The sequence below is a fragment of the Anabrus simplex genome, chromosome 1 (genome assembly GCF_040414725.1).
Source record: "Anabrus simplex isolate iqAnaSimp1 chromosome 1, ASM4041472v1, whole genome shotgun sequence".
In the NCBI taxonomy this organism is placed as follows: domain Eukaryota; kingdom Metazoa; phylum Arthropoda; class Insecta; order Orthoptera; family Tettigoniidae; genus Anabrus; species Anabrus simplex.
The window spans coordinates 152,081,647-152,183,903 of NC_090265.1; the positions used below are offsets into that span (position 1 = coordinate 152,081,647).

Sequence of the window (102,257 nt, forward strand, 5' to 3'; positions counted from 1 at the left end):
ACGTTACAATAAATAAACACACATCATCATTATAGACCGTTATGCCTTTCAGCGTTCAGTCTGCAAGCCTCTGTGAATTGCTAAACGCCGCCACAATCCTGTATTTGTAACTACTAGTGTGGCCAGATTTAGTTCTATAACTCTTTAATTCGTTAGAAACTGAATCTACTCATCGTCATCTTGTTCTCCCTCTACTTCAATTACCCACCATAACAGAGTCCATTATTCTCCTAGGTAACCTATCCTCTTCCTTTCGCCTCACATGACCCCACCACCGAAGCCTGTTTATGCCTACAGCTTCATCTATCCAGTTCATTCCTAACTTAGCCTTTATCTCCTCATTCCGAGTACCCTCCTGCCATTGTTCACACCTAATTGTACCAGCAATCATTCTCGCTACTTTCATGTCTGCTACTTCTAACTTATGAATAAGATATCGTGAGTCCACCCAGATTTCGCTCCCGTAAAGCAAAGTTGGTCTGAAAACAGACCGATGTAAAGATAGTTTCATCTGGGAGCTGACTTCCTTCTTACAGAATACTGTTGATCGCAACTGCGAGCATACTGCATTAGCTTTACGACACCTTCATTCAATCTCACTTACAATACTACCATCCCGGGAGAACACACATCCTAAATACTTGAAATCATCTACCTGTTCCAGCTTTGAATCACCAATTTGACATTCAGTTCTCTTGGATTTCTTACCTACTGATATCAATTTAGTTTTCGAAAGGCTAATCTTCATACCATACCCATTGCAACTATTTTCAAGTTCCAAATTATTAGACTGCGGGCTTTCGGCACATTCTGTCATTAAGAAAGACCAAGTCGTCAGCACAGGTCAGACTGCTTACTACATTTCCACCTAACTGAATCCCTCCCTGCCATTTTATACCTTTCAGCAGATGATCCATGTAAACTACGAACAGCAGAGGTGAAAGATTACAACCTTGTCCAACCCTTGTAAGTACCCTGAACCAAGAACTCATTCTACCAACAATTCTCACTGAAGCCCAATTGTCAACATAAATGCCTTTGATTGATTTTAATAATCTACATTTAATTCCATAGTCCTCCAGTATAGTGAACATCTTTTCCCTCGGTATCCTGTCATGTGCTTTCTCTAGATCTACGAAACATAAACACAGCTGCCTATTCCTTTCGTAGCATTTTTCAGTTACCTGGCGCATACTGAAAATCTGACCCTGACAGCCTCTCTGTGGTCTAAAACCACACTGGTTTTCATCCAACTTCCTCTCAACTACTGATCGCACCCTCCCTTCCAAGAAACCAGTGAATATTTTGCCTGCTATACTAATCAATGAGATACCTCGATAGTTGTTGCAATCCTTCCTGTTCCCTTGCTTATAGATACGTGCAATTACTGCCTTTGTCCAATCTGAAGGTACCTTGCCAACACTCCATGCTAATACTATTCTATGAAGCCATTTCATCCTTGCCTTCCCACTATACTGACTTCCCATTTAAGGTCTAATTTCATCTGTTCCTGCTGCTTTATGACAATGGAGTTTATTTACCATCCTTTCCATTTCCTCAAGCGTAATTTCACCAACATCTTTTTCCTCCTCCCCGTGAGCTTGGTTGTTCGCGGCACCATCAGGAAGATTTCCTTTTACGTTGAGAAGATTTTCAAAATATTCCCTCCACCTGTATAGTTATTTTTGGGATCTCTTATGAGTTCACCTGTATTACCCAAAACACTGTCCTACTCGTCGGCTGAACGGTCAGCGTACTGGCCTTCGGTTCAGAGGGCCCCGAGTTCGATTCCCGGCCGGGTAGGGGATTTTAACCATAATTGGTTAATTCCATTGGCACGGGGGCTGGGTGTATGTGTTGACTTCATCATCATTTCATTCTCATCACGAAGCGCAGTTCGCCTACGGGTGTCAAATAGAAAGACCTGCACCTGGCGAGCCGAACCCGTCCTGGGATATCCCGGCACTAAAAGCCATACGACATTTCCCCCAAAACACTGTTCATTTCCTCTTTCCCTCCCTTCCTAAAATTATTTATTATTGCCCAGAAAGGTTTGTTTGCTGCTTGAACTAGCCTTTCCAGGTTATTACCAAAATCCTCCCACAACTTCTTTTTGGATTTAACAACTATTTGTTTCGCTCTGTTTCTTTCATCTACGTACCAATCCCTGTCTGCCTCGGCCCTTGTTTGGAGTCATTTCTGACAAGCCTTCTTTTTACGTTTACAAGCTGCTCTCACTTCATCATTCCACCAAGGTGTTCGCTTTTCCCATCTTTACGCACAGTTGTTCCTAGGCATTCCCTTGCTGTTTCTACTGCAGCATCCCTGTATGCCACCCATTCTCTTTCTATATCCTGAATCTGCTTACTGTTCACGGTTCGAAAGCTCTCACTAATCATATCCATGTACTTCTGTCTAATTTCCTTGTGCTGTAGATTTTCTACCGTTATTCGTTTGCAGACAGATTTCACTTTCTCTATCTTGGGCTTAGAGATACTTATTTCACTATAGACAAGATAATGGTCTGTATCATCGAAAAGTCCCCGTAAAACCCGTACATTCCTAACAGACTTCCTGAATTCGAAGTCAGTTAAGATATAGTCTATTATGGATCTGGTACCACTAGCCTCCCATTTGTAGCGGTGAATGGCCTTATGCTTGAAGAATGTATTAGTAATTGCTAAACCCATACTAGCACAGAAGTCCAGCAAACGTTTCCCATTTCCATTCCCATTAGCTTTTATATCTTCCCCACATTCACCGATCACCCTTTCGTATCCTTCAGTTCTATTTCCAACTCTCGCATTGAAATTACCCATTAGCACTATCCTGTCCTTGCTGTTGACCCTGACTACGATGTCACTCAATGCTTCATAAAACTTGCCAACTTCATACTCATCTGCACCCGCACATGGTGAATACACTGAGACAATTCTCGTCCTAATTCCTCCAACTGCAAAATTTACTCACATCTTTCGCTCATTTACGTGCCTAACAGAAACTATGTTGCGTGCAATATATTTCCTGTTAAACAACCCTACCCCACACTCTGTCTTTCCGGTTTTAACGCCCGTCAAGGACACTTTATAATCTCATATCTTTTCCTCGTTATCTCTCTTTACCCGAATATCACTTACTCCTAGCACATCCAGGTGCATCCTCTTTGCTGACTCAGCCAGTCTACTTTCCTTCTTCCATAAGCCCCATTAATACTGATAGCTCCCCATCGAATTCCATTTCGTTCGCCCAAGTTGTTTCCAAGATGTCCCTCGACTGTCAAATGGGAGTTTGACTCCGTTACTCCCATAGGTCCTAGGCTTGTTTAAAATGTTCTGAGCTCGTTAAATTCGTGAAGCAAGATGCTACCCTACTTGCACATAGTCCAAGTGAGTATCTCTCCTCTAACGGGTTAGGGACCACCGGCAGATTGTATAGTCCTAGCCGTCGGAGCATAAGGAGGGCCTAGACTCAGAATATGTCTGAGATGTCCACTCCCATTCCATAGCAACCGGTATCCTGACTCTCAGGACCACTTGCTAGGCCGCTCAGCCGTTGCCCATGGTTCACGAACTAGGACGTGACTACAGTAACCCACCCACTCTTCAACGAAGAGTCACTTAAAGATTGTACAAATAGTTTTGTTGTATACTTAGTCATCATCATTATTTGATAGATAGCTCATTAAGATATGGTCGCCTATCTTCTGATAAAAGAAAAGTATATAAACAGATCATAACTTGATAAGTGTTTAGGCATCATGGCTCCTCTGGTGGTAATATTGTTCCTGGTCTTCAGCATCGCAGGGATCACCGCTGCTCCTGCCAAGGAGTCAGACCTTGACTGGTGGCAGTCCTGTGTAGTGTACCAGATATATCCTCGATCATTCAGGGATAGCGACGGAGATGGTGTCGGAGATCTCAAAGGTGAGAATTTGTCATGATACTAAGTCGTATGAAAGTACTTGAACAGTTTAATTAATCGAGCTCTCAAATAAACCAGTTGCACATGGAGATATTGAAGTGTCACGTGGTAATTTGAGGACATATTCAAGCGTATTGCTTGGCTTCCTTGGCCGTGTACGCTCTCTCTCATATCAGTAAAATTCAAAGAAATTCATAGATCCACAGTGGAATTCATAGAGCTCAATAAACCACTTCTCAGCCCTCACTCCAGGAATTAAATTATTGTACTGATCTGGAGTCTAACCCAGGGCCTTTCAGTGTAAATACATAAGCTCTGCATCGCCCTGGTGACGATGGCGATTCGGTGGGACATGGACTCTATAAGACACTAGACAGATTGGGGACCCATTCTGATCCATAATTGCTGCCTCCTATAATACTCGAAGATTGTTCGGAGCAGGGTCCACGGTACGCACATCCTTCTCAATAGCATCCCGGAGGAGCTCTATAGCACTAAGGTCGGGTGACATCGATGGCCAGGAAAAAATCGTCATGACCTTACAGTGTTCATCGAATTAATCGGCCACAATCCGGGGGCGATACACCGGCGCATTGGCACAGGTCTCTAGGAGAGTGCTGGAGGATATCAAATGGGTGGACAGGGGTTCCATTTCATCCCACGTGAATAGTCCCCGTACTATTTTATTTACCAAACTACCAACCTACCGTAGAGCCATTTCGCTAAAATAGAGTTTTGTTCTATACTTAGTCATCATCATTATTTGATAGATAGCTCATTAAGATATGGTCGCCTATCTTCTGATAAAAGAAAAGTATATAAACAGATCATAACTTGATAAGTGTTTAGGCATCATGGCTCCTCTGGTGGTAATATTGTTCCTGGTCTTCAGCAACGCAGGGATCACCGCTGCTCCTGCCAAGGAGTCAGACCTTGACTGGTGGCAGTCCTGTCTAGTGTACCAGATATAGCCTCGATCATTCAGGGATAGTGACGTTAGCGATTCTCGTCGGTTGACAGACTTAGTCATCTTCTTATTCTTATTATCCTGGTTCCGTCTCCTCCCAGAAGGTTGACGACCATCCTACGTTGTGTGTTCCGTATCAAAAACTCCGTATCGAGTATGCTAGACGACTTTTTTTTTTGCTAGGGGCTTTACGTCGCACCGGCACAGATAGGTCTTATGGCGACGATGGGATAGGAAAGGCCTAGGAGTTGGAAGGGAGCGGCCGTGGCCTTAATTAAGGTACAGCCCCAGCATTTGCCTGCCGTGAAAATGGGAAACCACGGAAAACCATCTTCAGGGCTGCCGATAGTGGGATTCGAATCTACTATCTCCCGGATGCAAGCTCACAGCCGCGCGCCTCTACGCGCACGGCCAACTCGCCCGGTGCTAGACGACTGTCTCAGGTTCTGTGTAAGGATAATCTTCTCCATTCACGTCCACGTTTCTCTTCTGCCTTGCCCTCTATGGTCACTTATATCAGGCTTAATTTGTCGTTTTGGAAGATGTGATCAAAATAGGCTGATTTTCTGCGTTTTACGAGGTGGAAGACTTCACATGATTTCCCGGCACGATGGATGAAGTACCTCCTCGTTGGTAACGCGGTCTCTTCATGGGATTTTGAATATTCTGCAATACGTCCACATTTCAAAGGCCTACGGTCGATTCATTGAGAAAGCGTTTAGTGTCCATCCCTGGACACCACAGAGTGGCACCGGTAACACACATTTCACGATACGGCAACAACATTTTTGTTACTTTCTTTGATTGTATTGTATCTTCATCAAACCAGTGGCGTAATTCAGGCGGGCCTGGGGCTTAAGGGGCCCCCAAACTTCCCCAGAAAAGTAAAGAAATGAATAAACTTTATAAATAAATGCCACTCTGTGACTGTGTAGTGCGATTTAGTTTAAAAAGATTATAGACTATCTGTCGGATGGTTGCATCTGCCTGAAAATGATTATGTTGAGTCTAGGTGAGATGCCTCTCGTAATACGAGTGACACGCTTTTTCACTGATATCTGTGCCTAGTTATTAGTAAAGAAACCGTGAAAATTGATACCAAACTATCGAATTTTAAAACTAATTATTCCTGCTTTTGTTTCTTCCGCAAACGGTCATTTTCGAAACAAACTTAGAAATAACTCCGTGAACTCAGTCTCCTCAGCATCGAATGTGTCATCCATGAATATTATAGAAATGTTCAACGCCTTTGTATTCCAAAAAGTAAGCCGCATGCTCCAATTTCTTTAGGAACAAATGTAAGTACAATTGAATTAAAAAAATTAAAGACAAAAGTAAAAACATATTTACGTGGTATTTCAAACCCCAGAAAAATATCACTTTCAAAATAAAATATGTAAATAAATTTATGTCTGCCTCTGTGATGTAGTGGTTAGTGTGATTAGCTGCCACCGCCGGAGGCCCAGGTTCGATCCCTGGCTCTGCCACGAAATTTGAAAAGTGGTACGAGTGGTCAACTGAGTAGAGATGGGTTCGATTCCCACCTCAGCCATCCTGGAAGTGGTTTTAGGTGGTTTCCCACTTCTCCTCCAGGAAAATGGGGGGATGGTACCTAACTTAAGGCCACGGCCGCTTCCTTCCCTCTTCCTTGCCTATCCCTTCCATTCCTCCCATCTCCTCGCAAGGCCCTTGTTCAACATAGCAGGTGAGACCGCCTGGGCGAGGTACTGGCCATCCTGTCCAGTTGTATCCCCGGACCCAGTATCTGAAGCTCCAGGACACTGCCCTTGAGGCGGTAGAGGTGTGATCCCTCGCTGAGTCCGAGGGAAAAACCGACCCTGGAAGGTAAACAGATAAAGAAGAAGAAATTGATTAGTCTTGTACTCTTCATAGTCCTTTGTATACATTACATGGATATAGGTTACCCTGAAGTATTTGCTGCAGTTAAACTTAAATGGGTTATTGATATATTTTATACCATTTCCATAAGGGGGGCCATAGGGACCCGTATCAAATTCGTTACCCCTCTGCATCATACGTAGGCCTACTGTAACAGAAACAAGTCTTACAGTATTTAATATAACAATATACAACAATATATATATATTTGCTAGTTGCTTTACGTCGCACCGACACAGATAGGTCTTACGGCGACGATGGGGTAGGAAAGGCCTAGGAGTGGGAAGGAAGCGGCCGTGGCTTTAATTAAGGTACAGCCCCAGCATTTGCCTGCCGTGAAAATGGGAAACAACGGAAAACCACCTTCAAGGCTGCCGACAGTGGAATTCGAACCCACTATCTTCCGAATGCAAGCTTACGGCTGCGCACCCCTAACCGCACGGCCAACTCACACGCTATAATAATAATAATAATAATAATAATAATAATAATAATAATAATAATAATAATAATAATAATAATAATAATAATAATAATAATAATAATAATAATAGGCATTCCATTACAGCATTTATTTCTACTGTTTGTATTAGCTACACACTGTAGTAGGCCCACATTATTTACTGCAAATTGAACGTGAATATGCTTTTCTTTGTTTTCAAATTACTTATATACCAAATTCACTAAGATACGAAAAGAAGTTTCAGTGATAGGCCTACTGCACGAGATTTATTGACGAAATTCTTTTTTGTCTGTATGGCTGTCCGTATTATCCGAATTTTCACTTACTCGAAGTGGACTCCAATTCAGTTTCAGAAACACGCTCGTTGCAGTACTGATTTTCCTTTTGGTTTCTACATATACAGATTCCATTCTTGCTTTAACCAGCATTTGAAGCACTTGAAGCATGACACCCTTTCAATGGTGTTTCGATACAGGACAATAAAAATATTGGAGATGAATTTAGCTATATTTCAGGCTCTAGAAGTCTTATCTTGGTTTTTGTGAGACATTAGTATGCCAAAAATGGTGCTTGAAATGCGCACTATACGCAGCTCTGCGCATTTCGACGCATCGCAACACATCGCACCATCAGTATTTCTCTCGTGATTTTATCCTACAACTCTTGCACGATTTAAGGTTTATTACGGAACGCTCTTTCTCTTAGACAACTAAATAAAAGAGTTCAGTCCTGATTATATGGGGGGACTGTGTTGACCACACACCAGCAGAATATATTCGGGATCGGAAAAATTGGAGATTATCCTCATAGCAGTGGCGTGTACTGAACCCCATCTACCCCAGCGTCGCTGAGGTAAAGAACTTTGTATTTACATTTTCTGATTATTCCTTTTTATAATGTTTAAAAAATTGCGAACATCTAAGCCAAGCCAAGTACAGCTGTCTCGACAATCCGCTCGCACTACCGCAGTTCAGCATCTCCAGCGAGCTGGGTTTCCTCGCTGGCGCGATAGAGAGCTACCCCCAGCAAAATTTAAGGTCGCTCGAGTGACGCATGCACTTGAAACTTCCTCGAGGCGAAGCTGTGCCCCTCCCCCGACAGCAATTTACGGCGGCAGGCCGGCTAGCTTAGGTAAGTAAGGATGTGTTCTGCCCGAAGGCAGGTCCGAACCTCCGCAGAGGTGTACCTGAGCCGGAGTTTACGTACGGTAGGGTGGCCAGTTCCTTTCCGCTCCTCCATTCCCTTACCCCACACCAACAGCGCGTGGCAACCCATCCACATCTCAACCACGCCCAATGTTGCTTAACTTCGGAGATCTCACGAGATCTGGTGTTTCAACACGGCTACGGCCGTTGGCGCTAGCTTAGGTAAGGGGTGTTATTTTTAATACTTGACACTCGAAGTCTTCTGGGCCACACACTAGAGAGTGCAAGAAAAATATCAACATCTTAACTGTATAGCCACTTGCACATCGTCTTGCTAATGAAAATAGATTCAATATATGAAATCAATTGTAATATAGAAGAATATATTTTAGTCTTGGTTTTCGGCATGTATACAGTTTCTTCGGGCAATTCATTGATGGCATGTGTAGAGTATGTGTTCCGATAGCCGCAGAAAAATATTTAGGTTGCCCAGCATGAACACAGAGTTAAGCGCGAATGGTTGTCTGTGATGGTGGTAGACCTATATAGTTAATTTTTGTAGTGTTCCTCTTGGATTATAGGAGAAGGTTTCGCGAGTTCTGTAGCATTCTTCATGAATATAACCTGTGTTATACGTCGTGACAAATATTTTCCCGGTAAAATACCAGTTAAATTTTGCTGATTAGTTTAGATTAGTCTTTTTAAGTAAAAAAACAAATAGTTAGTCCCGGTGTATTTTTGTGAAAACCATGAGTGTACTATCACGAAGCATCACCGGATGAAACTGTAAGTACATTGTTTAAAATCTGCTATAGATTAAGTTATGATGGTGTCGTCACTGCCGTGAATATCAATTTGGTAGTATGTGCGAGCGTGTGGTCGAAAATATTATTGAAGGATCTTTCTCAGGTAGACCTTTCCACGAAAAATTCAGCCTTATACACTGACTGACAGAGCAAATGCAACACCAAGAAGGAGTGGTCAGAACTTTATGTCAATTGCAGGGTAGACTGACGTCACTGAGGTATGCTCATGATGTGAAATGCGCCGCTGTGTTGCGCACGTAGCGAACGATAAATGGGACACGGCGTTGGCGAATGGCCCACTTCGTACCGTGATTTCTCAGCCGACAGTCATTGTAGAACGTGTTGTCGTGTGCCACAGGACACGTGTATAGCTAAGAATGCCAGGCCGCCGTCAACGGAGGCATTTCCAGCAGACAGACGACTTTACGAGGGGTATGGTGATCGGGCTGAGAAGGGCAGGTTGGTCGCTTCGTCAAATCGCAGCCGATACCCATAGGGATGTGTCCACGGTGCAGCGCCTGTGGCGAAGATGGTTGGCGCAGGGACATGTGGCATGTGCGAGGGGTCCAGGCGCAGCCCGAGTGACGTCAGCACGCGAGGATCGGCGCATCCGCCGCCAAGCGGTGGCAGCCCCGCACGCCACGTCAACCGCCATTCTTCAGCATGTGCAAGACACCCTGGCTGTTCCAATATCGACCAGAACAATTTCCCGTCGATTGGTTGAAGGAGGCCTGCACTCCCGGCGTCCGCTCAGAAGACTACCATTGACTCCACAGCATAGACGTGCACGCCTGGCATGGTGCCGGGCTAGAGCGACTTGGATGAGGGAATGGCGGAACGTCGTGTTCTCCGATGAGTCACGCTTCTGTTCTGTCAGTGATAGTCACCGCAGACGAGTGTGGCGTCGGCGTGGAGAAAGGTCAAATCCGGCAGTAACTGTGGAGCGCCCTACCGCTAGACAACGCGGCATCATGGTTTGGGGCGCTATTGCGTATGATTCCACGTCACCTCTAGTGCGTATTCAAGGCACGTTAAATGTCCACCGCTACGTGCAGCATGTGCTGCGGCCGGTGGCACTCCCGTACCTTCAGGGGCTGCCCAGCGCTCTGTTTCAGCAGGATAATGCCCGCCCACACACTGCTCGCATCTCCCAACAGGCTCTACGAGGTGTACAGATGCTTCCGCGGCCAGCGTACTCTCCGGATCTCTCACCAATCGAACACGTGTGGGAGCTCATTGGACGCCGTTTGCAAACTCTGCCCCAGCCTCGTACGGACGACCACCTGCGGCAAATGGTTGACAGAGAATGGAGAACCATCCCTCAGGACACCATCCGCACTCTTATTGACTCTGTACCTCGACGTGTTTCTGCGTGCATCGCCGCTCGCGGTGGTCCGACATCCTACTGAGTCGATGCCGTGCGCATTGTGTAACCTGCATATCGGTTTGAAATAAACATCAATTATTCGTCCGTGCCGTCTCTGTATTTTCCCCAACTTTCATCCCTTTCGAACCATTCCTTCTTGGTGTTGCATTTGCTCTGTCAGTCAGTGTAAAATGGTAATGTTGCCTTTATAGAGTGTAGTGGGGCTACGATTGTTTATATTTTAAAAACTTTTTTGCAGCTTAATGAATATGTTCTCCGCACTCCAACTGCCTCATAGACTTCCTTGATGTATGGCAAATCGTTCCATATTCCATGCGGTACGTTCACGCCATCAACTGACTACATAAATATCTTGATATAGTAGGTCAACGGTATCCCAAAAGAAAAATTTGGAAAACAATTCTTAAATCATGTACGACATACCAAACTCTCACTTTCACATGGTGTAGCTGCGTTTCGTGTTAAGTCAAGTGGGTTTCCAGCAGACTTCAGTTGCGAATATTGGACGTTGTCGTATACCCACAAATGAAGCCACACCATTAGTGAATCACGTGAAGTCCAACACTCAAAGGTTTTTTGTGAATGACGCCTTGAATCCACCAAGAAAACCAATGTTGATTAGCTGGGAATGCTAATACGGAAGTACAGCTGCAATCGAAATAATTAACAGAAACATTTAATCATAAAACCTTGGATGCATGTAGTTTTATGCGACTGTTGATAACGTGATCGTAGCAACGGGACGTCCAGTTTTACGTGGAAACTGAACCACAGGGACGTGATTTTTCATTTCAAAAATGTCAGATCTGTTGTTAGGGGTTCGAACCGTGGCCACGTTGTTGAGAATCCAGTGACTATGCCGCTCGTTATCACGCCCCTCTGCATGAGAAAACGAACAGTGTGCTTACATTCGCACTTTTATGGACTAAACCAATTGAATGGATACGTCAAGAAAAGTTCTCATCTAGATTATACCATTGGATGCAAGTTGCTTGTCATTGAACTAGAAAATGAGTAAAACTAAAAAAGTTTGGAGACGTCTCCCGCGATATCTGTATTACAAAACAATATCAAATACTTGATCCTACTAGGATAATACGTAGAAATTCTGGATATGTTTTGTCTCCACATCACTATTGAACAGACGAAGAAGGAGAAAAAGTATTTCTTCATAAACTTTTGCATTATGGAATAGATATGTGCTGATTCCTTCACCAGATGCCTTTTGATACCAGCAAAGGTAATTTAAGATCCAGACAACTCCTAGGACAGTATATTATAGAATTCACAACTATTTAGGATTTTCCGGATGTACAATCTGATGCTAGGCCTAGATAATGTGGCGGGTTATACGTATCCTTAAAACTAAAATTCTTTAACCACTACATTTGTGAAACTACTACTTGTAGTTATTGACAAGTTCACTCACGACTGAGTTTTCCACTGGACAGAGATTTTACTCACATAGACACTCGGTGGCGCGTCGAACTCCTGTTCTCCAACACGCCATCAACAATGCAGTGTCGATCCAGAAGACTTCACTTCATCATCAACATGCCGCACTGAACTCCGCGTAACCGTCTGACATACTCACACTTCACTGTGACTTTCATCACGAACTCGCGACCTTCTCGACCGACTCGCAACTGATGCACTCAAGACTGCCTCACTCGAGGGTGACTGGCCTAGGCATGCTCTATACGAAGACCCACAGAAGTTTGTAGATTATTATTTGCACCTGTCCCATCACTAATCAGCCTCCAGCTTATTAGAGAAGCTTCCTTATCGCGAGACTCAACAATTCGTCAGTGTTACTGTTTTGCTCGCTGCTAGCTCCGCCCACATTGTCACCGCTGCGTCAACATTACCGTCTCTTGCTAGTATTATTGCCTTCGGTCGGCCGCCCTCCACTTGGCCTTCATCGTCACATTATTTTGATAGCTGTGGTTCTAAGTTTATGACCTTAAGAGTTGTCTAAAATTACTAATGGAAGGTAGTTGTGAAAGCAATTGATTCCATGTTCAACGAAGAAACTTGCGATAAATACAAATGTAATGTGAATGATTGGATCTTTTGTTTGTTTTTAATTAGTGGGTTGGATGGTTCCTTTTGTGGAAATAATTGCACTGTTGTTCAGAAAACATTTTGAAATACGTTATTTATAACTTTCAACAAATCCATTTTGTTCTTACGATTTATTTTAATTCATTTTCAATTGGGTACTTGTAAACTTTACCTAATTTGGAGTTACAACTCTGTTGATGTTATATGATATAAATAAGTGATGTACCAGGTATTTTCTTTCCCAATTGCTCATCAAATACCTACCGTAATACACTAGATTCACTCTGCTGAAATGCCTTTGCGCTCATCTTCATTGTTCTAGAGTTTTCTAAGTTAAGTGACTATTGTAGAGATATCTAAGACGTTTGATCACTTATTATGTTTAAGGGATCACAGAGAAGCTCGACTACCTCGTGGATTTGGGTGTCTGTGCTGTATGGATGTCCCCAATATACAAGTCGCCTATGGTCGATTTTGGATATGACATATCCAACTATACTGAAATTGATCCCATCTTCGGAACTATGGAAGATTTCGAGGAGCTCCGTGACAGAGCTCACGAACTAGGTGAGTAGAACCATAGTGTTCCAGAAGTAGCTCATTAACCATTACAGGAATTATTAATGAACAAGGAGAGTGTATATGTGAGGAAGTACATGAGGCAGAAGTATTTAGTCGGCAGTACAGTATGTAAAGATAGTTGGACAAAACACAATGGCCATGTAGAGGAGCAGACTAGTACTATCCAAGTACTCAAATTTACCTATGTTAATAAAGATATTTACAAAAATGTACTGAAGTTGAAAGCTAAAAGGGCAGCTGGAATTGATAAGATTTCTGGGTATACACTAAAGGCAATGGATTGGGATATAGGACCATATCTGAAGTACTTACTTGATGACTATTTCAATGAAGAAGCTATACAAAATAAATGGAGAGTTGCTATAGTAGCTCCAGTGTACAAAGGAAGGAGTGATAAACATAAAGCGGATAATTGCAAGCTAGTCAGATTGACGTGTCTTGCTTGGAATAAATAAATGTCGGGAAGCTGGTCCTTGCCCGTACAACTAGGCTTCCACCCCCTTTAACCAGATCCGATCTCCCACTCCATAGTGGCGGTGGGTGGCTTTTATAAATAATGTACTCATGCCATACAAAACTATCTGTGACTGGTGTTGATTTAATATGTGGGCTGCAATTTCAGAAGGTTTACTTCTGAGTTGTATACTTCTGTAACACACAACGTAATTAACTTCCTACGTTCAGTGTCTGAACTTCCATCCCTAATAATAATATACAGGGTTACTCAGCTAAGATGCCCACGTACAATAACTCGTAAGCTATTCAAGACACTAAAAATTCAGTGCTACTTACTAAGTACAAGTAGGCAACTTAACACCATAATAATAATTTCGTGTGGCTATTTCTAGCCGAGTGCAGCCCTTGTAAGGCAGACCCTCCGATGAGGGTGGGCGGCATCTGCCATTTGTAAGTAACTGCGTGTTATTGTGGTGTGTGAGTTGCAGGGATGTTGGAGACAGCACAAACACCCGGCCCCATTGGAATTAACCAATTAAGGTTAAAATCACCGACCCGGCCGGGAATCGAACCCGGGACCCTCTGAACAGAAGGCCAATACGCTGACCATTCAGCCAACGAGTTGGACAACTTGACACTAATCAGAAGGGAAAAAAAGGAAGAAGTTCGACCCTTCGAAGAATGAACAAAGAAAGGAGAACGGTCACAATGAGCATGAAACTAAAAGACTTCTTAGACCTCGCAAATCGAATACAGCCACGGTCGAAACAGAACGAAAGTGAATCAAGATATTTTGTGATTCAATCAAAAAGGGTGGCACTCGGCTGAAAAAGTAAGCATGTTTGAATGCATTCCATTATCTCGAGAAAAACGTGTCCGCTTTTAAAAATTATCGCAGCGCTGATTTTTTAACATCCGTAAGTTTAAATCTAGATAAAGAAAAATATGTATCTTTATTTAAAAACAAAGTTGGCACCGTTATCTCATCAGATATTGAGACCTAGGTAAAGTACTGCAGAGTTGATTATGAACCCTTGGTATTATCACTGAAAGTAAAAATATACATACATACATACATACATACATACATACATACATACATACATACATACATACATACATACATACATACATACATACATACATACATACATACATACATACATACATACATACATACATACATACATTATCATTGTAGACTGCCTTTCAGCGTTCAGTCTGCAAGCCTCTGAGAATTTACTAAACGTCGCCACAATCCTCGATTTTCAACTAGTGTTGTGGCCTCATTTACTTCTATACCTCTTATCTTTAAATCATTAGAAACCGAGTCTAAACATCATCGTCTTGGTCTCCCTCTACTTCTCTTACCCTCCATAACAGACTCCATTATTCTCCTAGGTAACCTATCCTCCTCCATTCGCCTCACATGACCCCACCACCGAAGCCGGTTTATGCGTACAGCTTCATCCATCGAGTTCAATCCTAAATTAGCCTTTATCTCCTCATTCCGAGTACCCTCATGCCATTGTTCCCACCGGTTTGTACCAACAATCATTCTTGCTCCTTTCATGTCTGTTACTTCTAACTTATGAATAAGATATCCTGAGTCCACCCAGCTTTCGCTCCCGTAAAGCAAAGTTGGTCTGAAAACAGACCGATGTAAAGATAGTTTCGTCTGGGAGCTGACTTCCTTCTTACAGAATACTGCTGATCGCAACTGCGAGCTCACTGCATTAGCTTTACTACACCTTGATTCACTCTCACTTACTATATTACCATCCTGGGAGAACACACAACCTAAATACTTGAAATTATCTACCTGTTCTAGTTTTGTATCACCAATCTGACATTCAATTCTGTTGAATTTCTTACCTACTGACATCAATTTAGTCTTCGAGAGGCTAATTTTCATACCATACTCATTGCACCTATGTTCAAGTTCCAAGATATTAGACTGCAGGCTTTCGGCACAATCTGCCATTAAGACCAAGTCGTCGGCATAGGCCAAACTGCTCACTACATTTCCACCTAACTAAATCCCTCCCTGCCATTTTATACCTTTCAGCAGATGATCCATGTAAACTACGAAGTGCAAAGGTGAAAGATTACAGCCTTGTCTAACCCCTGTAAGTATCCTGAACCAAGAACTCATTCTACCATCAATTCTCACTGAAGCCCAATTGTCAAAATAAATGCCTTTGATTGATTTTAATAATCTACATTTAATTCCATAGTCCCCCAGTATGGCGAACATCTTTTCCCTCGGTACCTTGTCATATGCTTTCTCTAGATCTACGAAACATAAACACAACTGCCTATTCCTCTCGTAGCATTTTTCAATTACCTGCCGCATACTGAAAATCTGATCCTGACAGCCTCTCTGTGGTCTGAAACCACACTGGTTTTCATCCAAATTCCTCTCAACGACTGATCGCGCCCTCCCTTCCAAGATGCCAGTGAATACTTTGCCTGGTATACTAATCAATCAGATACCTCGATAGTTGTTGCAATCCTTCCTGTTCCCTTGCTTATAGACAGGTGCAATTACTGCTTTTGTCCAATCAGGAAGGTACCTTACCAACACTCCACGCTAATTTTACTACTCTATGAAGCCATTTCGTCCCTGCCTTCCCACTATACTTCACCATTTCAGGTCTAATTTCATCTATTCCTGCTGCCTTATGACAATGGAGTTTATTTACCATCCTTTCCACTTCCTCAAGCATAATTTCACCAACATCATTTTCCTCCTCCCCATGAGCTTGGCTGTTTGCAACACCACCAGTTTGAGTTCCTTTTACATTGAGAAGATGTTCAAAATATTCCCTCCACCTCTCCAGTGATTCCCTGGGATCTATTATGAGTTCACCTGAATTACTCAAAACACTGTTTATTTCCTTTTTTCCTCCCTTCCTAAGATTCTTTATTACTGTCCAGAAAGGTTTCCCTGCTGCTTGACCTAGCCTTTCCAGGTTATTACCAAAATCTTCCCATGACTTCGTTTTGGATTCAACAACTATTTGTTTCGCTCTGTTTCTTTCATCTACGTACCAATCCCTGTCTGCCTCGGCCCTTGTTTGGAGCCATTTCTGATAAGCCTTCTTTTTACGTTTACAGGCTGCTCTCACTTCATCATTCCACCAAGATGTTCGCCTTTTCCCATCTTTACACACAGTTGTTCCTAGGCATTCCCTTGCTGTTTCTACTACAGCATCCCTGTATGCCACCCATTCACTTTCTATATCCTGAACCTGCTTACTGTCTACTGTTCGAAACTTCTCACTGATCATATCCATGTACTTCTGTCTAATTTCCTCGTCCTGGAGATTTTCTACCCTTATTCGTTTGCAGACAGATTTCACTTTCTCTACCCTAGGCCTAGAGATACTTAGTTCACTACAGATCAGATGATTTTCTATATCTTTAACGGTTTACGAGCTACTTCAGATGGGCATCTTAGCTGAATAACCCTACAGATTATACTCGCAGTTAAGCCTCAGTGGCTCACGCAGCAGCGCGCTGGCCTTTCACCACTGGGTCCCGTGGTTCAAAAGCTGGTCACTCCGTGTGAAATTTGTGCTGGAAAAAAACGGAGGCGAGACAGGATTTTCTCTGGGTTCTCCGGTTTTCCCTGTCATCTTTCATTCCAGCAACACTTTCCATGGTTAAATGGTTAGCGTGCTGGCCTTTGGCCACAGGGGTCTCGGGTTCGATTCCCGGTAGGGTCGGGAATTTTAACCATCATTGGTTAATTTAGCTGGCACGAGGGCTGGGTGTATGTGTCGTCTTCATCATCATTTCATCTTCATCACGACACGCAGGTCGCCTAGCGTCATCAAATCAAAAGACCTGCACCTGGCGAGCTGAACTTGTCGTCGGACACTCCCGGCACTAAAAGCCATATGCCATTTCATTTTTTTTCTCCAAACTCATTTAATTTCATCTGTCAGTTATTAATCATTGACCCAGAGAAGTGCGACAGGCTTCGTCAACCGGCTAGATGGGGACCTCATTCATTCCATTTCTGACCCATTTTCATTTTTATTATACTCGTGGTAAGAAAATACCAGAAGTTGATGATGATTTTTGTTTTAAGGGCCTAACATCTATATAATATAATATAATATAATATAATATAATATAATATAATATAATATAATATAATATAATATAATATAATATAATATAATATAATATAATATAATATAATATAATATAATATAATATAATATAATATAATATAATATTGCAACCGTTAGGGCTTTAATCGTCGCACCAAATTAAGTATGAACCAGCTCTGAGCACATCGGGCGACAAAATGAAACTGGCCCAAAAATTGGGCAACAAAAATGAGGCTTGCATTAGGTATAATCAGGGCAATATTACTTAATTTAGTTTCTCAAACAGACGTACAGATGGAACATTCCGATGAGAACCGCCAGAAGTCACTTACCAGGCTTGAAGTCTCATCCTCCCTACTTTCATAAGATCACCGGCTGAATTCGTAGAGCAATATGGGTAATGGAATGTCCGATAAAGAAATAAAATAGGCACTATCTAAAATAATGAAAGTAGGATTCTATAATATGAGAGGAATGTGCTAATATTTGTTAAATGAGAAGAATCTCCATTCAAGTATATATTCTAAACATATTTAAATTGGGAACATGCATCATTTTCAAAAATATTTTTTTTTTTGAAAAGTACACCAATGAAATAGTACGTAAACGTATTACATTGTGGTATGTTGCCTTGTTTTCTACCATTAAAAAAATATTTAATAGTGCCTTTCCGCAAGGCGAGTGAAACGGCCTCTGACGTAAGCGGCGCGCTGTGACGTCACGATCCAGTACCGCATGGAGCTCTACCAGCCGTTGTGCATCAGCCGTTGCTGAAAGCCGATTGTTTATTATTCATGATCGCGAATAACTTCGAAATGACAGAAGAAAGGTTCAAAACAGCACAGCCAGACAATCTACCATGTATAGATGTCATTATTCTTTAAAAATTTTACTTTTGTGGCCGCAGAAATTAGCGGATAACAAGCAAGTTTGTAAGTGGCGTCTTTTATATACGTGCAATGTACTGTAACCCATAGTATTAGGATAACAACGAACCTGGATAGATATCACATCACTTTCAACATTTCCTTCTAGACTGATTCCCCTATTAAAGAATAACATTACATTTTCGGGTGGGCCGATGACCTTCGATGTTAGGCCCCTTAAAACAACAAGCATCATCATCATCAGCATTTTCGGGCTTTCAGCATTAGTAAAGTAAGAAATCGGATTTCAGCACTAACATAAACATATAGTACTAGTCCGCTTCTGTGGTGTAGTGGTTAATGTGTGCCACTCCCGGAGGCCCGGTTTCGATTCCCGGCTCTGCCATGAAAGTTGAAAACAAATAGTACGAGGGCTGGAACGGGGTCTACTCAGCCTCAGGAGGTCAACTGAGTAGAAGGGTTTCGAATCCCACCTCGGCCATCCTCGAAGTGGTTTTTCGTATTTTCCTACTGCTCCTCCAGGCACCTAAGGCCACGGCCGTTTCCTTCCCTCTTCCTTATCTATCCCTTCCGATCCTCCCATCCTCCAACAAGGCCCCTGTTGAGCATAACAGGTGAGGCCGCCTGGGCGAGGTAATGGCCCTCCTCACCAGTTTCATCACCATACTCGAAGTCTCACGTTCCAGGACACTGCCCTTGAAGTGGTAGAGGTTAAATCCCTCGCTGAGTCCGAGAGAAAACGAACCCTGAAGGATAAACTGATTAAGAAAGAAAGAAAGAAGGAAAGAAAGAAAGAAAGAAAGAAAGAAAGAAAGAAAGAAAGATCATTGTACTGTAGGTCTATAACCAATCATTTCTGAAAAAATATATATTTATGGTTGGGGCAACTGGCCTACCCACTTTCGGGGTCATGAAAGAGAATCAAATATCTATGTGGAGGGAAAAATTTAAGCATGATAAAGATAAATATGACTTCATCTAGTTTTCACAAGTTGGGCTGAGTGGTTCAGACGGTTGAGGTGCTGGCCTTCTGACCCCAACTTGGCAGGTTCGATCCTGGTTCAGTCCGGTGGTAGTTGAAGGTTCTCAAATACGTCAGCCTCGTGTCGGTAGATTTACTGGCACGTAAAAGAACTCCTGCAGGACTAAATTCCTGCACATCGGCGTCTCCGAAAATCGTAGAAGTAGTTAGCGGGGCGTGAAGCCAATAACATTAATTACATTTGGCTTTTAACAAGCTGAGCATATCAGGAAAGAAAAGTGTCCTGGTGACATTTTAATCGCTCAATACAGGAATGTCTGTGGGTGCTGTGACTTTTACTTTTTTTTTTGTTTTTGTTTTTGCTGTTTGCTTTACGTCACACCGTCACATCTAGGTCTTATGGCGACGATGGAACAGGAAAGGCCTAGGAATGGGAACAAAGCGGCCGTGGCCTTAGGTACAGCCTCAGCATTTGCCTGGTGTGAAAATGGGGAAACCACGGAAAACCATCTTCAGGGCTGCCAGCAGTGGGGTTCAAAACCTTCTATCTACCGGATGCGAGCTCACAGCTGCGCGCTCCTAACCGCACGGCCAACTCGCGCGGTATTTTTACCCTTCGGTTTATTGACTTGGCTTGTATAACCTAAAACGTAGGCTAAGTTGGATAATATTTTAAACACCTACATCACTATTTTCACCTGTGTGCAATTATGTTATTTATTTCATTAATATTATGATAATTATTATAATTGAGCATTGTTAACTTATAACACCCCAACAGACAAGGATTGCTTTTGTGTAGAGTTATACATTTGTTAAATTCACGTTGTTTCCTTTCATGATGTACACGCCTATTCTTTGTTACATTACAGAGTATTTGGATATAGCCTAAATTTCTTTACCAATTAAGCTCTTCAATAAAGACATACATAACTGTCCCATGCCAAGATATATTGGTAGAATTAGAGCTGTCAAAATGGTTCATAACCCCTTTGATTTATTATCTTGACATGGATCACCCAAAACATAGGTTAGGTTTGGAGAATACTTTAATAATCAACATTATTTAATGCACTGTTTATTACTTTCATATTCCAAGATGTAATTGAAGCATTTAAATAAAGCATCATACTACTAGAACAGCTGACACGGAAAAGTGATTTGAAAATTCAAACAAATTCATCTTACGTTAAAATCTTCAAAAAAAAATAAACTGTAGACTTTTCCGATATATCACCAGCATTTCTCCGGCTCGCCAAAATCCATTTCTTCCTAGTTTTAGCGTCTTTGGAACATGTATAAACAATTTGTTTGGTATGGTATGCGATGTGCTATTGCACATCGGAACTCTACACCATTTATAAGTTTTCTGCCTCACTGTCTGCGCAGGATTCATTTTCAGTCTAAAATATACCACTCAGATTATTATCCGATGTATAGACCTCGAATTTAACCATACTAGACACTAACGTAAAGTAGAAATACGCGAAGTCTATCCTGCTTCTCACAGCACACTATGTGTTATTTCGTCTGCTAATTCAGTCAACCTGTACGGTGACGTCAGACCAATGAGATCGCGTACTTGCGTGATGTGACATTTTCGTAGATTTTTATCATGTTTGGAGTTATTATTTGTACATTCTGATCACATTTTTGAATTCTGCATGAAATTTTGAATCAGATTGGCATTTTTTTAATTAAAACCCCGGATCATGCATGTTCCCTATTCTTGATGTACACCATTCGATCAACATACACTGATACATGATATTAAAAAAAATGGATATTGAATTTATTTGTTAAACTTTCGTCACAAATGGATATTAAATATGGTTCCAATACCGAGGATCGAACTCGAGACTCCTGGGTAAGAACCAGATATTCTTCATATGTTAATCATAACTGGATATTAAATAGTGTCCTTTGTCTACCGGTCATGATTTGGAGAAAAGAAATCATAACACAATATAAGCACATCTGATATACACACGAGATTGCATTGCCGAGTATCGAACATGTGATCCATTTGACCACGACAAATGTATATTTACATTGAACACTTACGATGAACATACACTCTGAACATATATGTGCGTATCCTGGGTTTACCTAACAAGTTAACATTTAAAGAAAATCAGTCAAAGCTGGAATCAAACCCATCACCATATCATTTGGGAAATAATAAAACACACAGAAACATATATATATCAAATATATTTACACAACACATCTTGAAGATATGGCTTAACCAAGCCATAATATCTGGTTAAATCGCTCCAGCATCACTCGAACCAACAGGCTTCGGCTTCCAAGGTAAAAATTTTTGGACTCCAATCAGAGGCTAAATTAATACTTAGCACGAGAAGGGATCTATCCTTCACAAAATCCGGAAATTATCCGTGTTACTTGCAACGTATAATTAGAATGGGATCGAGATTACTTTGGTAAATGAAAAGAGCTTGGCCCATTAACATCGTTTGCTAGAGACTGCAAAGTTTGCTCGGCCTACGGTCGGCCAGCATATACCTTTTCATCACAATAACAGCTGTGACTAGTCCTGGGTAGATACCATAAATCACCCGTCACTCTCCCTTTCAATTCTCTTACATATCCTCTCGGCTCATTGTCAAGTATGCATTCACTTGAAGGCCATTATTTCTTATTACTCGTTATCTGGCTATATATTCAGCCCAATTTTATATCTCACAACAGCTATAATTATTTATTCTTCCTTATCACTCTAACAACAAACATGTTACAGCTTCGCCCTCTCATGTCTTGGCATCGTATCTCGATCCGTTCATTTAATTCACAGAGAAAACCCATTATTTCAGGTTAATTATTCTCACAATTTCATATATGATTATAAATTAATTACGCCTCGATTTGGATCAACTCCAATGATTATTTAATATTATCCGGGATTACAAATACCCGAATCTCCAAGTATCATTTATATCCAAACTACTCTGAAGATCTTTACCAGGCGAAGAAATATAAATCTAGCTAACTTGCCGTTCTTCCCAAAGATAGTTCATATAAGCTAAGAACTTTGAAATCTATATAATAATTCGTGCAAATGAATTTTTGTTAAATATCAATGATTATCTTAAAATCATTTGATGATCCTAACTAATAGTAATAAATCTTTCCCAATCATACGCGCATAATGTTCCCTACATATTTAATATCTAATTATAACATTATAATATTTACAAATATTATTTACTGGCATGCATATCTCGTGTTTAGGGTATATTGAAGTATGTACTTAACATTTGGTGAGTAAGGCTTGCTGTCATCTAGGGTACATCTTAGATCTTTACACGAACATGATGAATATTATTGTTCCTAGTACTCCTTGGTTCTTCTCCATACGACGATCCATGATTCGAACTGCTGTTTCTCAGTTGAATTTCGGGATGATCCTTGTAAAGCTGATTGCAGGCACTGAGGCGCAACTCTTGTAGACTCCGAGTCTTGGGTTCGACGACCACTCACGAACATACAGAAAAATGGAGAATGAGTTATCAAATACTGTTTTATGCACTTTCAAAGGGGGCCTACTTGTAACAAGATCCACTCTTAAGTTCAAACAGATTAACATAAGTAGTGATACATTTGTAAAAATCACTGTTCATTCCCTGACCGTCACACAGACTATCACAACGAATGTCCCTGGAGGATGCGAATATTAATTTTGTCAAGAGCGGTTATTTATTTTTTTGCTAAATGTCACTCGTTCTTAAATGCTCAAGAGCGGTGATAATTAGCCCCTGCATATATTAATTCACTGTCTCACCACGCTAACTAACCTGAAGTGTTTGCCCTCCGTTGGTGATTGCACCATAAGTCACAATTAACGATCTTCGACGATTGTGATGTTGAAAATGCCAAATTAAGGCTTCTATTCGGCGATTATGTACATTAACTTGTACCACACGGCTTATTCCGTAAAAATATTAAATCACATTGATGTGTTTCTTCGATGGCACAACACTTGATACACTGATATCCAAGTAACTGATATCCAATTCCGCTTCTGATATGTGGGGCTGCCACTATACAAACGACAATTAAGTAACGTGTTACCACTGCAGCTACACGGATGAGAATGAGATACAGTGTCTCGGTCCAGGCTATATTTATAACCTTCGGAAAAATGGTCAGGAGGGAAGTGAAATATGCCGCTGCTGAACATGACGGTCCGGTAATCGAAGTTTTTGAACGACGTGATAATAATCGAATTAAAGCTCATGACCTCTACTTTCTACTGAACATCTGTGAAACCAAAGCGATCAGTAGGTTATTCATAATTTCCAAAGCGTCCTTTTGGAAAATCATGCGTCATGTTTCATCATGCAATATCTCCCACTTTTTTCCACATGTTGCCAGATTTCAGTAGTCGCCTTTGATCTGCGTACTACTCTATAATAGGCGTCATTACTGATCCATATTTAAAGTATTGTGTTTATATGCATTGACAGTCAGCATAAAATACACTGGTTCGAATAGGACCTGATTTATAAATTTAGAAAAATTATTTCATGTAGAAGTATTCTTCTTCTTCCTCTTTTTCGTAAATTATGGTGAAGTGGTACTAATGAATGCGGTGTTGAATTTATAGTGGGCCTTTATTTTTCAACGGTTAACACACCTTAATTCGGCCCGGTCTCAAAAAACCTCCATCTCCGTGCGTAGCGTCATCATCTCTTCTCACTCGCTCGGAAAGAGAGCGCGGTTTCAAGGTTAACAATACTGCGCTGTCTTCTTCTCGTCACAGCGTAGGCAAACTGCTCCCTCCGGACTGGCGCTTCGCGGATCATACCCCGGTTAAGCATACAGAGTGCTAACTACTGCGTTATATGTCACAGGATGTTGCGGAAAACGGCATATATAATTAGCCAGACCTCCTAACATCTCCATGGCATGATGGTGAACGGTCACAATATAATATAATATAATATAATATAATATAATATAATATAATATAATATAATATAATATAATATAATATAATATAATATAATATAATATAATATAATATAATATAATATAATATAATATAATATAATATCTATCTATCGAATTGGAGGTCCCTCTTAAAACGTTGGCTGGTCACTTTACAGGTCTGAAGGTGATCATGGACTTCGTAGTGTCATACACAAGTGACCAGATGATATGGTTCCAGAAGTCTGTGCGCAGGGAGGATGGTTATGATGACTGGTACCTGTGGGCTCTCGGCGAGAAGAATGAATCCGCGCCTCATGGATACAACTTACCTAGCAACTGGGTGAGTAAACTTCTCTCTTGCCAGTCACTTAGCTAAATCTGTCTTACAATAACTCCATTCGTTACAGACAATAATAATGCAAGTGGATTTTATTTATTATTAAGCCACAGCATGAAACAAAATATTATTTTCAACTGTATGCAAAATAACTAACCATAATGTAAAAAAATTACAGAAAAAGATAATTACAGTACAAAATAATAAAGATTCTAAAAAGGACACTAAGAATTTAACTACATAAAGACTATCTCGCTGTACTTCGGACTGTACCAGGTGTTCCTTATCCGTCAGTTTCCTGCGTTTCTTTCAGGGTTCATGAATGCCATTTTCTCTGAAAGAGGGATTATTGGGTCCTTGATTGATGCCTTCCATATTAACACATGGGCACCTTCTTGTGAACCTTTTGAGGGCTGCTATTCCGCTCAAAATGCTACTTCAACACTATACCGCAATAAATTGGAACGATCAACATAAGATGATCAAAGAAAATTACTAAAAGAGGACTGTGCTGCAGATGAGGCCAAAAACACACTAATATTACTCTAAATCAAACGTTTATCATTTATCGTACATTTATAGTATTAATTATTTAGCCGGCCCCGTGGTATAGGGGTAGCGTGTCTGCTTCTTACCCGTAGGCCCCGAGTTCGATTCCCGGCCAGGTCAGGGATTTTCTACTTAGACCTGAGGGCTGGTTCGAGGTCCACTCTCATCTGACGGTGAGATAGCGACCCCGGTCTAGAAAGCCAAGAATAACGGCCGAGAGGATCCGTAGTGATGACCACACAACACCTCGTAATCTGCAGGCCTTCAGGCTGAGCAGCGGTCGCTTGGTAGCCCAAGGCCCTCCAAGGGCTGCAGTGCCATGGCGTTTGGTTTGGTGTATTAATTAATGAGTGGGGGAGTGGTCGGAGAAAGTGTTCCGATGGCAGTTGAGCGGAAAAGTCTTTGAGTGGGCAAGGGATGAGCAGGGAAACATTCGAGTCGACGGGTGGGTGAGTAGAAAAACTTTTGAATCGGCGAGCAGCTGACTGGAGAAACTTTTGAGTCGGTGGGCAGATGACTGGAGAAACTTTTCGATCAGCGGTCAGGAGACCGGAGAAATTGAAGAAACTTTTGAGTCGGTAGGCAGGTGAGTGGAGAAACGTTTGCGTGAATGGGTGGTTAGGTTGTGGAGAAACTTTTCATTGGGTAGGTGGGTAAGGGAGAAAGTTTTGAGTGGGTAGGTGGGCGAGTGGAAAAACTTTTCAATCGATGCGTGAGTGGAAAATCGTTTCATTGGGTAGCCGGGTGAGTGAAAGAAACTTCCAGTTGGCAGACAGGCGATCGGAAAATATTTTTTGTCGCTGGGTGGGTGGGTGAGTGTGTACAGAAATTTTGAATGGGTAGGTGGGTGTGTGGAGCAACTTTTGGGTCGGCCGAAAATACAGCAGAGAAACTTTTGAGCGGATAGGCGGGTGAGTGAAGAAACTTCTAGTCGGCAGGCAGGCAAGAGGAGATACGTTTGAGTCGGCGGATGAGAGATCAGAGAAACTTTTGAATGGGTAGAAGGGTGAGTGAAGAAACTTTTGAGTCAGCTGGTGAGTAGAGAAACGTTTGGGTGGGTAGGTGGATGAATGCAGTAACTTGTAAGCGGGAGGGCGGAGAAAGCTTGAGGAGATGTTGAGTACGTTGGTGGGTAAGTGGATAAATATTTGAATGCAGAGATGGCTGAGCAGAGAAAATTTTGAGTGGGCAAGTGAGCAGGGATTCTTTTGAGTGAGTTGGCAGATAAGTGGTGAAACTTTTAAGCGAGTATTCAAGTATTCAACATCTTCAAATTAAATATAGGCTGCCGGTTGTCTTCATAGAGTATGACGTGTCCTAACTGTACGTATGCCATAACCCACACAAAAGTTTCCATATTTTTTTCCCTGTCCTCCATTCATTTCTTTGCCGAACGACTGTACGTGCCGAATACATACAAACAATATTTTCTGATATTTTCTCTTGTGTTGCAGCTGAGCGCTTTTCGAGGAAGTGGATGGAACTGGAACGAGGAGAGACAGCAGTTTTACTTCCATACCTTCACCAAGGAGCAGCCTGATCTCAACTACCGAGATCCAGGAGTAGTCAAGGCTATGAAGGTATATTCTTTAGCATTATAATTGATTTACAATTGGAAACTGGTACACATTTACTTCCGCCATGTGTACCGAGCATGTTATCAAGATTGTGTGACATTCGTGCGTATTTTGAATCTAGATAACTAGAGAAAACTACTGTTAGTTAGGGTCTAGATTTTATTAACATATTGCCCTCCAGTAACCGAAATTGATTAATTATTATTGTTACGGGGATACCCGTGGTACAGAAAGAGGTTAAAGAATGTGCCGGGGTGAATGGGTCTATCTACAATATCAAAATTAATTTAAAACTTTGGCAAAGGTTATATTTCTTTAGAATTTAAAAAATCAACAAATAATAACATAACAGGTACAATTAGCAATCTTGAAACAAGACTAGGAAAATCCAAGATTAGTGGTTTTCACAGATTCTGGGCTTCAAGCCCCTAGTGTTAAATTCCAGAAATACCGGATCCAGTTTACAACTTCAATTCAAACAAGGAATCATTTCCTCAAGGGCAGAAATTCCCTAGTTCAAGAGCACTTGGTCTCAAAATACAATATCTAGCCTTCCAGAGGCACTCATTACTCTTACAAAATTTTGGAAAAAGAGCTAAGAGGCTCTCAGTTTCTTATGGCCCACTAGGGCAACATTACATCAAAATTTACAATCTCTGGCCTCTCAAGGCACAACTTACAAGTTGAAAATAATTTTATACAGGGGTATCTAGTACCCAAGCCAGTCCCGTGGTGTAGGGGTAGCGTGCCTGCCTCTTACCCGGAGGCACCGGGTTCGATTCCCGGCCAGGTCAGGGATTTTTACCTGGACCTGAGGGCTGGTTCGAGGTCCACTTAGCCTACGTGATTAGAATTGAGGAGCTATCTGACGGTGAGATAGCGGCCCCGGTCTAGCAAGCCAAGAATAACGGCCGAGAGGATTCGTCGTGGTGACCACACGACACCTCGTAATCTGCAGGCCAATGCGCTGAGCAGCGGTAACTTGGTAGGCCAAGGCCGTCAAGGGCTGTAGTTCCATGGGATTTGGTTTTGGTTTTATCTAGTACCCAACCTACAGGGCCTTTGCGAAAAAGAACAGGTTAAATAAACGGCCCGAACACAAACTGAATGGAGGCGTACAATACGCTCCGAGATAATGAAAAAAAATCCTACAGGGCTCTCGGCCGATGAAACAGGAGCTATTCCCAAACTACTGAGGTGGCTCGCATAGAAGTTACTTTAACACATTACAGGAGAACACAGTTACAAAACGTAGTCATCTCAAACCAAGATGAAGGGGAGCTCAAGAGGGTAACTCACTCTCTATCCCCGATTTACAGTTAAAGATTTTATGTTTTACATTAGCCGAAAGAAAAGTTACACTTTGAAAAGTATTGTTACATAATTAAAGACTCGGACCTTCCCCTCCAATAAAGCTGCGGAGATAGCAAGAAAGATTTTACGTGGCCATTACCTTATAGATGTTCTCTTGATCGAAGAAAGAGGCGGTCCCGACTCCTGCCTTAACACACGCACACACAGAAAGACGATGATGAATAGACAAGGAAACATGAAAAGCCGCAGTTTATATACCCTCAGGGAAGGTTCGAGAGGATTCTGGCCTAATCAGTACACACACTCTCAACACACGCACACACAGAAAGACGATGATGAATAGACAAGGAAACATGAAAAGCCGCAGTTTATATACCCTCAGGGAAGGTTCGAGAGGAATCTGGCCTAATCAGTACACACACTCTCAATTTTATTGGTTAAGTTCAAAAGTTACACTCAAAATCGAACAAGAAGCATGTGATAGGTTGAAAATTAATTACAGAAATCTTTGATTGGCTAGATTCAAAACTGGCGGAAAGAAAAGGAAGTGTTGCCAACCCAAAAATAAATGAACATAGATTCAGTTATGGAAAACCTAGGAATATGAAACTTCATTAAGTTGTAAGTTCTTCCACCTTGCACCAGAGTGCATGATCAGTTTTCTGGTAGTGACATCTGTGGAAAAAGTCCAAAGTTCTTGATATATAGCAAATAAAACAAGGAGAAATTCAATCAGTTTAGAAAACTTCACAATAACACAATTCCTCAATATTTTAGTAGTAACATCTTCTGATTAAAGTTCCAACTTCATGTGGTATCAATTTCACCTTTTGACCGATAGAGGAGTTCATTAGGGTGCTTATTTTGAATGCGCGGCGTTGAGGTGTACCTCCCGGTACAATTATTATTATTATATTGTGGAATTCGAACCGTAACAGGTGGATCATTCCCAGTATTCGGAATGTGTATCCTCCTGAGGTGGAAATATGGTGATTGAAATCAAGTCAAGGTGTTGGAAAGTCTCTGCACAACAGTGTATCAGTAACTTGCTCGGTAGACTCGTCTAGCTCGCCACTTGTTATCTTCAAATAAGTAAAATCTGAACCTAAATACCTATCGTTGCCGTGGTCTACTTCTGCTTTTCTTACCCTCCATGGCCGAATCCATTATTCTCCTATATAGCCTATCCCTCTATTTGACCGAGCGAGTTGGCCATGCGGTTAAGATCGCGTAACCGTAAGCTTGCATTCGGGATATGGTGAGTTATCCAACCACCGGCAGCCCTGAAGATGGTTTTCCGTGGTTTCCCTTTTTCACATCAGGGTACACTACGGCCGCTACCTTCCCAGCCCTTCCCCAACCTCGCGTCGAAGAAAACCTCCGATATGTTCGTGCAACTATAAACCACTACCTTCTCTATTTGCCTCACATGATTCCACCACTGAAACCGGTTTATACCCACAGTTCTATTAATATCCTCATTAGGGCACCCTCCTGCCATTGTTCCCACCCGTTTGTACTAGCAATAATCCTTATTTGTATCTGTTTCTTCCATCTTATGAATAAGATTTCCTCAGTCCATTCAGATCTCACTCCCATACAACAAAGTCGAACAATATGTAAACACATTATTATTATTATTATTATTATTATTATTATTATTATTATTATTATTATTATTATTATTATTATTATTATTATTATTATTATTATTATTATAGTTTCTTCTGCTTTCTTGGGGTCCAGTCTTGTGCAAGCCAGTGCCATTTCCGCCGATTTAGGAAGTTCTTAGAGAAGTCGCTACCGAACTCGATAGCTGCAGTCGCTTAAGTGCGGCCAGTATCCAGTATTCGGGAGATAATGGATTCGAACCCCACTGTCGGCAGCCATGAAAATGGTTTTCCGTGGTTTCCCATTTTCACACCAGGCAAATGCTGGGGCTGTACCTTAATTAAGACCACGGCCGCTTCCTTCCCACTCCTAGGCCTTTCCTATCCCATCGTCGCTATAAGACCTATCTGTGTCGGTGCGACGTAAGGCAAGTTGTAAATTGTGTAGAGAAGTCGCTGGCAAGTTTTCTTTCTTTATGAGTTCTTCACATCTCTATTCAGTATTTACCCCTTCATTTTGCAGTTTTCTAGGACTAATACGTTCTGCAGCTTAATGTACAGTACATGTACTTTTGAGGATTAGCTAACGAATTGCATTATTCAGCTGGTCGAGAATATGTCCTAGCACTCCCACCACTACTGGAACGACGGCAAAACTGTCCTGATGCTAGATTTATTTTATTTATCTTGCCCGAGGAAGATACTTGAAGGCCTTTTAAAGTTTTGCCTAATCATCTTCTAGATGTCAGAAGTTCGGATTGCAATATCTTCTTTTTTTTTCGATTTACTTTACGTCACACCGACACAGATAGGACTTACGGCGACGATGGGATAGAAAAGGCCTAGGAGTGGGAAGGAAGCGACCGTGGCCTTAATTAAGGTCTAGCCCCAGCATTTGCTTGGTGTGAAAATGGGAAACCACAGAAAACCATTTCCAGAGCTGCCAACAGTGGGGTTCGAACTCACTATCTCCAAGATGCAAGCTCACAGTTGCGCGGCCTAACCGCCTTTGACACCTCGCCTGACAACGCAATATCAGGTTAGTTGTGACTCTTGTTATACCAGTTTGTGGTTTCCTGTACCATCATATTTTTCACTTCTGGTTATCATAAACCGGTTACGGATGACATATGTAGTTGATTACGTGCTGCGTGATCAGACCTTTGTCCAAACATATCCACTGATGAATGCCTTTTGCAACTTCGTGATACCATCTAAAGTATTCAACAGAGCAGCCACTAATAATGTGGTCTATATTTTCTCAATCCGATTTACACATTCTATAAAATGCTTAGGTGCATCGTTGTCTTTGATTACGTGCTTTTGGTAGTTCTCTGTGACTATCACTTGGCTTTGTATGGACACCACGAATTCTGCTGCTTCAAGGGCGACAGATATCTGCCGTGGAGCTGTTCTTATACTGCTAATAATAAGAGTTGGCGTCTGACAGGTAAGGTTGGAGGGAGGAGCACTGCACGTGCCATTTCACGATGTTGCCACATTCCAGCATTCCTTTCTATATACTCTTACCCCTCGCTTCCGGCTCACTTGTTCCCTCCTTCATTCTGACCGCTGTGATCTGTTGTCGACTACCTGGCCAGGCGGTGTCGTCCCATTTGCGATCACTCTTATACAAACAATCAGGTTCTTATCAGTGACAGGTTTGGCAACTCCCAGCAAGACGAGCTGCCCTGATGTGTTATCTCCATGGCAACCGCAGTCGCCCCACCCTCGTTTCCATGGCAACCACACAGCCACTCCCTTTATCCCGCCTCGGCAGGCAGTAAACGGACCTCCCTCTAAGAAATGTCAGACGCCAATTCTTATTATTAGCAGTATTGTTTTCCACCTTTACTGTTTTGCAGAGCCGCTGTCAATATTAACAAATCTTCCAACAGCTCTCATTCTGTCAGTCTGAGTGTGTGATGTCCACTTCTACTTTACATACAGTACATAGCGCATACTTCTTCCAAGCTGGTATTCATTCTTGCCATGACCAATCTAGAGTATTCAACACGGTCCGCACATAAATAAGAACGAAACACGGGTCTTAACTCCCGAATTGCCAATGATAGAATGTTTTACTCTCTCTCGCCAATCATAATATCTGCCTGCGTTTTGGCGCAAGAAAATGGTATAAATGTTACATCACATTAGACAACTCTTTTATCCCACGGGTCTCATATTTATTGTTGATATACATAATATTGAAAATATTTGGAGATCACAAATTTCAACTTGCCATTTGTGTATTATGCAGATTACCCTGTTTTTGGACATCTGCTGGTGTAATTTCTGCCTGTTTCAAATCGGTTTTGATTTCGCCAATCCATTTCATTGTGTCTGTTTTAGCTTTACTCCTCTTTTCATAGAATTCTACTATTTGTTTGGTAAGTCTGTCTGGATGCATTCTTTTAATATGTCCATAGAATCTTAGCCTAGGTTTTCTAATGCCGCTGTGAATATTTGTGTATTGTTTGATTTCGTGTCTGCCTCCAAGTTGGTATTGTCCGTCGGTGAGTTTTGGGCCTAGAATTTTTCTTATGATTTTGCGTTCTTTCTCCTCATTGTTTTCAATGTCTGCTTTCTTGTTCAAAATTACCGTATTTGATCCATAAAGACATTCTGGTGTAATGACTGTATTGTAATAATAATAATAATAATAATAATAATAATAATAATAATCTGCCTACCCTCCAGGGTCGGTTTTTCCCTCGGACTCAGCGAGGGATCCCACCTCTACCGCCTCAAGGGCAGTGTCCTGGAGCTTCAGACATTAGGTCGTGGGATAGAACTGGGGAGAATGACCAGTAACTCTCCCAGGCGGCCTCACCTGCTATGCTGAACAGGGGTCTTGTGGAGGGATGGGAAGATTGGATGGGACAAGCAAGGAAGAGGGAAGGAAGCGGCCGTGGCCTTAAGTTAGGTACCATCCCGGCATTTGCCTGGAGGAGAAGTGGGAAACCACGGAAAACCACTTCCAGGATGGCTGAGGTGGGAATCGAACCCACCTCTACTCAGTTGACCTCCAGAGGCTGAGTGGACCCCGTTCCAGCCCTCGTACCACTTTTCAGATTTCGTGGCAGAGCCGTGAATCGAACCAGGACCTCCGGGGGTGGCGGCTAATCACGCTAACCACTACACCACAGAAGCGGACATTATTATTATTATTATTATTATTATTATTATTATTATTATTATTATTATTATTATTATTATTATTATTATTATTATTATTATTAAATTTTCAGGATGTTCTGCGCTACTGGGTGGACAAGGGAGTGGACGGATTCCGAGTGGACGCTGTACCCAATATGGTCGAAGACATTAACCTGCACGACGAACTAATATCTGGTCTCGTGGATGATCCAGATGATTACGAATACCTGACTCACATCTACACCCAGCACCAGCCCGAGACTTATGACATGGTGCAACAATGGCGCGAGGTGCTGGACGAGTACAAGGGAAAAGACGGCCACACGAGGTTAGTGAAAAGACTCTAAATGAAAACTAAAGTGAATTTGACACTGTCAGCCTTTAGTTTCGTTGCTTCTTTGAATTTCTTGCCTATTCATTAGCATGAGAGATTACAAGTAGACCAAGTGATACACCCTGATAGGAAATTGAAAGCCTCCTCACTAAAACGTTGCGAGCATCAAATATTTAATTGTTCAGGAATTGAAAAGAAATATTACGTGTTACTTCATTTTATGAATTTTCACTCACTATTTAGAAAAATAACCTCGGAATTAAGGTTTACAAACTAATCTCTTCTCAATTCAGCTGAAATGTTGATTATTCTGATGATCTAAACGTATACATCCTAAATATTTTGCTACGTAGGATGCAGGTGGCTCGCCTCGGTGGTGTAGTGGTTAGTGTGATTAGCTGCCACCTCCGGAGGCCCGGGCTCGATTCCCGGCTCTGCCACAAAATTTGAAAAGTTGTACGAGGGCTGGAACGAGGTCCACTCAGCCTCAGGAGGTCAAATGAGTACAGGTGAGTTCGATTCCCACCTCAGCCATCCTGGAAGTGGTTTTCCGTGGTTTCTCACTTCTCCTCCAGGCAAAAGCCGGATGGTAATTAACTTAGGGACACAGCCGCTTCCTTCCCTTTTCCTTGTCTACCCCTTCCAATCTTCCCATACCCCCACAAGGCTCCTGTTCAGCATAGCAGGTGAGGCCACCTGGGTGAGGTACTGGTCATTCTCCCCAGTTGTATCCCCCGCCTCAATGTCTCACGCTCCAGGACACAGTCCTTGAGGCGATAGAGGTGGGAGCCCTCGCTGAGTCCGAGGGAAAAACCAGGGTAAACAGATTAAGAAAGAAAAAAAAAAGGATACAGGTGAGAGATAACAAAATAACCTACGTATCCTAATAAACTACAGTCCATACTATAATTTTGATGTATAAGTTTTGTGTAGACTGTCATTTTAGATTTCTAAACACAAAAGTAAATATTTACTTTCAATGTACTTTTTTAATAATGGTATTTGAAAAAATAAACATCGTCAATTGATTGGACGAAACATGTACCGGTAGGTCTGTGTTTCGAACGTTCTTTACTTCCCTTTGTATACATTTCTGAGAAATTGTGTTCAATTCAGGAGAACGTTTTCACATTCTCCCAGTTAGCAGGTCGTCAAAGGTTGGAGTATCAAGACTTGTTCTTAGATTTAAAGCAAAATTCTATGCGGAAGAATTTCTAAGCAGTCCGTCTCTTTGGTGTAGTGGTTAGTGTGATTAGCTGCCACCCCCGGAGGCCCGGGTTCGATTCCCGGCCTGCCACGAAATTTGAAAAGTGGTACGAGGGCTAGAACGGGATCCACTCAGCCCCGAGAGGTCAAATGTGTAGAAGTGCGTTCAATTCCCACCTCAGCCATACTGGAACTGGCTTTCCGTGGTTTCCCACTTCTCCTCCACGCAAATGCCGGAATGGTACATAACTTAATGCCACGGCCGCTTCCTTCCCTCTTCCTTGTCTATTCCTTCCAATCTTCCCATCCCCCCACAAGGCCCCTGTTCAGCGTAGCAGGTGAGGCCGCCTGGGCAAGGTACTGGTATCCTCCCCAGTTGTATCCCCCGAACCAATATCTCACGCTCCAGGACACTGCTCTTGAGGCGGTAGAGGTGGGATCCCTCGCTGAGTCCGAGGGAAAAACTTACCCTGGAGAGTAAACAGATTAAGAAAGAAAGAAAGAAAGAAAGAAAGAATTTCTAAGCAAATCGTCATGTTTTGATGCAGAAAAAAGTGCACCTAATTGGACGAATATCAGAACATTATACAAAATAACTAGAGGACCGTGCTGCTCCGCAGATTTCGTTATAAATTGGTCAGATAACTCGTCTTGATATGCCTATCGCCGGGCTGAGTGGCTCAGATGGTTAAGGCGCTGGCCTTCTAACCCCAACTTGGCAGGCTCGATCCTGGCTCAGTCCGATGGTATTTGAAAGTACTCAAATACGACAGCCTCGTGTCGGTAGATTTACTGGCACGTAAAATAACTCCTGCAGGACTAAATTCCAGCACCTCAGCATCTCCGAAGACCGTAAAATTAGTTAGTGGGGCGTAAAGCAAATAACATTATTATTATTATTATTATTATTATTATTATTATTATTATTATTATTATTATTATTATTATTATTATTATTATTATTATTATTATTATTATTATTATTATTATTATTATTATTATTATTGATATGCCTATCGCAGTCATATTGCTTTGCCTACCCTTTTCATTTACTTTATGAACATTTCATAAGAAGCGCGTTATGGTATGCTGCAGCTCGTAGTCAGAATTCATCCATTCCGACGTCATCATACCGTCTGTTTGATAAAATGTATCAATTGCTTTTTCTATCCTTCAGTTCTTGATGTAGGCCTAAATCTTGGTATTGTATCGTAGAAGGGAATGGTATTTTTAATCGCAGTTTTTCTATGCAGAACAGTGTGTCTTGTGAACTCATAGTTTTGTGTCGAAGGAGTGTTTTTTGCCTGCCAGTGATTTTTTTAAATGTACATGGCCTTTACTCTTTCTAGTGTAGCTAGGTTATTCTTCGATAAGTGTTCCCAGATAATGTCTAAGGCGTATGTCATGATGGGGGTCTGTTTGTACGTTGACTTAACAGCATGTAAGTTAGTAGTAACACCCTGCTATCTGATCAATGGGAAGGGTTAGAGAAGCAAGAGTATCCAGCAGAGAATAGTATTCTTCCGTGATCAGAGGAAGTGTATACTCTCTGGCTTGACAGGTAATAATCAAACATGGCTACAAGCAATAAGATAACTAAGGATGAAAATCACATATCAGAATATTAATGATAGTGTTAGTCGCTTAGCAACCTGCTAAGTACAGAATGTATTGAGAGCTAGGGTAAGCCTTCGCCTGCAATTATTGGAGTGTTAATTTAATGATTTGATTTTATGATTGCTCAAAGTTAGCTGAACTTAGAGATGTATCAATGTCTCATGATTCACCGTCAGGTGATTCGTGAAAGAATAAAACAAAAATGAAGCAAATCGGTCCAGTAGAAAGGACTGACGGATTTGCCAAAGCTGTGTTTAGTAAACTCTTTTAATATGTAGATGTTAACGTCATCTTGGAGAAAATCTCAAAATATCCTCCCTGTCAAGCAACTACACTTTAAAACTGAAACCTACCGCATATTCATAGTCTAAGGATTACACCCTTATGACAAAACACAACAGGATCTCTGAAAGCCTCATTGGAATAATTTACCGAGGTAGAGGTTGGATAAATTTCCAACTTCTTTGGATTCGTTTTAGGAAGGAATAGCTAATCATTGATGGGAATCTGGCACCTCGGCTACAGTCCTAAATGCAGATCAGTAGTAAATACAAATAGTTGATAATGATAAGAAGAGGAAGAAGAAGAAATAGAAAAAAATATTATGTGGGTAATGCAATGAGTTCGCAGTTTCAATCAACAGTATTCTGTAAGAAGGAAATCAGCTCCAGGACGAAATTATATTTTATCTGTCTCTTTTCCAGACCAAATTTGATTTACGGAAGTGAAAGCTGGATGGACTCAGGATATTTTATCGACAAGTTGGAAATTACAGATATGAAAGTAGCGAGAATGATTGCTGGTACAAACAGGTGGGAACAATGGTACGATGGTATTCGGAATGAGGAGATAAAAGCTAATTAACTCCATTGATGAAGCTATACGCATAAACCGTCTTCGGCGGTGGGGTCATGTGAGGCGAATGAAGGAGTATGAGTTACCTAGGAGAATAATGGACTCGGTCGTGGAGGGTAAGAAAAGTAGAGGGAGACCGAGACGGCAATGGTTAGTTTCTAATGATTTAAAGCGGTATAGATATAAACGAGGGCGCAGAACTCGTTACATATAGAGGATTGTGGCGGCGCTTATTAAATTCACAGAGGCTTGCAGATTAACGCTAAAAGGCATAACGGTCTAAATTATTATTATTATTATTATTATTATTATTATTATTATTATTATTATTATTATTATTATTATTATTACGTGCCAGCCCCGTGGTAGCCCTTTTCAGTACTTCCAGGGAGGGGCTACTGATTCAGATGATCTTGGATCTCCCAGCCAACTTGTGGGATGGGGCCGGCCTTTCCGTGTATTGTTATGTCGGCCGGCTTACCTGTGATTTTCTTGGAGATTCAACGGAAATGTTTTGCCTCTAGCCACCTCGCAAAAATTCTGACTCAAATCATCCGAGCTATAAAAAGGGAGGCTAGCCGCGGGCAGTCAGTCACAGTGTTGGGCTCCGTGGTGGAGCCAGTGTTTGTGCTGGACTCGACGTCAGAGTTGGGCTCCGGGGTGAAGTCAGTGTGAGACTCAGTGTCTTGGGGTTCGGTGACTGGGCTGAGGGCAACAGAGATGTTGGCTGTCGCTAGTGTCCCACCGAGGTCTGAACGAGGAGGTGTTGTGGTGTCGGAGAGACCAATGGGTGGGTGGGTGGGTGGAGACGAGGGAATGGAAGACTGTACTGTGTGTTCTTGTATTTCTGTGGACTGGGGCTCGGCGTGAGTCAGCGAGGGAAGCCGCTATCGTGAGTCTAAGGGTAAATGACCCTGTGTTAATGTTCGTTGTTGTGAGTATCGTCCTGCTATTGAATACTGCTGAGTTCTTTAGTTGTTCTCTGCATGTGACTGTGTGAATTACTGGACTGTCTATGGAGTCGAACCAACGAACAGTCATCGTGTGTCGAGTGGCCCGTGGTCCTGTGTTCAGATCCAGCGGTTTACACACAGCTGATGCATGAGGTGACTGGACTTGGGGAAGTGAAAGTAAGGTATAATCGTTCGCAGGTATACCAACGGGCTGGACCGCCTCCTGTGCCGTATGGAAGAGGGACTTGTAAATAGACAGTAATTAGTAAGTGTGGCCGCTGATTAGAAGTGTGTGTATATATATGTGCATTTATTGGGTAATCCTGAAGTAAATAGGAGTAATGAAACAGACAATGTTTTATTCGTAACATTATTATTAGTAGGCCTATTAGTATTATAAACAATTTGATTTATGTCCCACCGGCACATATAGGTCTTATGGTGATGATGGAGGAGTGGAAAACAAGCGACCGAGGCCTGAATTAAAGTACAGCCCCTGAATTTGCCTGGCGTGAAAATGGAGAAACCACGTGAAACCCTCTCAGGGCTGCCGACAGTTGGGTTCGAACCCACAATCTACCGAATGAAAGCTGACAGTTTTGTGATCCAAACCACGCGGCCAAATCACCGTCATTATTATTATTATTATTATTATTATTATTATTATTATTATTATTATTATTATTATTATTACGGAGTTTTTCCGTGGTAGGTAGAGGTGAAAGAAGGTGCGGGTGTGAATAGGTCTCCAGCTACGAAAGCAAAATTAATTTAAAATTTAACAAGGTTATATTTTCTTTTCAAAAACAAAGAAATAACAAGCATGGCAGGTACAAAGTAGCAAATCAAAAAGGGTAGTTACAATATTTACAGGAATTGGGCTTCGCGCCCTAATTTTACACTGCTTGGGCAATCAGCTCAGTTTTACCCCCAAACACGAGTTTCAATAGAGGGGCAGAAAACCCCATTCATACCTAGGAGCCCTTGCTCCAAATTACACAGAAAAGCCTCCACGAGGCATACAACACTCAATTTTCAAAAGAGCCACTCGCTCTCAAAATTTAAGCCTCTCCCTGGCCACACCAAACTCCACCTTCAAGTTGTCCTCACTGGACATAGACACAGGGGTAAAATACCCGACCTACTGAGGTCTATTAAATAAAAATGGGCAATTACATGACCTCTAAAATAACAATTTGAGAGGAGGCGATCTTGCACTCCTAATACACTTGTTTTTAAAAACCTAATCTGGCTCTAGGCCACTAATGCAAGGGCTAATCCCATACTACCGAGGTGACTTTAGAAAAGAGCAATTTGTTTTACATTAACGAAGAATAGGTTGAGAAAATAAGTTCACCTCAAGACAATGTGAGTGGGAGCTCGAGAGGGTTAGCACTCTCTATCCCAATATGCAGCTTAAAAGAGAATAGAAGAAAAGATCGTTACATTTTAGGAAAAGGTTACATGGAAGAACGCTTCGCACCCGCCCCGAGAGTTAAACTGCTGAGCTAGCAAAGAAAGAATTTATTAATCGGCCATTACCTTATTGATGACCGCTGCCGAGGAAAGAGGCGCTTCCCGCCTCCTGCTATGTACTTTATACACTGAAAGATGGAACAGAAGTGGCCCGGAGACCCTAAAATCAGCAGTTTAAATACTCTCGCAGAAGGTTCTAGGCGTTAGGGGAATGAAAACACCCTCCCGCGATGATTTTATTGGTAGATCAATAAACCCCCTACACAATACTAAGAAGAAACACATAATTGGTGGAAAATTAATTCAAGAAATTCGGGATAGGCTAGATTTAAAACAAGGGGAAAGAAGGGGTTAATATTGCCAACTTAACCAAAGACTGAAAAAAATTTAGCAAAGAACAAACATTTGAAATAAAAATTTCTCCAACAAAATAGTTCTTTGACTCCGCACTAGGTTGCACTATTGTTGATCTTCAGTAGTGTCCTCTAGAAGAGAAAGTTCACACTTCTTACTTCAAGCGAAACAAGACCACATCAAAAATGACACAGTTCAAAAACTCAAAATTTTCCACGTGGTGACATCTTCTGAGAAAGTAGAGAATTAATAGCGTAGATAAAGTTCAGACTTCCTCCAGCAGAGGAGTTTCAACTGGCGCACATTTTAAATTAGCGGAGTGGAGGTGTACCGCCCGGTACAGACCTCCCCCCCCCCCCCAAAAGTTTCTCCCGGGGTGACACATGAAATTGTTTGAAAACAAGGTCCAAGTTTTGATGTAGATATGGAGATTAATTGCCAAAAAAATTTATAAGATTTTCTTAATTTGGTTTGATTTAGTTTCAAAATTTTGTTGTTGCAGATGAAGAATAGTTTTTAAGTTTGTAGAAGTAGAATTCTGAGGATAAACTTTTAATACTTAAAAGTGATGAAAAATTTTGCAATGTCCACCAAATATTGCTGTTGAATTCCCGAGTGAAGTCATTGCTTATCGTAACTGTCCATGTAGTTGAGGTTGATGAAGTTGGATGGCCAGACCTGCCATTGCAGCTTGCGTCCAAAGGAGGCCGCTCGGACCCCTCAAGTACCCTGAGATACCGCTCGCCCGCACTATGAGGGGAGCAGAGGTGTTGAAACACGCCGCGCCCGCGGTGAACATATACAGGCTGCGGGCAAGTAGCAGGTCGTGCGCCGCACATCAGCCTTGGCCGGGAGGAGAGCTCCGGCTCGCCGTGCACATGTCGTCCTCGCTGGGGCCGAGGGGGCCCTTCCTCAAACCCAGTTGCGGCGCGGCGCCGCGCGGCTGCGGGGGCACTGAAACATTAAAGCTAGGCGGCAGAATTGTGTTGGACCATCATGTTTCTTTTGAGGGCACAGGCATGTAGAGAGATTGAGGGGCCAGCGGCGTGCAGATATCCATGGCATTTCATCTAAGCCAGCCACTGTGTGTAGTGGAGCAGGAGACGGGAGCGTGGTAATGGCCGTGGCAAGGACAGGATGGCAGTTTAACAAATCGGGGGAGGTTTCACAGAAATGCTTACATATAAAATAAAATAGAAGGAGCAGAATGCCTTAAGAGTGGAACTCAAAAAAAATATAACCTTCATATTCCTATCAAATTATATGAAGCAAGTTGACACAAAATTTACACCGGTTTCACCTGGGACAGGTGAACCCTAAATATCCTCTCGGTGGCTGGATTGCTTACTAACAATGTAACCGGCGTAAGAAAATCGAGAATGATGCATGGCCCATGAAATCTGGGGGCAAGCTTGCCCGCGGGAACAAAATTCTTGACCATCACCTGGTCACCTACCTTCAAAGTGGTGGGTCTCCGTCCACGATCATACTTTTCCCTAACCTTTTCATGAGATACCTTAAGATTGGCTTTAGCCTTCTTCCAAAGATCTTTAATATTATCCGGATCTATTGTCTCGGGTAGAATGTCACTCAGAGACCAAAGGTTAGAGAGCGGCGTGTTGGGAACAAACTTGAACATCAAGGAAGCTGGAGTGAACTTATGAGATTCATGAACCGCCGAATTCAAAGCAAAAGCTAACCAATGCAGGGACGTGTCCCACCTGGAATGATCTTCATGATGATAGGCAATAAGTGCGGACCTGAGATTACGATTAACCCGTTCAGCCAGAGATGGTTGAGGGTAATAAGCAGAAGTAGTTACATGAGAGATGGATAAGTCAAAACAGAATTTACGAAATAAGTTAGATGTAAAAGCCTTAGCATTATCAGATACAATATATTGGCACGGACCAAAAGAAGCAAAAATAGAATTTAAGCAAGTAATGGTAGACTGAGCGGTAGCCAGCTTAGTCGGAAATAACCAAGAAAATCTGGTAAAACCATCTACACACACAAGGATGAACTTGTTGGCATTACCCTTTGACTGGGGGAATGGTCCTACATAATCAATATACAGGCGTTCCATGGGGCGCGACGCTTGCTGAGAAGACAAGAGGCCTACCTTGGTGGACATGGTCGGTTTACTAAGCAAACAGGATTTACAAGCCTTTACTAGTTCACGGATTTCACCGTCCATACCTTTCCAGATGAACATTTCACGAATCTTTTCACGAGTTTTAAAGATACCAAGATGCCCTCCTAATGGGGTCTCATGATAATACTTGAAGATCATAGGTACAAGAACCGCTGGAACAACAACTTTCATCATCTTATCGTGCCTCGAAGGGCAACATAGAACACCATTCCTCAGAACATAAGGGACAACATGTTCCCCAGAAGAAAGGGTTTCCATTATCGGAGCCAGCGTCGGATCTTCGTGTTGGTATTTCTCGATATCCCTAAAGAGCATGGGGGCATCTGTTAGGATGGCATTAACCTTAGATAGTATGGACTCGGAAGGTGATGAACTGTCGACCGGTTCGTGGGTCTCGATGTCGTTAGAAAACATACGGCTGAGTCCATCAGCAACAACATTTTCGGTACCTCTGATATGTCTAACATCAAACTGGAAGGCAGAAATACGGATGGCCCAGCGGGCTATACGACCAGCACGACGCGGCCTACCTAAGACCCAGCTTAAGGCTTGATTATCTGTCTCCAGGTCGAATTTGACATGTTCCAGATAGAGACGGAACTTCTCTAAGGCGAATAAGACTGCCAAACCTTCGAGCTCATAGATGGAATACTTGGCTTCTTGAGCCGACAATGTCCTAGACGCATAGGCGATGGGGCGCCTCCCTAGTTCAGTCTCTTGAAGAAGGACTGCAGCTACCGTTGACGACGATGCGTCGGTTTGGACAATGAATTTCTTCGAGAAATCAGGCATAGCAAGTACAGGGGCATTACAAAGAGCTAATTTAAGGTCTTCAAAAGCGGCTTGTTGAGAAGGTCCCCACTCGAATTTGCTGCCTTTCCTACGAAGAAGGTTTAAGGGCGCCGCTCTATTAGCGAAGTTAGGAATAAACTTCCTGAAGAAATTCACCATACCAATGAACCTGGCGATACCTTTAATGTCCTTGGGAGGTTTAAAATCACGGATGGCCTGTGTTCTAGAATGATCGACTGCTACACCATCCGGTGACACAATATGCCCTAGGAAAGACATAGAGGGCTTAGCAAAGGCAACCTTGGACAACTTAACAGTTAACCCAGCCTTACGAAGGCGATCGAGAACTTCTCGCAGATGATCTAGATGTTCTTCAAAAGTCTCTGAAAATCCGACGACATCATCCAAGTAGTGATATAAGTACTCAAATTTGATGTCGGAGAAGACCCTATCTAGTAGCCTAGTGAGTACAGCTGCTCCCGTGGGGAGCCCGAAAGGCACGCGGTTGTATTCGTATAAATTCCAGTCCGTGGCAAACGCTGTAAGATGTTTAGACTCTTCGGCAAGGGGAATTTGATTATAGGCCTGATTCAAGTCCAAGATAGTAAAGAACTTGGCCTTACGAAACCATGAAAAACAAGAATGAAGGTCGGGAAGGGGCACAGATTGTAACACCACCTTCCGATTGAGAGCCCTGTAATCAATGACAGGCCTGAAGCCTCCTTGGGGTTTCGGGACTAAAAAAATAGGCGAAGAATACGGTGACTTAGAGGGCCTAATAATACCGTCCTTCAACATCTGATCGATGATTTCTTTTAGAGCCTTCATTTTAGGTGGAGATAGCCTATAAGGTGGAAAACGGACAGGAATCGAATCCGTGACCTCAATTTTGTATTCAATAAGATCAGTAACACCAAGAGTATCAGAGAACACCTCGGGAAACGACTGACACAATTTGCGAATACTATCAGCCTGCTCCCCAGGTAGATGTCTAAGGTCTAACAACATCTCATCCTGGGTAGGCGAAATAGAAGAACATGATGCAGAATTACACTTTAATAGAGGGATATTACAATTAGAGGCAAATTTGAAAGTGCAAGACCTACTCTGAAGATCGAGCACAAGACCAGTGTGAGAAATAAAGTCCGCTCCCAATATAATGGGGCAAGACAAATGCTTGGCCACAAACAATTTAACTTTCCATGTGAATTGAAAAATACGAATTTTGACATATAAGGAACCGAGAATTTCTAATGGAGAGGAATTAGCCGAAACGTATTGGATCGCCGACAAACAATAGTTAGGAAGCTTACAAACAGATTTCAATTTTGAATACCAATCAGCCGAAATAATAGAACAAACACTACCTGAATCTAAGAGAGCTGTTATAGGCTCGTTATTTAACTCAATTTTGAGAAAGGGAACCGGTGCGGGGGAATCCGCCGCAATCCTAAGACACTCTTTGGGACCTTCAAAAGATGTATTTGAAAATTGCTCGTTCCCTGAATTTACAACCTGTTTACTAGGGGCTGAGTCTCGGGAAGATGGATTAGTCGACTCAGCCGAAGCCACTAGTCACTTTTTATTATTGGCATAGGTGGAATTTGCACCAGAAGTTGAGCAGGAGGGGGTGCTATTCGAATTGGGACAATTCTTGGCGATATGTGAGAAAGCCCCACATTTAAAACAGCCTTGTGATGACCCGGCTCCATTCCTTGTCCCACTTGACTTGATCAGTGGACACTTGTTGCGCAGATGGTCAGGCGACCCGCAAGCATAACATTTACGGGGATTGACTGGTCGGCGAGGTGGAGGCCGAGTATTACTAAAGGAAGGCGGGGGTTCTTTCGCGACACGCAAAGAATCGGCGTATCTAACTCCTTCCGCTGAGACGGCCAATGCTTCAAGTTCAGAGAAAGTTTGCGGGCACGCCGCGAAACACAAATATGACCTGTAGGGTGGTGAAATCCCTTCCACAATAGCTTGTACAATCTGATCCTCAGGGAAATGAAGAGCAAACACCCTAGTATAAAACTTAATGTCCTGTATGAAATCAGCCAAGTTTTCATCCAGGCGTTGTACACGGTAATAGTACTTCTGAATAAGGGAGGACCTGGCCCTAGCCGGGATGAAGTTAGCTAGCAAATGGGCATGGAAATCCTCAATAGATGATTGCTCGGCAATGGCTCTTACGATTTTATCTGAGAGAATACCAATAGGATACGGATAGATAATTTGCAAAATTTGACATGGAGAAAGAGAAAACACAAGGGCATGATCCTGAAATTCAACTAGAAATCTTAAAAAAGAAATTACATCACTGGTGGTATTAACGGAAAACTTAGAGATACCTCTGAGCAACATTGCCAATGGATGAGGCAAGCTGCTAAATCCGGGTGACATAGTAGGTAAAGGTTTCAATGGCAAGGAAGTTAATTCAGAACGGATGTTACTCAATGATGCACGACGTTCAGATTCGTTGTCCAATGGGGCAGGGATAGTTTGAGCAGCAACGGTTATCCTATTAACTTCTCCCTTGGGAGGCGCTTCCTCACTACCTGCATTCACTGTGGTGGGTAGATCGCTTTTGGGAGGAACCTCCCCTGTTAACAATTGAGTGACCTTGCTAGATAATTCAGACATATTTTCAAGCAGCGTACTAGCTTCCTTCTTCTGAACGTCATTCAACTTTAGAGACAACAGATCGTTAACCCTATACGAAAAATGATATAGCCTAGCTTGCACACGCTTAATTTGATTAGGAGAAGGATCATTTTCATCAATAAAACTTACTACAGAAGCTAGCCCAGTAATATTCTCCGTGATCGTGGAAAGAGAGTCGTCAATTTCTTTTTCTCCCAAATTGGGGATGGAAATGGGCAAATCTAGGGACTCTCTAAGCTTGTTTGTGTCTACTGCAACCGTGCCTCCAGATTGTACATTTCTAATAGTCAATTCATAGATCAACTCCTCCTTGCGCAAATAGTTAAGATGGAGAACATCGCGAGGGCCGGGCATGGTGACAGAACAATTTTGAAAAACTCAAAAAATTCCAGCAACTGGGAAAATAGTTAGAGTTCGGAACAAACAATGTTTAGCCGTCAAAAGGGGCTAAATTGAGACCCATTCAACCACGCTCTGCTACCACTTGTTACGGAGTTTTTCCGTGGTAGGTAGAGGTGAAAGAAGGTGCGGGTGTGAATAGGTCTCCAGCTACGAAAGCAAAATTAATTTAAAATTTAACAAGGTTATATTTTCTTTTCAAAAACAAAGAAATAACAAGCATGGCAGGTACAAAGTAGCAAATCAAAAAGGGTAGTTACAATATTTACAGGAATTGGGCTTCGCGCCCTAATTTTACACTGCTTGGGCAATCAGCTCAGTTTTACCCCCAAACACGAGTTTCAATAGAGGGGCAGAAAACCCCATTCATACCTAGGAGCCCTTGCTCCAAATTACACAGAAAAGCCTCCACGAGGCATACAACACTCAATTTTCAAAAGAGCCACTCGCTCTCAAAATTTAAGCCTCTCCCTGGCCACACCAAACTCCACCTTCAAGTTGTCCTCACTGGACATAGACACAGGGGTAAAATACCCGACCTACTGAGGTCTATTAAATAAAAATGGGCAATTACATGACCTCTAAAATAACAATTTGAGAGGAGGCGATCTTGCACTCCTAATACACTTGTTTTTAAAAACCTAATCTGGCTCTAGGCCACTAATGCAAGGGCTAATCCCATACTACCGAGGTGACTTTAGAAAAGAGCAATTTGTTTTACATTAACGAAGAATAGGTTGAGAAAATAAGTTCACCTCAAGACAATGTGAGTGGGAGCTCGAGAGGGTTAGCACTCTCTATCCCAATATGCAGCTTAAAAGAGAATAGAAGAAAAGATCGTTACATTTTAGGAAAAGGTTACATGGAGGAACGCTTCGCACCCGCCCCGAGAGTTAAACTGCTGAGCTAGCAAAGAAAGAATTTATTAATCGGCCATTACCTTATTGATGACCGCTGCCGAGGAAAGAGGCGCTTCCCGCCTCCTGCTATGTACTTTATACACTGAAAGATGGAACAGAAGTGGCCCGGAGACCCTAAAATCAGCAGTTTAAATACTCTCGCAGAAGGTTCTAGGCGTTAGGGGAATGAAAACACCCTCCCGCGATGATTTTATTGGTAGATCAATAAACCCCCTACACAATACTAAGAAGAAACACATAATTGGTGGAAAATTAATTCAAGAAATTCGGGATAGGCTAGATTTAAAACAAGGGGAAAGAAGGGGTTAATATTGCCAACTTAACCAAAGACTGAAAAAAATTTAGCAAAGAACAAACATTTGAAATAAAAATTTCTCCAACAAAATAGTTCTTTGACTCCGCACTAGGTTGCACTATTGTTGATCTTCAGTAGTGTCCTCTAGAAGAGAAAGTTCACACTTCTTACTTCAAGCGAAACAAAACCACATCAAAAATGACACAGTTCAAAAACTCAAAATTTTCCACGTGGTGACATCTTCTGAGAAAGTAGAGAATTAATAGCGTAGATAAAGTTCAGACTTCCTCCAGCAGAGGAGTTTCAACTGGCGCACATTTTAAATTAGCGGAGTGGAGGTGTACCGCCCGGTACAATTATTATTATTATTATTATTATTATTATTATTATTATTATTATTATTATTATTATTATTATTATTATTATTATTATTATTATTATTATTATTATTATTATTATTATTATTATTATTATTATTATTATTGCCCGCTTCTGTGGTGTAGTTGTTAGTGTGATTAGCTGCCACCCCCTGAGGTTCGGTTTCGATTCCCGGCTCTGCCACGAAATTTGAAAAGTGGTAGAAGGGCTGGAACGGGGTCCACTCAGCCCCGAAAGGTCAGCTGAGTAGAGAGGGTTTCGATTCCCACCTCAACCATCCTCGAAGTTGTTTTCTGTCATTGCCCACTTCTTCTCCAGGCAAATGCCGGGATGGTACCTAACTTAAAGCCATTGCCGCTACCTTCCCTCTTCTTTGCCTATCCCTTTCAATCTTCCCTTCCACCCCCACCCTACCTCCACACAAGGCCCCTGTTCAGCATACCAGGTGAGGCGCCTTGGCGATGTACTGGTCCTCCTTCCCTGCTATATCCGCCTGCCCCAAAATCTCACGGCTGAGCCCGAGAGAAAAACCATCGCTGGAGGTTAAGCGGATCAAGAAAGAAAGGATTATTAATATTATTATTATTATTATTATTATTAACCAATGGTATCGATTTATTTCGGTTTTTAATTTTGTAAGAATGAGGATATTATAAGTACGGTTCGTGTCCTTGGCTGAATGATCAGCGTTGAGGCCTTCGGTTCATAGGAACCCGGGTTGGGTCGAGGATTTGAATCGTGTGTGGTTAATTCCTCTGACTCAGATAGTGGATGTAATGATAGTAATAATAATAATATAAATATTATTATTATTATTATTATTATTATTATTATTATTATTATTATTATTATTATTATTATTATTATTATTATTATTATTATTATTACATTATGACTTCCTACAAACTACTTTTAGGTTTTCGGAGACTCCGAGGTACCGAAATTTTGTCGCACGGGCTGGTGTATTTGAGCATCTTCACCGGACTGAGATGGAGTTTTGCGTTGTTACGCTAGTAGGAGGAGTAACAATAGTAAACTTTCAAAAGGATGTCAAATATCTCTATGACTTGTACGATCTGTATTCTATCTGATGTTCCTGTTTTGTGCAGGGTGATGATGACGGAAAACTACGGCCCCATTGACAAAGTGTTACAGTACTACGGCACTGTTGAAAGGCCTGGGGCTAATTTCCCTTTCAACTTCTATCTGATTACAAACCTCGACAAGAACTCCAGGGCGCATGATTTTGATAGAGTTATTGACATGTGGCTGGGTAATCTCCAAGAGAACAATTGGCCAGACTGGTTGGTGAGTACTTATAAGATTCCGTGTTATTTTTTGTTCGTGATGATATCATCATGTTTGAATATTACGTGTGTCTTTAGTATATGATTTACTGAGAAAGGAAACGTGAAGTTCTTTGCTCTGCTTTGAACATAAAGGCTGTTAAAACGAGGCTAGAGGAGCAGGCTGAAAATAATCGTTGAATTGGTGTTCCTATTACTTGCATTTCCGTATGACACAAAGTATTTAAAATGTTATATATAATAAAATTCTTCCGGGCTGTTATGCCGTGGTCCACTCCTCTCGCTTCTCCCAGACGTTTCGACTACTGCCCGGAAGAATTTTATTATATTGACACCGGCCGTGAAAGCCTTCATACTTTATTTAAAATGTTACTTTTAACACTATTAACAGTAATATATTGTTGAGAAAAGCAAATGAACGTTTTGGAAGTGGGAAATGAAATCCCCTACTATTAACAATTTGAATACATTGAATAAAATGACATTAAACTCAAAGAGATCATTCATTTCGGACATAAGATGCCAAATGAAATACAAAAGTTGAATCCTCTCCAAATATTGATTTTCATACACGGGGAGAGATGATCTATTACTACAAATAGTGCCCATCACCTTATATTACTTTATATAACTAGAGAAAATGTAAATATATCAACAGGTTTTATTAACTTCACAACGTATGTCTCGTCTGGCTTCGGAATATAATTGTTACATCCACATCAATGCGGAGTTCACTCGGAGTATACATATGGCAGCTTTCACGCTGTCTCAGATGCTCTTCTGTGATGTATTGAGAATTTCAGTTAAAAGGACGTTATATGAATCGACGCGGCAAGAACATTGAAAGCAATTTTATTACCTAAGTTCAGAACTGCCCACTTAAGTATATTAACCTATTTTCATTCAATTCTGTTCACCCATTTTCTCGTGGCTCGGCGTTGATGTTGACTTAGCAACAAACATCGAATTTTATGAATATCTCTGCTATTATCACCGTTACGGTAAAATTGTATAAGATATAAATGGTAGGATTTTTTCTATATAACTTTAGTTATGTATTATTATTATTATTATCGATAGGACCACGAATAGCATTTATTTTTGAGAATTGAATTTTAGGCCTTCTCCTGAACTACCACTTCACTCTGTAGGAGATTTTATTGCCTTATTCCACGACTTTATATACCGATTTTCATTAAATTCTCTTGAGCCATTTTCTCGTGATGTCCGTACATACTCGTACATACATACATACATACATACATACATACATACATACAGACAGACAGACAGACAGACAGACAGACAGACAGACAGACAGACAGACAGACATGACGGGTAATTAAAAAGTGCATTTTTGTGTTACTGTAGAAACGACAGATACAGATATAGCATTCTTTTTCAATTCTGAGCAATGTACAGATGTAAATATCCTTTCTTGTCTCTTCTACCATCCTTGGAAGTTTGAGTGTTGAATTTTAATACACTCTGTATGTCTATACCAGCAAAACTGTTCCTCTTGAAGCTTTTTATATGTCACATCGGCACAGATAGGTTTTATGGTGAGGATGGGATAGGAAAGGGCTAGGAGTGGGAGAGATGCTGACGTGGCCTTAATTAAAGTACAGCTTCGCCATTTACCTGGTATGAAAATGGAAACCAGGGAAAACCATCTTCAGGGTTGCCGGCAGTGGGGTTCGAATCCACACTCCCCCGAATGAAATCTTACAGCTGCGTGATCCTAACCTCACGGCAACTCGCCCGGTAAGACTATTGAACCTTCTTGCTGATAGGGGTTACCTTAACATTCCCCGTAGGTGTTCATTTCGGAGCCGGTCCTTCAAAGCGATCTCAGTGAACCGCTGCAACATTCGTATCTCTGTCACATCCAGTTGTTGATGATCAGGCTTAGGATTTTTAGGTGCGCACCTTTCTTGTTAGGGTAAATTAAAGCTGTTCGGAAAGATATCACAGTGCGAATGTTTGTTTCTAGTTGAGAAAAGATGCATTTTTGACGCACCTTTTTCCTTTTTATGGGACCTTTATCAGTTTTTCCCCAACCAGCCGATAATCCCCTTTTCCCCTTTCTTCTTTTAAGTTTAGTTCCAATTTATTCTATAAGATTTCTAATCAGTGTAAAATATTCAACTTTCACTTAACGTCTCCTCAGCTTGCTGTGTCCGTGCGAATAGTAAGCCTACCTCTTTCAGTAAACACCGCGCGGGAGTTGAAAGCACACCTGAAAACCTCTTTCTCTCGCTTTCCGCTATAATGTAGCCCGCAATAATGCAATTGACAATGAGTGATTCTATCCCATCAGAATCAGTAGCCTGCTGTTCGTGAATGTGAGCTTGTTACTGTGAGAGAAGTCATCTGTTCGCATGGAGGTGGAGGCTGATGTCGCAGATGTCAGCAACCGCACCCGCGTAGTTCCGAGAATTAAAACCGGGTTCTGCTTGAAGCTAATAGAAATCGCTGAGACTGCAGTTCCAGCATGAATGAGAACATTCTGGTAACTGTCGCGATGCTATAAGAGAGTGTGGACAGCAAGTGAGCGAGTGAGCGCCAGAGTGAGTTGTGTGATAGTCGCATTCAGTTAGCAAGTGAACTGGTGTTAGCACGTTGTTACATTACTAAGCGAGTGTACTACTAAATATTACCATGCCAAAGGTGTCCAGTGCCCGATTTATTGCTCTGGCTCAGAAATTCAAACAAGATTTTATAGACGCTGACGGAACTGTTATGCAATGTACTAATTGTGATTCAAGAATTCTGTTAGATGAAAAAATACCAGTCAGATCGCATCGACAACACATTTCCAGCTCTAAGCATCAAATGAGTAAGACTTTTCATGCAAACAAATCGCAGTAATCCCTATTACGAAATGCGTTGCAACAGAGATCTTCAAAAAGCCAAAATTTGAAGGAATTAAACACTGATTTGTGTGCAGCTCTTACACAAGCAGGAATTCCACTCAGTAAGTTGAACCATCCAGCCTTCGAGGAATTTCTTGAAAAATACACAAAAATGTCAATGCCCGATAAGAGTACTTTAAGAAGAAACTACATGGAGCCTGTTTACCAAGAAACCATACAAAGAATCACGGAGAAAGTGTCTGATTGCGATGTGGGAATCATTGTGGATGAAACCATAGACACAATGGAACGATACGTTTTGAACATGTTTTCCCTTATCAGGGGAGAACGTTAAACCCATGTTGTTAAAAGTGTATGAGCTGCAGAAAGCCAATGCCAGTACAGTAATGGAATCCATTATGGACTTCTGCCAAAAACTCTGGCCTACTGGCATCGAGTTTGAAAAACTTTTTCTTGTCGTTACGAGCCAAGCTCCATACATGGTTTCAGCTGTTAACCAATTGAAACCTATATTTCTCAAGTTGAAGCATGTGGCATGCTTGGTTCATGCCCTTCACAGGGTTTGTGAATCTATTAGGAACGAATACGACATCGCAAATCAATTCATCTTTGCCCTGAAGAAGATTCTGCGGAAAGCTCCGAGTCGTGTTGTTGCCTACAGGGAAACCGGTGGCCTGTCCCTTCTAGATTTCCCGGTTATTACTCGCTGGGGATCGTGGATTGAGTGTGCTGCTACGTTGAGTGAGAATTTTGACAACATTAGAGAGTTTGCGCTTTCTTTGGATCCAGCCGATGCAGGTGCAATTTCCAAGGCACAGCAACTTCTGTTACTGAAGAAAATACATAAGTCGCAGAAAGAACTATATTATGTCCATAGTTACAAGTACCTGACTGCAGTCATTAAACGATTAGAAGAACAAGGTCTGGAAAAGGAAAAACAATGGGATATGTTTTACTTCCGTGAGGGAGCAGTTAGATGGCTTTGCAAAAGACATACTTGAGTCTAGTCTTCAGAAGAATCCAGACAATGAGGAATTCGCCACATCTGTAGAGTTGCCATTCCGCGTAAATACAAGGTTTGCCCCACTGGTTTCTGTGGATTTCGAAAGAAGCTTTAGTATCTACAAAGACATTCTATCTCTTAATAGAAACAGACTTACGTTTAACAATGTAGAGATGCTTAATGTCTTGAAGTACAAGAGCTTCATGTTTTTTCCTGCTTTTGAAGAGTGATAATTTGATCTACTTGTTTGTGATTCAATAATCTAGAATAGAAAAAGGAGAAATCGTTGAATTAGTTGAATAAATTCGTTGAATTAGTTGAATAAATCAGCACATTTTTGTCCCTTTGTTTACCTTGTTTGTGCACCTTTTCCCTTTCTTTTTTCATCTGAAATTTGCACCTAAAAATCCTAACCCTGTTGATGATAATTCCTCTCCCTGCTCAAACATTCAGAGTCATACAGAAGAGCAGAACGGACAATAGATAAACACACCGTGTCCTTCATTTTGACTGGCATCTTCCTGTCGTTAATGACTTCCACTTAGCGCACGCCATTTCATCCAACCGATGTTAATGCGATGTTTCCCAATATTCCTGCAACTCGCACATCATACACAACATTATCTTCCACTATAACTACACGCAGTTTCGCATATACGGCAGATGCCACTCTCCTTAGTCGGAGGATCTGCTTTACAAGAGCTGAACCAGGCTAGAAATAGCCACACGAAATTATTTATATACTGGGAGGAAGTGGATACAGGCTGCCTAAGGACTGCATGGTATAAGAGCATCCAGCGTTAAGAAAAGACTACAGGCCTTATGGGCTTTTACTTCTGTTGGTGTTACCCAGTTTAGTTCTATATGTATATAAACATTATAATGAATTCCTATCAAAATGTATACTTTTTCTTATGAAACAAGGATTGGTTGTGCCATACAATACTAAATAAGACGTAAAATAATTTTGATATCTTTGAGTTTATCCTTTTAAATATCGTATATGCGGTTCAGTACACGGAACAGCCGGCCATGCTTGTCGCATTGCGCGCCACATTTCAGCGTTTAGTGCGGAAGTGTGTACAGTAGACAACACGTGTAATAACTCAGCTTAACCACTGCGAATCATCATTGGTGAGGTCAGTGCGGCATGTTTCCCTTTTTGTGTGTGTCACGCATTACAATGATTGGGAGATATTCGGCAGAGTGAAGTGATCGTCTTCCCGGGGCCCATAGTGTTTTGTTATAAATACAGTATAATTTATTGTGTTTCATTTTTCGTGTATTGCATTGCTTTTGGTTGTGTGTATCGTGTATAGTTTTTGTCTGTTTAGTATTTTTTATATAATCAGTCAGCGAGTAATACATTTAAATTATAGCTGAACATGTGAAAAGGATAAGTAGTGAAGTTGTCAGGAGAAAGGAACGGCAAATGGTGCTTAATTCATTTTCATATTTGAAATCAAAGCATCCAGGACGAAGTGTAAACTGGGTAGTAGATAAAGCTGCAAAGTTTTTAGGAATTTCGAAGACTTCCGTCTTCAAAATAAGGAAGGAAGCCAGCGAGCGGGAAAGGAAACAGTTAATTCGCAGTAATTCCAGACTCATTAAATACCATGATTTTGTCAGAAGTGGAATACGGCGCACTGTTCATGAATTCTATTTTAGAGATGAACCGCCAACTCTGAACACAATCCTCACTTCCGAAAAACAGCAACTCCGAACTACCTGATTTTAAGAAATCATACGAATAGGTCATTCAGCATTCCGTATTTTATGTTGCGGAAGAATATTTAAGTTATCGTATTTTGTGATAAACATGAAGCCCTTGCATCTGTTGTCACTTACGAGTAAATTTATCTGAAATGAGCTGAAGGATACATCACCGAGACAGAGATATCTCGCCGTCAGCTTCCTGTGTTGTAACCACACAGTATATGCCTTAATAATGAAATGTTTCTGGGGGCTAATAGACTCAGCACTGCGCTCCCTTAAAGCAACAACGATCATGAAACTTTCTCAGATATAAGAAACAAGACAATCATTTCGGTTTCTGGATATGCATATTATTATTATTTAGTTCGCATCCCTGCATGTTCAAACTCTTCCTCTATTTCGAATGATACAGTCAGTGGGCTATTATCCTTAGAAACGTTGTGGCAAAACGAAATTTCATTAATGACTGGAGATAATCTGGCATTTATATTATTATTAGTCTTGCAACAGCTGTACCAAGCGTTGTATAATTTTATGTCATGACTGTATTTCGCAAGCAGTGTCCGAGCCGCGCTGAGCGAGCGAGTATGGCAACAGTGGAAGGCAGCAGGCCCATAAGGCCTGTAGTCTTTTCTTAACTCTGGATGCTCTTATAGAAATTGTAAGAGGCCTATGTTCAGCAGTGGACGCCTACAAGCTGAAGAAGGAGAAGAAGAAATAATAGAATAGAATAGAATAGAATAGAATAGAATAGAATAGAATAGAATAGAATAAAGTGCAAATTGAATTTATGCATCATAAAGAACAACTCTTAATGCTTGAAAGTTGTGGAACGTAAAATTCTTCACAGAATTAGTCCCGTGTTCCAGTCTACAGATCGACCCACCTTGGAAGAGACTCGATGAGGATAAGTGTAAATAAGAGCGAGCATATCTATGTGAGGAACCTGGCACAAGTAAGTGAAAACAATACCAGGACCCCTTGCATGTTTCCCCTCTGATTAGTGTTAATAGAGGATGGTTTATCAAACTCTAAACATTTTGCAACCCAAACGAACACGCCAGATAGATTGTAACACTCAAACAATAAAAGAACAGGAAGAGTACAAGAATGGATACACCTACGAGTGGAGGCACCACGGTATCCCCTGCCTGTCGTAAGAGAGGACTAAAAGGGGCCCCGGGGGCTCTTAACTTGGAAGCATGGGTTGACAAGTGCGGGCCCCTGGCATTGTTTTCCACATACTTCCGCCAGGTTCCTCACTTTCATCTATCCTATCCGACGTCCCTTGTTCAGCTCTTGTTATCCCGACGGTATTGGGTTTCCGAGGCCTAGCGAGTCTTTTATTTTCACGTTCTCCGTGCCCCTTGTCTTTCTTCGGCAGATTTTTTTTTTTTTTTAATTGTCGGACTCCTTGCATCTTTTCTCGTCTGATTAATGGTAATAGAGGATGGCTGCCTAGTTGTTCTTCCTCCTAAAACAATAGGCTAATCATCACCACCACCAGTATAACAATGGAACAACAAAGTAAACAGACACTTGTGTCGTTGAGTGTCCTTGAGCAGAAGGTTGGGAGTATTGAAAGAAATGCGGAGGTTGGCTGGATGGCTGGCGAGATCTGTAACATTCATGCTAAATACAAGGGATGGACTTGTAATATTCAGTTGTAATGTAATACTTATGTTAATGTTACATTGCTGCGGAAAGTTTTGCCCTTGTTCAACATTCACGTGGAACATTAGCCACTTCACTTTTAATGCGCGTTTTGGTATCAGACTTGCAAAATTGTCACACAGATTATCAGACAAACTCAACACACATTCATTACACAAGGTTATTGTCTACAAGGTTCTCGACTCAAATTTACTTCTCTACTTTAAAATATCTTTCTTCAAGTTCAGTAAGAACATTTCATTCTGACTCTCTTTATTTAAAATATGTTCCTTCAAGTTCAGTAAGATTTTCGTAGGCTTTCAACATTTAATCCTGACTTTATATATGTGTCTTCACACTCAGTAAAATACTGGTCACTTCATATTTTGCAGCTGGGAAATCACGATCAACATCGTGTGGCTAGCCGCTATGGAGTGGAAATGGCGGACGCCCTCAATATGCTGTCCCTTCTACTGCCAGGCACTGCCATAACCTATATGGGAGAGGAACTGGGTATGGAGGACACCGATGTTAGCTGGCAGGACACCGTCGATCCATGGGGAATTAATGCCGGAGAAGCCAATTACAAGAAGTATTCTCGAGACCCGGAGAGAACACCATTCCAATGGGATGACACGACCAATGCTGGTGAGTTATAGTTATAGTTATAGTTATAGTTATAGTTATAGTTATAGTTATAGTTATAGTTATAGTTATAGTTATAGTTATAGTTATAGTTATAGTTATAGTTATAGTTATAGTTATAGTTATAGTTATAGTTATAGTTCATTGAGAACAATGTTGTTGGTGATTACATTATTATTATTATTATTATTATTATTATTATTATTATTATTATTATTATTATTATTATTATTGATACGCTTTATTTACTTTACTGTTCGTTGTTATTTAATTTGTCTTTTCAGATTTGTATAATTATTAGTGTCGATATTTTTTTGAGTTTGAGATTTGATGATAATAATAATAACAATAATGGTTTTACGTCGCACTAACTGCCATTCCGGTTTTCGGAGACGCAAGGTGCCCAAATTTTGTCCCGAAGGAGTTCTTTTACGTGCCAGTAAATCTATCGACAAGAGGCTGACGTATTCGAGCACCTTCAAATATCACCGGACTGAGTCAGGAAAGAACCTGCCAAAATGAGCTCAGAAGGACAGCCCTCTACCGTCTGAGCTACTCAGTCCGACTTGAGTTTGGGAATGATATGTTACAACTGAAATAAGGTAGACAGGCAATAAAAATAATGTTATTGCTTTTACGTCCAACTAACTACTTTTGACGATTTTCGGAGACGCCGAGGTGCTAAAGTTTTGTCCCGTAAGAGTTATTTCACAACCATTAAATATACCGACACGAGGCTGACGTATCTGAGCACCTTCAAATACCACCGGCCTGAGCCAGGATCGAACCTGCCAATTTGGGGTCAAAGGGCCAGCGCCTCAATCGTCTGAAGAATTGAGCTCGGCGCTAGACTGATAAACGAGTTTCAAGAATGGATATCTGACCACAATAATTTTAACTTTATTCCTAACGGTAATAGTTGTTTTATTCAAAATCCGCGACATACTGTATATAAAAGGCTATAGACTATGTGATAAATTCAAGCTTAAACTAGAAAGCCTTTCTTTCTGATTATATTAGACATGTTTGTGAAATTAATAACTGGTTCGATAGAAGGCGGTTCGGTTTTAGGAAAGGTTATTCCACTGAAGGATTCCAGCAAGATATAGCAGATATCTTGGATTCAGGAGGTCAAATGGACTGTATTGCGATTGACCTGTCTAAAGCATTTGATAGGGTGGATCATGGGAGACTGCTGGCAAAAATGAGTGCAATTGGACTAGACAAAAGAGTGCCGGAATGGGTTGCTATATTTCTAGAAAATAGATCTCAGGGAATTAGAGTAGGTGAAGCTTTATCTGACCCTGTAATAATTAAGAGGGGAATTCCTCAAGGCAATATTATCGGACCTTTATGTTTTCTCATATATATAAATGATATGAGTAAAGGGGTGGAATCAGAGGTAAAGATTTTTGCAGATGATATTATTCTCTATAAAGTAATAAATAAGTTACAAGATTGTGAGCAACTGCAACGTGACCTCGAAAATATTGTGAGATGGACAGCAGGCAATGGTATGTTGATAAACGGGGTTAAAAGTCAGGTTGTGAGTTTCACAAATAGGAAAAGTCCTCTGTTTTAATTTCTGCATTGATGGGATGAAAGTTCCTTTTGGGGATCATTGTAAGTATCTAGGTGTTAATATAAGGAAAGATCTTCATTGGGGTAATCACATAAATGGGATTGTAAATAAAGGGTACAGATCTCTGCACATGGTTATGAGGGTGTTTAGGGGTTGTAGTAAGGATGTAAAGGAGAGGGCATATAAGTCTCTGGTAAGACCCCAACTAGAGTATGGTTCCAGTGTATGGGACCCTCACCAGGATTACCTGATACAAGAACTGGAAAAAATCCAAAGAAAAGCAGCTCGATTTGTTCTGGGTGATTTCCGACAAAAGAGTAGCGTTACAAAAATGTTGCAATGTTTGGGCTGGGTAGAATTGAGAGAAAGGAGAGCTGCTCGACTAAGTGCTATGTTCCGAGCTGTAAGCGGAGAGATGGCGTGGAATGACATAAGTAGACGAATAAGTTTGAATGGCGTTTATAAAAGTAGGAAAGATCACAATATGAAGATAAAGTTGGAATTCAAGAGCACAAACTGGGGCAAATATTCATATATAGGAAGGGGAGTTAGGGATTGGAATAACTTATCAAGGGAGATGTTCAATAAATTTCCAATTTCATTGAAATCATTTAGGAAAAGGCTAGGAAAACAACAGATAGGGAATCTGCCACCTGGCGACTGCCCTAAATGGATATCAGTATTGATTGATTGATTGATTGATTGATTGATTGATTGATTGATTGATTGATTGATTGATTGATTGATTGATTGATTGATTGATTGATTGATTGATTGATTGATTGATTGATTGATTGATTGATTGATTGATTGATTGATTGATTGATTGATTGATTGATTGATTGATTGATTGATTGATTGATTGATTGATTGATTGATTGATTGATTGATTGATTGATTGATTGATTGATTGATTGATTGATTGATTGAAGACTAAAATTATCGACATATATGAAGATATTAAAACATATGTCGATACTTTTAGAAATTAAATTTTAAGAACGTTACAAATGATGGAATTTAAATTCCAAAAACCGGTTCTGGCAAATTAATTTAACTGATATGTGCTGATATAAGCTATGTTTTTATTTAATTTCAAAAGTTGACAGTTACAATCTACATATATAAGAGTTTTGTCTGTACATTGCTCAGAATTTATCGGACGTGTCCACAGCAATAACCCCCTTCCCATGGCACTACAGCCTTTGAAGGACCTTGGCCTACCAAGCGACCGCTGCTCAGCCCGAAGGCCTGCAGATTACGAGGTGTCGTGTGGTCAGCACGACGAATCCTCTCGGCCGTTATTCTTAGCTTTCTAGACCGGGGCCGCTATCTCATCGTCAGATAGCTCCTCAATTCTAATCACGTAGGCTGAGTGGACCTCGAACCAGCCCTCAGGTCCAGGTAAAATCCCTGACCTGGCCGGGAATCGAACCCTGGGCCTCCGAGTAAGAGGCAGGCACGCTACCCCTACACCACGGGGCCGGAACAGTAATAAGAGAATGCACTTTTTAAATTTCCGTCATGTCTGTCTGTCTGTCTGTCAGTACACGCATCACGATAAAATGGCTGAATAGAATTTAATGAAAATTGGTATGTGAATTCGGAAAACTAGCCACTACAATCTAGGCTATAAATCATTTGTTTCACGCTTAGTGAAATGGTAGTTTAGGGGAAGGCCTAAAATTTAATTCTCACATATTTGTTATTAGTGGTCTTATCGATAAATACTACATACTAAAGTTATATAGAATTAAAATTTCGATCATTTATGTCATACATTTTTACCGTACCTGCTATTATAACAGAGATATTCGTGAATTTGTATTTTTGTTGCTAAGTCCACACCGAGGCCCAGCCACGAGAAAATGGGTAAACATAATTTAATGAAAATCGGCATGTAGAGTTGGGGAATAGGCTACAAATAATGTTATTCAGTCTGGATGAAATGGTAGTTTAGGGAAGGGCACCTAAAATTTATTTTTAAATACCTATGTTAATGATCCTATCGAACAGTACTACGTAAAAAAAGTTATAAAGACTACAGTTTCCAATAATTTATGTTGTATTCAGTTTAACCGTACCGACTATGAAGAGTGGTATTTCAGAGTCGGAAGAAAACTAAATGTGAAGGCCTAAAATATCATAAAATTGCTTTGACCACTGTTTGTTGTGATCACGGCCGACTGGATCCCTCGCTGCGCCCCGAGCTAGCTAGAGCGACGCATCAAGTCGGCCGTGGTTGTGATGTTGTTTGTCTCTTCTGCTGTCGATAGAGGGGATTACTGCTGCGTACGGAGTACAATAGCCAGCCTGAATACTGGCGGGAAGTAGGTAGGGAGTTCGATAAATTCCTTCTTCAGCATGCCATTCCTCTGGTACATACATTATCTGATACTGCTGGTACGTACACTGGTCCATCATAGCATTCCAGCTATTCGATTCCTACTCTGAGGCGCTGATTGGAATTTGCAGTGTGCACACTTAACGGCTGTCTGTGACCCAGTCATTCCAGCTCAGTAGGATAGTATTCGTTAAAAGTGAAAAAAGTGAGTTTTTCATTTGATCGGGTATTTCATATGATAGCATTGCTTTTAATCGTTACATTCCTACTGACGTCATTGTAATGACCTATGTTGATTTCAGTTGGGAAAACCTCTGAGGATGTACAAAAAGCAGGTGGAACTTAATTCATGGGCGCCCATATGACACTTTGTACGGGTGGGAGGGAGGGGGGGGATAGACCTGGGGGTTTGTAGTATTTTTAATATTTTGTAAGATGAATGGCGACTTGTATTCCGCGGTAGAATAACACCCACGGTATCCCCTGCCTGTTGGTGGGGGGTTGGTACTACCACTTCTACGTAATACCGACTTTTAAATCATTTTCTTGAAAGAAGAACACCTGACTACATTTTTTCCTTTCCTTGAGTGCTAGGGAAGGGGGGGCGGGGCGGCCCCACCTTGCCCCCGGGCATGGGCGCCCTTGATTTTGATTGTGACTGATGGTAGGCAAGAATACAATGAACATTTCCTAACCCATTCTTCACAAGAGGAAAGACATGTAGTGACTTCCCCGTCGCGTTTCTGGGGTAACATTAAGAGCTATGCAATTTAATACAATCTTATTCGCAGCATGTACACAATCTAACCTAGAATTCCGTATACAAGGTAGAATTCCGTAGCGAAGCAGGGGTACATCGGCTAGTTCTAGTATAAATCAATATACCACATTTAACTTGAGAACCAATGGCATTACTTGTAATCGGTCGAGAGACAAATGAAATTATTAGGCCTATAGCAGCCATTTGTTTATCCGGCTCCTCGGCTGAATGGTGAGCGTCGCAGCTTTCGTTTCAGAAACAGGTTAGAGCAAAATGCAGCTACTACCGAAGTCCCAGGCTCATTTACGGCTGTGACAGTATGAATGCTACTGAGGTATGAATGGTGCTGAGTAAGGACATTCAGAGCACGACTTATGTATCTGGATGTTATTAAAGGGCTACTAGTAGGACCGGTTGTGCTGCAATAGTACTTTCTGGCCCAGTGAGGAAAGCACTGGCAAACTACCTCACTTCTCATCTTGCCCATTGGTTATTATGGCTTCCATATAACTGCATAACCTTTGATGGTGCTATTTGGTGACCCAAACAGACTCGGGCTGATGACATATCAGACAGACAACTGAGTTATACGAGGGCTGTAGATAAAGTAGTGGCAACGTAGTCCAGACACTCACAGAAGATCGGGCATGTGCAGATAGGATATGGGAGCGGTCAGGTGGTGCTGTTGTCGATGTGTAGTGTACATTTCACAGGCATCCAGTTGAGAGTGTTGTTGCTGTGCGGCATTGAAGTGAAGAGTGTCGATTTCACCGCTCTAAAGCATGTTTTCAAAAGGTGATCAGCGTTCTTGGATTAAAATCGAGGTTGCCCGTGGCAAAAATGCATCAGTATGTTATTGAGGATAACGTGAAGCCTGTGGCAAAAATGCATTACCGTATAGGGCGGTTGAACGATGGGTCGAGGCGTTTCGTGTGGGTTGAAATAACCTCCGTACTCACCAGACATGAGTCCTTGTGACTTCGACCTGATTACGAAGTTGAAGGACCTCCCCACCACCACCTCCACCACCACCACCAATCCCATGCCACAGATTTCCCGATGTGATATTTGAACTACGCGCAGTAGGGTGCTCCGTCGCTGTCATCAACATAGAACGCCTTGACGGTTCCAAACGGCTTCCGGACATTTGACAAAAGTTAATAGACTTTGCGAGTCACTACACTGAAGGAATGTAACGCAAATGTACTTCTTAGCTCATTAAATATTGCGTTTTATCAATATTGCCACTACTTTACTTACAACCCTCGTATGTTAAACTTCAAGAGAAACAAATACGACGACCACCGTTAGTGATGAGATCCGATATTCGAATTTCCTAGCCTAAGATAGGATTGAATTCATTTCCAAGGACATCGTTTCTCATTCTCTCCATACTCCACCACCTAATCCACTCCTATAAGGATGCAATTTAAGAAATAAGTGACTTCAAAACACAGTTTTCTTTCGTATGGCTGCAATTTCAAGTACTGATACTGAACCCTTTGGTCCATATTGAGAGATACCTACCTTTCTTACCTATGAGCGAAGTTCATGAGATCTGTCTCTTGGGTCGTATCGGGTTCTTCGTCACTTGCTGAGGTAAAGGTAGGGTTCAGTAATTCTAATCTATCTACTGGAATGAAAGGTCTGTTTAAAAGATCCTTATTTATTCAGGAAAATTCTGAAGCAATCTGATATGTCAACGGTATCATAGAAGTCAATTGTGTCCACTGGACACCACAATCATTTTTATATAAAGGTCAGAACACTGGTGTGAGGCTTTAACGTAACTGCCTGATGGGCATTCTTACTAGAAACCATTGTCTCAATTATTAATTATTTAAGAAAGGAAAGTCTGGAAATCCTTAAATTCGGCTTCCATGTGAGACCACATGTACCATCATAGTGATTCGTTATGGTCCAGCCCTCGTAACACGAACTCTGGACTCTGGGTATAATTAAGGCAGTCCAATCGGTGTGTGCCACACAGTGGTTCTACGGCATAGATCCTTAATTGAATCGATGTGACCTGCGTCTATGTCATGGACCGACATCTAAACTTCTAAGTTACTTTAAAGTCATTGTGGATGATGACCGCACGGAAATGATGCTACAGTGGCATATGGCCCTAATCTAAGTCACTGAGGTTGATGACCCCCTGACCATCCAAGTTTCTAGGCTGAAGGCTAAACACAATTAAGTTACAGCGGTTAAATGACCAAAGTTTCCACTTTACTATCCCCAGCACATTCAATGCTTAATCAATCAAAGTTCAATAATTACAACAATAGCAATGCTCACAAACTTTATGGCAGTAAAATCCATTTCCTTCGGATACGTCCCCTTAATCATTACTTAACCATTTAAATATTCCCCAGAAAACAAACTAAGATTTCCAGAATGCATCTCCAAGTAATTCGCTTGATTAAAGTTATTTCAAAATGCGGTTTCACTGAATTTAATAATTAAATATATTTAAATGATTTAACGAAATGTTAAAGAACAGTAAATTTTATCTCCGCGGACTCTGGTTTCTTCACAAATTCCTACGCAGCTGTGATGTAAATTCAATATTGTGATATTTATCTGGTTGGAAAGGAATTGTTACATAATTCATGTCCAGTTATATATCTTGTCTCATGATCTCACACTTTAAATCTAATCTAGTCCTAACCGTTATTAACACTTGGATATCCTAATAATCTACGTACAAACCAAACAACTCGCCATATAATTACGACGTCATATCTCGTCGTACCATTTATAAATTTTGCACACCCCTCACAGACAAACCATAATCACAACCATCGCTCTATATTTTGGACAACCCTGAATTTGGTTACTCTGTTCCTTATACTCGAAGTTCATGATTTCAAATGTTCATTACGTCCCCAATTAAACAAATTTTACAGTATTCCACAATACTCAGATTATTACCGGCTATGAATTTCAACTAAATCCAGCATTTTAACGTTCTCCCCGGCCGAGAATACAATCTCAATTCCACGCCTGTCCCGTTATCTTATGGGGTAACCCTCTCAGCTGAGGCCTCTCGTCCCCAAGTTCGCTTGGCAGTAACATGAAACACCTGGTTTGTTCCAGTTGACTGGCTTCTCAAAATGCTCCCTTTTAAACTCTGCCGACATAATTAAACAAATACGATATTCTAACCAACAAAATGCACAGATTATGCTTCAAGATGCCCACAATAAATATACGCGTCGCAAATTAATATCGCTATGGATTTCTATATATTTCTTTCCATTCCCAACATTATAAAATATTCCTCGGGCTTCCACGTCCCGGCTTCAAGGACAGGACTCTAACCTGATTCGCACATCTCATCTCAACCCATACGACAAAACTAACTTCTGTTTCCCGACTCCACAACTATCACCGACAAAGAACTGGAATAAAATCCTTACTAGAATTCATGACGTCTAATACGCAAATGCATTAGTGATGAACAGCTTCGCATAACATGATATCGTATTTTTAATAACTTGATTTTTACGAAAAATGACTGAAAATTTCTACTAGATCTTTTTATTGTCAGTCAGACACAGTTTAAAATGGGCCTAGAAAAACGTTTCTCTCCGTGACCAAACTCATCACACTTCTCTCACCCGACAGCGCGCTTCCACTCGATTGAAAATGAGTAACCATGGATTCCTACATTATTTACGTCAAAATTACAGACAGAAAAATTTTACGTCGAATGAACATCTTAATTTGACTTCACAAATTATAGGCAGTACACACACACGGAAATGGCGATCTACATTGGACGTGATATCATTTCGAAACCCTATTCAATAACTTTTTACAACATTATACTGCACTCGCAAGACCTCAAAATTTTATCCAAGTGGAAAATAAAACAAATGACTTTTTAGTCATTCTAACATTTACAAAACTTAATAGGGGTGACCTCTGCGTCGTATATCCCCATTCAAATACACTTTTAGAGATCATGAAACAAGATATAATAGGTAGTAAGATGGAAAGTCGCATTATCTTATGTAGTCACACCCTTGTTCGTCATAGGGCTCACCTGCGACCCTGGCATTTTATTTAGCCATTTTTACATTCATGGCTTTACAGATCATTATTATATTTCTTCAGGTTTCCTGCAATAAAGCATAAAAAAAAGAAAATACCCTTCACTTGTTTGTGGAGCGCACACGATGGACTATAATTACTTCCGCACACGAATTACTTTATCACATTAGAATTTATTCAGTACTTTGACCATCCTATCTGGTACAATTATTTCCACTCAAGAAACTATCTCCACATGGAGTCAAGACCCCAGCTACAATGGTTAAAATCTGCAGTTGAACTCAGTCTACATTTGTTGTTTCATTTCACAGAGCAACTCAACAGTTTTTCGTCCGCTTCGTACTCTAAATGTCGGAGAAGGAGACTTCGTCATGGCGTCCCTTCATATTTATAGCAGTTACCCCCTCTCTTCGGGAATCTCCCTTTGCCGCCAAGAAAATTTCTATAAATTTTCTGACTTAACTAAACTGTAATTTCAAGAGTTTTGAAAGTGACTACATGCTTGCTACATTTCTGGCGGTAGTGTTCATGGACATTTAAAATTTATACTGGTTCGATTTGTGGGATAATTGACCTCCTTTGATAGGCACTATATTTTTTGACTTGGCTTGGGTCACGCCATGTACACGCGCTTTGAAATAGTTCACAAAATGACTTGAGATTCTTCCGCCGTCGACACGTGTGGCTGACGTCACGTATCCCAGAGCGTGGGACCGAAGGTAATCACCCCCTCGTCACGTGTCAAATCCATGCTATCAAGAATCCAACTTTTAAATGATTGTCGATTTATGCATAATGTTCTTAGGGCACAAAGGTCATGGGTTCAATACTAAAAATCGTCCTCACTCTATCTACAGGTTTCTCGTCTAGCAACAAGACGTGGCTACCGGTGAACTCCAACTACAAGACAGTGAATGTGGAAACGGAAAAGCAGGCCACGAGAAGCCATTACCACGTGTACAAGCAATTAATAGAGCTTCGCAAGACAAGAACTATCCAGCGGGGCTCTACCTATACGCTTGCACTGACCGACAACGTGTTTGCTTTCACCAGGTAAGAAATGATTCTCTGAAAACGTCATCTTCCCTCAGGGAGGAAAAATCAAATAATTTTGTTTCTATTTTTCTTCTTGCACATGTTTTTATATTTTCGAATTCCACTATGCACAGACATTTTTAATGAGTATCATTGATTTTACATCCCACTAACTACTTTTATGGTTTTCGGAGGAGCCCATTTGCCGGAATTTTGTCCAGGAAGAGTGTACTTGCGTGTCAATAAATTTACTGACATGAGGCTGGCGTATTAGAGCACCTTCAGATATCACTAGTCTGAGAAGCACAATATTCCCGTACTGCTAACTCCATTGTCCAATTTGATCTGATAGCAAATATGAAAGGGAGGAGTCTGACATAAGTATACGAAATAAATGATAGACTCATCCAGAACCTTCGTTCTCCCTTCTCTCTACTCCCAAGTTGGAAGCATTGGAGAAGAAGAGGGTTCCTAACACAGAATTTACAATGGAAAAAGCCGCTAAGATAGCACCATAAAGCAAGTTAGCGTAAAGAGTATGTACACGGAACTGGTGACTACGGTATCAATACCAAAATCTTTTTGAAAAATGACTAAATATTACGAAAATAAATCACGAATACCTTTTTACAACTTGCTTTACGTCGCACCGACACAGATAGGTTTTTTTTTTGTTTTTGTTTTTTTGCTAGTTGCTTTACGTCGCACTGACACAGATAGGTCTTACGGCGACGATGGGACAGGGAAGGGCTAGGAGTGGGAAGGAAGCGGCCGTGGCCTTAATGAAGGTACAGCCCCAGCATTTGCCTGGTGTGAAAATGGGAAACCACGGAAAACCATTTTCAGGGCTACCGACAGTGGGATTCGAACCTACTATCTCCCGAATACTGGATACTGGCAGCACTTAAGCGACTGCAGCTATCGAGCTCGGTCAGATAGGTTTTATGGCAACGATGGGATAGGAAAGGGATAGGAGTGGGGAGAAAGTGGCCGTGGTCTTAATTAAAGTACAGCCCCCAGCATTTACCTGGTGTAAAAATTGGAAAACACGGAAAACCATTTTCAGGGCTGCCGACGGTAGGGTTTGAACTCACCATCTCCCGAATGCAAGGTCACAGTTGCGCGACCCTAACCGCACGGACAATCCACTCGGTAAATCATGAATATTTAGTGCTTTGAGTGATTTAAGCAACGTACTACATTTTACTTTAAATACCGTTAATATTAAGTCTAGCAATCTGCCCTGTATACCTAGGTGAATCAGCCATCCCTATTTTTTCGAACTGTTCTAAACCGAAGTTCATAACATGAAGTGAAAACATCCCCCCCTGCCTTCCGATAAATAATTCTTGTATTGGTACAAGGGTGGAAATAAACATATTCGTGCCAATAAGGATATAATAATGAATGATCGCATGGAACCGTGCTACACATATTAAAGAACCAAGTTGACAATGTGAACTGTTACGGTATTGATGAAATTCCAACGGACTGCTCCGTAGGCCGTGATGGTTAACGGCCAACACGGTTCGGAGGCTCAAACCCGGTGCTGGAGGATATTTTTTCTGCATTTATTTCAATCCCTTGTGAGCCGCAATAAAAAAAACACTAATAGTAATTATGATCACATTTCACATTCGATGAACTATACCTATGTTTACAATATGCTATATGGAACCTAAAAGAGCTGATTTTTTTTTTTTTTTTTTTTTTTTTTTTTTTTTTTTTTTTTTTTGCGTAAGTAGCTCTTCCTACGGGACGCGCGATGGGATTGTGAATAAGCATCCGATTCCTTGATCCACAGTGATCTGAATAATGAAGCAAGCGCTCAAAATGGCTGGTATGCAGGCTGTTCTCTACTGGACAACTTCTTCATTATCATCAGATGTCACTGGAGCAACCCGAAAAAGTGGATATTTTCCAACGTACACCGTTTCGCACAAGAGTCTTTCAACCCTTCAAAACGTTTCCGCAGTCGGTAGTCTTCGTCCAGGAAGTCGTTCTTGGTGTAACGGCTGACTTCCCATGTTTTACGTCTTGCCTCTCCGTAGTAGCCGTCTAAGCCGTCTAGGTGAGGGGTGGCCTCGCCAAATACTCTCTTCATTAAGGAGTTGACGATTATTATTATTATTATTATTATTATTATTATTATTATTATTATTATTATTATTATTATTATTTCTTCCTTTCTTAATCCGTTTGTCCTCCAGGATTGGTTTTTCCCTCGGACTCTACCTCTGCCGCCTCATAGGTAGTATCCTGGAGCGTGAGACTTTGGGTCGGAGGGATACCAACGGGGAGGAGAACCAGTACCTCGCCCTGACGGTCTCACCTGCTATGATGAACAGGGGCTTTTTAGGGGATGGGAAGATTAGAAGGGATAGACAAGGAAGAGGGAAGGAAGCCTTAAGTTAGGTACCATCCTGACATTTGCCTGGAGAAGAAGTGGAAAACCACGGAAAACCATTTCGAGGATGGCTGAGATGGGAAATGAACCTTCCCCCCCTCTACTCAGTTGACCTCCCGAAGCTGAGCGGACTCCGTTCTAGCTCTCATGCCAGTTTTCAAATTTCGTGGTAGAGGCGGGAATCGAACCTGGGCTCCGGGGGAGGCAGCTAATCATGCTAACCACTACACTACAGAAACGTATTATTATTATTATTATTATTATTATTATTATTATTATTATTATTATTATTATTATTATTATTATTATTATTATTATTATTATTATTATTGTAGACCACATGCTAGATCGATTATATACGATGTCTGAGATTCAATCATAGTGGTCATCGTTATTTTTGAGAATTCTATAGAATATTTTTCACACTTACCTCACACCATATTGGTGGTATATTGACCAAAATTCTGAGTTTCTGCCCCAGTCATAATTTCTCAAAACATAACTGCTTGCATTCCCACAAACAACATTATTACATAACTCAGATTCACTTGTAGTCCATATGATTAATGACTTAATAATAATAATAATAATAATAATAATAATAATAATAATAATAATAATAATAATAATAATAATATGGCCTACGCTACTATGTACAGGTAATTTGATTTCACGTCATTCAGTCCGTCTCCATGTCAATTTCAACGTTCCATTTCATTCTACCAGATGACAGAGGAACGGATCTGTGTTTTGCGATCCATGCCTAAGTTTTAATTAATTCTATTTAGTAAACACCACATGTGTCGCCAGAGATCTTTCACATGCCAACATCGTACAACATGGAAAGCCAAATGGACATTTTTCCATCTTTCAAGATTCTGGCGGGCTTGAACCCACGATCACGGGATCTGGAATGTTTTTAATCTCATCACTAATCTGAGTCTGTTCAAAAAAGTTATTCCCACTTTAAAAAAAATAGTATTTCGTCCACATGCATTGCAGTACTTGAACACTATCGAATGCCATGTGCAATGCAGACAAAAATTGTGTAATTCTTGTGTAAACACACCCCTCACACCATGATCCGGTTCAAAAGCTCCTGTATGTATTGTGAACATCGGTGTGCGTCCGGAATCACCGAATGAAAGGAACGAGACTATTTTCTTCGCCTTATGAGTGGTAGGAAAGATATTCCCATTCAAAAGGGCGTATTTCTGTGAGTTTTCATTGACATATTTAAAGTAAGAGAGCTTTAGGCCTACCGAACACGGAGGCGTATGTGTGGCGACACCTGTTACACTAGGAGACATATCTTGACGTCCTCGCCTCACATCACTCCTCACGGTGTCTGTTAGCGGCTTATAGGATGTACTGCATCTGCTGTAGCCGAAGTTGTCAAATTGTCTACTGCACTCGACACGAAGAAAGGGTAAAGACGGAAGAGAGTGTGGAAAAACGTGGTTTGACAACCTGCAGGGTACAGGTTGACTGCTGGCTTCCAGCTCGCTTTCAGGAACTGAGACGGTCATGTTTTGTCACCAACTATAGCAGACAGGTGTACCCTCGGCCACAAAGACACGGCATTACACAAAGCACTCGCACTTTGGATGCGCCTTACTGTGATCACTACACGTTCGTATCTGTGTGATGGTAAAGTACATAATACCATTGTGTACTAATGGTGAGATAGCATTGTGGAGGAACGGATTGTGATTACCAGGGAACGGATTTATATGTAAATACATATCTCTTTAGGAAGCTAAAATTAATTGTATTTTGCATTATCTTTACGAATCATGACGTGTAGGGTTGAAAAGTGGAGTATTCATTTTCCATATTTTTCCATATTTTGGATTTTAGCACAAATATTTCATATTCTTCGTCATTAAAGTCAATATAGTCCATATTTCGGCTAAAAAGTATTAAATGATATTGAATTAGCAGTCCTCTCAATAATGGAGAAATACATTAAAAATCTATATTCGAAAAATTAATATTTTAACTGGTGTGCAGGTCATTATCACGCCTGTCCACGTCTGGGCTGATAAAATAATCTGATAAGTGGTGCGAAGAAAGAGAGAGGTTGAGCCCGGTAGTGGTGATCAGCCGGTCAGTACCGTGACTATCTGAATCACACTTACAGCACTGATAAGCTGCATTTCATAACATCGACTGTGTCTGTGCCATAATTAACTAGGGAAATCTCATTCATCGACGATGTGCTAGTGGTTTACGGACTAGTTCGTAATTCGAGCATTCCCTTTGATTGCTTCATAACTCCATCTAGTTCACTACCAGTCATTCACAGTTTGAATTAGCAGTGAGACGGATCATATTGTTCTTGTACGATCAGTGTGTGCAGTTGTATATTGATATTCATTGAAGATTGTTACAATATGCCTAAAGTAGCTCAGTCAACCAGTTTAAAATTGAAAAGTTACGTATCAGAATTTAAAGAAGATGGTTTATCAACTGACAGTAAGATATTATTTTGTAATTTGTGTCATTGTACAGTGACATCTACTCAAAGGTTCCTTGTGTAACAGCACGTTCCAACCAGTAAACACCAGGCTAACAAACGAGATTCCAAGCAGACAGTTGTTTCTGACACAACCAGCAACTTGCAGTGTAACATCCGAGTTCAACACCGATCTCTGCCGTGCTCTCATCTCTGCTGACATATCTCTCTTCAAACTGAATAATAATATACTAAACGATCCATCCCGGATGAGTCAACGTTCAGAAAAACGTACTGTTCAGCCATATACGATGAAACCGTTCGGAAGATAAGGCAAGAGATTAAATACGGTCCAATTTGGGTTTCCATTAATGAGACAAAAGACAAAGAAGGCACGCTAGTTGGCAACGCAATCATTGGTTTGTTAGGCGAAGATTATTGTAAACGGATTCTCTTACACTGTGATGTTCTAGAAAAGTGCGATAACAAAACTATAGCAAAACTGTTCAATGAGGCTATGGGTATCCTCTGGCCACAGGGCGTTAAGTATAATAAAGTGTTACTTTTTATTAGCAATGCCACATCTTATATGATAAAAGCCGAAAAAAGCATTATGTGTTGTATAACATGTGTAGCACATGCCTTTCATCGTGTGGCAGAAGTGGTAAGAGCCAGTTACCCCAAGGTAGATTTATTGATTTCCTCAGTGAAAAAAGTTTTTCTCAAAGCCCACAGAAGAGTTCATCTTTTGAAAGAAATGTACCCAGAGATTTCTTTGCCGCCTAAGCCGATTCTAACTAGGTGGGGTACGTGGCTGCAAGCGGTTGAATATTATGGTGAATATATAGACTGCATTAAGAACGTTCTGCATGCCATGGACTCTGAAGATGCAGCCTCAATTGAAGCCGCTAAAACAGTTGTCTGCGATACAAGTGTGAGAAATGTTACATTCAGCATAATTTTTCAAACATCACAAAAACACTGAAAAGGCTCCAAAACTCGCATCTCCCACTTTCTGAAAGTTGTGAAATTGTGAATAAAACTGTGGAACAATTAAATCGTGGTACAGGTAAAGTTGCAGATGTAGCAAACATGAAGATGGCCACTGTACTTTCAAGGAACCCTGGATATGAAAAAAAGACAAAGGTTGCTGCAATGTTGTGTGGAGATTTAAGTGTAAAATTAACATTGGATTTAACCCCAGCAAATATTGTGAAGTTGAATTATGCCCCCATTACCTCTTCCGATGTTGAACACAGTTTCAGTCAATATAAATCTGTCATTAGAGATAATAGGAGAAGATTCACTTTCCAGCACTTAAAAGAACATTTTGTAATCCATTGTTTTGGTAACAGAGAATAAAAGATTGTGTGTTCTTCAATTATATTAAAATGAGAAGTGCAACATTATGTTGCACGTAGATCTACTTTGTTTAGCTTCTTTGAACTTTGATATTTAATAGAAATTAATGTTGTATGTGTAATTTTAAGTCCATATATAATTCCATATTTCAATAAAAATAACTAAATATATATGTACATATTTCAATAATTATTAGTACATACAAATCCGTTCCCTAGTGATTACATTGAACATGATGTGTATGACGGTTGAGTGCCATGTTCTCTTATTTTGTTTTGCTTTTACAAATGGTTTTACGTCGCACCGACATAGATAGGCCTGATATGAAAATGGGAAACCACGGAAAACTATCTGCAGGGCTGCCGACAGTGGAGTTTGAAACCACTATCTCCCGAATGCAAGCTCACAGCTGCGCGCCCCTAACCGCACGGTCCACTCACCCGGTGATCTCTTGTTAATGAGTGCAAAACGTATTCCAAATTGTTATAAAAGTAGGTAAATCAATGATCTTGTTTGTTGCTGCTTTGTTGTGTGCTATTTCCTCATTCCCATTCAAAAGGGGTTATTCCTGATGTGTCTGAACGGAAAGGGCTATTTGTGTGGTACCCAATCAAGAGGAACTATTTCCATTTTGTTTATATTTATATTGACGTTAATATAGAACACCCATCATGTACAGTTGGGATCATGGCATAGTTCTAAATAGTTGTACCATACCCGATCATGGGTATGCCCCATGTGCGTTTTATTATACGTTTCTTGCGTTTTTCCACATTTTGTTATGGTTGAAATAGAAACTATTGAACAGACCCGTCGTCTCCGTTGTAGAAAAAAGTCTTATTAATGACAAAATGTTTTGATTTTTGTTTTGTTTTTTCAGGGTGCTGGACAGCAGTGACCCTGTGGTAGTGGTGATCAACTTGGGTGATGTTTCAGAAACTGTGAATTTAAGTTCCCTGGGCTCGCTTCCTGACGCTCTTAATGTCTACGCTTCCAGCATCCATTCAGATTACAGACCTGGGTAAGAATTTTCATCTTCATGCTTGTTTCATAACACTAGTTAGAGAAGAGACATTAAAAACTCTTCCTAAGTAGAGAAGTGTTGAAGAAAACTGGGTTTTAGCGTGTATGGTGTTTCAGTCTCATTATTCCAGCTTGTGATACAGTGGTGGTGGTGGTGGCGGCGGTGAATATTGTTTTAAGAGGAAGTACAACTAGACAACCATCCTCTATATAAAACTGATCAGAGAGAAAAAATGGAAGGGATCCGACACCTCGAAAAGTAAAGATATCGGCCAAAGAAAGAGAAGGGCCACGAAGGGTGTGAAAATGAAAGACTCCCTAGGTCTCGAATGCTCTAATACCGTCAGGGTAGGAAAACAAACAAGAGTTGACCAGGTAAATGAAATGGCGTATGGCTTTCAGTGCCGGGAGTGTCCGAGGACATGTTTGGCTCGCCAGGAGCAGATCTTTTGATTTGGCACCCGTAGGCGACCTGCGCGTCGTGATGAGGATGAGATGATGATGAAGACGACACATACACCCAGTCCCCGTGCCAAGGAAATTAACCAATGATATTTAACATTCCCGACCCTGCCGGGAATCGAACTCGGGACCCCTGTGACACAAGGCCAGCATGCTAACCATTTAGCCATGGAGCCGGACTGACCAAGGGAAGTCGGATAGGATAGATGAAAGTGAGGAGCCTGGCTCAAGTAACTGGAAGCATTGCCAGGACTCAGTTAAGGGCCGCGTGATCGCCAACCCACACTCCCAAGTTGAGAGCCCCTGAAGCCCCTTTTAATAGCCTCTTACGACAGACGGGGATACCGTGGGTGATTCTACCGCCCCCACCCAAAAGGGGATCTCATTCCATCTACTACTGTAAGATCACATCTCACCCCATCTCACCTAATAACAAACCATCGTCGCCATAAGACCTATCTGTGTCGGTGCGACGTAAAGCCCCTAGCAAAAAAATAACAAACCATCTCATTTTAATCCTCTATCGGTGGAGGTAGACTAAGTAAACCCTGCCTGCTGTAAGAGGCGACTGAAAGGGGGACCAGGGGCTCTGAACTTGGGAGCGAAGGTTGGCAACAATAGTTCCTCCAGCTGAGTCTGGCATTGCTTCCACTTACTTGTGTCAGACCGCTCAGTTTTATCTTTCTTCGTTCTTCGAAGTGTCGGACTGTTTCCATTTTCCTTCTGATTAGTGTTAATATAGAATGCTTGCCCAGTTTCACTCACTTGCTCTTAAAACAACAGTCACCACCACCACCACCACGTCGGGGTCAGAAAAGAACAAGAGTTGGCCAAGAAAGGTTTGTTAGGACAGATGAAAATGGAGAGTCTGACACAGGTAAGTGGAAGAAATGTCAGGACTCAGCTAAGGGCCCCGTGGTCACAACCCACGCTCCCAAGTTAAGAGCCCCTGGAACCCCTTTTAGTCGCCTCTTACGACAGACAGGTGATACCGTAGGTGATATTCTACCGCTCCCATAAGAGATATATCTCTTAATTAGCAAATGTACCCGTGCTTCGCTACGGTATTCTACATTATACACGGATATCGAAATAAATTACTGTACATGCAGCAAAAAAAGACTTTTTTAAATTGCATGTCTCTTAGCGTCATCCAGAAACAGCAGGAGGAGGCTCCCATACGTTGTTTCCAATGTAAAGTGTGAGTTGCGGAGTTGTAATGATAACGGCAGGCTCACTAGCCTACTGCCATTCACAATCGAGTAGGTAAGTTCTCATTATAATTGGTGGCCCCATTACTTACTGCGCGGTCACAATCGATTTGGGGAGTTTTCGTTCCAATGGCAGGTGCCCTTTCCTCTTTCCAGAGAGATTACAGTAGAGAAGTTTTTAATATAATAGCAGGCACCGGAGTTGTGCTGTTAGCATTATAATGACAGGCCCCTTTTCTTAATGACAGTCACACCGAGTTGGTGAGTTTCCATTATAACAGCAAGGCCACTATGCCTAATGCCAGTCACATTTTAGATGGGTAGACTTGTTTATAGCGGCGGGCACACTTGCCTACTCCCAAACACAATTGGTTAGGGGCATTTTGAACAAAATTGCATGCTCCCTTGACTTCTGCCAGTCAAATCGAGAACGGAATTATTAATTACAATGTTAGTCCTTCCTTACTAATGCTAGTTACAAAAAAATGGATATTCATCTCTACTGCCAGTCAAAGTCGATGTGGAGAGTAATTATTACATTAGCATACACCCTCCTGCTAAGAGTCACTATCGATGTAAAATATTAATTACAGTGGCAAAAACATCCTTTCTACATCGACTTTGATGAATATATATATATAGATCGACATACGAACTCTTGAACCCTTGACTTACCATTCCATTGTTGATCGGCCACAGCTGCTGCAGTAGAGCAATATTGAACTCTTAAATCTTGGGGTCGTTGCAGGAATAATTCGGTCACGATCTTAACCAAACGGTGGGGTTCAGAAGAGAACCTAACTACTTGAAATGAGGAGCAAATATGTGCTTACTAACTTTTATTGAATCAATTAACTGCAAAAAAAAAAAAAAAAAGTTATTTATATAAATCCTTGACCAAAAAAATTATTAAATGTTTCAAACGCAGTCACATTGCATAGCGTTATTTTTATTGATTACAATATTGAAGAATTTTCTTCGGAGAAAAGTAGAAATGTCATAGATTAGTGGACAGCGAAACTGAAAAAGTGAAAAGAAAACCTGATCCGAACGATAACTGAGAATTAATCCACACGATCCGTGGAAAATCTGACCTTCAACAAATAGAGTTCCAGATTAACTCTTAATTAAGGTTATCCAACAGTCAAATACACTGTTGGATACGGAAACACCCGCCGAATGGACCCTTAATAGAACCGAATTGACTATCAGTTGCTTTGGATAGGTTGCGAGATCTTATTGGAAAGCATGGTGTTCACTACAAGTTAACAGCAGCATTCACAATTGAAAACAAAATTCCACCATGTATTGTCAATTCATGACACCATTAAGTTATAAAATAATCCCGATGCTGAAACGTGCATCACCCAAACAGCTGTTCAGAAGGAACCAACAACAACACGATCCGAGAGGATCTTACGTTACGTCGTTCTGAAGAAACAAAACTGCGAAATGCAGGAAACATTTATTCATCACGCATTTAGAAGATATGCCAAACACTGAAGTTAAATAAAAAGTGGTAAATCACTTGAAAAATAGTATTCTAAACCAACTTTCAGGTTATAAATGGTTACGTTACGCTTAATAAAATTACAAGTCCACATCTATATATATAAAATAACTTGTCCTGACTGACTGACTGACTGACTGACTGACTGACTGACTGATTCATCATCGCCGAGCCAAAACTACTGGACATAAAGAAATGAAATTTTGGGGATATATTCATATTAAGATGTAGGTGCTCGCCAAGAGAGGATTTTTTTATATTCCTTCGCTAAGGGGGTGAAAAGGGGGGTGAAATTTTAAAAAGAGTGTATCTATATCTCAAAACTTTAAAAGTTTACAGATGTAAAAATTGGTATTTAGAATCTTCTTTTAAAATAAGGATACACGTATTTTTTTGTTTTCTGAAAACCCCAATAGGAGGGGTGAAAAAGGGTGAAAATGGGGAAAAATGGGTTGAATGCCTTCAATCAGGATACCGGTACTTATATCTCAGAAACTGAAGATATTACAGACCTGAAAATTGGTACTATTGATCTCTTTTAAAAAAGAAACACGTATTTTTTTGTTTTTGGAAAATCCAATTAATGGGAGGGTGAAAAGGGGGTGAATTTTTAAAATGAGTGAATCTATATCTCCAAACTTGTAAAGTTTGCAGATGTAAAAATTGGTATTTAGAATCTTCATTAAAAATAAAGAAACACGTATTTTCTTGTTTTCGGAAAATCACAATAGGAGGAGTGAAAAGGTGTGGAAAAAGGGTGGAATGCCTTTAATGAGGCTACTTATATCTCAGAAACTGAAGATATTACAGACCTGAAAATCGGTGTTTGGGATCTCCTTTAAAAATAAAGAAACACGTATTTTTTGTTTCTGGAAAATCCAATTAAGGGAGGGGTGAAAAGGGGTAATATTTTAAAATGAGTGTATCTATATCTCAAAACTTTTAAAGGTTATATATGTGAAAATTGGTATTTAGAATCTCCTTTAAAAATAAAGAAACACGTATATTTTGTTTTCGGAAAATCCTAATAAGAAGGGAAGAAAAGGTTGAAGAAGGGGTCGAATGCTTTTCATGAGTCTACTTATATTTCAGAACCTGAAGATATTGCAGACTTGAAAATTGGTATTTGGGATCTACTTTAAAAGTAAGGAAACACGTATTTTTTCGTTTTTGGAAAATCCAAATACTGGGGGTGAAAAGGGGGGGGGGTTGAATTTTTTAAAATGAGTGTGTCTACATCTTAAAACTTTAAAATTTACAGATGTAAAAATTGGTAGTTAGAATCTCCTCTAAAAATAAAGGAACACATATTTTTTTTTGTTTCCTGTAAATCCCAATAGGAGGGGTGTAAAAGAGGGAAAAATGGGTTGAATGCCTTTAATGAGGATACATATATCTCAGAAACGAAAGATATTACAGAACTGAAAATTTGTATATGGGATCTCCTTTAAAAATAAAGAAACACGTATTTTTTAGTTTTTGGAAAATCCAATTAATGGCGGTTAAACAGGAGTGACAAATTGGGGTGAATTTTTTGAAAGACTATATCTACAGAATATCTTGGAATCGTAAAATGTTACAGACGTAAAAAGTGGGTGTTTGGAATCTCCTGTAAATGTAAAGAAACATAATTGATTTGTTTTTGGAAACTCCACTTAAGGGGAACTCAAAAGGGGTGAAATTTTGAAATGAGAATTTTTACAGTATATCTAAAAAACTTAACATGTTATACAGAAGTGAAAAATGGTAATTTTTTATCTCTATTAAACATAAAGAAACGTGTATTTTTAGTTTTCGGAAATATCACCTGGGTGGAGGGGGGGGGGTAAAAGTGACTGAAAATGGTGTTGAATTCTTTTAATTAGGCTACTGATATATTAAAAAATGCAGATTTTACAGAAGTGAAATTTGATATTTTCAATCTGCTTTAAAAGTAAAAATACACGTATTCTCTAAAAATCCAATGAAGCGGGGGGGGGGGGAGTTGTGAAAGAATTGAAAAATGAATTGGCTTAATTGTATGAGAATACATACATGTAATAAAAACTAAACTTATTACAGATGTGAAAATTCGTATTTGGATCTCCTTTAAAAACAAAGAAAAACGCGTTTTGGGCGGGAAACCATCTTGGAGGGCGGGAGTGTAAAGGAGTTGAATTTCTTTCATGAGGACACATAAATCAAAAACTGAAGAAGTTAGAGTCGTGATAATTGGTATTTAGAAGATCTTTTACTATTAAAGAAACAAGTATTTTTTTCGGGAAAGTTCACTTAGGGGGGGGGGGGGAGTAGTGTGAAATGAAGTGAAAAAAGTAAATTACTTTTATGGGGATACTTATATCTCAAAACTGAAGGTAATAGACGTGAACATTGGTGTTTGGAATCTCCCTTAAACATAAAGAAACAAGCCTTCTTTCATTTTTGGGGGGGGGGGGGGGGCGGTAAATAAACTTAACGGCGGTGGGGTGTAGAAGGAGGTGAGACCAATTGATTTTACTGTTATTAATGTACTTATAAGGATCCTCCGTTGCTCAGGCGGCACCGCTCCGGCCTCTCAAAGCTGGGTTCCGTGGTTCAAATCCCGGTCACTCCATGTGACATTCGTGCTGGACAAAACGGAGGCGGGATAGGTTTTTCTCCGGATACTCCGGTTTTCCCTGTCATCAGCCATTCCAGCAACACATAATAATAATAATAATAATAATAATAATAATAATAATAATAATGATAATAATAATAATAATAATAATAATAATAATAATAATAATAATGTTCCGGACCGTCGTCAAATGTGCGGACCGCGCTGGCAACGGCTCCTGGACGGGTAATGACTAAGAATGCAGTCCGGCCGCGGGTTTAGTGCCGCCAAATCACCCAATATGACACCACGCCGGATCTCCTGAAGGACTTTATCCATATTAAAAATGATTAACGGAAAAGATGGCAAAGATTTACGGACCCAACTGACCAGGAGGAATACCTGAGCCTAGCCCGGGAAGTACGAAATCGATTGTTGGAAAGGAATATTGAAAAATGGGAGGAAACGTGCTGTAAAATAATAGAAAACGAGTCAGATCGGGAATTTTGGAGGATTCTCGCAGAAAACGAGTCAGATCGCGAATTTCGGCGGATTATATATCTAAAACAATAAGCATTCAATTATTATAAATTTCAGTATAATACCGTAGCGAAGCACGGGTATCTTGCTAGTGGTAAATAAAATGGAAACCTAAGAATTCTTTCCTTTATAACAATTACTACCATCACAGATCCATCTACTTATTGTTTGTCCCAACACACTACCTACAAAGTTATCAACTGACCACACTCAACTACGTATAGAAATGAAAGAACGACAAAAATTGAAAATAAAATATATTACCGGCTAACGGATGGAACCCGCATTCGTAACCCAAGTCTCACCTATTACTAAGTGTCAACACGCACACTAGCAAAGCACTCGGACGCCAGAACGACAAAACAATTAAGTCCGTAAAATAAAATACTGAAGTTAAATTGAACTCAAACACGCGTGGCACACTGCCCAATCACCGTTAGCTCAGTACAAGGAACTTACAATACTCTACAGGTAGGCCATTACGGGCATGTGTGCTGCCATTGGTCAGCGGCTTGTGACGTCATCGGGAAGAACACAACTGCGGTCTGTAATATTCTCTTGCATTAAATGCTGAATGCAAAGTAATATTTATCGTTTCTTTTGCGCTTTCAAACTGGAATGTTTTTCTTTCTTGACTTGGAACATATATTTAAATCATGAACATGTTTAATGAATGAGAGAGAAAATATTTATCGTGGGGCAAATTATACTGCATAATGTATGTGCCAGCCTCGTAAACCTTAGTTAGGCACGTTTTTTTTTTGTTAATAAAAATATTACAATGAATAGGTAGTTCTTAAAATTGTTTTAACATATTTCTTCTTTATCGGACAAGACGGATGTGGATTTCGCAAGGCTATCCTTCCACTATCTGCAGGCTACCACGACTTAGCAGGCTACGGCGCTCAGTAGGCTGTTTCTGCCACGGAAGGTTTTAAATATCCTTCAAAAGTTGAAGTCAGCGACTGTCACCGGCTAAAGCTTATTTTTTTATGTTAAGGCAGGAAATGTAATCTATGGCTGTTAAGGAGATACAACCCAGAGTGGGTTCTTCTTTAATGCATTCTTCTTCATTGCTTCCCATTTGGCCTTTTTGTGCAAATGTCTCATACGAATGAAAGTCCTCGTCCTTCTATATGAGGCAATGATTTTCCTATCGACTTCGGGAAATTTCGAGTGTATAGTTGATGTTAATGTTTCCATTACTTTGCAGCACCTTGAAATACAGTGACCGTGGAAGGAAACAAAAATAACTTCAAACTCCATTGTCGTAGCCAACCACTCAGGGGAAGAAGAAGTGAGGCCACGTTTAGTAATGATAGAGATCCGGTCTTGTTCAGAGGATAGTATCGGATCAAGACGATATATATCCGTTTTTGTTCCCAACGAACTGTCAATGTTTTTACACTTGTAGGCGACGTAACCTGCCAAGTATTTTAAAGCATCGTCTCTAACATCTTCATTGGGAATCGTTAAACTGCTTAGGTCAGTATCAAGTAGCAAGTTTTCTTCACTTCTGTCAAAACTCAAAACATCGGACGGGTTGTCAGTCACTTCGATGCAAAGTTCGCTGGAAAGGAAATTCTGGAATTCTTCTTCAGTTCTTCAGGGTCAGAAAATGTAGAAAGTTGACTTCTGTCCTGAGCAACAGAGGCTCCACGAGATAGAGGCATGTCGTTCGCGTTCCCAGTTAGTATTAAGAGTCGCATTCTGTTTTTCACTTCGAAAGGAGTGGGATTGTTATAAAATATACCGAGACCCCGAAGTCTAGAAAAATAATTTTCCAGGCAGTCTGATTCAGTCTGGAAGTCAAAATGTACTTTGCCCTAATGCCTTTCACATCTCCAAAGAGTCCAATAAGGGAGTTATGGATATTAAAAACCCTTTCTGGAACGGAAGGAGGCTGCTTCTTTTCCCCAGCCGCATACTCGAGCAAATGTCAAAAAATCTTTTTAAAGTGTTTTCTTGACTTCGATGTTTGAGGCCATAACCACTTCTAAGAGGAACTTTTCCGTCGTTAGGGACCCTTGAGTTCCAAACAACGAATACATCATTTATTAATGATGTTTGTGTAGAATATATTTAATTCCTGGTCTTTCATTAATATATCTGGATCAGGAGCGCGTTTTGTGTTGGTTGCCTGGTCTAGTTTCAGTTTCTTCGGAGATAAGGAGTCTAATACTGTTACGGCCCTTTTCCTAACTGATCTCATGTCACCGCGGTGTTCTCCCTCTGTTATAACCTAAACAGAAAAGAAAGGTATTGTTGTTTCTGAGTATGGTACTTTTTTTTTACAATTGGCATTACGTCGCACCGACACAGATAGGTCTTATGGCGACGATGGAATAGGAAAGGGGTAGGAGTGGGAAGGAAAACCATCTTCACGGCTGCCGACAGTGGGATTCGAACCCACTATCTCCCGGATGCAAGCTCACAGCTGCGCGGCCCTCAACCGCACGGCCAACTCGCCTGGTATATGTTACTATTAATAACAAGCATTTCAAGTCTGAATGTAATTTTAAATTTAAAAACATCAAAACAAAAGCCGAGATTAAGGAAAGTGAATATGACTTACTGCACTAGCCTCAGTTCTCTTCTTCTTCTTCTTCTTCTTCTTCTTCTTGTTAATCCCTTACCCTCCAGGTTTGGTTTTTCCCTCGGACTCAGCGAGGGATCCCACCTCTATCGCCTCAAGGGCAGTGTCCTGGAGCTTCAGACTCTGGGTCGGGGGATACAACTGGGGAGAATGACTAGTACCTCGCCCAGGCGGCCTCACCTGCTATGCTGAACAGGGGCCTTGTGGAGGGATGAGAAGATTGGAAGGGACAGGCAAGGAAGAGGGAAGGAAGCGGTCGTGGCCTTATGTTAAGTACCATCCCGGCATTTGCCTGGAGGAGAAGTTGGAAACCACGGAAAACCACTTCGAGGATGGCTGAGGTGAGAATGGTACACACCTCTACTCAGTTGACCTCCCGAGGCTGAATGGACCCCGTCCTATTCCTCGTACCACTTTTAAAATTTCGTGGCAGAGCCGGGAATCGAACCCGGACCTCCGGCTGGTAGTTATTCACGCTAACCACTACACCACAGAGGCGGACCTCAGTTATATTTCCATGCCAATTCGGTACTTTCTGGGATGGAACAGCGTCCGATTTCAATATCTTCCGTATTGGGAGACACAGTAATTCATTTTTCAAGTCTCGTTCAAAATCATCCGAAAAAAATGTTCTGAACATATTCTTGCATTATCGATATTTATCTTGTCCATTCGCTGGTACCGAGCTACCCATGTATTTTGGAGTGCCTCATTCTTTGGGAATCGATGGTAAATTATGACCTCAGTTTTGTAACCAATGTTATTACACAGAGCAACGGCACAGTTAGTTCTATTTTTACTCATTTTACTTAAATACGTAGAATACTAAAGCAACCAATCGCCTGTTAAATGAGAAACGAAGTGTTTACACCGGCAAGTTAGACTTTACAATTTATCACCCACAAACTCAACACAAGCAAGACTTCAAAGCGAGTGGCGAGTTCAAAGCTCACTGTATCTTCCCAGTGACGTCACGTTAGTCTTGACTCGTTTGCCACCAAAGGCGCGGGAAGCCGGAATACACCCCCCTGAGCTCAGTACCCAATATTGGACAACCCTCACGTTCAGGCCATTTGTGGTTCCATAATCTGAGGTAAACACCTTCCAGCGGGTGAGGGCTGCGCGCAAGCATGGCATCAATATTACTTAACTAACACTCTTCGCATTGCATACACTATTGCAGACACTACCATCGCCCAAGTCACTTAGCAAAAACATCTAATTTAAGACTTGAGTATATACCGCTGACACCCCAGATCTACCGTCGGGCATACCTAATGGCTGCACACCCTAATATTAACCTCTATCTACACACACACACACACACACACACACACACACACACACACACACCTTCCTAAACCTATCGTTGAGCGTGAACTAGGACGTCTCATCATCAATATACTCCTAGAATAACATGTGACGTCCTAAATTTATTGTCGAACGGAAATGGGGTCGTGTACGCTTCCTCTAGCATATCAGACGAAATCGTAACTTCAAACACACTCTTAGATATTCTAGCTGTAAACCTGGTCGAAACTAATAGCACACAATGAAACGAATCTTGCCACAAAATGAACGCAAGTCGGGAAATGCAACCAAGTCTCTATCTTGTAACTAAAACGTGAAATTGAAAAATAAATAACGCGTGACAAGCAATCCACAACTCAAACACGATCTCGGCATGCGCAATGAAGTTTGGAAAAATAATGACTTCCAACACACGTCTAACATTACGTGAATATCGTCAAAAACAGTAATCATCACCACCGCAAAAATCCACACTGTAATTTTAGGGTGAAGCCTTCAAATCGCCTACCATCTCATTATTCCAAATATCCATATCCATTAACTATCCAGTGAAGCGAAATTCAATTAATCTACACAGCCAAACATATCGCTTTAATAACGTCCAATATTTCATCCCACAATGTTTCCGATTTAATGATAAATTATCGTCTCGTAATTTATGAAATTTACTGTTGGAAACTTGTCATTCCAGTCAAATAACACCAAGCGTGCATTCAGAGTGCTCTTCTACCCTTGAGGTCGTATGAAATAATAGTCATTATGCTGACTACGTAAACTAGTCACTTGGATTTTACTATCAAGAACTACAACCTTCAACAGAAATTGTTTTTCAATTGGGATCTTAACTTGAAATCTTACTGTGCCTCATACAATACTCATCTCGAACCAACCTTCTCCTGGTCAGCTGTTACGGATTGTTAGCGGAATATACTACAGCCTGCCACATACAGCCTGTCTCAAAAATTATTCGCCATCAACAAATATAGCCTGTCTCAAAAATTCATTCTCATCGCCTTCTCACGGCGGCATCGCATGAAATACAGGCTGCCTCTGCCTTCAACATCATCACAATTCTTATCTCACATATATAAATTCTTCGCCATCAATCCCTTTCCTTATATTTCAAGACTTTTCAAACCGCAATCCTCTCGTGACAAAACAACTTTTATAAAAATTCCTTTTCATTTTTATTTTTTGCTACAACTTTCGGACCTCAGGAATACAACAACACACCGTGATTTCCTATATCACCGACATACACGATGTCACAAAATTTAACTTCCCATGAATAAAACATAACTTTATCATATTTCAGTGGATTTCGAGACACATGCAAACCTTATTGAACATAACTGTTATATACACTTTTAACGTAGAAAATTTTTATCCCGCGGTAAACGTTATTATTATTATTATTATTATTATTATTATTATTATTATTATTATTATTATTATTATTATTATTATTATTATTATTATTATCATTTCGACGAAAATTGTCTGAATTCATACGATATTCGAAATTAAGACATTCACCGCGACTACATGATCGTTATCATCTTCCTAATTTTACTCAATTTGGAAAATATCTCAAAGAATATTAACACAATCTTTAAACTTCGCATTTTATAATTTCTCGACGTGAATTTTACAGCCCTGAAGAGTTTCACACGACGACCAGAAATGGAATACCTTCGCCTGATCATTATTAGATATCAATCCGACACACGCTTTGAAAATTGGCTGGGACAAACAATATTCTAACTACAACATTGATAAAAGAAGTTACAGACCTGTGATCTTAGCCGTCATCCTGGATTTCTGGCTGCATTTAGGCCCGCAGGGCTTCGGACTAGCCTTCCATGGTTAAATTTAACATCGTCTTCTTATACATATATAACTTAAATTACACAACAATTTACACTCGGGGTCAATTGACACCGCAAACAACGCACTTTCAACACGTTTAACAGGCGACGAGCACTCTTCTCAGATTGCAACTGCCACTGTTTTCCCAAGATTCTGCTTTCGTTCACCCTACTAAGGGCCAGGTGTTCCAAATAGATAAGAAACCAGACCTCGCAGCCAACCTCCAGACTTCTCTTTGACAAATATTAGACGCACACACTGAATACAGAGAGAAAATCAACTACGTATAACCAAATCTCTAAACCTTAAAATTTTCAATCAGCGGCAGCTCAGGAAAATTTCTATCATCTTCTACTTTAATATTATATTTGAACCATAGACACGAATATGTAACAAGTTACTGGGAGAACAAATCTCCGCACTTTCCTGCTGACGAGTGACGTGAGCTTCGCCGTTCCGACAACCAGATAGAGTGTGTATAATGGACGGAGGGAGATTTCTTTTATACCCCCTGGAAGGACGCTACCCCTTCCTCGAGGCTTGATGGTGCAATATACTAATTTCACATCCCTTTGACCAATTTCTTGAAATTTGTTCCATAACTTCGGACAGACTTACGATGCATTACGATGTTAATTTAATATTTTTCCCTCGCCATAAGACCTATCTGTGTCGGTGCGACGTAAAACCCCTAGCAAAAAAATATTTTCCCATACTCGCGATGGGCGAAATGAATTATTTCTGCCCTGACGTTTCGCGGCATCTTCTTCAGGAAATGACCTTGCCTCGTGTATCCGATCCGCGAGAAGGAGGCAAACTTTTCTCCAGGCTTAACCACATTTATATTTATCCTGGGGGTTCTATCTTCACAAACGGTTTAATAATATTTCAGATCCTTCATTCCTGGATTTACCATGTCGCCAAAATCTCTCGTTTTGACTAATTTCTTGAATTAGACAAATTATCCAATACTCGAGGCCCGCCGAAGTGTCTCGATATTTCACGATCTTGCGGCTCGCTCGTCACGGAGAGTTCGTTCCCACGAGACAAAGCCAGGCTCTTGAAATAAAAACATGGCTGCTCTCAGAAAGTAGCTTGTAGCTGAAATAAATATTTGAAATTAATTATTTTTCTCATCGTAGAATTATGGGTTCATATATGCATATTTACAATATTGCAAACCTTCATTTACAGCTGCTGCTAAACGATACATCATATCGACAAACGAATTGTACCATAAGATGCCTCATTTAGCGGTCTAAATGGCTGCTCTTAAGATATTTTCTCCTGTTTCATCTATTTATGGGTAAAATTGAGTTAGAAACGTTGAACAGGCTGAAATTTAGGTAAGGATTTCTCACAGTGCATTACTTTTGGATATTAATGTGACAGCTACAAACATAGAATTTGGCTGACGTATGGAAACTGGGTGGGCCAATATTCGTGTAGAATTAAATTACTCTATCCTTCATATAAGTGATTCGAACTACGAATTATACGTATACAAAGAGCAAAATGTACGTATATTCCAGAAATAGAGACAAGGAATAGAGACACGACGAAACATCATAGGACCAAAGTTGTAGATCACTCCAAACCGAACCGAGATTGTGCCATCTGTTTTGTGATACGACTCACCGTTTAGCCGCGAAATACCTCGAAATGAAGGTCAGCACCGACATTAAATTTGCCTCAAAATTTCGATACTTTTCGAGAGTAAAAAATGAAATATTTAAATATCTTGGAAGCTTTTCGTCGATTCCAGCCTAAGATATATCATTTTTCGAAATTTCAATTTTCTAGCTCGTCTGGCAGATTGTTCCTCAATCTTGCTTTGGGGTAGGTGGGGGAGGGGTGAAAAAATTAGGACTTTCAAGAAACTCAGGCTAACAAAAATGTAGATGGTCATTATTACACTTGAAACGGATAACTGCACGAAAATTTCGCCAAAATGGCCAATGTACAGACACACGGTCGTTATGATTTTATTCATATAGATTAGGAATCTGCTCCACGTAAAACACCTTTTGGCTATGTCCGCTGCACTTAGGCTGCAAAACCGACCGTCAGTGATATCTCCCTTATTAATCCTCCTGTCAAAAAAGTGCCCATGAGAAAAAATGTTTTAGAAATGGATTTTCATCAAGGTTGGTCGATTTCCAGTCAGATTGGTCTTGTGTGTATTGTGGGAGGGTAAAATAACTTTTTCGGTTCACTACAATCCCCCAGTCCATTCCCGAAATTTGAAATGGTATGGACCGTAAAACCTAACTTTGGACATGTGGATACTAAATAAAAAGTTTGTTTTAAATATTTTCAGTAGTTTACAATTATAAGAAGTACGCTTTAGACGCACCCGCCCCTGAGTTAAGTCCGGTGGGACTTGTACCGAAATGATGCACATGAGGAAAAGGGTTTAGAAATTGATTTCCATTAAGGTTGGTAGAGTACATTTTGTGGGAGTGAAAATCACGGTTTCGGTTTCGTATAATCCCTCAGTCATTTCAGGGATTTAGAAACAATATTGGCCTAAAACCTACCCAAGGACAGGTGGATTCTAAATATGAAGTTTGGTAGAAATATATCCAGTAGTTTCCAAATTATAGACAGACAAACAAACACACAAAGGTAAAAAATTTGCAGATGGTCAATAATACACCTGAAACAGATAACTGTACGGAAATTTCGCCAAAATAGTCAATGTAGGCCTACAGACACATGGTCGTTACGATTTTATTTATATAGATGCAGTTCGTCTTTACTTCTTTTAACACATCGATTTCAAAATAATTCCCTGAACTCAATTCTAAACCATTACCTAGGCTGACTCGCTATAATTTACATCATTTGCAGAGCGCTTTGTCGGTGGTGTTGGTGGTGTTGGTGGTAGTGGCGGTGCTTATTGTTTTAAGAGGAAGCTCAAATTGGTAACCATCCTCCATTAACACTAATCAGCGAAGGGAAATGGAAGAGGTCAGGCACTTAGATAAATGAAGGTATCGGCAAAAGAAATACAAGAGCAATGAAGGACGTACAAGTGAACAACTTCCTAGACCTCGAAAATCTAATACCGTTGGGGTCGGAAAAGAACAAGAGTTGACCGAAGGAGGTCGGATAGTCAAGATAACGTGTTTTGTCTCTGTGAATCCTTCACCGTATAGTAATTATATTTCCAAAAACTGACTTCATTCGTTCATTGATTGTTTCAGAGTTATAGTGGACACTCGCGCGCTGGGTCTTCATCCTAAGGAAGCTCTGGTCCTCACAGCTTCTTGATGTCTCCAGCGAACTCAATAACAACGATGTAGATGTCATTTCTCAATATAATACAAGGTGTATATGTTTCGCAAAGTGATCTAGAGAAATAATACTATGTTCCTTCTCTGTGTATATGTCTAATACGTATTCTTATGATATGTGTTCGTTGATGTTAGCAAAATAAACAAAAATTTTCAACTTACTAAATGTACTCTGTTTTTATGGCATTAATCTCACATTTTGTAAGTACATTTATGCAATACCGAGTAGGATTCGACCTACAAGTGGCTAACTAAAACCCACCACCCTTGACATCCTGGACTCCAACCACCGTCCTGTACTCTTGTAGGTCGGTACCTCTCCTGACCGCTCTCCCATTCCAATCCCTATCCACCACCACTGCAAATCCTTCCACGAATTCCTAACCAACTCCCTATACGTCAATCCCAGCATTCGGTCCCGAGACGACATTGACTCCCTGGCAGCAAAATTCTCGGCAGTCATAGTCAATGCCGCTGAATTTTCCAACGTGGGACCGAAGGTCTTGACTAAGAGGAGGACTAACCTCCTCCTTCAAATCAAGATTAAAAACATGATCTGTAGGTTTTGGAATGAATCCAGGGTGCCCGTACTTTAAGGTTGAAATGAACTGACAAATAAGGGACTGGCGTATCCTTATCAGGGACTACAAGGCCGAGGCCTGGCGGTCTAGGCTTCGTGAATTGAAAACCTCTGATGGCTCACTCCACAAGATGGCTCGGAGATTTTTAAGACTAGGAGCAGAATGGCACACCGTGACAAGGAAAAGGCAAACGCATTGGCTGACACTTTCGAAGGTACGTGCCAGCCAAATGACGATCCCTCCGATGAGCACTTTATTGAACTTATGGAGCGGGAACTTGGCCAACAAGATGACTCTCGTCTCCCTCGCGATCTACAGTTCTTTAAACCCTCCGAACTGTTCGACAGTATTAAGACACTTAAAAATAGGAAGTCTCCTGGTTTAGATAACGTGTCAGCGGCTTTCCTTGAGTACCTCCCCAGAAAGGCGCTGACATGTTTAACCAAGCTGTTTAATGCGATCGTGAGACTAGGGCATTTCCCCTCCTCTTGGAAAAATGCCAAAGTCATCATGATCCTTAAACCTCTAGCAGATCCCGATTTTCTACAAAAATATACACCAATTTCACTACTTCCAATCTTCAAATGAACATTTGTTTGTTCGTCTCGACTGGACCCAAGAACTACTGGACCAATTTCGCTGAAAATTTCAGAATTTGTTCTTATTACTCCTGAGACGGTTCAGGAAGAATTTTGAACGAAATCTGATGGGTAGTTTTTTTATTATGAGCAATTTTATATAATTCATTTAATTTCAAAGCCGCACCAAGATTGGATAGACTTGATGGACGGACTGTCACTAGCCGACAACGACTAACTCTGTATCATGATAGTTCATTAAGAAATCCTGTATATAGCAGGATGAGAACACGCCACCATGTTTTATAAAGCACATTTCTTTCTAGGAGGTTCATGACCGTGCAAATAAAGATGGCTGACAGTATGGGCAGGCTCTGTAACCTAGGCAATGCCGTGAATAGGATGTAGAGTGCACATCTCCTTCGTGGTTTCCATGGTAGTGATGACAAAAGAAACAAAATGGATGCAACTAGTAGATCTACCAGCGGAGTACTAATTAAATACTGTTAAAATTACGTAATTTATTTGTAGGCTTACATAGATGTAAAAACTGTACTCTATTACATTTCAAAATATATAATGAACAGCATTGTTGCTTTTCTTGCAGTTGCTGTTACTTTCTCCGTCAAAATAACCATGTCTCCTAAACGCGCATCAATTGGTAGAGCTACCAGCGGAACATTTTTTTTGCTATTGCTTTACGTCGCACCAATACAGCTGGGTCTTATGGCGATGATGGGACAGCATAGGCATAGGAATGGGAAGGAAGTGGCCGTGGCCTTAATTAAGATACAGTCCCAGCATTTGCCTGGTGTGAAAATGGGAAACAACGGAACACAATCTTCAGGGCTGCCACTATCTCCCGGATGCGAGCTCACAGCTGCGCGCCCCTATCCGCATGGCCGAGCACTAAATAAAAAGCGATTACTAGCTTCTCAAACAAGCGAGGAACGACAAGCAAGCAACGAAGTAGATCGGTTACGAGTTTCTCAATCGCATACATCAGAATCAGAAGAACAACGAAGATTAAGAGTCGAAGAAGAACGTTTAGGAGCTACTCGATCTCAACGAACCATGCATGTTGACTTGAATCTGGGTGCATTCCAGTACCATGAAAATTGCGACTGCAGTCTGCATCCAAGTGTAGACATCGGCAAAATGAATAAGGTGTATGGGCATTGTGGCGCAGGAATGTGTTTGCGCAAATTGCAACAGTTAGACTTCCGACTTTGCTTCCACCATCTGAACCTCTGTTGGCATTGCATTCGGGCAACTCATCCTATTCGAAGCACATTGTACGAAACATTCGTAAGCATATTTGGGCATTTGAAAATGACATATTTTGGAGTTGGCAGTATACTGTCATACTGACCACTATATGCCAACTTTCAAAACTTAACAACAAATATATCATCGTGTAGGATCAATTGTACCAGTTCCTGACGCTGAATATAAATTTTTACAAATCTCCTTCATGGGCGACGATGATGTGCAAGTTCATGAGCGATGATATGCGATTCCTGGCACCAAACGCTATATTATATCAATTTCGCAAATGTTGTTGTCACTAATACAGCGCCCTGCTATAATTGTTAAAAACATCAATTGATAACTTGCCGGCGGATAATTACACCATCAATATAAGAGCCGACAAAATACCAGTCGGACAGCATGCCAGACACTAAAACGCACCTCCCATCAATCAAGTAGCGATTGTCATAGTTGAAGAAGAGCGTGATGTGCGTGATATAATATTATACAGCGACGGAATAACACAAAATATTGTATATCCCAAACCATTAGAATAAAGGTTTTTAAATTGAATTTAATGCGCAAGATGATCATAGTCTCTCAATTATCTCATGTATGCATTCTATGTGTGTACCTACTTACAGTAGAAAGAGGTATTGCAAAAGCGAGTAAAATAATGGAAAATAACCTATATTAATGTCGAATCCATTGCTTTTGTGTCGCTGAGATGAATAGTGACACTCTGGATACCATTTACATCCACGTTTAGCCTTTATTGGGACGGGGGCTGAGATAGGGTGAAACGTAAAGAGTCTAAAATGACCGAGATTATTGTTGAATCCACAGTTTTTGGGTTCGCAAGGCTGAGTGGTGAGAGTGTTAATAACAGTTGGAATCGTGTACGCCATACTTGGAACGACATGGGTAAATGCATACAATTATCACCTATCATTTATTTTGAAAGGATTAAATACTTCCATGTACATTCGGGCTTCCACGTGGACAAAGTTTTACTCCAGGAGGTGGACTGCAAATTGGCTACAAGAAAGATAATCTCAGTGTACCTTGCCTGGCCTTTGACGACGACCTTACCTTATTAGCCAACAACATAGAAGAAGCTACTCACCAGCTACAGAGCCTCTATACCATAGCAGGTAAAACCGGCTTGGGGGTCAATATAAAGAAAACTGAGCTCATGACTAACATAAAGGGAGTCCCACCTACTATGCCACTGGAAAACACCACCATTCGTCAGGTTCCTGCAGTGAAGTACCTAGGGGAGTGGATTTCAGCAACCGAGAATGAGACATTAGCAATAGACACCAGGTGCACCAAGTTGGAAAGGATCTACCATACCTGTAAGAGCATCTATACATCCAAGTGCCTCTCTAAGAACCTTAAACTCCAACATTACTCAGTAGTAAGACCGTCCGTACTGTACGCCTCTGAGTGTCTTCTGATGAACAGAAAAGGTCCACTGAGGAAGCTAGAGCTCAAGAAACGAAAAATACTAAGGAGGATTTTAGGACCAATAAGAGAAGGGGATGGTACTTACAGGATAAGCCACAACAAAGAGATCTATGACCATCAAGAAGACATAGTTACATCAATGAGGAAGAGGCGATTGACTTTCTATGGGTATTTGACTCGTATAAGTACTTACAGATTTACCAGCAAGATCTTTACCACTACAGGCAGAGGGAAAGCGTCCAAAAATAAATGGATCACCACAGTGAAGTCCGACTTAGAACAGCTGGGGATTTCAGAACAAACCATACAGGATCGTGTATTATTCCGGCAGTTAACCTTTTAAGGTGTCTTTCTAGAGTCTCTCACCAGTAGACAGAGTACAGGCACCACCCGACCGAAGTGGACCGAGGAAAGGAAACAAGCACACAGCCAGAATATGAAAGCTTTCTGGGCAAAGAGAAAACAGAATTTCCATACAAGGAGTCAAAACGAGCCCCGTGGTCCTCAGTAGGCCCAAACGACAAGAAGAAGAAGAAGAAGAAGAAATGACTTTAAAAGCACATAATAGATCGTAAAATATCTAACAAAGTCTCAATAAGAAATTTTACCAAAAATCACTTCACACATTTAAAAGCAAGTAATACAAGCCTTGAAGGCAAACATTGAAAACTATCCGGGCAACGCCGGGTACTACAGCTACTTATTTCTAAATTACATTAGTGTACGAAAGTTAAGCATAATCAACTAACCGAGGCCATACCGCCGAGTAGGAATGCCAGACGGATTGCTGAACAAACGGAAGCTGACTCACACATCATATGTCACACAACTTGTCCAAAAATACAGTCTCATAAAAGTTCTGATAGCTAATGTACTCCTTTGACAACAACTAACATAATTTGGCAATGCCTTCCACAACAAAATATGCTGTTAATAGGGTGTATGGTTACGCCTAACGCTCACACATGCTTCGCAGCGACGTGGCATGCTATCTACCAGATGGCCCAAGGGTACTTGTGGCAATCGATCCCATTGCTGTGAAAAAGCAATGCGAAGGACGTTTAGGGTCTTTGTTGGGGGCTGACGGGATGCAATTCGCCTCCCCAATGCATCCCAGGCATGTTCTATAGGATTCAGATCCGCAGACCTCGCTGACCAGTCCATGCGATGAATGTCTTCCCCAGCCAAAAATTCATCCACCAAAGAAGTGCGGTGCGGTCGGGCATTATCGTCCATTAAGGGGAAGTCTGGACCAGCCGCACCTCTGAATACCTCATCCCTGTATCTTCGAGTGTTAACAGTGTTCCTCGGACCACCCATGAAGATGTGCAGGTCCATACGGCCATTCAACATGATGCCGATCCAAACCATCACGCCACCACCACCATACTGGTCCTGTTCCACGATGTTCCTGTGGTTGTATCGGCTACCCGGTTCTCTCCAGATTAATGTGCGACGGGAATCGTTGTGCAAACTGAAGCGGGATTCATCTGTGAAGAGCACAAGCCTCCATTCATTCATGGTCCAGTTTCGATTTTGACAGTACCACAGTAAACGGGCACGTCTCTGAGCTGGAGTGTGAGGAATGCACACCGCTGGACGTCGGACAAACAGCCCTACTGTTCTGAACCTCCGGTACACAGTTTGCCGGGAAACGGCAACCCCTGAGACGGCTGCAATCTCCGCCGACAATTGTCTTGCAGGTGCACTCCGATTTCGTCCGACGGTTAAGGCCAGATATAGGTCCTGCTGTGAAGTGGTTACCCTAGGTCAACCAGGTACTTGCCTACAACTAACTTCTCCTGTGTCTCAAAATAGTCTCCAAAGTCTGGAAATGACACTTTGTGGCACATTCAAGGATACGGCTACTTCGGTCTGTGTTTGGACTGCTTCCAGGCGGCCGGGTATTCTACCCTGCAAAACGGAGTCGAAATGGCGTCGTTGTGCCATTATGATGTCACGTTCACCACGAGGCTACACTCCGCACACTATGACAGGGCAAACACGACTGAGGGAATATGGAGCGCAGGCACTGGCTGTGTTTACCTTGGTGTTACGCCGCTAGTCAAAGAAGGGAACACACAGATCCATTACGTAAGGTTGGTAGGTGCATATGTCGTGCGATGTGCGGTCTATTTCCTGTTGCCCTGCGTACTCGTTACTTATGCTTAACTTTTGGACACTAATGTATTCGAGTCCCTCGTCCTCTCAAGATTAAATAAGAAAAGTATCGTATTACTGATGATGAGTTCGGCTTCAGGAAAGACCATTCCATACCCACCAGTTGATAAGATTTATTGAAGAAATAACCAAAATCTTCAATCATATGCGTCACACAGGAGTGTGTTTCCTGGACATCACGCGCGCCTTCGATAGAGTGTGGCACCTGCAGCCGATCTACAAGCTTCATCTCTTTGGTTTTCCACACTATATCATTAGGCACGACGAACTATCTGCCAGACAGGACCTTTCAGGTGCAAGTTACTGCGGACCTTTCTGACCCACGCCCCTACGCGGTCGGTGTGCCCCAAGGTGGATTTTATCGCCCACCTTGTTTAATCTGTTCGTGACAGATATGCCTAAAACCAGCGAGCTCGAAGGACTATTTTTACGGGGACGATACTACTATCTCCTCTCTCTCACGGCAACTCGCTATAGTACAGTCAAACATACAGGACGCACTCTCCACCCTCGAGCCTTGGCACGAGAAGTAGAGAATCAAAATTAATGTAACCAACAGTTCTGCTACGCTCTTCTCGAAGATAACTAGAAGTGACCCCGACCCTCTGAACTTCTCTGGGGAGGTCATCATTTGGTTGTACTCTGCTGAGTACCTAGACGTTACATTGGACAGTGGACTTACCTACCGTCACCATATTAATAAAACAACGGCAATTGCAATCTGCCGTCTTTCCAAATTATTTACGATCATGAAGGCCGACAATGGGCTCACCAGTGAAAAGACTCTAGTTGAATAAGACTACAATACGTCCGACCATACGGTATGTCAGTCCTATCAGGGGCAGTGCAGCTAAGACGCACCTGGCGAGGGTGTAGCGCATTCAGAGTAGGGCGCTGCGCTTTATCTCAGGGGCGCCTTGGTTCACCAGAAACTCCGGCCTTAACAGAGACAATAACATAGTTCCCATCATTGAGCGCATTATGTAGCAAGCCAGGAAGCTCTATGCCAGACTCGGTAATACCGAGAATCCCCTCATCAAGAAGCTCGGGAGTTATGAAACCGAAGGTGCATAAGGTTTTAGTCTCCTAAACCTCCTGCCGTAAGGCAACGCCCGTCCCTACTTCCGCCATAAGGTGCCAGGTACCTGACCATTCATGATTTTATATCTACAGATCACTAACCAATAAAACAATCCAGTCGCTAACAGTAGAAGGGCAAAGCAAGTTATAAAACAATAGGTACTGCATCAACATTTTCCCCACACTTTTTGAGTAGTAACGCTATGTCGATGCTAAGTCATTGATCTACTAGTATGTCTATGTGGGTTCTTGGTCGGGTTCATTCGCTTCTCGGTGCGGTTAAGACGTGGAATAACGTCATAACCTTACGTACGAGAGCAATGCTAACCGTACAGGCTCCATTGAAGAAACCCAATTGAGGTATTTTTGACTCTTAGGTGAGTTTATGACGTCATATCCTTACGTATGAGGGCAATGCTAAACTCACTGGACAACCTGGGATTTTTCTGACCACTAGGCGAGGTAATGACGTCATACCCTTAAATACGAGGGCAATGCTAAATTCACGGGCAGCTGTGGAGGAGCCGAATCGGACGGGCCCCTTGGAGGAGCCAAGACGGACAGGTCACGGACACTTTTGGAGGAGCCGAATCTGTCGGGCTACCTTGGAACAGCCAAATCGGTTATGTGACCTGTAGATGAGGTTAAGACGTCATTATGGCGTGTTAAAATAACCTTGCACATGAACACTAATCTAACCACACACAGGCTCTTTATCGGATCCCCTTGGAGGATTCTATTAGGTTAGGTGACTTGTACTTGAGGTTGTGACACCATGATGACGTGTTAACCTAACCTCGCTACGAGGAACGCTAACCTAACCTCAGACAGGCTCTTTATGGGTTCCGCTTGGAGGAACCGAACTGGTGAGGTGACATGTAGGTGTGGTTAACCCGTGTCTCTTTGCCGTGTCCCCTTGGAGGAGTGACGGAGCTATGACGTCACAGCGGGAGTGACATAAAATGCAGACTGTTGGCTAAGATTGCATGCTTACCTTCACATAACGTCATGACCTAACGTGCAAGCCTTCTCCTGACAGAGCCATCACGTCGCAGCGTGGTCGATTTGAAATGCGGACTGCTGGCTGAGGGTTTATGGCGTTATAACCTACGTGTACAGGTGTAACCTTACAGGACCTGTGTTCTATCCCTTTCTCAGGCTTAACTGTACAAGAGCATTAAACTTCCAGACCTCAAGTTTGATATCCAAGTGTAGAAGCTTAACCTAACAGGCTTAACCCAACTAGGCAAGATGGCGACTATATAGGAGATACTTCAAGGTCTCTAACCCGAGCGACCGTGGAGTTAAATACGCTAGCGTTTGAGCTGATGCGTAACACTGTCTTTTAGTGACTGGAACACTCAATTTTAGATTTTAACTTTAGAGCTTATAGATTTGAACTCTAGAGACTTATATCAGCCTACAGTAACCTAACCTTTACATCACTCAGAGACCAAACCCTTGTGTTCAGAACACACTGGAAACTTTAATTTATTAGGACAGCTGTGTCTAATATGTGGAACCAGATAGCAAGACTGAGCATGTGCCATACTATTTTCACGCTGTTTTGACATGCAGTGGATCACGTGGACATGGTTATGCATGTTTAGACTTCTTCACTAACAGGCTCTCTTTCTCTCTCTCTCTCTCTCTCTCTGTCTCTCCCTTAGCTCTCTAGACTATCTTGTGCGGGTTTTATATTGTGTTTGAAGAAATAAAATAATCGCTTCCTGGGTTCGGGATTTGAATTTAAAGCAGCGTACGTTATGTAACTAATTACTGCTTCGTATTCACTTGAGCCCTTCAGGCGATAAACGCGTAGTGCCTCACTCCTTTCTGGATTGCTGCCTCTTTTTCAAAGCGCTTGATTCTTATCCCTCCAGACTAATTTTTGTATAGATTGTAGATAATTCTCCTTTCTCGGTATCTGATCCCGATCACCTTCAGAATCTCAAAGTGCTTGGTCCAATCAACATTATCGAATGTCTTTTCTACATCTACGAACGACAAGTACGTGACCTTGTCTTTCTTAATTTGCCCTCTAAGATCAAACTAAAGTCAGGATTGCTTCACGTGTTCCCACGTTTCTTCTGAAGCCAAATTGATCTCCTTCCAACTCAATCTTTCCATTCTTCTGTAAATAATACGTGTTAAAATTTTGCAGGCGTGAGGTACTAAACTAATGGTGCGGTGGTTTTCACACTTGTCAACACCGGCCTTCTTGGGAATAGGTATAACAACATTCTGCCGAAAATTACATGGCACTTCCCCTGTATCATACATCTTACACTCTATAAACGGAATAACCTCCCCATGCTGGTTTCTCCTAAAGCAGTCAGTAATTCTGAAGGTATGTCATCAATGGCTTATTCCTACCTAGATCTCGCAAATCTCAGACGAATTCTGATCTCAAAATTGGGTCTCCCATGTCATCAGCATCAACAACCTCTCCTTGTTCCAAAACACTATCATCTACTGCTTTACCTTGATACAACTGTTGGATATGCTCCTGCCACCTTTCTGACTTGTCTTCTTTCTCTATATGTGGTTTTCCATCTGTGCTTTTAATATTCATACACCTACTTTTCCTTTCTCCAATGGTTTCCTTGATTTTCCTGTATGCAGATCTTATAATTCTTATATAAGTGTAACGTCCCTTCTTACTCGTACACCTTATCCAAATCACTTCTGTGATATTTCAAAACCCACAGATCACACCTACAACAACACATCAGTATTGAAAGTTAACTGCTGCACTATACAATAAAATATGCATATTATATTTTAAGCCAGTTAAAATGTGGGTCGAGCAGGTCAGAAGATTATGAAGTACTATAAAAATCTCTTTGTCACTGGAAGAATATATATGCAAACACAATATTACTTACATTTTCTTGTCACGAGGGTAGCGAAAGAAAGACAGCGCATTCTTCTCTACTACATAGTTACTGCAGCCAAACACAGCACACACCTTTCCCCTCATGGTAAGAGGAGATATCAAGGAATGACACGCGCTACTATTTAATTATGTCAACTCACTGAAAACGTATAAATAACACCAAAAACTTCACACACAAATACACGTGCTCTTATGACAGAATCAGTAGTTTTCAGGTCTACTCGCTAGAGAGAGCTCCAATAGCTGTCCCTCGATATCTCGCTCAGTGCCGTGTATTGTCTCTACTGAATTTGGTGAAATCTAAGAGAAAACGTTATTTGAGTAAGTGAAATTTTTAAATAATGAGCTTGTTGTTCTCTTTTGCTGTTGGGCTGTCCATATATTCTAGCAGAATATGTGTGATTCTAGTTGATTGTATGTGATGTGTAGTTATTCGCGAAGAGTTTTCATAGGTGCAACAGTAATTTTCCCTATGATGTTACATTTATCATGTTAAATTACTACCATTGGCAAAATATGTACGCGATCTTTTCGTAAGTTATGGTGGACTGAACCAGATATTTTGTAGCGCTTTCAGTGGTATCAACGAAAGTTATTTAATGTGACGCCGGGCTGAGTGGCTCCGACGGTTGAAGTTCTGGCCTTCTGACCCCACCTTGGCGGGTTTGATCGCGGCTCAGTCCGGTAGTATTTGAAGTTGCTCAAACACGTCAGCCTCGTGTCGGTAGATTTACTGGCAGATAAAACAACTCCTGCGGAACTTCATTCCGACAGCTCCGAAAACCGTGAGTTGGTTTATCGTCGAAATTAAGTTATTGCGTGCTACCCTAACGCCCACCATTTTGGTTTTGATATTACGGTCTGATGTATTGTATATGTCTTTTCACGAGAGTTTAATCCTGATGTAAACATGGTATGTCCACGCCTCCGCCAAAAAAAGAGTTGTGATTCACTGATCGTGTAGCACCGACCTCCACCCCGTCAACATCTCGTGTTCGGACGTACAGGGCTGCGCATCGCATTCGATAACAGTGCGAAGATCTAAACATCTGAATAAACGACTACACCTGGATTCTATTCACTCAGTATTATTGAACACATTCACGATGCACTGCCTATGGTCACTTCTGAGCGGTTTCCCTCTTTTGTGCTTTACTACACGCGATTTTCCTACCTCTTGCTCCATGTCTCTCATTATGAATACTAGCTGACTGCTGCTGCAAGATGCTACACCTTATCTTCACACTGTACAGCTTGGGATTTCCCTCACTACGAGAAGACTTCCTGTATTACACCATGCCTTGTGCCTTCATTTCTCACTATTTAATCACTTTTAAAAAAAGGAAGGATATATATGTACCAGTATATATGACAACCATATTTTAATTGATTACGTACTCTTCCAAACTCTCTAAGTGTAATAAACTAAACTAAAATAAAATAAAATTAATGTCACGTACTACTTTTCTTCAAGCTCGCATACAGTCGAGAGAGTACGGCGGTTGCTTCTCCAATCAACTACGTCTATGCCACGTGCAAAGGCAACGTGCTCCGCTTATTTGTTTGTATGTATGGAGGCATCACCGCGGTGGGAGGCATGTACACGGAGCCTCGTTCGGTGAGTCTCTTAGAAACTCTTTGGCGAAATAATATTTATAGACTCTCTCAGGGAGTTCCCTGAGATCCTCCATATTTTTCTTGGTGCATGTATAGACTCCAAATACTTTAATATGATAATACCGGACAGCTTGCTGTTTTCAGTGAGAAAGTCGATAGTGCTGCTACCTACATGGCTTGGTGTGACCAACTCTTCAATAACATATTGTCATTTGTATGATTCTTGGCGCACTGCCGTGTTGTTTATAATGTATCAGTGTTTGTCACTAAATAATCTTACATTGCAGTTATATTTCAAGAAAAGTGTTATGCGCTGAACAAATTTCCCACAAGCTAATGGGCATGGGAACTGATAAGGACAGCAAGTATTAAAAAAGTTATGACCTCGCATCTGTGTTGAGGTTACATTCTATGACCCTTATATTAAGAAAATCAATCAAATACTCTACTGAAATGTTAGTGGGACGTAAAAACAATAATATTAGCTTATATGGAACTCTAGTATACTCAAACTTGAGGGTCTACATTGTTAAACAGTACCATAAATTTCACAAACGAAAATTTGTGGGCCTGTAGCGTAATGGTTATCGCGGTAGTCTTGAAATTGAAAATTGAAGGCCACGAGTTTTGAATCCAGTCAGTTTTTTTGTAAGAAAATAATAATAATAATAATAATAATAATAATAATAATAATAATAATAATAATAATAATAATAATAATAATAATAATAATAATATTCTTTACGTCCCACTAAGTATTTTTACGGTTTCCGGAGACGCCGAGGTGCCGGAATATAATCCCCCAGGAATTCTTTTACATGCCAATAAATCTACCTACACGAGGCTGACGTATTTGAGCACCTTCAAATACCACCGGACTGAGCCAGGATCGAACCTGCCAAAATTGGATCGGAAGGCCATCGCATCAACCGTCTGAGCCACTCAGCCCGGCGTAAGAAAATTCTTCTTCTTCTTTATCTGTTTACCCTCCAGGGTCGGTTTTTCCCTCGGACTCAGCCATGGATCCCACCTCTACCGCCTCAAGGGCAGTGTCCTGGAGCTTCAGAATCTGGGTCGGGGGATATAACTGGGGAGGATGACCAGTACCTCGCCCAGGCGACCTCACCTGCTATGCTAAACAGGGGCGTTGCGGGGGCATAGGGAGATTGGAAGGGATGGACAAGGAAGAGGGAAGGAAGCGGCCGTGGCCTTAAGTTAGGTACCATCCGGCATTTGCCTGGAGAAGGATGGCCACTTCCAAGATGGCTGAGGTGAGAATCGAACCCACCTCTATTCAGTTGACCTCCCGAGGCTGAGAGGACCCCGTTCCAGCCCTCGTACCACTTTCCATTTTCGTGGCAGAGCCTGGAATCGAACCCGGGCCTCCGGGGGTATTAGCTAATGACATGAA

General features: G+C 41.1%; 1 protein-coding gene across 1 annotated transcript; it reads left to right on the plus strand.

Moving 5' to 3' along the window:
- Positions 1-3,757: 3,757 nt before the first annotated feature.
- LOC136858391 (maltase 2) lies at positions 3,758-89,355 on the plus strand. The gene is made up of 10 exons (XM_067137941.2): positions 3,758-3,923; positions 13,040-13,219; positions 24,813-24,976; positions 26,977-27,102; positions 33,275-33,510; positions 48,690-48,888; positions 56,528-56,783; positions 66,386-66,581; positions 73,671-73,811; positions 89,100-89,355. The coding sequence occupies exons 1-10, from the start codon at positions 3,758-3,760 to the stop codon at positions 89,164-89,166; spliced, it is 1,731 nt and encodes a 576-aa protein (XP_066994042.2). The 3' UTR covers positions 89,167-89,355.
- The last annotated feature ends 12,902 nt before the right edge of the window (positions 89,356-102,257 follow it).

What these genes read in the sequence shown, in the direction of transcription:
- LOC136858391 (XM_067137941.2), top strand. Translation starts at nt 3,758, where the DNA reads ATGGCTCCTCTGGTGGTAATATTGTTCCTGGTCTTCAGCATCGCAGGG. An exon ending in GAGTAGTCAAGGCTATGAAG is followed by an intron (nt 27,103 to 33,274) that starts GTATATTCTTTA and finishes TTAAATTTTCAG; the next exon opens with GATGTTCTGCGCTACTGGGT. An exon ending in AACGTGTTTGCTTTCACCAG is followed by an intron (nt 66,582 to 73,670) that starts GTAAGAAATGAT and finishes TTGTTTTTTCAG; the next exon opens with GGTGCTGGACAGCAGTGACC.